A 144,179-nucleotide genomic window follows, 5' to 3' on the forward strand; every position below is an offset into this window, starting at 1 on the left:
TTTCTGTGATAGGGATAGGGGGGCTGTAAAGATACCACACACACAAAAAAAACCCCTCCAGAAACCAAGCTTTAACTAGTACTTGTATCCATCTTCTCACAACCAGTAAGAGACAATTTGTGTGGAATTAAAGTCTGGAAGTTTCCAAACCAGCATTATTTTCCATTTCAGGAGGTAGCTACCTAGAATGACAATTTCCTATTATATGCTTCCAGGCAAATAATCTAAAGTTGTGCTGGCTAATAAGGAAGCCAGTACTTGAAATGTGGCTAGTCTGAATTAAGATGTGTTGTAGTTGTAAAATATACACTAGTTGTCAAATTCTTAGTGCAAAAAAACACAATGTGAAATATCTCAATGGCAATTTTAAACTTTTGGTTACAAGTTTAAATTGCAATACTTTGGATATATTTTATTAAATAAAATATGTTTAAAGGGTGAGGTGTGGTGTCACACACCTGTAATCCCAGTACTTGGGAGGCTGAGACAAGAGGATTGTAGGTTTGAAACCAACCTTAGCAACTTAGTGACACTCTCTGCAATTTAACAAGACCCTGTTTCCAAATAAAAACTAAAATAGGGCTGGGGGCATGGTTTAGAGGTAGAACATCACTGGGTTAAATATTTGGCAACACACATACATTTTAAGAACTAATTTTACCTTTTAAAATTTTATATTAATGTGACTATTAGAAATTTTTAAAATTAAATATGTGGCTTGCACACTATTCCTATTAGGCGAATCTGATTTAACTGTAGGATCAATTTCTTCATCAGTTAAAAATGGAGCTGACCTTCCTATTTATCAAGGTTGTTTATGATCGCATGAAGTAATCTTTGTGAAAGTGCTCTGCAGAGTACTACACAAATATAAGATCACACTTCAAGACTTTTTATGGTTCATTTGTCACCAACTGTGGTAGTTGTTCCCTGCAAGGTGGTAAAAGTTTTGTGGAGTCTTTTGCTTCTGCCTTTTGCTTATTTGTTATTGTTTAAGAGGCACGAGGGAAGAATAATAGTGTAGGCTACAAATAAAATAGCAAGTACATTCACTGAGTTTCCTCACTTACATACTCTGAGCAAAAGAAATATTAGACTAGAGCTAGCTGCTGTTGGATAGCAATAGGAACATAACAAAGTTCTTGCCTGTCATCCCAGTACTTGGGAGGCTGAGCCAGGGAGATAGAAGGTTTGAGGTTAGCCTCAGCAATTTAGTGAGGCTCTCTGCAACTTAGTGGGAGCCTGTTTCAAAATAAGAAAATAGAGTAAAACAAAATAAAAATAGTAAAAATACACTGGAGGGTAACTCAAAGGCAGAATGTCTCTGGGTCCAGTCCAAAGCACTTCCAAAACAAGACAAAGAACAACTTCTTTCTCGCCAAGTTTCACCTCTTAATCTTCCCCTTAGGTTTTCCTCTTAGGAGCACCCAACAGTGAGTCAACTAGCAAAGGATTTGGGGAAAAGTAGCCTCAGCAGCATACAGCACAACATAGAAAGGGCAACTAGGATCTGAGAAACAGAAAGCATATAGCTGGCACGTTTCCAGCTCAGCCTTGGCACTGATACAAGTAGTGGCACCCAGGGGGACTCAGTGACAGTCACCGTTTGGAAGCCACTGGGTTCTAGAGAGAAGAGGGATAAACTGCTGTCTGATAGAGCACAAGAAGGCAAAAGATGACAAAACTGAGTTGAACTTATGTGTATTTAGAGACCGGGGAAGCTAACATTCTCTGTGTTTTTCTTAAAAATAAATCCACCAGAATGGTCTATAAACATATTTAAATAAAATGGTCATCATTAGTTTTGGAGACATATTGGTTTGGTTCAGTACTACTTCTAGTGATAGTATTTCAAGTTTGGGGAACCACCTCTCTTAACAACTCTAGGGGAACATAAAATTTTTGGTGCCTTATTTGCATCCTTTCCCTTTTCCCCCCTTCTTTACCCAAGCAACAAGCTGACCACAAAAACGAGTTCATGTTCAGTTGTGGATAATCAGAGTTAAACCAAGATTTTTCCAGGCCAATTGAAAGAATGTGTTGTTCTTTCTTTCTGCTGGGGTTGATAAGTGAATAGAATCTAAGTTTGTAACTTCAGTGGTCATACCTGCAAGCGAAAGACTGCCTGGAATCAAACCAACCCATGGGAAAATACATCCAAGAGATAAAGAGAAGATGAAATTTTAATGACATTGAGTACTTGCATCTAACCATATTGGAGTTAGATCTACTTCTAGGTTTTTCTACTATATAAGCCAACATGCTCTCTCTCTTTTTAAAGCCATTTTAAAAAAAAACTACAGTAAAGTTTACATATAGCAAACAGCACATATGTTGTATGTATTTGATGAGTTTGGGTGAAGGGAACTTTCTTTTAACCATAATTTCAGTCAAACTATGGCATATTTACATCACTCCAGATATCTTTTTAATTCTCTGCCAGTTAGTCAATGGAATTTCTGATTTTTACTGTACAGATTTTTTTTTAGTTTTTAACTACTTATTAATGTAGCTAAGTATATAATTTTTAAATTGAAACATAATAATAATGTTCATATGTGGGATGCAGTATGATATTTTATATAAAATATATTGTGTCTGACTTCTCTTATTCAACATGATGTCTTTGAAATTAATCCATGTTCATCAGTAGTTCATTCTAGTGAGGACCAATATTATATTGTAAGGAAGGATGTAAATATAACATATTTTGACTAAGATCATAGTTAAAAGAAAGTTTCCTTTATCCAAACTCATCAAAATACACACAACATATGTGCTTTTTACTGTATGTAAACTTTACTGTAGTTAAAAATGGCTTAAAATGAGAAAGAATATATTGGCTTATATGATAGAAAAATTTATAAATAGACCGAGGTCCAAGAATGGCTGGATTCAAGGGCTTGATGTCATTAAAATTTTGTCCTCTTGGCCAGGCTTGGTGGCACAAACTTGTAATCCCAGAATTTGGGAGGCTGAGACAGGAGGATGGTGGTTCGAGGACAGCCTCAGCTGGTTAGTAAGGCCCTTTGCAACTCAGTGAGACCCTGTTTCCAAACAAAGAATAAAATATAGGGCTAGGGGTGTAGCTCAAAGGTAGAATGCCCTTGGGTTCCATCCCCAGTACCTAAAAAAAAAAATCTGTATTTTTAAAATATATCCTCATTTTGATAATGTTATGGTTTGAATTTAAAATGTCCTCCAGTCCTCATGGGGTACACAAAGCAGCCATATTCATGGCTGGGCAGGGCTGGAGGGGATGAATTCCTGGGGCATGGTTGGGTACAGTGTGTGACCTCGTCCACCCAGGTACAGCACCTGTTTTCTGAACCTCTCTCTGCTCCCCACCATGATGCCTTGAGGACCTTTAGCCCTGGCTCCTGCTTGGAATCCAGTGTAAGATGGACTACATATATGACCTTTGAAGTCTCCAGGTCTGTAAGCAAATAAATCTTTTCTCTCTTTCTCTAAGTTCTGTGTGTTAGGTGTCTGGGTCTCAGCAGTGACAGTACTGACTGAAACAGATAGCTATTTATAGAGTTGTACTAAGGCTTAAAATGGACTGTAGTAAGGATTAAAATGAGTATATAAAACTATAGGACCAAGGCCAGGAATAGTAGGTGCTCAACTAAAATTAGTTGATCCAGACCCTCCTCGATTCTTGCTTATGTTTCAGCTCCCTTTCTAAAATTTTAAAAACCTTAGCTGATCTTTCTGCTTCTAGACTCACTCTGCATCATATCACTGAGATAATCTTTCTAAAACAGACCCAATCATATCAGTTCTCTGTTCAAAAATTCTTTAGTTGTTACCTATAACTTTCAGGATTAAATATAAGCTCCATAAAAAGGTATTCAAGCATCTAGCCTTTGGCTCCTCTTCAGCCACGTATCTGGCCACTTTCTCTTCCACAGTGTCCCCTACCACACTATGTCTTCCCCCATTATGCAGTACTAAATGATCTGCCCTATCTCTGCAGTGCCTCGGTATACATACTAATTTGTTTCTAACATATATTTTCTAACTTGCACATATGTAATATAAATTCCAATTGAATAATTACTTCTGTGAAGCTTATCTGGGCCCTCAGTCTGAGTTGAGTGCCTTTTCCAAGTTCCCTTAACCCCTTATCCATACCTTTAGCACCTTATTCATACCTTTATAATCATCCTTATTATATGATACCTGTAATGGGTTTGACCTCTTTTCCTCGTTCAGTAGATAGTGAACAAATAGAGAATAAGTCTCTACTTTTTATCTTTGTATTCCCCAAAGGTGCCTAATGAGCACTCAATAAGGATTTAACAAATAACCAAGGTTTTTTTCTAACTTAAGACGTGTCCCATTGCAAATCTGCTATACCATTTTCCTGCTTGCACCAGAGAAATAGCCGGTGATTTCAGTATGCCATAACATCAAAGTAATATTAACACACTTTTTGCATGTATTGTCAGTTAAAAATATAATCACTGAATGTAACATAACTTCTTGTGGGTTATTTTTAGTTGAGAATAGGTGATGGCTGACCAAGAAAATCATATCGATAATGTCCCTTTCAAATCTAATGATGTGAATACAAATAAAACTGCTATAGTTTCCCTTAATATTATTCTTGCTGCTTTGGAGATAGTATCTGATCTTTAGACAAATTTATTTAAAGATATAAGTGTGGAAGAATAAAATCTAAAAGCATATACTTAAAAATAGCTCATTTCAAGCTGGGTCTAGTGGGTCACACCTTTAATCTTAAAACATGGGAGGCTGTAACAGAAGAATAACAGGCCTGAGGACAATCCAACAACTTAGCTAGACCCTGTTTCAAAACAAAAAATAAAATAGAACAGAATGTCCCTGGGTTCAATCCCAGTAACCTCCCCCCCCCAAAAAAAAATCTTAAAGTTTACTTGTTTTTATTTAAGACAAAAGCAGAAGTTCCTCCAAATTAAACTCCATGAGATTCAGATATTGTTAATGATTTATCTTTTAGTTATATAATAATAAAATTACTAATAGGCATCTCAATATTTTAACTTCTCCACTAAGAAGACAACTAACTCATAAATTCACTCAAGTGTTCAAAAATTAACCTTTAAACAGAGTAATAATAATCAAAGGGTATTAGCTTTCTGAGCTGAAGAGGCAAATGATAACATAAGATTAGACAAAGCTCTTTTATAAGTGTAGTGCCCACCACCCTAAGGCTAGGGTCGCAGGGGTCCAGAGAAAGGTAAGCACGCTGTCCGCCCATTCCCCAGCCTCCATCCCCAGAGACACTCAGATGCGACAGGGAGTCAAGTCGAAGCAGAAACTCATTATTGCATTTTCACTGCAGCTTATAAAGCAAAGACCACAAGGGGAATTCCAAGGCAGCAAGCTATCTACCAATCAGCTTAAAGGTTACTTCTATCATGCAGGCTTTTTTTCTTAATTCTACATTGCAGGCAAGCACTGTTCACACGCTGATCACGCATGGGCTCATACCCTTAGCCAATCATATGATATTATGCTAATTCAAACCCTTCTTTGGCCCCTCCTTTGGCTCTCCTGTCCAGCACCATCTTCAGACATGTGCCCTACATATAAGAGCAGCTTACTTTTCAGATCTCCAATAACACTGAAACATATACTCAACACAATTTTTCCTAAGCCATTTAGTTTCTTTAAACATGTAGCATACTAGATACCACTTAAAATTTAATATATCTAACAACCTACTATTTACCTATAATCTATTAATAAATTTAAAGCAACATGGACACCAACAAGTTAGATTTTAAATTGTTAATTTTTAAAATTTATCACATATTTAGGGTAAAATATATAAAATTTTGACAATGCTTTTTTAAAAGAATAGAATTAGATGGACAACTTTATTTTTTAATAATTTTTTATTGGTGCATTTTTGTCATACATCTTAATGAGGTAAGAAACTTGTGGAGATATACATGCACACATTGCCCAATTAGCCCTTACCCAACCTATCCCCTTCCCTCCCCCTCCATCCTTCCCATGCTTAGTTTCATGATTGACTTTGATATGTTTGTTTAAGTACATCATGTACTTTAAAGAGTTTCCCTCTTCCCCCTCCCATCCCCTCAGATAGGTCACCTTAATTGCTCCTCTATAGGATCCCTTCTTCATCTAGAGTTCCTCCTGTTACCCATTTCTCCCTAGTTTTCACATATTAGGGAAAGCATTTGATTTCTTACTTTTTGTGACATTTCCCTGTAAATGCCATAATTGTGTTCTCCTTTATGGCTGGGCAAAATTCCATTGTGTACATATCCCATAGTTTTGTAATCCACTCATCTGTTGAAGGACATCTTGGCTGGTTCTATAGTTTGGCAATTTTAAATTGTGCAGCTCTGAACATAGTTGCTAATGCATTAGCCTAGTATTTTGATTTTCATTCTTTTGGGTAGATATCCAGAAGTGGTGTTGCTGGATCATATGGTAAGTTTGTTATCATTCTTCTGAGGAACTTTCATACTGTTTTCCAAAGTGGTTGCATTAATTTGCAATCCTGCCAATAATGTATTAGAGTTTCTATTTCTCCCACTTACGGAAACTCTGAAAGCCGGAAGTTGAGTAACTTTGATGAGATTATCTACTCACAACCAAATTTTTTTTTAATAGAGGTCACTTGGATCTGGGAATCTGCTAAGAGATGAGGTGAAGAAGCAGCAGCTTCAAGTGTTTTCTGACAGCAGTTGCAAGGACCCGCTGGCCCTTTGCTGTGGAGCAGGCTCCGGTCCCAGCCTCACTGGCTCCAATCCCAGTCTTCCTGCATGGCAGACTCTGGTCCCAGCCTCGCTGGCTCCGGTCCTGGCCTTGCTGTGTAGCAGGCTCTGATCCCTGTCATCGTGGGCAGGATGTCTTCAGAGGTTCCCATTTTTTCTTCCATATATTTTTTATTATTTTATTAGGAGAAAACAGTACATGTCCTTTGCAGAAGCTGGGAGCCCAAATACCTAGCAGCAATGGATTTTATCTCCCCACTGAAGGCAGAGGCCCACAGCTTCACCAAAGAGAGCAGGATCTGCACCAAGCCCATCACTGTCCCCAGTGCATCAGCCATGAGCGCCATTGTCTCCTGGGATGTGTGCAGTGAGGCAAGCCCAGCCCCACCATGTGGGGCTCCCTCTGACTTGCCCTGAACATTTTTCTTACATAGTATATTGTCCAGAATTCCTGAGCATGTGCGGCAGGAACAGTCTACTTTCAGGGAGATTTCTTCAAATATTCAAGGTGGATTGAATTGGATCTGTCTGCCTCTCCTGAATATTGGCCATCACCACTGCTGCCATCTTGGTCTCTCCTCTTCAATATTTTTTAATAAAAGAAAATAGTACGTGTCTTTTGCAGAAGCTGGGAGCCTGTACTTAGCAACAATGGATTTTATCTCCTCACCAAGGGTGGAGGCCCACGACTTCACCACGGAGAGCAGGATCTGCTGCTCCAAGTGCACCATGGCCCCCAGTGTGGCGTAAAGGAATGCGATGGCCAGGAGCACTGAGGCTCCCGGGCATATGGCTGGACATCCTGGCCCAGCCACGCTGGGTTCCCTCCAGTGCACCCAAACATTTTCATACAGAGCATGTTGTTAAGAATTCCTGAGCATGTGTGGCAGGAGAAGTCTGCTTTCTGATCTCTTCTGGGATGTTCTTCCAAAAATCACTTTTCTTGCAGTGGCGGGCTCCAAGCTGCCATCTTTCCTCTAATTCCACCATTTTTCACTCTCTCTCTTATATTTTAGATAGGAAGTCATGACTGGAAATGTCTCTGTATGTTGTCCCAATCAGATATTAAATCAAAATCTGTTGTCCAGGTTTCTCAGAGGAATGCATGTCCTGTTCAGCCACTGTTGCTGTTGTGGCTGTGGTCACCACCATCTTGGCTGGAAGTTGACAACTGAACTTGAGATAAGGATAATTATATTTGTGTGCTTTTCATGATATTATATATAGTGTGTTTTATCTTTTGAATTTGTGGTCATTGTGATTTTTGGATTGTCTACAGTGCAAAGATGCCTTGTAACTATTAACTTTACTAGTTTCTTCATAAGAAATATAGGTATGATCCTATTAGTAAACATTTGTAGAAAGACTTTAATATTATTTGTATCATTGCCACCACACTAAACAAAGCAAGTGAATATTTAGTTAGCAACATGACAAATCTGAAGTTATTGCAGTATCAATAGAAACAGAGTATTAAAATTCCAAAGTACTACTAATAATTGGTAGAATTTATTTCATAAATACAATCTTTTTTTTTTTTTTTGGTGGCACTGGGGTTCCTGGAAACCCTTCTACCTCTGGGCTACACTCCCAGACCCATTTTTATACTTTTTTTAAAATTTGGAAACAGGGTCACTAAAGCCAGCGCCAGCGCAGCTAGCTTTGAACCTGCGCGATCCTCCTGTCTCCCCCTCCCAAGGGGGGGGGGTGGGATTGCAAGCATGTGCCACCACGCCCGGCATAAATGCAATCTTTAAAAACAATAAGAAGTCTGATTCCTGTTAAATATAACTTCAAGTGGCAAAGTATAAAAATATGGGTGTGAAGCCGGGTGTGGTGGCACAAGCTTGTAATTCCAGCATTCGAGAGGCGGAGACCAGAGGATTGCGGTTCCCAGACAGCCTCAGCTATTTACAGAAGCCCTTCGCAACTCAGTGAGACCCTGTTTCAAAAATAAAAAGACTAAAAAATAGGGCTGGGGGTGTAGCTCAGAGGTAGAATGCCCCTGGGTTCCATCCAGATCCTGGGGGGGGGGGGTTGTTAGCTGTTTTTTTTTTTTTTTTTCATTCTCCTAAAAGTAGAATCCTATGTAGTATGTAGTAAAATGAAATGGCAAATGGTATAATCTGAGAAAACAATTTATAGCAAAACCATATATTATCATGCAAATACTTTTGTTATTATCAAGTTATTTGGGCTAACTTTTTAAAAAATCAACTCATTAAACTTATTTTTACTTCTGAAGGTTTATAAATTCTTTGTTTTTTCAAAGTCAAATAAACTGAGGATGAATAAAACCACATCTTGTAAGAATCTTGAAAAATATATTTCACACAATTAAATGAATTTTATAAAAGATTCCTGGCCTATTGAATATTTTCTATTGAATAGACCAGTAAGTCTATTAACCTGGAGGTGAAAGATCCTAAAAGCACTAACTTTGAAACTGTGAGTGATTTGAAATTTAGTTAATAATGGGCTTGTCCTGGTGTTACCACTTACTATTTAAGCATCTGCTGATACATGAGTACAGTCACAAATAAAGATGGAATGAGATTAAAAAAAAAAAACCCACAAACTGCTGTCTGGTACATTCTAAGTGTGGAATAAATGTTAGTTTCAGTCTTAGCCATTCTTAAGTGCCAGCAATCCTTACTTGACTCTGGTGATATTTATTTGTACACATAAATAGAGCATGTTTCTTGATTTTTTTTCCCTAGGAGTTTCCTTTAAAGACAATCCATTGAGAAGTTTATGAAACTGCATAGTACTAACTTTAGCAGAGCCAATAAGTCAGTGAACTATTTAACAGAGTATAAGTGGTTATATTGATAAAAAGTATTTCAGTGCAACTTTAGGGAGTACTCATTTCCACTAACAGATTATTGTGATCTTCAACAGATACATTTATTACAATGTTGTTTAGGTGTGTTAGTCTGTAAATTGAAGCAAAATATATTTACAGGATAAAATGAAAGCTTTGAGTGTCCAGGTGGAAAAACGGGGAGGCGAGAAAAAGAATTTACCATATATAATGGTCAGAAGATTGATTCGAATTCATTTGCATTCAAAAATTGTTTTTTCAGCAGAATGAAGGTGAAAATCCAGTGAGAAATTAATAATGGCGAAAACAGCAGGGTGCAATGTATTATTTTGATGAGATGCTCGGGGAGTTTTAACACCCTCACGGAAAAGAAGATTTGCTTTTTACCTTGCTTGCCTTCTGCAATTAATGTTCCTTAACGTACTGACGACTTTTAAGGGGGAAAATATGCCATAAAAGCAGCTCTTAGGCTACTAATATGCACCAAGAAATATTTCTTTACAAACAAACCAAAAAAAAGTGTGAATGTGTTTAAAATACCTTTTCACCTCAAACTATTTCACAACCTAAAAATCACTTCCAAGCCAAATTGTAGGCATGATTCACTTCATGATTCACGAAGGCTCAGACCTCCAGGCTGGACTATTGATACACCAAACCCACACCCTCCTTAAAATCATCAACTTCAGTAAAAAGACTGAGAAGTACCAGTCACTCGTTTATAATTTTTTAAGATTATTTTGAATGAAGTGATTTCCGATGTTTTAAATTACGCAGTGGTCAAATTGACATTCATTTCATGAACTGTCGTCCCGCGTCCTCCTCCCATCACTCAAGGCCCAGGTGGCTCAGCAGTAGAACTCCATCCCGCAAAGGCCTCGAAGCACTGGGCGAGCTCCGCGGAGCTTTGCAGAGAACAATTTCCCGATCGCTCTACCGCTACAGCGACCCACCAATGGCCGCCTTCTTTCCACTGGTCGTCCCGCCCTCCGGTTCCACAGAAGCCAATAGAAATGCCACCTGAAGACAGAGGCCAATGGCAGCTCGGCGAGAGGCATCATTGGCTACGGGCAACCCGCGGTGCAGTCTGGGCCTCCGCCTCCGTTACCCTGGAGCTGAAGTCGCCGTGCGGCTGCCTCCCGAGCCGCGGCCCCGCCCCTGCCCCAGCCCTGCCTTCAAACTTCCCGCACCCGGGCAGCCTCGGCCTCCACCCGCAGCCTCCGCAGGAGCCAAGAGCCCGCACTCCGCGGCCCCACGCCGCCCCGGCGGGGATTCGGTCCCGGGAGGGAAGGCAAGGAGGCGGGCGCGGCGGCGGCCGGGCGGGCCGGGGTGGGCGTGGGGGCCGCGGGGCCGTGGGGACCTGGGAGCTCCCGACCCTGCGGAAGCCTGGGAAGGGGGCCGCGGGCGGGCTCTGTGCACCGGGCATCCAGGCTGGGTTATCAAAACGGGGACGATGAAGGGATTAGGCCTGGGAGGATTTAGGGAGCGGAGAAGAAAGTCTTAGGAAAATAAGCAGCGGGCTGGGCCGCTGGGAGAGTCAGGACCGGCAAGGGGGGGGGGGGATTGGGAAATGAGGAAAGAGTTGGGAAAGGGTTATTTATTGGGACCAGGCAGAGAAGGAAGGAAGGAAGCACAGTGTCAAGTGGATCTGGAAAAGGGGCTGAAGTTACTAAAAACAAAACCCTGGAGGCCTGTAGGGACTATGGATGGGAAAGGAAGAGACAGTCACAAGAAGGCGTAGGAGGCTTTTGCTCAGGGTTAATACAATTTTTATTATTCGGTTTTGATTAAACAGGAAAGGCACTTTTGTCCAGCATGTGACATATCTTTTTTTTTTTTTTTAACACATCCTTCAGGGTAGGGATGAGCGGAGTAAAGGTAGTTGGCATGAGTCAGTCTGAGTGGCCCAGTTCACCTGAATTTAAACCCCCTCATTTGTTCACTTTCTGGCCTTGAACAGAGTATTGACATTAATTGGTAATGCTAGTAGCATTATTCCACCACCGCCACCCCCGATTTTGGAATAGGTATGGATTTGTTGTGAGGATTAATTTTCTCAAGATGTTTGTAAATGAAAAAAAAAATAAAATGGTTTCTTTAAAGTGGATTGGCTTTGGGATTTGGTTTCTGTGAACTATTCAGTGAGTTGCATTGGTGATTTTATTTATTTTGTTTTTCCTGTCATGGGACCCCGAACTCCACTTAAAAGAAGTCTGTAAATTTGTGCTTTTCTCACTAGAAAACTACACTACATACTACAATTTATGCCAAACCTTTGCCTTTAAAGGATTAAATATTTCTGGGATAAAAGTCATTATTTAAATGATTTTTGTGGGGAGGAGCTACATGCATAACGGAAAAAGGTAAATTGGTAAGGGTTCAGGTCACTCTCTTACTCTTCTTTTGCATAATTATTTTAATCAACATTTTTCCAGTTGTAGTTTCACATTTGCATATTATGTTGCTATTTAAAATATTTTACTTTGTGACTTGCTGCATGTTGAATAGTATAATTATCCAAACATAATAGGTAATATTTTGTTTTGTTTCTCTAAGTCGATAGTGTCATTTGATTTTATTTTGTAGCACTGGGGATGGAACCCAGGGACATTCTACCTCCAAGCTATACCCCCAGCCCTATTGGGTGGAACCCAGAGGCTTTCTACCTCCGGTCTATACTCCCAGACCTATTTATACTTTATTTGGAAACAGGGTCTCACTAGGTTGCTGAAAGCCTCACTAAGTAGCTGAGGCTGGCTTCGAACCTGTGTGATCCTCCTGTCTCAGCCTCCCAAGCGCAGGGATTACAAGCATGCGCCACCACGCCTGGCTCATTCTTTATTTTGAAACAGGTTCTCACTGAGTTGGAAAGGGCCTCACTAAGTAGTAGCTGAGGCTGTCCTCGAACTGTGGTCCTCCTGTCTCAGCCTCCCAAATGCTAGGATTACAATCATGTGCCATCATGCCTGGCTTATGATAGTGTCATTTTAAATATCAAAAAGCAATTGATGGTCAGGAAGAATGATTTTTCTTATTTGTCAAAGTTGTGACTCCTGTTAAACATATCACAGAACTGTTGTGTAAGACACAGTAGAAGTTTAACAATAAAGATGCTAGCCGCTCTCCAGGTTCATATCCTTCCTATCTTCAATTCTTTAGTGTAATCTTCATCTGTCCACCATTTAATTATTGTTTTTCCTCATAATTCAGTGTTCTCTTTTTTCACTCTATATATTTTTCTTGGATGAGGTCCGCCTCTTCCTTGGCTTCTATCATCTATATTTTATTAACACATTTCCATGAGTTCCACACTGTTCTGGAATTCTTGAGAATCAAACATATGTAGGTAATTTTTGGTGTTTCCACAGGCATCTCAGACTATGTCTTATACTGAACCTGTCCCTTTTCACGGCCAAACCTGTTCCAAGTGAATGGCATCATAGTCATCCAGTTTTGTACATTCAAAACATCGGAATTAATTTAATTTCTTTTTTTCTTTTAATGCTCTACATTTAATCCATCACCAAGGCTGGTTTATTTTACTTGGTAAACATTTCTGCAATCAGTTCTGTATTCTATAACTCTAGGTTTATTACTAAGGTTTAAACATTTATCACGTATCATTATTGTCTTACAGTTCTTGGGTTGGAAATGGATTTTTATAAATGTCAGATCTGATCATTTTAACCTACTCGAAGAGCCTTTGTTTCCAACCAACTTCTTCATGTAACATAAAGATTCTTGTGATTGTCACTCACCTGACCCAGCGTCATTTATTACTTTATTACTTACTACTCCCTAGCCAGTGAGCTCTTTTTTTGGTACTGGGGATTGAGCCCAGAGGCATTCTACCGCTGAGATATACTTTCAGTCCTATTTTAGAAACAGGGTGTAAGTTGTAGAGAGCCTCATTAAGTAGCTGAGGCTTTTCTGTGAACCTTGTTGTCCTCCTATCTTAGCTTCCCAAGTACTAGGATTACAAGTAAGTGTGCATGCCATCATGCCCAGCTTAATGTGCTCATTTTAAACTAGGATTATCCAATAAAGATATAATGTGAGCTATATACTTTTTTGATAGCTATGCAAGAAAATACAAACAGGTGAAATGAATTTTAATATTATATTTTATTTAGCCCAATATTTCCAAATACTATTTTAATATAGTCAATATTACTAAAGAGATATTTTAGTTCTTTATATGTACTACATTTTCAAAACGCCATGTATATTGTTTACTTACTGCATATTTCAGTTCTGATGGGCTACATTTCAAGTGCTTAGTAGCCATGATGTTGGGCAACACTTGTAAGCTATTTCAGTTTGATGATAAGCCTTGAGTTTCTTATGCCTTTTACTTTTTCATGTGCTGCTGCTTCTGACTGAAACAAGTTCTTCCGCTATCAACTGCTGCTTTTTAGTAACCTCATTTTCTACTCATCACTCCAAAACTTACACCCCATGCCCCTAAAGTTATCCTTGAGCTTAACTTGTACTAATGCCTTAAGAAATTTAGGCCTTATCTCTCCTGAGAACTAATTGGGCTTCAGACAAATAAATTTCACCTGCATTTACATCACTAATTTCTGTTTGACTAATATAATCTAGTTATAATATCATTAAATATACCTATACTTTTTCTAAAAAGAAAAAAGTTACTTAGATTAACATGCAGAATACTAAAAAGTTACATTCCACGTATCATTCTCCAGCTAATTTAAGGCATTGTGATCAAGAATGAATCAGTTCTCAGTTGTTCATTTTTTTTCCCGGTTGATGTGGGTGATGATGGGGAGGTGTGTGTTTTAGTAGCTCTTAAAGAATTAACTAGCTAAAAGCAAAATTGTCAATTACTAAGAACTGTTTATTTTCTAAAAATGGCCCAGAGGGCTACTATAGCAGTGCTAGAAAACTAATTCTTACCATTTTTTTAATTCAAAAATAAAATTTTAAAAAACAAAACAAAATACCACCACCACCACCACCACCAAGAACAAAAACCCCTCAAATGGTGTAGGTTACATGTAACAGGTCAGAAAAAAAGATAACCAAAAGTTCTTTTAGTAGGAGAATGTTTCCTTTATATCCAATTTCAAATGACTCATAAAGTAAATCTAAGCTATAGAGACCACTGTATATAATACCATCCTGATCATGAGGATCATGTGATTCCAACAAAGGCTTTTAGTTTTAAGGGGAAAAAAAAACGTTAATTGCTTGACATTTCCCTGTGTTCTGTTTCCTTGTATAAAACATTGCTGCTTAGCTACATTTTCTGCTGGCAAAAGAGCTTACCCAATGGGTAACTAGGTGAGCAAAACAGAAATAAACCAAGAGAAAGACACAAATAAGGAAATCTCTCTACCCAAGAGGGGAAATAAGTTTCTAAAGAAGGGATAAAGGTAAAAACTATATTGCTACATGAAAATCACAACTTTTCTTCTACAAAGAACAAAAAAATATTAAAAAAGCAAAAAAGGAGGGCATGGTGGCACATGTCTATAATCACACGACTTGAAAGGCTGAGATAGGAGGATCACACATTTGGGCTGTGATCAGAAACTGTAGTGAAAATGTCGGGCGTGGTGGCACACGCTTGTAATCCCCGCGCTTGGGAGGCAGAGACAGGAGGATCGCGCAGGTCGAAGCCAGCCTTACTGGTTTAAGAGACCCTGTTTCCAAATAAAAAATGTAAAAATAGGTCTGGGAGTGTAGCCTGGAGGTAGAAGGACTTACAGGAACCCCAGTACCACAAAAATAAATAAATAAATAAATAAATAAATAAATAAATAAAATAAATAAAAAGAAACAGTAGTGAGACTTTGAGCAACCCAGTGAGCCCCTGTTTCAAAACATAAAATAAAATGGGGCTGGTGGTGTAGCTCAGCTGTAGAGCACCCTAGTACCAAAAAAGAAAAAAGTAGCTCTTTCACTCTATCTACAGGTTATGTATTTCTAAACAATTTTCTTATCCTACTACATTTATTTGCACACTCATTCTTACTTAAAAGTTAAACTACATTTGCTTAAAATAAAATTTTTTAAAAGTCTGAAATTTAAAAAACTTTGGATTTTAAGTATTTTTTTTAAAGTGGTCAGATCGCAGTAAATGCTAGACTTGAAATTTAAGGCATACTCAGCTTCTTTTGAACATTTTGAAACAATGGGTCGAATGAAAGCATCTTAACTACAGTATGTATTCCCAAAGCTTAATCAGTCAAATGAAAACATTGCAGAATATTCCTTCTTCATACGACATTTGTAGAACACCTAAGTGTCGGGCTCTGAACTGTGGATGGAGCTGGGAACACAAAAACAAGATTCTACCGATCCTCTACCATTAAGAAATTCCCAGCCAAGAGGAGAGAGATTATGTAGTAAAGTACTAATGATAAAAGGAAGAAGAGACCAAGAAACTCAAACTGAGATTAAATGACAGAGAAGAGAGATAGGGAAGGTCTTAGGAGACCAAGCCTTCATTGAGCCTTAAGGTGTTAGTAGAGCACAAGTCCAAGATTAAAAGGGGCGGAGTATCTTTTGGGGAAATGGGTGGGAAATGAGGTTAGTAAAAGAAGGGAGTTGGTAAGGAAGGACTTGTTTCAGAGAAAGCAGCATGTGCGGAAGTAAAAGGTAGCAGAAGAGCTGCTTCAGTTTTACCTCACTAGGTTAGGATGGCGGAGTACGGGCTAGATAGGGCTGGTGGCTTCAGAGATCAGGGAGTTCTTATTTGTTGTTTTTGAAATATTGAAATATTGAGTACGTCTCATCTAAAAATCAGAAAACTCAAGTTTTACTAACTGAGTTTTGTGACCTTAGATTATCTGTTTGTGAGCTTGGGTGAATCATTTTGTGTGTGTGTGTGTGTGTGTGTGTGTGTGTGTGTGTGGACCTCAGTTTCCTTAATCTTTGCAAAGAAAGTAGCGATTCTCTAGGATCCCTTCTAGTGTTAAATTGTTATGTTATTTTATTAAGCTATAGTACTTTGCTTCTTTTATTATACAAGAAAAATAATTATCGGTTATTGTTCTAATACTTGCTTTACCCAATAATTATTTTATTGGTTATTTTCTAATACTTGCTTTACCCAATCTTTACCTTTTTTAGCTTGTTTGAGCAGTTTTTCTGATTCTGACAAAACTACTAGCTAGGCAGCAATGTTTCTAAAGGACTAAGGACTAATTTCTTAAAAGTGAATTTCCACATGTGTCTAAATTACAGTTATTGAGAAAAGGTTAGTTATTAGAGTTGCGATATTTCCTAAGGAATATTTGTCTATTAAATGCTATGAAGATTGTAACATATATGAGATGAGACAAGTATGTGTAGGTTAGAAATACCCACCTTATTTCAAATTAGAACTTTGGGCTGGGCACGGTGGCACACGCTTATAACTCCAAGATTTGGGAGGCTGAGACAGGAAGATCATGGGTTTATGGCCAGCCTCAGCTACTTGATGAGGCCCTCTGCAACTTAGACCCTATTTCAAATTAAAGAATAAAAAATAGGACTGGGTGCTCTCCCTAATATGTGGAAGCCAGGTAGAATATGGGTCATAGGAAGAACTCTAGATGAAGAAGAAGATACTATAAATGAGCAAATATGGCAACCAACTGAGGAGATGGGAGGGGAAAAGAGGAAAATTCTCTAATGTACATGATATATATTCACAAATATATAATGTGAATGATATATATTCACAAATATATAATGTACATGATATATATTCAATCACTAAGCTAAACATGAGAAGGAGGGAGGAGGGAGCAAATGTGGCAGGAATTTGGTAAGGGCTAATTGAGTGATTTGTGCCTGTATGCCTCCACCATCTTGTACGCCATTAAGATGTATGACTACAGTGCACCAATAAAAAATTTAAAAATATATTTACAGCAAAAAAAAAATAGGACTGAATGTATCTCAGAGGTAGAATGCCCCTGGGTTCAATCCCCAGTGCCACACACACACAAAAAAAAAGAACTTTGAAGTTTGACAAAAATAAGAAAATATTCTCCAGCAGTTCTGGGACTGTTCTTGAGAGTTATCACCAAAAAGTGTTTTCATGTAGTTAGTATGTAATCTTTTTAGGGAAGATGTAAAAGATACTTTCATATTGTGACTTTTTCTTAATTATCTCCTTTCCAGGGAAAAGCCAGACCCTGCCCTATAAGAATCTGTAATAAATTTCTCTTCTTGGTTTCCTCACGATCTGAAATGTCATCTGTATCTTCACTCATTTCTGTTGACTTGATGGATGCATGAATTGAATAGTAGCTTTGTGATCTTTGGAATATTGGTGGTTTATATAATATTGTCTGAAAGGGTAAGAATAATTGTTAGAAATAACTGGCCCCAAAGTGACATATTTGTTATTAAAGATGTAGCTCTGACTATATATGCTTGGAGATAGCACTAAGATAATAATAACAAAAAGCAAATAAATTTATTGACATTGAAGGGATATCAGAGTGCTTTCAATAGACAAGAGATTGCAGTGTCTTACAAAAGGCAGAAAAATGATGAATGAGACAGATTAGAACAGAGAAAACAATGTCCAAAAAATACTCAAGGGAGAGCTGTACCAAAAGAAGATTCTGATTTTTATTTTAATTTTTAGAGATTGAACCCAACAGTCTTCTACCTCCAAGCTATACCCCCAATCCTTTTTAAAAAAAAAAAAATCTTGAAACAGGGTCTCACTGGTGAGTGTCTTGCTAAATTGCTGAGGCTGGCCTCAAAACTGTGATCCTCCTGTCTTAGCCTCCCAAGTACTGGGATTACAGGTATGTGCCACTGTCCCTGGTTGCAAGATTTTGGACCTAGTTAAGCTTGGGTAACTGAAATCATGGAAAGCAAACCCGTGGATGAAGGGAACTAGCATAAGCATATAAGTAGAAGCCACTAAAATGCCTGTCTCAGGGGCAGGACTCAGATAATGGGCAGTATATATTTTCTTTTTTGTTGTTTAACTGTAGATATATATGTATGTGTGTGTGTATGTACAAATAGATATATTTGGCAGGAGGGAAGAGAACAGTTTTTTGTGAATTCTTCCCATGAAGAGTGGCTTGGCACCTCTGATGTGGATGAGGGAGCTACTTATGCTACAAAAGTGTAGACAGTGAATCTTTTTTTTTTTTTACCATATAATCAACATATAATTATTTTTATTCTATGATACTAAATTTTTATTTTTATTCACTTTTATTAGCAGATATTAATTGTACAAACCAATGAATTTCACTGCATTGATCGTGTCCACCCTCTCCTTTACCCTCTCTTGCACTCATGTTTTACCCCCCACCCCCAGCCTTCTTCACAAGCCCGCTTTTATTTTCAGGTCTTTTTCTTTGTTTTTGTTTCTACATAAGAGAGAAAACATACAGTACTTGTCTGTGTCTGTTTTTTTTCTTCTTAACATGGTGTTTTACAGTTCTAGCCATTTTCCTGAAAATGACAGGATTTCATTAGTTATGGCATATTCTATTAACGTGTGTATATAATATTTTCTTCATCCACTCATTAGTATTTCTTGTTTTGTTCAGGATTGCTTTGACTATCTTTTGTATTTCCATGTCAATTTTAGTTTTCTAGTTCTGTAAAGAATATTATTGGTATTTTGATAGGAATTACACTGAATTTATAGATTGCTTTAGGTAGTATAGATATTTTAACATTATTCTTTTTTTGTGTGTGGTACTAGGGATTGAACCCAGGGGCATTCTACCTCCAAGCTGCACCCCCGGCCCTATTTTTTGTTCTTTTTTTGAAACAGGGTCTCATTGAGTTGCAAAGGACCTCACTAAAGCATGTGCCACCACACCCGGCCTTAACAGTAGTTATTCTAATCCATAAACACGGTCTTTCCACCTCCTAGTGTGTACTTCAATTTCTTCTTTCAGTGTTTTGTAATTCTTTTTGGAGAGGTTTTTCATCTTCTTGGATAGATTTCCTACATATCATTATTGCTATTGAGAATAAGATTACTTTTCTGATTTTATTGCAGCAAATTCATTCTTGCTATATAGAAAGCTACTGATTTTTGCATGTTGATTTTTAATCTTGCCAGTTCTCTGAAATTATCAGTTGAAAAGTGATAATTTTTGTGAAGTCTTTAGCATTTTTTTATGTATAGAGTCATATCATCAGCAAAAGGGATAATCTGAGTCCTTCCTTGCCTCCATGCTACTTTGGTTACTGTGGCTCTGTAATATGTTATGAAATCAGGCATTGTGATGCCTCCAGTATTGCTCTTTTTCTTGTGGTTGCTTTGGCTATGTGGGATCGTTTGTGTTTTCATATGATGGTAGACACTAATACATAAGAAGTAAGATGATAGCTCTCCATTTGGGTCTGGGGGTATAGTTCAGTGGCAGAGCGTGTGCTTAACATGCACAGGGCCCTGTGTTGGATACCAGCACACACAGACGGAAATGCACACAAAGTTCTAAGTTTGTTTGTTTGTGTTTTATTTTGCTTTTTAAAGATTTAAGGAAAATTTTAAACAGATTTAGAGGTAGAGATAGCAGAATAATGAAGCCAAACATCTTTTCCACTCAGTTCCCATAATTATCATCTCATGATCAATCTTATTTAATTCCCCCAGGGTTATTTTGAAGTCAAACCTCAGATGTTATTTATCTGTATTTGAACAATTACCTCTAAAAGATTACTAACAAAATAAAAACCACAATATCATCTCACCTAAAGCAGTAGTAATTCTATAATATTAAATGTACAGTAAGTGTTTATTTTTTATCAGTTATCTTGTGCTTTTATATACTTGTTTGAGGCTGGGCGTGGTGGCGCGCACTTGTAATCCCAGCATTCGGGAGGCTGAGACCGGGGAATCATGGTTCACTGACTTAGGCCCTCCGCAACTTAGTGAGACCCTGTTTCAAAAGAAAGAATAAAAAATAGGGCAGGGGGTGTAGTTTGGAGGTCGAATGCCCCTGGGTTCCATCTCCAGAAACCTCTGCCACCAAATATATATTTGTTTGAATCAGGCTTGAAATAAGATTCATAGGTTGCATTTTTTGTTGTTTCTTAAGATTTTATTTATTTACTTATTTTGGGATTACAAGCGTGCACCATCACGCCCGACTTCTTAAGACTTTATTAACACATAACATTTTCTTTCTTCCTGTTCTGGTTGTAGTTTATTCATTAAAGAAACCGTTTTTATCAAAGACTTTAAGTCTGCATTTTCCTGTACCTCTATGCTTGTGTTAAATTGTCATTTACATTTAGCGGCTTGATTCAATTCAGGATTTTCTAGAGAGGGAATGTTGTGTCCTGTCGGCGGCATATCATTCCTGGCTGTTGTATTGTTGAGGTTTTCTGCATGCTATCAGACAGTGTCGTATCCTACTAGAGGCATTATTGCCTGCCATGAGGAGACATATAATGCCTGGTTATTTCTTTTCTGTGTTGTTACATCCATTTATGATCATAATCTAGCTTCATTATTTCATTAGTGGTTACAAAATGGCAATATTCTGATTCTTTCATTTTAATATTTCCTTTCTCATTATTAGCTAAAATAATTATAAGAAGAACTGCTTCTCATACATTGCTGTTATTTTTTAGATGTATAGGAAAGATACTTGTTTTATTTTTCCTTTTTATGTATCAATTTTCAAATTAAGGACTTAGTTTCTGCTCATCTTTCAGAGGTAACTTTAAAAATATGTTATGTGAATTTGTGGATTTAAATATATTTGATGTGTTTTAATCCCCTACTGATGTAATTCTGTTAATAATGAAATTTCCTCATCTTTGGCTAGTAGGAGTATCAGTGTCTAGTGCACTGGAGACCTAAGGGTAAAGCCCACTCACGGGACACAGGGGATGCAGGTTTTATGTACACTGCATGTTTTATTCAGAGAGTAATCAGACTTTTATAGAGAAAGCTTCTATGGGATCCGTAGACAAATTAGCTATTTCAGACATTACAAAGTTATTTTAAAGCAACGATGGATGTGTGTAAGTAAAGCCAAAAGACTAATCTCAAACTTAAAGCAACTCTTTGTTTTATAAATAGAAGCAAAGAACACCTGTGACCGCTCATGCTTATAACATCTCAAGCTGTTTATCATACCAATAAGTTTTTTGAGAGATGTCTATGCTGGGAAGGACATGTAAAGAGGCCTGGAGCCGCTTCCTGACCTTCAAGGGAACTTGGCTCACTGCTTAGAGGAAGTGTGCTTGCCTCCCGCCCTGGCATTCCAAGCTGCTGCTCAGGAGCCAGAGTTTTTTCATTAACCCTTTGAGCAGGAGCCTGCATTTCAGTACTCTCACATAGGAGCATTATTGAGTTGGCTCTTGAGCCCTTTGGACACTCCATCAGTAGTAGTATCTGAGAGCTTCCTTGCTTTCTGGTACGACCAAAACTCGAGATTTTTAAGTTCAACCTCTATGTTTCCTCCTTTACTTCTAACTCAAATTTTGGACTTTAGGATTTTAGAACTCATATTAGTTCTTCATATTGCTTCTTCCTGTTGAAAATCTAGTGTACGGTCTTACCAACAATAATTACTCGTTTGCTTTATCTTAGTATACTATTAGTCTGAGAATAATACTAACAACATGATTATGGAAAATGGCCTTTAAAATATCTCAGTGTCATTGGGACATATTTTACCAGGCATAGTTTGAAGTTATTTGAACTGGTTATTTTGTGTAGTTTTGCCACCAATTGAATGTGTCAATTTGTTTCATTTTCTTTTGATTTGTAGGACTTGCTTTTAAAAATTTTTATTTCTAAAAATAGTAATTTCTAAAGTGTAATCTATAGACAGTTTTTTTTTAAACAAAGGAATTTAGCTTCTATCCCTTTTCCAAAATCTGAAAAAGTTAAAACTGTTAAAAGTAATTTTTGTTATAAAAGTAATTTCATTGCATTAGGAAACAAAAGTATATCAAAGGAGAGATAAAGTTATCTAAAATCTATGTTACTTGGGCAAACACAATTTTGGTGTTCATCTATCCCTTGCTTTATAAATTGTTTTCATTTCTCTGATTCGGATAGGAAGAATATTCAGTATTTTCAGCATCTTTTCAATAAATATGTATATCTGAGAATACTGTATATACTAGTTAGAAATTTTTCTTTACCATAACAGTATAAGGATTTCTTAAACACAAACTTTCTCTAAACATTTCCAACATGCATGATATTATGCTGTATGAGTTTTACAATAATTTTCTTAATCCATGAGGGTTAGACATTTAGGTTGCTTCTGTTTTTGAAAAAATTACACTGTATTGGATTAGGCATTTGCACTTATTTTTAGAGTGATTTTCTTGGAATCTAGGAATAGAGTTATTGAATCAAAGGTACTTAAAGTCTTAATATGTCCTGCCACTCCCCCCCAAACTCAACGAGTCCTTTCTTGATGGCAGCTCTAGGAGCATTAAGTGATATTCTTTTGAAAAATCTTTGATAGTATAACTTTACAAATGGTATCTGAGGAAGAACATTTTTATGTGTCTGTCATTTGTATTGTGTACTTTGAGTCTAATATATTGTGCCCATTTAATTTTTCACCTAATTTTTTATTGGGTGGTATGAAGCATATATTTATGTGTTAAGGATGATAGCATTTTCTGTCATATTTTCAAATACTTTTCATCATCAAATGCTTTTTCTCTTAATTTATTTTTGGTGGTACTAGTTATTGAACTCATGGGTAATCTATCTCTGAACCATACCCACAGCCCTACTTTGTTATTTATTTTGAAACAGGACCTCACTAAGTTGCTAAATCTGGCCTTGAACCTGTGATCCTCCGGTCTTAACCTTCCAAGTACTGGGATTACAGGCATGTGCCACCATGCCTGACCTAGTTTAGTTTTTAAAATATGGTTTAGTTTTGTAGTCAGTATTGGGTTGTTTCTTTGTTCTTATTAACATGTTCCTTATTATTACAACTTCTCCCTCCAACCAAAAAAATGCAATAACCCCCCCCCCCCAAACCTGGCAATTTGATCATTGCTCTGTTAAAATTCAGGATGTATTTTAACATCCTGATATAACTTTTTTTTTTTTTTTTTTTTTTTTTTTTTGCGGGTCTGGGATGGAACCCAGGGGCATTCGACCTCTGAGCTACAGCCCCTGCCCTATTGTTTTGAAACTGGGTCTCACTGAGTTGCAGAGGGCCTAAGTAGCTGAGGCTGGCTGCGAACCGCGATCCTTAGGTCTCAGCCTCCCGAATGCCGGGATTACAAGCATGCGCCACCACGCCCGGCTCTAATATAACTTTTAAGATTCAAGGAAATCATATTTAGTTAACATTTATTCAGAAGCAATTTTGGTCAGGCACTATACATGTTATTGTCTTTTTAGACCATGATAGAAACTATCTATTCTCCAAATATGTAAATTACTTATGTGTAAAAATATAATAAATTATAACCTCTGTTTAAAATTATAATATGTTTGTTATTTTACTTTTAGTACTTTTTCATTGTAATTAACTGTAGAAATGCATATTATGATTATATGATGAGTCTCCCTTCCTTTTCCTTAATCATAGGAAATATAATTCTAGTTGCTAATGTGAATTGCGGCCTATATCTATACCATGGAGAAAACAAATTGTACAGAAATAAATACTATCACCAGGCGATGAAGACCATGAAAATGTTTTTCAGTTTTGTCATGAATCTGTGAGTTTATTTGAATAGAGACCACTTTTCAGAACAATGGGGGAAAGAGCAAAGAGTCCAGAGACAGATCAAGAAAGAAAAGCAAGCAAACACCGTTACTCGTATTATTCATCTGATTTTGGAACTACACCACACTCTTCTGGCCAGTCATCACCAGTTAGTCCTTCTTCACCTACAGATATTAGGGGAAAAAATCCTAAAACACAAGTATCAGATAACCAAGTACCTCACCAAGGTAAGCATTTTCTAAAAGAGTTCAGTGGACCTTTACTCATGTGGAGTGCTTAAGGAAAACTAATGTGAACGAGACTCTTCTATTAGTATGTATATTGCTGTTTACATGGGAGTGGGCTGACTTACATTTCAAGTCAGATATGTTTTTGTGAATTTTATACATGTTGCTTGCAGATCTGCATATTACCAATATTTTATTCAAAGTCATGCAGTATACAGAAGAGAGTAACACCAGGCTGCTTATTTTATTTTCTTCCTAAATAAATGTTCATCTTGGGATCTCTGAGATATTGTAAAGTAAAAACCTACAAAAATTGGTCCTTTTTTTGTCTCTTCATTTAAAACACACTGTGAATGTCATTATTGAAAGTGTTTAAGAGGTATTTTTATAGACTGAGTAAAATTACTTACCCTAGGTAACACAGCAGTTAATCTAAAAGTTCCATTGAATTTTAAGAAAGGAATATGAGACTTGAGACTACTAATTTGTTTTCCATTAAACTGTGTTACAGTGGAGACTGGATTAATCATTAAAGAAAAATTTTTTTTTTTAAGATTTAAAGAAGTTTATTAGAAAGATAGAAATACAGAAAATAGAAATACAGCCCCATGCCAAAATGGCGTGGAGGGGGGTGACTCGAAATAAATACACCCTCATTAATGAAAAATTTTGTAATTAAAATGTTACGATTCCGGAACATTCTTGGCTAGGTAATATTCTACAAATCTCTTCATTTTGAGAAATCTCTGGTCAAGACCATTGTGCTGAGTAACAAAATCGGTAAGGTCTATAAAAACAGCATAGAAAGCCAGGTATGGTGGCACATGCTTGTAATCCCCGCTCTTGGGAGGCGGAGACAGGAGGATCGTGCAGGTTCAAAGCCAGCCTTGCTGGCTTAGGAGACCCTGTTTCCAGATAAAAATATAAAAAATAGGTGTGAGAATGTAGCCTGGAGGTAGAAGGGCTTCCAGGAACCCCAGTACCATTAAAAAAAAAAAAAAAAAAAAAAACAGCATAGAAAAATAAGTAAGGCAACCGGGGTAATTATAGTGTGCATTAATAAAGCAGCGCAGTTATAATCGCAGTATCCTAGATTAGTGACACTATATTGCAAGGCAAGTGTAGTAAAATTGGAGGCCGGAAGAATAATAGGGGCTATATTATGAAATGCCATATGTCCTATGCTAATACAGTATATTGACTCTTTCCTTTGGGAAAGCTATTGAAAAGATTTAGGCAAGGATATAATTTAATTTTCTTTTATAAATTTACTTTAAAAAGTAACATTTGTACATTAAAAATTACAAAGAATATGCATCTCGTTTTAAAGCAGCCATTTTGTGGACCCACCTGATAAGTTCCTCAGGGATGTTTTACTTCCAGCAATGGAGTACGTTTTCTTTCCTCTTTTGGGGTGGGCTGGTTGGTTCCTTTCTCTAAATCTGCGTTAGTGAGTGGCTCATGTTACTTAAATTTCTGCTACGTAATTAAGGACAAATAGGTCTTAAGGCTGAACCTTAGAAAATGCCTATTATCTCTAAAAATAATTTGCACATTTAGGATATTATTGGTAAGGAATACTTCGATTTTTCTTCCTTTCTTGTAACAGCTTAGTAGGCCACCCAATTAGAGTTAGAACTTTGAAAGCTTTAACCTTATTTGAGAAGATAATTGAGAAAAAGCTGTGAAAAAATAGTTCTGGCATTAACCAGGAAATTTCAATTTTTGTCTTTCTGTGACTTGTACGGTTTTCTGTTTTGCACCATTTTTTGAATTAAAATCTGAGGTAATTTGTCAGACTAAGCAGCAGTACTAAACTGATATCTTCCCTTGAAGACTAAATTAATTTCTCTTGGTTTAAATTGCTGTCACCAATGTAGAGAAAGGAAAAAAAGAAATGTGATTAAAGCTTCTTAAACACTTGAATTTATGGATCTGCATGTTTGAAAACATAGTCTTCATTTTTCTTCCTTTTTAATTTTCAGCATACTTCATTGTTTTTAAGAATAAAATTGATGCTTTGTTTGAATTCTTATAAACAACACACTTTAATAATAATTTTGGTTATACATGTTTACATATTATACCCTTATCCCATTCCTTGTTTTATCAGTAGTAAAACACATAGTGATTTTATGAGGTCCATAGCTTATTTTTGCTGTATTTTTTTAATGAGCCATATTTCATTTTTGGTGGTGACTTATGGAGGAGATGAAGAGTGACCTACTTGATAGCCATTTATCTTTCTTCTCCTATTAACACTACATTTCATCTTGGTTTTATAACTATCAAGAGTTGTCATTCTAAGATCTGAGTACTCTGTATCTCAAAACTCTGCTAGCTAAGTTGTTGGGAAAGAAAGAAAATTAAATAATGGACAATCCAAATTTAAAATTACACTCTAAAGTAATGCTGTTTGATAGAAATAATCCAAGTCACAAATGCAAGCAGCATATATAATTTTGTATTTTCTAGTAATGACATTTAAAAAGAAAATTAGATAAAATTAGTTGTAATCCATTTTACTTAACCCAACATACCAAAAATGTTAATATTTCTACATATAGTCAATATAAAACATTGTGAAGCCGGGCTGGTGGTGCACACTTGTAATTCCTGCACTTGGGAAGCAGAGACAGGAGGATCGCGCAGGTTCGAAGCCAGCTGTGCTGGCTTAAGAGACCCTGTTTCCAAATAAAAAAGTATAAAATAGGTTTGGGAGTGTAGCCTGGAGGTAGAAGGGCTTCCAGGAACCCCAGTACCACCACACACACAAAAAAATTGTGAAATATTTTGCAGTTTTAAATAACTGTTCAAAATGTGGTATGTACTTCACAGTTATAGCATATCTGAATTTGGACTACCCACGTTTCAAGTATCTCCGTAGCCACATGTGACTAGCATCCACTACATAGCATAGCTTCAAAATTGCAGCTAGGCATTCCTTCATTTCTTTTTATGTAGTCAAGCATTTATAGAGCTGCAGGTTCAAATCAGTACACATTCAGAATAGCTTCTACAAAATCTATCATTTTAGTGAAACTTTATAATGTTAAATTGTAATGATTACTTGTTATTTTTTCTTGTTCACATAATGAGTTAGCTATCCCTGAATGATGAGACAGGAGGGAAAGAATTTTCTAATATTTTTTTCTTTTTACTCTAATATATTTTCTTCTTGGGGAAAAAACAGCAGTATCTTTGGAGATTCTTTCAGATGCATCTTTTAAAGGAAGGTGTTCTGTATAATGAGGCTTAATTTTAATGAACTTTAAAAAATAAAACATTCTAAATTTTTGAGAAACGTGTGATTTAATATGTACAGTTTAATTTTTTGTTTGTGTGTGGGGGGGTACTGGGGATGTAACCCAGGGTCATTGTACCTCTGACCTACACCCTCAGCCCTATTTTTTAGTCCTTTTATTGTTGAAACAGGGTCTCACTGAGTTGCAAAGGGCATTACTAAGTAGCTGAAGCTGTCTGCAAACCACAGTCCTCTGGTCTCTGCCTCCTGAATGCTGGGATTACAAGTGTGCACCACCATGCCTGGCTTTTTATACACTTTAAGAATTTTATATGCTTATACTTTTAGGATACAGTTATTTTTCTTCTTCTCAAATTATGTCAGATGTTTGTGATTTGTAGATCACACTCAAAAAATTCCACAGGAAGCCATTTATAAACATTCCTATGCTGCTGTTTTCTATTTTCAGTCATTGATAAATGGGATGTAAGTTATTATTAATAGAGAATTCTTTGAAATAATTTCAGAGTACATACATACTTCATTTAACTGTCACTAAACTTATTTATATAGGGGGTTTTAACCTTTTCGAGGGTGGAAAGATAGAAAAGTTTAATCAATTGCCTAAGGAGTTAAGTGGTGAATCTGAGTCTCAAATCCTCTCTTCTATAATAGGCTGTCATTTTTTTTTCCCCAAATGAAGACAAATAGTTGTAATTAACTTAGAAAAAACATTTTCACACGTCAAATAATGATCCAGGTTACATTGGCACAGATGACTGGAATATCGGAATGTTTTGTCCAGTGTTTATTTTGCACCATGCTAACGCTGATACAGTATGACACTGTTTAAATTCAGATTTGCCATCTTATCTAAAAAGTTAAAAGAAACTAAAGCTTGGTAGTGCTATTTTTTTAAAGCAGTGAAGAATAACTTCATAAAAACTATTGAGCTATCATCTTTAATGGATAGAATATTCCTGACCTTTCTTAGAAGACCCCAAACCTGTATGTATGTATGTATGTATGTATGTATGTATGTATTCATTCATTCATCCATACATTCATTTTGGTACTAGGGATTGTATCTAGGAACATTGAGCCTCTGAGATAAACTCCTAGACCTTTTTATTTTTTACTTAGAAAAAGAGTCTTGCTAGGTTCTCTGAAGGCCTAAGTTGCTGAGGCTAGCCTCGAACCTATCTATGATCCTTCTATCTATTAGCCTCCTGAGTACTGGGATTACAGGCATGCACCACTATCCCCAGCCCAAAACTTTAATAGAATCATATTAAGAGCTCTAAATAAAACTTAATATTTAAATATTATAAAATCTCTTTTTAAGAAACAAAAATAATGTAAGAATGTTACAGACCCACTTGTGTTTAGATAAATAATACCACATGTGGTACAGTTTTCACTTTACATTATTACTGTTTCTCTTTCAGCCTCTAGGAAACCAAGTCCTAAGTGTCTACCAAACAAAAAGGGAGTCCGAGTGGGGTTTCGCTCCCAAAGCCTCAATAGAGAGCCACTTAGGAAAGATCCTGATATTGTTACAAAACGGGTTCTTTCTGCAAGACTGCTAAAAATCAATGAGTTGCAGAATGAAGTATCTGAACTCCAGGTCAAGTTAACTGAGCTGCTAAAAGAAAATAAGGCTTTGAAAAGGCTTCAATACAGACAGGAGAAAGCCCTGAATAAGTTTGAAGATGCAGAAAATGAAATCTCACAACTGATAGTCCGTCATAACAATGAGATTACAGCACTCAAAGAACGCTTAAGAAAATCTCAAGAGAAAGAACGGGCAACTGAGAAAAGGGTGAAAGATACAGAAGGTGAACTATTTAGGACAAAATTTTCCTTACAGAAACTGAAAAAGATCTCTGAAGCTAGACACCTACCTGAACGAGATGATTTGGCAAAGAAACTAGTTTCAGCAGAGTTAAAGTTAGATGACACCGAGAGAAGAATTAAGGTAAAATTTCTACATCTTCTAATTGTGTTATCTTGAGTTGTTTTTCATTGGGCAGTTCATAAGCTCTGATCAAACAGCTTGTTACAGTTTGGCATTTGATTAGAAATGAAAACTATTTTTTTTTTTTTTTTGCTGTATTGGAGATTGAACCCAATGGCATTTGACCTCCAAGTATACCTCCAACTCTATTTTTTATTCTTTATTTTGAAACAGAGGGTCTCACTGAGTTACTGAGACTGGCTGCGAACCTGTCATCCTCCTATCTTAGCCTCCCAGTACTGGGATTACAAACGTGTTGTCACCACACCCGGTAAAAACTACTTTTAGTATTACCTTTCTGAGTAAGAAATTATGAAAAGTTTGACAGTATATTTAAGAGCAAGATACCAAAGATTGTGTATATTAATGAGTCACATGTTGATGGATGAATGTGTACTTAATCCCATGGATCTTAGTCACTTGGAATATTCTATATGGTTATGTGGGGAAATTATTTGATTATCTGATTGTTTCTCTAAAACTGAAAATGATACTATAGTAATCTTATTATATAAAGCTGACCTTTTGGGGCCATCCTGGAAAAAAAATCTCACAGAAACAAGCTGGGTGTGGTAGGATACACCTGTAATTCTGTATTTGGAAGACTGGGACAGGAGAATCCCAGGTTAGAAGCCAACCTCAGAAACTTAGTGAGGTTCTTAACATTGTAGTGAGCTCCTGTTTAAAAAAAAAAAAAAAAAAAGACGGGAGTGTAGCTCACAGATAGAATACTCCTAAGTTTAGTGCCTGGTACTATAACACACATACACACGCACGCATGCACTCACGCACACACACACAGAAATTCTAATACTTTGTGGTTTTTTTTTTTTGTTTGTTTTTGGTGGTACTGGGGATGGAATCTTTTTACCTCCAGGCTACACTTCCAGACCTATTTTATATTTTATTTGGGAACAGTCTCTTAAGCCAGCACGGCTGGCTTCAAACCTGCGCAATCCTTCTGTCTTCGCCTCCCAAGTGTGGGGATTACAAGCGTGCACCACCACGCCCGGCCTAATACTTTGTTTTTTATTTGTCCATGTATGACATTCTAATTGTAGTACACAATCTTTGGGCAAGGAGTGTTCCTACTCTTCAAGTTGATAGAAGAGTAGATGAAAGAACATTGATTAATTAGTCTGAGAACATTGATTTTTTTTTTTTTTTGTGGTACTGGGGGTAGAACCCAGGGGTTTTTCTACCTCCAGGCTACACTCCCAGACCTATTTTTATACTTTATTTGGAAACAAGGTCTCACTAAGTTGCTGAGAGCCTCACTCAGTAGCTGAGGCTGGCTTTGAACCTGCGCGATCCCTCCCGTCTCATCCTCCGAAGCTCGGGGATTACAAGTATGTGCCACCATGCCTGGTGACAAACATTGATTTAAAAAAAAATGCTTTTCCTATGGAGAAGAACAAGAGTCCTATTTCATGACTTTTACACAGATAACTTATATTAGATGCCACTTGCTCTCTAACAAAGAGAAGCTCTTAATCAGATTGTATTTCTTAGAATTAATGAGTTTGGAAAGTAGGCATTATCAAGATGTATGGGAATATTGCCTGCTGTGAGAGCTGGCTGAACAAAGGAAGCTCAGAACTATAAATAAATTAGGTTTTTGTACTACATTGTTTTTGACACAAGGCATGTTATACTACATAGGATATGTAATATGCCATGCTCAGGGGAAGTGGCTTATTAAGTATAGTGTACATCAGTGGCTAGAAAAAGCACCTAGTCTAGTCTTCAGATTTTTCAATCATCCTGTTTCAGTGTACAAAACATATTCCTACTGTAGAGATTCCATTAATGATCAACTCAAAATGCAAAGCAAACATAAGGAAACTTTTTCTTAGAGCTGTGTATCCATGAGGTAGGGATGGGAACTGGAAGCAGATATCATCACCATAAACTATAAACTTTTAGTTTTTTTTTTAAAGAAAGTAGAAAATGTGCCCATATAATGGAATTTAAAAATTAGGCTTGAAGAGCCCAGAGTGCTAGTTAGCAAATATGGTAAATAACGGAAAGCATATATAAGACTATGTACATAGAGAACATGAAGTTGCAGTGTGTACACTCACATATACACCTGTATACAGCGGTTCTCTCCTGCACTTCTCTCTTATAGCCAGTTATGAAGGGGGTTGACAGGTGGGAGGGCAGGGAGAAAACGAAGAAGAAAAATAGGAGTAGGTATGTGAATTCAGTGTTGTAGGTGGAGGTAAATTATATGGCCTTTCACTGGGGAGCATGAAAGTTAGTCATCTGTAATTATGTCTTTGAAATAATAAACCATATGTCTTTAATCTTCTTTCATACTGGATTTTAAAGAGTTTTTAAAAAATAACTTTTGTAGTTTATTATAGATGGACATGCAGTTATAAGAAAATTACAGAAAAAGATCCCATATACTTTATTTAATTTTCCCCAGTGGTAACATATTGCATAACTATAGCCTATTCAAGGAATTTGTTGTGATACATTGATATACCCCATCAAACTTATGCAGCTTCACTAGTTTTATATGTATTCCTGTGTGTATGGTGTGTGTGTGTGTGTGTGTGTGTGTGTGTGTGTAGGTGTGTGTAGTTGTAAGCAATTTTATCACATGTATATTTCTTGTTATTATGACCACATTTAAGATACAGAATAGTTTACCACAGTGATCCTTCCTGGTACTCTTTTATAGCCACAGCTACCTCCTACTTTCCTCTTTCTAACCTGTGGTGTCCACTCATCTGTTTACCATTACATAATGTTGTCATTTTTAAGGATCTTTTCTAAATGGAATTGTACAGTATAGAACCTTTTGGCATTGGCAGATTTTACTTATACTATCATCTGTCAGTAGTTTCTTTTTATTCCTGAGTAGTATTCCATGGTACCACAGAGTGTTATGGTATATATTGTTGAAAGGCACTTGGTTTCCTTCCAGATTTTTGGCTGTGGACTAATAAATCTGCTATAACTAGTTATGTACAGATTTTTATATGAACATAAATTTTAGTTTTCTGGAATATATGCCTAAAAGTATATGTGCTGGTTGTATGCTTGGTTTTGTAAGAAACTTCTGTTCAAAAATAGTGATACCATGCTATAGTCCCACTGGCAACATGTGAGTGGTACAGTTTCTCCACTCCTTGCCAGCATTTGGCATTAACACTGTTTTTTTTTTTTTTTTTTTTTGCGGGTCTGGGGATGGAACTCAGGCAGGGGCATTAGACATCCGAGCTACAGCCCCTGCCCTATTTTTTATTCTTTATTTTGAAACCGGGTCTCACTGAGTTGCAGAGGGCCTCACTAAGTAGCTGATGCTGTCCGCAAACAGCGATCCTCTGGTCTCAGCCTCCCAAATGCTGGGATTACAAGAGTGCGCCACCACACCCGGCTATTAACACTGTTTTTTATTTTATCCATCCTAATAGGTGTGTAATACCATCGGACTATGATTTTAATTTGTATTTTCCTAATGGCCAGTGATATTGAGCATTTTTATGTGTGTATTTAATATCTGTAGATCTATTTATTTTACATTTTGCTCATTTTCTATTTGGACTCTGTGCTTTTTCTGTTGATTTTAAAAATATGCACTGATTTGTGTATTATAGTCTGACATAATGTAAACCATGTTGAAAGTGACATACAAGCTGGGCGTGGTGGCGCATGCTTGTAATCCCAGCTCTTGGGAGGCTGAGACAGGAGGATCGCACAGGTTGGAAGCCAGCCTCAGCTACTGATTGAGGCTCTCAGCAACTTAGTGAGACCCTGATTCCAAATAAAGTATAAAATAGGTCTGGGAGTATAGCCTGGAGGTAGAAAGCCTCTGGGTTCTACCCCCAGTACCATACACACACACACACACACACACACACACACACACACACACACACACACATTGAAAGTGCTATCCTTCCTTCATTGAATTGCTTTGCCACCTTTATAAAAAATCAGTAAGACACATTTTGTCTCTTTACTTCTGTGTTCTCTATTGTTTTATTGTCCCAGTCTGTGTGCCTGTCCCCTTGCCATCACCACACTCTTGATTCTAGCTTCCAGATAAGTCGTAACAGTTGAGAGACTCTGCTTGTGTTTGGCTTTGTTTTAAAATTTTTAGCTACTTTAGGGCCTCTGTCTTTCCGTATAAACTTTAGAATAACCTCATTTATGTATGCCTTCCTTGGATATCAATAGGAACTGCATCAATCACAGATCAATTTGTGAAGACTTGACATCTTTAACTATATTCAGTCTTTTAATGATTAAACACACTATCTCTCCATTTCTTTTTTTTTTTCCTTTTTTTTTCTTTTTGTAGTACTTGGGATGGAACCCAGGGGGCATTTGACCTCTGAGCTATACCCCCTGCCCTATTTTTTATTCTTTATTTTTTGAAACAGGGTCTCACTAAGTTGCAGAGGGCCTCACCAAGTAATGATAAGAAGAGGGGAAGCTAAGAGCTCATTTGTGTTGTTTTGCTTTACAAATGAATTTTTAAAAGTTCTAGAAAAATCTTGAAATTGAGCTAATATCCAAGTAGTGTTTTTTGTTTGTTTGTTTGTTTGTTTGTTTGTTTGTTTGTTTTGGTGGTACTGGGGATGGAAGCCTACCTCCGGGCTACACTCCCAGACCTATTTTGTATTTTTTTATTTGGAAACAGAGTCTCTTAAGCCAGCGAGACTGGCTTTGAACCTGCGCGATCCTCCTGTCTCTGCCTCCCAAGTGTGCGCCACCACGCCCAGCAAGTAGTGTTCTTTTTAAATTCTGTGCTATTCTTTTTGAAGGATGGCTGGGCTGTCTATATGATGTTAGGCTTTGTTTTTCTTTTTCTTTTCCTTTTTCTTTTTCTTTTCTTTTGGTGTAGTTTTCAGTCCCTTAGCTGAAACCTTTGGCCGGCAGCTTTATTTGCTTATACCTTGTTCATTCTAGGAAGTGGTTTAGGCTGTAATGCTTACTCCTCTTATCAATTGCATTTTATTCTTAAGGGGAGTGCAAGGGCAGTATTCTTCAAGTGTACACTTAATTAGCCGAGGTACAAAAACCTTTCACTCTGAACATCAACTTAGAAGTTGTGTGCAGGCTTATTTTGTAAGTTGATGGAAATGAAAGAATGCATGGGATCTCAGTAACCAAGAAGTAGTTTAGAAGTGATACATGGTCAGAGGAAAACAGCCACATGTGTCATTGGAGACAACTACTATGATAGTTGCCTTGCCTCTTGCAGAAATCAGTCCACATGTATGATAGAGACCACTCCAATCCCAGGACATACATGAGGGATGGGGAATTACCTAAAGAGGTTAAATTTGCTGAGTTCTATATAAAGGACAAGTAGGTAAATCAAACTACATATTTAATTATTATTTGGAATTGACTTTATACCTGTTTTTGGTTTTTATTTTAATAAATATATTTGTTCATTTATTTTTCTCATTTTTTATTTTTAATTATTGGTGCATTGTAGTCATACATCTTTTTTATTGTGTGGTACTGAGGGTGGAACCCAGAGGCTTTTCTGCCTCCAGGATATACTCCCAGACCTATTTTATACTTTATTTGGAAACAGGGTCTCACTAAGTTGCTGAGAGCCTCACTAAGTAGCTGAGGCTGGCTTCTAACCTGTTTGATCCTCCTGTCTCAGCCTCGCAAGCACGGAGATTACAAGTGTGCACCACCATGCCCAGCTCATAGTCATACATCTTAATGGGGTTAACAAGATTGTAGAGGCATACATGCACACACCTTTTAGCCCTTCCCCAATTCCCACCCCATTTGCTTCCCCCTCTTTCCTCATGTTTGGCTTAGTGATTGACTTTTGAATCATATTTTTGAATGTACATCAAGTACATTAGGAAATTTCCCTCTCTCCCCTCCCATCACCTTCAGGTTGCCTTATTTGGTCATCTGTGGTTTTTCCTTCTTTGTCTAGATTTCTTCTATGACCCTTTTTCTCCCTAGCTTCCATATATTAGGGAGAGCATTTGATTTTTTACTTTTTGTGACTGACTAATCTCACTTAGCATAGTACTCTCCAGATCCATTAATTTCCCTGCAAGTGATGTAATTTTGTTCTTCTTTATTAACTGAGTAAAATTCCATTGTGTACATATTCCACAGTTTTGTAATTCATTCATCTGTTGATGGACATCTTGGCTGGCTCCATAGTTTGGCAGTTGAGAATTTTGCAGCTATGAAAAAAGATATGTATACATTAGTTTGGTAGTTTGGTTTCCATTCTTTTGGGTAGATACCCAGAAGTGGTATTGCTGGATCATATGGTAGGTTTGTTCCCATTCTTCTGAGGATCCTCCATACTGTTTTACAAAGTGGTTGCATTAAGTTGCATCCCACCAACAATGTTTAGAGTTCCTACTTCTCCACATCCTCGCCAGCATTTGTTGTTGTTTGTGTTTTGAATGATTGCCATTCTAGTTGGAGTTAGGTGAAATCTCAGGGTAGTTTTGACTTACATCTCTCTGATTGCTTCTGATGTTGAACATTTTTTTCATACATTTATTGGCCATTTGAATTTCTTCTTTTGTTAAATGTCTATTTAGTTCACTTGCCCTTTTTTTTTTTCTTTCTTTTCCTGCACCTGGGATTAAACCCAGGGGCATTCTATCTTTGAGCTATGCCCCCAGCCCTATTTTTTTAAAATTCTTTATTTTGAAACAGGGTTACACAAAGTTGCAGAGGGCCTCACTAAGTAGTTGAGACTGGCTGTGAACCTGCAATCCTACTATTTCAGCATCCCAAGCACTGGGATTACAATTGTATACTATCATGCCGGGCTACTTGCCCATTTTTTAATTGAATATTTGGTTTCTTGACGATGAGTTTCTTGAATTATTTGTATATTCTAGATATTAGTCCTCTAATATCAGAGGAGTAGTTGGCAAAAATTTTCTTTCATTCTGTCTGCTCTCTTTTGAGGTTCTTGATAGTTTCCCTTGCTGTACAGTTTAATGCAATCCCATGTATTGATCCTCATTTTAATTTCTTGTGCCTTTGGGCTTTTGTTGAGAAAGTTTTTACCTGTGCCTATGTGCTAAAGTGTTGGACCTAAGCCCTCTTCAAGGATCTGTAAGATCTCTGGTCTTATTTTCAAGCCTTTGATCCATCTTGAATTGACTCTTGTGCAGGACGAGAAAGTAGGGTTTATTTCCCTTTATCTGCACATGGTTAACCATTTTTGCCAACACCATTTTTTGAAAGGCTATCTTTTTTAAGTATATTATTGGCCCCTTTGTAAAAAAAAAAATCAGTTGGCTTTAAGTGTGTGGATTTGTTTCTGAGTCTTCTATTCTGTGCCACTAATCTGTGTGTCTGTTTTTGTGCCAAAACCATGCTGTTTTTATTAATTTGGCTTTGTAGAATAGTTTGAAGTGATGCCTCCTGCATGGTTCTTGTTGCTGAGAACTTCTTTGGCTATTCTAGGTTTTTTGTTCCAAATGAAAATTTTTTTGTGTGGTACTGGGGATGGAACCAGAGGCATTCAACCTTTGAGCTACACCCCAACCCTATTTTTTTATTCTTTATTTTGAAACAGGATCTCACTGAGTTGCAAAGAGCCTCACTAAGTAGCTGAGGCTGTCTGTGAACTATGATCCTCCTTTCTCAGCCTCCCAAATGCTGGGATTGCAAGCATGTGCCACCATGCCTGGCTCTCCAAATGAATTTAAGGACTGATTTATTTTCTTTCTTTTCTTTTCTTTCTTTTCTTTCTTTCTTTCTTTCTTTCTTTCTTTCTTTCTTTCTTTCTTTCTTTCTTTCTTTCTTTCTTTCTTTCTTTCTTTCTTTCTTTCTTTCTCCAGTCAGTGGCCCCTCTTCAGTAGTACTTGCGGTACTGCTCATGCTTGAGTTCCTTGTAAGACAGGCAATAGCTGAAAAGCACATAAGCCGCCAGCACCATGTTGAGCCCGGCGATGCTCCCTTTCTTCACATTGATGTACTTGTTGTAGTACCGGTGGTAACCTCTCTGAAATGCTCCAGTAATGACTGAAGGGTGAAATCTCGCATCAGTATCCAGCTTGGCAACTCTGCTAGTTTGACATCCATGAGTTTCTTCTCTTTCAGTGGTACGACTGACGCCATCTTGGAGTCCTGGTTGAATTTAAGGACTGATTTTCTATGTCTGTGACAATGACCTTGGCAACTTAATGGGTGTTTTGTGGAATCTGTAGATCACTTTTGGAAGAATGGCCATTTTCTTTTTATTGGTGCATTGTATTCATACATCATAGTGGGATAAAAAAAAACTTGTGTAGACCATTTTCATGATATTTATTCTGCCTAAAACAAACTCTTTGTGACATTTAGTCACACATATATCCCAATGCAATAATACTAAGAGACTTCAACACTCTTCTCACATTGCTAGACTGATCTTCTAGACAAAAGGTCCTAAAGAACACCATAAACCAAATGGACCTATTAGACACATACAGATTATTCCACCCAACTATAGCAGAGTTCACCTTTTTCTCAGCTGCCCATGGAACCTTTTTCAAAATAGACCACATCCTGGGCCACAAATTGAGCACTAGCAAATTAAACAAATGTGACATACTCCCCTGCATCTTTTCAGGTCACTATGGAATGAAACTAGAAATCAACTATAAGAAGACCTAGAGTAACTACATAAACATATGGAGACTGAACACCACACTATTGATTTGAGGAATGGGTCATAGAATAAGTAAGGGGAGAAATTAAGAAATTCCTAAGAATAAATGAAAATAGAGACACAACCTATCAGAACCTCTGGGACACATTGAAGGTAGTATTAGGAGGAAAATTCATAAGACTAAATGTTCACATAATAAGAACAGAAAAAAATCTTATGACACACTTACTTTTCTCATTAGATGATGTTTTAATTTTAAAATTTATTAACTGATACCTAAAACATAAAATTGTATATATTAATGGGGTACTATTTTAAATTTTTTTTTTTTTTTTGCGGTACTGGAGATGGAACCCATGGGCATTCTACCTTCAAGCTATACCCCCAGCCCTATTTTTATTCTTTATTTTGAAACAGGGTCTCACTGAATTGCAGAGGGCCTCACTAAGTAGTAGCTGAGGCTATCCACAAACTGGGATCCTCCTGTCACAGCCTCCCAAATGCTGGGATTATAAGTGTGTGCCACCAAGCCTGGCTCATGTTAAGTTTTGATACATGTAAATGTACTGCATAATGTGTAAATCAGGTTAAATATTTATCTTCTCAAATATTTCTTTATGGTGTGAACTATCAAAATTCCTTCTTCAGCTCTTTGAAATATGCAGTACATTGTTGTATTCTATAGTTACCCTATAGTATAGTAGCACACTTCAAAAATGTGTAGACTAGAGTCCTGTCAGAGTAGCAGCTCTACTTTAACATTTATTTATCTTGTAGTAATTCTCATACATATTTTTACTTAATTTTAATTTTTAAAACTTCAGTGTATAGACAGTCTAACATTTTTAAGCAGAAAAACACAGTTTTTAGTTATATAATATTGGAAAATTTAAATAATATAGGAAAATTTAAATTCTTTTTCTCCAAACCCATTTATATCCTTAAAAATCATCAAAAGCCCTCCCCCACAAAGCTTTGTTTATAGGTCTATCGATGTTTACTATATCAGTAATTAAATCAGAAATTAAAATTGATAATATTTAAAAATTTCTTAGCTGGATGTGGTAGCACATGCTTATAATCCTAATACTTGGGAGACTGAGACAGGAAGATTGCACATTCAAGACCAGCCTCAGCAATCTAGTGAGACCCTGTTTCAAAACAAAACAAAATATGGGCTCGGGGTATAGGGGTATAGATTAGAGGTAAAATGTTTCTGGGTTCAATCCCCAGTACAAAAAAAAAAACCTTAATTCACTTAGATAATAAATGATAATATGTCATAAAATCTTTTAATAAAAATATTTCAACCCCCAAGTAAATTAGGACAAGAATGGCTTCTTTCTTTCTTTCTTTCTTTCTTTCTTTCTTTCTTTCTTTCTTTCTTTCTTTCTTTCTTTCTTTCTTTCTCTTTCTTTTTGTAGTACTGGGGTTCCTGGAAGCCCTTCTACCTCCGGGTTACACTCCTAGACCTATTTTTATATTTTTATTTGGACAGGGTCTCTTAAGCCAGCGTGGCTGGTTTCAAACCAGCGCGATCCTCCTGTCTCTGCCTCCCAAGTGCGGGAATTACAAGCGTGTGCCACCACGCCCGGTGTTGTATGTTTCTTTAATGTCTGGATTGATAGAGGACATATGGATACTTACATCTGCTTCTGCATTCAGTCTATTGTAATATGTTATGGTCAATAAATGTGAAAAAATTCAGCTTCATAAAGCTATTTACAGTAGTTAGAAAATGGAGGAATATTTTAGTAGCCTTTTTAGAAAACTGGATATTCTCCTTTGATATGCTAAAACTTAATAAGTGATATTTCTTAACCGTGAGTGAAAATTGGAATATGAATCTCAAACTGTATCAGTGTCTTTGAATACGGTCTCCTTAAAATATAGTTGTCTGGCTGGGCGTGGTGGTGCACGCTTGTAATCCCCGTGCTTGGGAGGTGGAGATAGGAGGATTGTGCAGGTTCGAAGCCAGCCTCACTGGCTTAAGAGACCCTGTTTCCTGTTTCCAAATTTAAAAAGTATAAAAATAGGTCTGGGAGTGTAGCCCAGAGGTAGAAGGGTTTCCAGGAACCCCAGTACTACCTCCCCAAATATATATATATTAGTCTGTAATCTCCTTTCAAAGAATGTCTTACTCAGGCATGATTTTGTTACATCATGCATTGGTCATTTGGGAAATACTTGTTCATTGAGTTTTGAAGATTTCTGAATGTTGACATGTTTCATTGTATGAGATTACATCCATGGAGCCTTTGGAAAACTCCACTGTACCCTCATCACACAATGAAGATAGCAAATAGTATCTTATTATTCTAAAATAGTTTTGAGCTTGAAAACCTCCAGAAGTCTCAGCTGTCTATACGGGTTCCTACATCAGTCTTTGAGAATCACTGATTTAACATAAGCAGTTCTTTGTTAGCACTTCATTTGTGATTTCCCCAACTTGCAGTTTCTTTTAATGACTACCAGCCGGTACCACTTCCCACTGGGCCTGTGACTGGCATCAAGTAGGGGTTCAAGGTAAAGGTATGAATGCTGTTTTAACTTCGTATAAGAAAGATGTAGGGGCTGTCTTCCTGATTAAGGATGTAGCAGCAGAAAAATAGCTATGACCAGCAGCATGTCATTAAGCAAATATCATGAATTGTAATTATCATAAGAATGCAAAATAATCATATGAAAATTATCTTTTAAGCTTTATGAAAAGTTAAAAAGTGATTTAATGTATATAATTAAAAGAACTCCAGTAAACTGTAGAATAAACATTTATTACATTAAAAATATAACTTTAAATTTCAGATTGGCACAGAGTGAGTTACTTTGTCAGAAAAACACAGTGAAATGTTGAAGACTTTATATCTTGTCTTATATATTTGTAAAAATTTATGGGAATGATTTCCATGTCATAGAACTCAGTATCATAGAATTGTGAAAGGATGTATGGATAGACTTCTTTTTCTTTTGATAGATTTTTCTGTAAGAGAATGACATTCAAATTCCCTTCATCCTAGAGCTGCCCTTGAATGGGTATTTAAGTATCTCTTGTTGATAAAAGAATAATGCTCATCACTGCAAACCATTTTCAAAGGTAAGAATGAAGTTAGTATTTTCTTGCCTTTACTCACCAGCCAAGTAGGTCCATTTCCCTTCATTGTTCCCCGCCATGCTTTCCATGTCTAGGTTTCTGCTCTAAAGGTTTTTCTGCCCTTTTGTCCTTCAGAAAAGCAGATACTCCCTCCCCCCACCATTGCCTCACCTATCTGTTTTGCGTTATTTGAAATGAGGAGCTACTTGGGACAGAAGAATGGAGGACGAGTCAACAGGCAGCACTGTTGTCCTCCTCTGACTTTGTGCAGCTCTTAGCCCCCATGTTTCAGTTACTTTGAGGAATTAAATGGAATGATTTCTGAGGTGTCTTTCAGATCTGAAATTTGATGAGTAAAGTCATTCTGTAAGGCTTTTATGTGCCAAGTGTTTTTAGTGTGCTAAACTTCTTTATTCTTCCTACCACCACCAAAATTAGGCTTTATTATATCTATTACAGAATTTTGGAGAGATGAAAAAATCATGGTGTTGGAAAAATAAATTGCTTGTAAAATAAGTATTATTCATTGAAATCCGTCTAATTTTTACTATATAATAGAAAGAATTGGCCAGGTGTTGCTGTTCTTATAAAGATGTTCATATGCATGTATATTAATAATTTATAAAAGTAGCTTTTTAACCATTTCTGGAGGGCAAAGATTTAAAATGGGATTACAAGAACTATGGTTGAAAGGTAAAGTTTAAAATGATATCAGAAATTAATTTTGGCAGGGACCTTAGGAACTGCCCATTTAAATAGAACAATTGTTAAAGCAACTTTGTGTTGATATTTAAGATAACAATTGTATTGAAAAAGTAATGCAAGCACTAAAAGAGGGTTTAAAATTCAAATACAAAAAGGCATACAATGAAATGTTTCCATTCTATGCTATGTTTATAGGTCCTTTTCCAAGAAACAATTAAGAAATTGTCTCTACCTATACAAGGTAATGCTGTGTTTTTACCATGGTACTACAGATAGTGTTCTGTGCACGTTCTTCAGTCCATTTTTTTCATGGAATAGTGTATTTTGTAACATTTTATGTAGCATGGTGTGCATGTGTAAACACACATATGCACATATGCAAAAATCAGATTCATGCTATTAATTTTATTTATATTTTGGTGTTGAGGGTGGAACCCAGGAGCCTTCTATCTCCAGGCTATAACCCCAGCCCTATCTTATTTTTTATTTGTAAATAGGGTCTCCCTAAGTTGCTTAGGCTGACTTTGAACCTGAGACCACCCTGTCTCAGACTCCCAAGTACTGGTATTACATGAGTGAGCCAGCACACCTGGCTAGATTCACTCTTTTAAAAGGTGTGTATTCAGCTGGGCATGGTGGTGCACATTTGTAATCCCAATACTTGGGAGGCTGAGACAGGAGGATCACAGACTTAAGAACAGCCTCAGCATGTAGTAAGACTCATCAACCTAGCAAGACCCTGTTTAAAAAATATATATAGGGTGGTGTATTCATTTCGAGTCACCCCTCCATGCCAGTATGGTGTGGAGCTGTATTTCTATTTTCTGTATTTCTATCTTTCTAATAAACTTCTTTAAATCTTCAAAAAATATATAGGGCTAGTGGTGTAGCTTGGAGGTAGAATGACTCTGGGTTCAATCCCCAGTACTCCCCCCAAAAAAGGAAATCATTGGCTTAGCAAAGTATTTAAAAATCATTTTTGGGTATTTTTTAATATGAATTTTTTTTTCTTGATACTGGGGGTAGAGCCCAGGGAAATTCTACCTCTGAGCTACACCTCCAGCCCTATTTTATTTTTTTAATTTGAAACAGGGACTCACTAAGTTGCTGAATTTCTCACTATGTTGCTGAGGCTAACCTTGAATCTGTGATCTTCCCATCTCAGCCTCCCAAGTACTGGGATTACAGGCATGTGCCACCACACCCCACTAATATAGTTTCTAAAGACTGCTACTGGGTAATAATAGTTTTGCTTGCAAATTATTTGCTTGCAAATTATTGTTAATACTTTCCAATATATATTATGTAGTATACATCTGACTTTTATACTATATACTATACCCTGTGCATTTATATAGACATACATTTGTATTTTATAACTGTATACTGTAGTAGAAATATATTATTGATATAAATGTTATGTAGTAAATGCAGTAAGTCATACTTGTTTTTTAATAGAGTAATGTGGACTGGTTTAAAATAATACTAAAAAGCTTTTCAGTTGAATATTAAACTGCACCCAAAGGATGAAGATGGATAAACAGCTGTGAACTTGGAGAGGTTTCTCCGTGGGTGTGTTGGGGTGCCATGTAAGTCCCTGTCCACAGCTTTCAGTTTTCAGTGAATTTGACCAGGCTCCTAAAGGCCAAAAACAAGTCTTACTTGATTTCATGTTTGCAACATTTGACTGTCTGGTACCAAATTAGTGTTTCTTAAAAGAATAAATGGCTGGATAGATTGATGAAATAAACTAGCATTCATGACAGGGACATAACACATACACAGCACTTGGTGAGCTTCCCCCGGCTCTCTCCCCATTCCCTCCCCTGCCCCATACATGACATTGAAATTCACATTAGTAATCTTACATATGTGCATAACTTCAGTGGCAGTGTTTCCTTCATTGATTCTCCTCCTCACGCCCGCCAGCCCCCCTAGACCCTCCATTGTTCCACTGGGTTTTATCTTCCATTATCTAAAGTCTTTCTTGTATCCCAGTGATTCCTTACCTTCTGTATTTTCTTCTTTTGTCAAATTTAATTTCATAAATCAATTTAGCTTGTTTAATTATGAAATATTTTTAACATATGGAAAAGATAATATTTAAAACATCCATGTGGAGTCAGGGATGGTGGTGCAAGTTTGTTATTCCAGTATTTGGGAGACTGAGACAGTAGGATCATACAGGTTAGAAGCCAGCCTCAGCTACTTAGTGAGGCTCTTAGCAACTCAGTGAGATCCTGTTTCCAAATAAAATATAAAGTAGGTCTGGGAGTGTAGCCTGGAGGTAGAAAAACCCTGGGTTCCACCCCCAGTTTCACCAAACAAACAAACAAAAATAATGTTACATTAAAGTTCCCCTGTATCTCTTCTCCAAATATTCCTCTATTCTCCCTTCTGAAAAGTAACTACTTTCCTCAAGTAGTTAGATATGTTTTCTTTTCAATTGATATATTTTCTATTTAAATGTACTTTTAGAAATTAACCTTATTTTAATAGTACAGGTTCATTAATAAGTTGTACCTGTTAATAAAAATAAAAAGTAAAAATATCCTCACTATTCAGAAATCACCATTTTTAGGTGTATCTTTCTTATAAATGTTTTATAATATATAGTAATTTATAATAATATATAATTTATAATAATATATACACATATGGAAATATTCTATCATTAACTTTTTGGGGTTTTTTATTGGTACATTGTAGTCATACCTCTTATTAGGATATAAGATGGTAGAGGCATACATGCACACATCACTCATTTAGCCCTTCCCCAATTCCCATCCCATTCCCTCTCCTCTTCCTCCTTCTCATGTTTGGCTTAGCGATTGACTTTGATATGTTTGTGAATGTACATCATGTACATTAGGGAATTTCCCTCTTTCCCTCTCTCATCCCTTTCAGTTAGGTCACCTTACTTGGTCATCTATAGTTTCTTCTTGTTTGTCTAGAGTTCTTCCTATGACCCTTCTTCTCCCTAGCTTCTGCAAATTAGGCAGAGCATCCAAATTTTTACTTTTTGTGACTGACTAATCTCATTTAACATAATGTTCTCCAATTCCATTCATTTCCCTGCAAATAACATAATTTATTTCTTTATGGCTGGATAAAATTCCATTGTGTACGTATTTCATAATTTTGTAATCCATTCATCTGTTGGTGGACATCTTGGCTGGTTCCATAGTTTGGCGATTGTGAATTTTGCAGCTATGAACATAGATATCCATGCATTAGTTTGGTAGTTTGGTTTCCATTCTTTTGGGTAGATGCCCAGACATGATATTGCTGGATCATATGGTAGGTTTGTTCCCATTCTTCTGAGGATCCTCCATACTGTTTTCCAAAGTGGTTGCACTAAGTTGCATCCCAACAACAATGTATTAGAGTTCCCACTTCTCCATGTCCTGGCCACCATTTGTTATTGTTTGTGTTTTGAATGATTGCCATTCTAATTGTAGTTAGGTGAAATCTCAAGGTAGTTTTGATTTGTACCTCTGATTGCTACGGATGTTGAACATTTTTTCATACATTTATTGGCTACTTGAATTTCTTCTTGCATGAAGTCTCTATTTAGTTCACTTGCCCATTTATTGATTGGGTTTGTTTTCTTAGCGGTATTTAAATAATGAATTATGTTGAATTTCATCAAATGATTTTTTACTTTATTGAAATGTTTAAATGTTTTTTTCCATTTAATTAACACAGCAAATTATATTTCAGTTATTTTCTCCTGGCACTAGGGATTGAACCCAAAAATGCTTTACCACTGAACTACCATTTTTTTTTTTTTTTAGTGTAATTAGTCCAGCCTTTTGCTTTCTTGAGATTGATGCTACTTTGTAAGATAAAATATTTATACATTGCTTAATTCTTTTTGCTAACATGTATTTGGGATTATCACAACAATATCATGTATAAAAGTGGTCTATGGCTGTATTTTTTAAGCTATCCTTATCCAGTTTGGAGACACCAAGATTATAATTTTCATTAAGAATGATTTTAAAGCCAGGTGTGGTAGTGCATGCTTGTAATCCCAGTACTTGGGAAGTTAAGACAGGAGAATTTTAGGTTCGCAGACAACCTCAGCTACTTAGTGAGACCCTCTGCAACTTAGACCTTGTTTCAAAATAAAAAATGAAAAATAGGTCTGGGGGTAGACTTTGGAGGTAGAATGCCCCTGGGTTCCATCCCCAGTACTGCAGGAAAAAAGGGAATGATTTATAGGTTGTGTGTGTGTGTGTGTGTGTGTGTGTGTGTGTGTGTGTTACTGATTATAAATGACAGATATATATCAATTTCTTAAAATTTGTTGAATTTTACCTCTAAAACCTTGTGGATTTAATACTTATTTTGAAGTTTATTTTTGCCTTTTTGTTTTTTCATACTTAACTATTTTATTGAGTAGTTATAGACTTATCTTTCATTTTCAGGTACTTGAAATAATTTATATTTGTTCATTTCATTTATGATTTTGTTTCAGAGTTTGGAAAATGCTACTCCAAGCCCTTCTGGTTTTATTACTTGCTTTGGGAAGTCTAGGGTGATTCTAATTGGTCTTTTGTTTTTGTTGCCTTTAAGATTCTCTTCTTGGATTTTACATTGGTCAGTTTGACTGTTATGTGGCATGGTGGACCTTTTCTTTGTTTTTGTCTGAAGGGGGTTCTATAAGTTTCCTATACCTGTGTATTAACCTCTTGTTCTATATTTGGAAATTTTTTGATATTACTTCTTTGAAAAGATTGTTGATCCATTTGGTTTCACCATCTATTCCCTCTTCTATGTCAGTTATTCTTAGGTTAGTGCTTTTAAAATGGGCCCATATTTCTTCAATGTTCAATTCATGCTGTTGAATTGTTTTTTCAAGGTTATATAGTATGTGTTTGTTTCCGGAGTGATCGTCTTCTAGGAGTGAGATTCTATTTTCCATATGGTCTAATCAATTGTTTATAGTTTGAATTGATGCCTTCACTTTGATGATTGCATCCTTTATTTCTTTTAGACTCTCTCTCAATTCTTTTTCAGAAGTCCTGTATTATTTCTACAGTTACATTCCTGATTTGACCTTTTGGAGATCTCTGCAATTCTCTGTTGTCAGGTTCTGTTGCTGCAGTGTTGTTGGAGCTCATTGCTTCCTTGTTATTTCTCCTCATGATTTCAGAAGTTTGTATCTGTTGCTCTTGATAGATTTCTCTCAGTCTCTAGATGTCAGCTGGTATATCCAAGGGCAAGTTGTATTGTATTCAACAGTAAAGGTTGGGTGAAGAGAGAAGCAAAGTAGTAAATGCAAGAATAGGGTAAAGCCTCAGATAGGATCAAATAGAATGAGAGTATGAGTTTGGTAAGGTAGTATATATATTAGAGATTAGAGATAATGAATATGTAGTAGTATTCTAGTAACCTATGTAGAATTTCTGGTATGGTGATATGAAGTGGATTTAATACAAGACAAGGAAGAGAGAAAAGAAGAAAAAGAAAAGGGATAGAGAGAAGAGAGTAGGTATATACAAGGGAAGAAGCTTGAGAGAGGGTTTTGGAAGAGGGTAAACAAATAGGCATATGCGCTCATACATACACACAAAAGAACAACAAAACAAAACACCACAACAAATTAATGCAACTCTACAAATAAATGAACAGACTGGGCCTCTGCAGTCTCTCTCTGTGCAGACACTGAGTGCCACCAGCACCTTTCTTGCTGCAAACCGGTTGTCTGTGTCTTTCGAATAGTCTATGCAGATGGTCGGTTTGTATTTGTGATTAGTATTTTAATACAGTTTTTATTAACACATATTAATAGGGTTCACTGTGATATTTGCATATACATATAAAGCATGAATTGATCGTTCTATCTACCTTTCTTTTACCCTACCTCCTGTTCTTAGTAATATCTGTTTTTAATTCTCACCTGTGAGAGAGCACATGTAATATCTGTCTTCTGTGTCTGGCTTATTTTGCTTATGTGATGTCCTCCAGTTCCATCCGTTTTACTGAAAATGACAGTATTTCATTCTTTGTGGTTGAATGATATACTACATTTTGAATATATACCATATTTTCCTTATCCATTTATCTATTAATGGGCACGCACTTATAATAATTCTGTATCTTATCTATCATCAGTAGTGCCACAATAAACATGTGTATTTCTTTTGTATGCTGATTTAACATTTCTTTCTTTCTTCTTCTTTTTTTTTTTTGCTGTGAAGACGTTTATTTAGTGGGTGGGTGGGGGGCTCAGTCCTTCTTGGCCGCCGCTTTCCTCATGGCGGCCAGGAAGCTGCTCAGCTCCTCCAGCTTCCTCTTGGCTCGGATGTGCGTGCCCACCCTTTTCTTGATGAACTTGAGGGCCCGCTTGGAGACCTTGAGCAGCTCCATGGCGCGGCGCTGGTAGGGCGCAAAGCCGCACACCTCTCGGATGGATCATGTCCCGCACGAACTTGGTGTGCTTGGTGAGGCGCCCGTGGCGGCGGCTGTGCCTCGGCTTGCTCAAGTTCTTGGTCACTTTGTGGCCCTTGTTGAGGCCCACGGCCATGGGGTAGCACAGAGCCATGGCTGCCCCTCGTCAATGGCTGCTGGGGCGGAAGCTGATTTAGCATTTCTTCTGTGACTAAATATAGCACGTTCTGTATATTTATTAGTGTTTCTCTGAGAAGTGCCTATTCAGATAATTTTCCCATTTTAATTAGATTACTTTATTCTTTTAAGCAATTTTTTTGAGATGTTTATTGTCTAGGTTGGTATTGAAGTCATGTGGGTTCCAGTAACCCTCCTTCCTCAGCTTTCCGAGTAGCTGGAATTATAGGCATAAGCCATCATACCTGTCCCTCCTCTCCTTTTTGTATGTGTCTATTTCTTTCTCTTACATAAAGGCTCTAAGATTTCTAGTACTGTATTCTTGATAAGAGCCATGAGAGTGGACAACTTGTCTTGTCCCTGACCTCAGATGAAATGCTTTCTGCTCTTCCCCATTCAGTATGGGTTTGTCTGCTATGTGCTTATTATATTGAGATAGGATCATTCTATACCTAATTTGTTCAGGGTTTTATTCATGAAGGGATGTTGAACTTTATAAAATATGTTTTCTGCATTTCTTGAGATGATTATATGATTTTTATCCTTCATTCTATTTATGTGATGTAATATGTTTATTGATTTGTGTATTAAACCACCCTTGAATCCTTGGAAGGACACCAGTTTGATCATGGCATATGGTCTTTTGGATGTGTTATAGAACTAAATTTTCTAGCATTTTGTTTAAGAATCAACTGTTTCATTGTTCCTTTGTATTTTTTGCATCTAGTTTGTCTCCCTGTATCATTTTTTCTTCTAATATATATATGAGTATAGTTTTCTCTTGCTTTTCTAAGATCCTGAGTTGCATTGTTGGTTATTTTAAATCTTTTTTTCAATGTAGGCATTATTGCTATAAACTTCATTCCATTTTAGTATTGCTTTTGCTGTATCCCATAGGTTTGGGGTGCTGTGTTTTCATTCTGATTTGTTTGAATGATTTTTAAACTTCCCTTTCACTTTCTCAATGACCCCCTTGTCACTCAAAGTGTGTTGTTTAGTTGCCATGTATTTGTATAATTTGTAATGTTTCTCTTGTTAACTTGTAGTTTCATTCTATTGTGATCAGAAAATATACAGGATATCATTTCTATTTTTTGTTTGTTTGTTTAAGACTTGTGGTCTGCTGGGCATGGTGGCGCACACTTGTAATCCCCGCACTTGGAACACCGAGACAGGAGGATCACGCTAGTTGGAAACTTAGCTAGGCTGGCTTAAGAGACCCTGTTTCCAAATAAAAAGTATAAAATAGGTCTGGGAGTGTAGCCTGGAGGTAAAAGGGTTTCCTAGAACCCCAGTACCACAAAAAATAAAAAATAAAAAAGACTTGTGGTCTAATAGGGTTTATGCTAGAGATAGTTCCATTCGCTGATGAAAGGAATATGTATTCCACAACTGTTGGATAGAATGTTATAAAATGTGAAGTCCATTGATTTTTTTATGTAGTTTAACTTTTTTGTGTCTTTGGTTTTTTTGTCTGTATGGGATATTGATTAGTGAGAATGAGGTATTAAAATTTCCCTCTTTTACTGTATCGGAGCCTGTTTCTTCCTTTGTTGTAGTAATGTTTGATTAAAATTTAGGAGGCTGAGACAGGAGGATCCGGGTTTGTGGACTGCCTCAGCTACTTAGGGAGGCCCTTTGCAACTCAGTGAGATCCTGTTTCAAAATAAGGAATACAAAATAGGGCTGTGGGTGTAGCTTGAAGAGAGAATGCCCCTGGGTTCCATCCCCAGTACTGCAAAAAAAAAAAAAAAAAAAAAAATTGCGTGTTTCATTGTTGGGTATATATAGATTTATAATCATTATATCTTGATGAATTGATCCTCACATAGGCTTTATATTCCCTTAGTTTTTGCTTATCTTGGAAGATCTTAATTTCTTCTTTGATTCTGAAGGATAGCTTTCTTGGTATAGTAGTCTTAGTTGGCAGTTATTTTCATTCAACACTTGAAACAACAGTGTATGCCCTCTTGCCCTTAAATATACTGCTTATTTTGAACTTCTACATGGCATTCTTTAAGCCTCCTGTATATGGATGTCCATGTGTTTCCCAAGATGAAGAAAGTTTTGTTATTTTTGTACTGAATAGATTTTCTATTGCTATGTTTCTGTTTCTTTCCCTTTGGTTATTCTGATGATGCAGATGTTTAATCATTTAATAATATCCAAAAATCTTGTATGTTTTCTTTCAAGAAACCTGTTTTCAAGCTCTGTTGTTGTAGTCTTCGTTCTCTTCATCGTTGTCATCGTTGCTGTTGTCATTGTTGTTCTCTTCCTCCTCTTCTTCCTTCTTCCTCTTCAACTTCTGATTGAACCCAGGGGCATTCTACCACTAAGCTATACCCTCAGCCCTATTTTATTCTTTATTTTGAAATATAGTCTCATTAAGTTGTGGAGAGCCTTGCTAAGGTGCCGAGGCTGACTTTGAACCTGTGATCCTTCTGTCTCAGTCTTCCAAGTACTGATATTATAAGCCTGTGCCACCACACCCAGTTGTATTCTTTCTTCTGCTTGATCCAGTCTATTGTCACAGCTTTCATCTGAACTTTTTTTTTGGTGGTGGTACTGGGGTTCCTGGAAGCCCTTCTACCTCCGGACTACACTCCCAGACCTATTTTATACTTTTTATTTGGAAACAGGGTCTCTTAAGCCAGCGAGTCTGACTTCGAACCTGCGCGATCCTCCTATCTCTGCCACCCAAGCGCGGGATTACAAGCATGCGCCACCACTCCTGGCTTATCTGAACTTTTTATGTGACTATTTTAGTTCTTCATTTTTCAAGATTTCAATAAGAATTTCTTATTGAAATCTTGAAAAATGAAGAATCTTTTATCTCTTTGCAGAATTCTTCATTCCATTTTCTTCCTAATTTCATTTAATTGTCTACATTCTTTTGGATCCAGTTAAGCTTTTTAGAAATCTTAGGAATTCTCTATCAGGCATTTCATTCACTTCAGTATTTTTGGAATGTTATTAAACAGTTGTGATCTCTAGGGTGTCATATTCTGCTTTTTTTTTTTTAATCTCTCATGTACCTATGTTGAGATTTGTGTATCTGGTGAAATGGATTCCTCTACCACTTTTATGGAATGGCCTTTTTAGTATGTGGCTTTCTCCTAAAAATGTATCTTGGGGTATCAGTTTGTTATGCAATTTCAAGTTTATTTCCATCTGAATACTGTAGTATCTCCCTGTAGCTTCATTGGCTGGGATTATTGAGTTTGGGTACAGCATAAAGCATATCAGACTCAGACAGACTCACTGTATCTGTGGATCATACAAGATTGGGGGTACTTTAGCAGTTCAAGTGGGTGTGGTATAGAGCTAAGTGTGTGGGGTGCATGCACCCTGTGTAGTTACTCCTGTAGTAAGAGTGGTGGCCCTCTTAAGGGTAAGTAAGAGTGGTGGTGGGGGTTTCCTCAGGTACTGGTGATGCTGGCTCTGTGACATACTGGCTCTGTGACATCAGTGTGTCTCAATTTGGCTGCTTCTGTAGAGCTGAGAGCCAGAAGCACTTGTCCTCTGACTAGACAGTGATGGAGCCCACATCACATACTTCACAACGAGAGGCAGGCTCAGGAATCATAGTTGCCCTTCTGTGACACTCCCATCCAGTCTTGTCAGTAGCTTATGATTAGACAGTATGGGGATGACCTGAATAGATTTTCTATTGCCACTTCTCTATTTCTTTTTCTTTTTCTTTTTCTTTTTTCTTTTTTGTTATTCTGATGATGCTAAAGAAACTGTAGGGAAACTGTATAAGGTGCAACGGAAGCCAAAGTTGTGTTACTCCTCTTGATTTCTACTGTGGGCTTGTCACCCAGGAGCAGGACCTGAGTCACCCCCTTCTCCAGCTGTGCACATCTAGGGATAGGGCAACAGTGAGGGCTTTTCTCTTCCTCCTCATTCTTCCTGCTACAGTGCCAGCCAGGGATTGAGCAGGAATGGGTCACAGCTGGAGCTGGCCAAATTTCCTGTCAACTGAGGTGCTGGCAGGGGAATGAGAGGGGGATAGGGCCAGTAGCGGCAAAATTTCTCCTTGGCTTTTGTTAACTGTGCACCTAGAGAGCAGGGCTCTATTAGAGGGGGCCTTTTTTCCCCTTCCCCATTCTTTGTTGTAGTGCCTGGCAGGTGCTGAGGGGGAGTGTTCACAGGTGGAGCTGAGTAACCCTTCTTCCAGCTGAGATGCTTGCATGAGTGAGGGACAGCAGCAGCCTTGGCCTTCCTAGGCTGGAGTCCTTTCAGACTGTCGTTCATTGGGCACCTTAGGGCTGTGGCTGTGGCTGGAGTTGCTGGAAACTGCCCCAGCACACCTCTGCATGGGGGGGTAACAGTGGCAACTCAGAGTTATCTTTCACTCCTTAGCAACAGGCATTCATGTATGGCTCTGGGGTGGGGGCTGGTGGGGACTGCTCAGACGATACCCTCAGCCCTGGTACCCACACAGAAGTACACCTGACTGGTCTCAGAGGACAACTCCCCATGCCCCCAGCTTTTTCAGACTGTGCCCTTCCACGTCGTACTGCATGGTCTCTACTGTGTAGCATACTGAGCAGGGCTGTGGCACAGCCATTTTACCAAGCCAAGTCAGACTAGTGAGGCAGCCACCAGTTGTACAAGTGAGGCAGGATGTTTGTGGAGTCCCATGGATGGGAATATACAAAGGTTTCTCACGCCTAAAACACTCTAAATTCAAATAGGCCCCTTCTCTTATGGCTCTTGGCTATAGCACCCTGGGATTTCCCTGGGAGATGAATTGAATTTTTTCCCCAAAGCCGAATTGCTGTGCAGATTGCAGGCCTCTATTTAAGCTTTCAGCCTACCAGGGCCAAATACCTTTCCAGTAGCTAGGGTGGCTGGCACAGGTGCTGATCAGGTTTGCTGATGGACTTCCCTTCCCCTGCTGTGGGGCTGGGGCTACAGATGATGGGTTATTTTGTTTCTCTTGCTATGCTGCTGTCCCTGTTTCTGGATTTTACAAGGTTTCCTTTTTCTACTGTTGAATTCCAGTGTTCTCTGGTCACTCACCTCCATATGCAGCTATACACTGTTGCTCTGGTTCTTCTTCGTAGAAGAGCAGGTGAGTACTGGGTACCTCTGTTCAGGCATCTTGCCCACTCTTCCTATTTCCTTCTTAAGATATCACATCTTGAGGCACATGATGTTCACCTGTCCTTCATTAGTAATGTTAATTTTGATCACTTGGCCAAAGTATAGCATTCGTTTACTGTTTATGAACAATAACTATTCTCCTTCTGTTTAAATCAATAATTCTGTGGGGGGCTTTATAAGAATATGTAAATGTCTTATTCTACATCAAAATTGAGCATCCACTGTTGATTCTTCCCTGACTCAGTCTTTGTCATGATAATTTTTCAATTCTTTTTCCATTTTAATTTTGGAAAGTTCTTAGCCTTTTCATTTGTTTTTTCAATTACTTTTCACACACTTTATCATCATCTTAGATTCCTATTACAACATTATAAAAAAGCAGTTTGTCAAGAATATGGATGGGCAATAAACATGAAAATTAACTTAAGTAGTAATCAAAGAACTACAGTTAAAATAATTGAATCCTTTATTTTTTATAATCTGGTAAAGAATTATAATACCTAGTTATTGTAAGAATGTAATGAAATAAAATCTACTAGACTTTGAAAAGAATAAATTGTTAAAACCTTTCCTGAGGGTATTTTAGTGATGCTTTTCAAAATTCTTAAAATGATATGAATGTTTGTCAACCCAGAAACTACCTTTACATGAGGAAGTTTTTCCAGTAACCCTTCATGTGCTGTCTTGCCAATCCCTACCAGTCAATCTCCAGCTGACCTTTTTGTCCCTATAAATTTGTTTTCACTTTCAAGAATAAATGGAGTCATATTTTTAAATCCATGTCTTTCATTCAGCAAATTTTTAGATTCAAATTCAGGATATCATGTAGCAATTGTTCATCCTTTTATATTACTGAGTAATAAATACCCTATTGTATAGATATACACATTTTGTTTATCTTCTAATTTGTTAGTGGACACTTGAGTTGTTTCCAGTTTGGGCTGTTATTAATAAAGCTAGAATGAACATACATGCACAAGTCATTGAATGGACATAGGTCTTTCGCCTAGGAGAATCATGAGAGTCAAAGTGGAATGACTGTGTTACATTGTAGATATATGTTTTACTGCTTAACTGTGTTTTAAAATACTTATGACATTTTACATTCCCACCAAAAGTATATGGATTCTGGTTGCTCCTCATCCTTTTAAATATTTTGAAAGCTTTAGTTTTTCTGGCTTTAGATATTCTTATGGGCAATATCATTTCACTGTAGGTTTGTGTTTTTATTATGGCTAATGATATGGAAGTATTCTTTTTGCTTGTCTCTCTGTATCTTCTGAGGTTAATTATCTATTCAAATATTTCCTCCATTTTTTACTGAGCTATTTGGTTTCTTATAACTGAAATTTGTGACACACGTTTTACCTTGATACAAGTTCTTTAGCACATAGATGGTTTGTATATTTTCCTCAGAATGTGGCTTATCTTTTCATTCTCTTAACAGATTCTTAACAGCTATCCTGAGAAAATAATAAAATCTATGTTTACAATTATATATACTATTCACTATAGGAGAAATTGGAACACTTTAATGTCAAACAGCTGAATTTTGTTAAATAAGTTATGACAATCTACAAAATAAAATCCTATTTCATTTTAAAAGATTGTGGTATCAGAGTCTTTTGGCTTAAGCATTAATGATATTATTGAGAAATATATAAAAGTCTTAAGTTATATTCACTAAAGTGTTAGCAGTTGTGAACATAGGGTAATGAGATTATAAATGCTTTTTCTATTTCTCTTTTTGATTTTATAATACTTTATTACATATATTTAAAAGGATTTTTTTCCCCTGGCCACAATTTAGGAATAGTATCTTGACAGTATTTTAAAAGAAAATACTTTTAACTTAAATACTTTGATAACTTCATGTAACATGTTTAGAGATCATGGAAATAGCCATTTTCATCTACAGACGCTTTCCCATGTACTCGCTTTACCTTGAGTAGCACTGTGGAATTTTATGTCTTGGTGTTTATTTATTTTCCCAAGCAGTGATTTCTAAAACTCTTTCTCATCACAACCTTTAGCTGTCATTTGCTGCCTAGTTTGGATTCTATACATGTGTGCTTCAGTACACATGTTTAGTAATGGAATTAAAAAGTAATGTGAGCCAGGTGTGGTGGTGCACGCTTGTAATCCCAGCATTTAAGAGACTGAGACTGGAGGATCGCAGTTCGCCGACAGCCTCAGCTACTTAGTGAGGCCCTCTGCAACTCAGTGAGACCCTATTTCCAAGTAAAGAATAAAAAATAGGGCTGGAGGTGTGGCTCGGAGGTAGAATGCCCCTGGGTTCCATCCCCAGTACCACACACACAAAAAGAATTAATGTCCTTAATTTATTTACAAAGCACTATGAAAAACAAGAAAAGGAATAAGCTAGGTATTCTAATAAATTGTTGGTAAATCTGTTTCCCAGTTTATGTTCACAAACACTAAACCAACCTGATTTATATGTTTCATACCACTAGAAATATCATTTTGACACTATTAAGTGCTGTTTTACCTTTAAATTCTTCTTTTAATTTTAATACTGTTTCCTAATGTTTCTACACATAGGAACTATCAAAAAACCTTGAGCTAAGTACTAACAGTTTCCAGCGACAGTTGCTTGCTGAAAGGAAAAGGGCATTTGAGGCTCATGATGAAAATAAAGTTCTTCAAAAGGAGCTACAGCGTCTATATCACAAATTAAAAGTAAGCACTATATTTTAAATTGCATTATTTTCCCTGTAGTATAAATGAGATCTGATATATTAACACACTCTCACTATTCATGTTTTTAAATTGATATCATTTACAAAATTGTAATATAATTTTTGTAATATAAATTTTCTTTGGCACTTAGAAAAAAAGGTTTGTTGATATAATTACTATAATGAGACAAAATATTGTATAGACCAATAACAGCAAGATAAAATAAGTAATAAAGCCCTGGAAAAAAGTATGGGAACTAAAGTTGGTCTGTGTCACATGATTGAATTATTCATTATTCTTTCTCAGATAACTGCATGCTTGATTATTTTCATTAAAATTGTTTCAGATAATAACTCTTTGAAAAATAACTTCAAAAAATAACTATTTTTACAGTGTGTAGAAAAAACCTTCAAATTATTTAATTTTGTAAATATAGGTGCTCTTAATTTTATTTAAAGGTCAGTTGAAATTTTATACAGAATTGTGCAAAGTTATGCATTATCTTACATGGTTATCTTTCTTTAAATCAAATTCTCAGAAAATGTCATAACCCCAGAATAGCCCAAAACATCTGTGTTTTAATTTATCAACAACTCAGAATTTAAAAGATGCTAAGTTCTTTATGGCTAATTAAGACAACACAAGCTCTATCAGGTAGAAATAGGAAGAAAAATTAAGTTTGTCTCTATTTTTTGTATTACCATGACATATCAAACTTTCTAGAGAAAACATTGCTCTTTCCTAATCTGAATATACTAGAGACATTTCTTTCTATAGTTTGGAAGTTACAGAGGGAAGCTGAACTCAGGGTATTTCAATTTGGTAAGGAAATTTTCAGCTGACAAAGTGAGGGTTTGTTCTAAACTGAGACTACTTAATTGTATTGGGTTTATTTTCAGGAAAAGGAGAGAGAACTGGATATAAAAAATATATATTCTAATCGCCTGCCAAAGTCCTCTCCAAAGAAAGAAAAAGAACTTATATCAAGAAAAAATGGTATGATGGCTATCATGTGTTAAGTGAATTAATTCTAAAGTAGAAGGAAAGAACTACATTGAAATATATTTAAATTAAGTCGATTTTTTACAAGTTGTTTCTTTACAGTTAATTTTCAGAAATTCTTTCAACTTTAGTCAGTTTTTTTTCCCCTAAGGAAAGATCATTAAAATTATGTCTTACATAATTTTTTGAAAACTCCTTATAATTTAAAAAGCTTCTATGGAAATAAACATACCCATAGTATGAAGAATGGCATAATGACCCTTTGTATGTCATTCTATTAACAGTTATACTTTTTGCCAGTTTCATTTCACCTATTTTTATTACGTTTGCTAGACTATAGTAAAGCAAATCCAGGTATCCTTTTATTTCACTCAATACCTTGTATTGTTAATCAGTTTTACTTCTGTTTTTTAACAAAAGCATAATCCTATGAATTACAAAAAATTTAAAACATGACCTTTGTAAAAGTTTAATAGCACTACAGTCAGAATTGCCCCCAAGTCACATAATTGTAAATTTTAGAAACAAAAGAAGTTGTGAGTGTTCATTGAGCTGAGCAAAACATGCATTATCTCATTTAGATGATGAACACATACCAGTTAAATTCCATATATCTTAGCATTGTTCTATGGGATTAGAAAAATTCTTTTATAATTTTTGTGGTAGCTGCATGCCAGAGTGATTTTACAGACCTGTGTACAAAAGGAGTACAGACCATTGAAGATTTTGAACTGGAAGAATTACCTGTAACACCACAAATAATTACATATTATGAAAACAAATGGGAAGAACCAGAGCATCTTACGTTGGTGAGTTTCTCACTGTGATTATGCACCAAACTCTAGGTTTAAAATTGTCCCTAAAAACACGATATCAAATGTTTTAAAGTTTGAGTAGTGGAGCTAGTGCTATGTTGGTATGAGTATTCAACTAGCCTATTAAAGAGAGTTAACATCAGTGTGTTTTATTAAATTCCGTTGGGTTGATTCTTTTAGTTGGCATTGAATTTTTCAGATGTTCCAAAAAGATTGGATTACAACTTCTGGGCTAGAGGTAAAAGAGAAGAATTTGCATTCAAATTTCTTTTTAATCTACTTAGTCTTACCAAATCCTGGATGTTTTTATGTTTAATAGAAAATTATAATAGTTTTGAAATTATTTGTTAGAATTTGACTAGTAAAAAAAATTGGGGGCCTTCTGTACAGGAGAATTTTATAAGTCCACCGAATGTCGAACAAGGATGGTATCTGACTTCCCATTATTTACGGCGGGGTTCTGTGTTGGACCCTCATTTAAAAGGATTCAAACTAGTCAGCCATGGTGGCGCACGCTTGTAATCCCAGCATTTGGGAGGCTGAGATAGGAGGATTGCAGTTCTCAGCCAGCCTCAGCTACTTAGTGAGGCCCTTTGCAACTCAGTGAGACCCTGTTTCAAAATTAATAATAAAAAAATAGCGCTGGGGGTGCTCAGACGTAGAATGCCCCTGGGTTCCATCCCTAGTACCACACACACAAAAAATAAAAGGACTCATATTGAATCACTGTTGCATCCCTTTAAGAGAGTTTATCTTTAACGTTTACTATTTAAACTCCAAAGAAAACAATATTTCAGGGGTCTAGTATATTTCATATATTTTTGTACTTTATGAGTTTCCTCATGGTCATGAGATCTCTTCTTATGGTTTAATTGAGAAAGGATGGACTGATTTGGTTCCTGTGTACTCTAGTTTTTATTTCATTTTTGTCTTATAAAAATGTAGACATGTTAGTATTACCTATCTTTCTTTCTGTATTTACTCTCTCATGTTGATTTGTATCTTTGAAATGATAAAATATACCTAAACAGATTTAAAAGTTATTATAAAGAAAATTGGCTTTGTGAGATTCTTCAGGAGTCTGGTATAGTAAAGAGTTAGCTCTACTTTTCAGTAAAATTGTGGCTCTAACATTTTAGTGGTGTGAATTCTTGGAGCCTCAATTTCCTCATCTCTAAAATGAGAGTGGGTTAATTTTCAGGGTTGTGGTGATGACTAATCATGGACTTTCTAAAATTCTTGAGAGTGAGCCACTCTCAAGAATTTAACCACTGTGTTAAAGAACTTGACCAAATGGCACCTTAGAATAAAGGTTAAGTTGCTGTTGGAAAGAGACTCATTCTGTGGCTGCAGTAAGATACAGGTTCTCTTGTCTTGTCATAGACTGAAGTCACTGAGTAGTCCAGAATTAATTTACAACTTTGTTCTGTAGTAGTCATTCTCAGTCTTAACTGATCTTTCATTACAGACTGGAGTCCTCTTCTGTATGGGTCGAGATGGCTCATTGTCCCTGTAGGAAAGGGGAATGAGGACATAAAGGACAAGCTGTTTTATAAATTCAGTCAGAAGTTGCATGCATACTTTTCTACTCACCTTCCTTTGGTTATGTCTAGCTGCCAGGGAGGCTAGCAAATGTAGTCTCCAACTGAGCAGCCCAATGCCTTGCTGAAACCCAGGGGATTCTGTTACTAAAGGAAGTAAAAATGAATACCAGGGCCAGTCATCTACTAAACTAGTCTTTAATAATTATAGAAACTTTACTTTTATTTAAAAAAAATATGGACCCCAGTTGGTCACCATAGTTGGTTAATAGCCATTTCTGGCTATCTGAATTAATCAAATTTTGTTTTGCAAATGTAAAAAACAAAGATACTTCTGTAACTTAACTATTCATAGCTTTATTACATACAGCAATGGCTTTACTTCCCTTATATTGGTTCTGATATATCTCATAAATACATCTTTACATTTTTAACTAAAGTAAATAAACCTGTGTGTTCCTGAAGCATCTTCAAAGCATGATGACTTGTGATTTGTTAAGTGAAAATTTGCTTTAAATTCTAACTTGGTAATCATACTTAATGGAAGATAAATCTATTATGGTTGTTTTCCTATTTTCTATATGTGAATTTGCATTTTTAAAAATGTATAATAGGACCTGATAACCCAAGAGCATAATGAGCATGAAGAAGCAGTTCATGCTTTGCCAGTTGTGGAAAAAGAAGAAAAATGCATTCAAGACCAAGGACTGAAAATGATAAAGCAGAAGATTGAGAAGCTGAAGGATGGTAAGAAAGAGCGTTTAAGCAAATAATGAATCAGCATCCTTTGGGGAAGAGATGCTTAGGATACCTCAGTCTCTTCCAGCTGAACTGTGAATTGGTTATACTGAACAAGGAAAGGTTGCTGCAGTAGCAGGGAATGGATATCAGGAGTTACAAACAATAGAGTAAATATTAAGGAAAGAGAAAGTTTAAGTCACTATTGGGGATTAGAGGGTAGGGACACATTACCCTAAAAAATTTAGATGAAATAGAGTTCAAATGAAAGAAAAAACATCCTTTATATGTTAACTAAAACTTGATGAAGAAATAACTGAAAAATAGCTGCCTTTATTGGCTTGACCTTGGACTCTATACTCCATTGTTAAGCATAAGTATAAAAATCAATGAATTATGAGGTTCTGAATGTATTCCTATAATTTTTATTTGATTTTAATTTGTAAAGTAAATCTTTAGCCAGGCATGGTGGCGCACACTTGTAATCCCCATGCTTGGGAGGCTGAGAGAGGAGGATTGCGCAGGTTCAAAGCCAATCTCAGCTGGCTTAAGAGACCCTGTTTCCAAATAAAATATAAAATAGGTCTGGGAGTGTAGCCTGGAGGTAGAAGGCCCCTGGGTGCCATCCCCAGTACCACCAAGAAATAATAATAATAAAATCTTTAATGTGTTCAGCCATTAGAGTGGTAGTAAACCAACTCATATAGGTTTGATACAGGAAATAAAGCTTAGGAATAAGTTCATTTCCATTTGGATAAAATGTATCAAGGATATAAGCAAGAGGAAACCCAGACACTAATCTTTTTTTTTTTTTTTTTCAGTAGTGGAGATTAAAATGAGGGCCTCACACATGTTAGGCCAACACTCTACTACTGAGCTACAACTTTAGCCCAACTCTAATCTTTTCACTGTGTTCTGTTAGTTATAGAGTAGCTACTTACAAATGAACCACTTAAGAGCTGAAATTCATGATCCAATTATTGCTTAAACACAGTAGAACTATTGAAATAAAAGCTATATTTATATCACTGTTGGCAAATGAAAGAGCAAGATGCTTGCACGTGTTAAACTACAAAATAGAAAATTATGTCTTTAGGAATTATGGTCAGTTCCATCTAGGTAATAGGAAAAGGAATAAAATAGCAAAAGACTGTCCACCTTTCTTTTTCCTTTTGACTACTATTTAAATCTTGAGTCTATACAGATTGATCTGATATCAATGTGAATTATTCTATTTACTAAAATTATCAGGTTTGTTGTATTCTTACATATTTTAATTTTATTTTTAAACATGAAAATAACTTCAAAATTATAGAAAAATGCTAATTAAAATTTTTATTTTATTTTATTTTTTTTGGTGGTACTGAGGTTCCTGGAAGCCCTTCTGCCTCCAGGTTATACTCCCAGACACCTATATTTTTATATTTTTATTTGGAAACAGGGTTTCAAGCCAGCGAGGCTGGCTTTGAACCTGCTTGATCCTCCTGTCTCCACTTCCCAAGTGCAGGGATTACAAGTGTGCGCCACCACGCCTGGCTAATTAACATTTTAAAATATTGATATTCAAAAGTGAATTATGCACCTCTTTGTGTATTCTTCCCAAAGAAGGACATTTTTGTATATAATTCCAACATAATTTTCAACTTCAGAAAACTTAACATTAATCTATTGGCATATTGTGATTTTGACAGTAAACAAAGTTTTATTTTTTATAGCATTTTCTTCCCTCTAGAACATGATCATAAATTGTGCTTAATTTTCATATCTCTTCAGCTTTCTTTACTCTGGAGCAGTTTTTTAAAATTATTTTTGTGAGAGTTAACATTTCAGATGAATACAAGCACATTTTTAAAATAGAATATTTTAAAATTTATTTATTTTATTGGTGCATTGTAGTCATACATCTTATTGGGATACAAGATGGTAGAGGCATACATGCACACATCACTCATTTAGCCCTTCCCAATTCCCACCCCATTCCCTCTCCCCCTCCTTCCTTCTCATGTTTGGCTTAGTGATCGACTTTGATATGTTTGTGAATGTACATTATGGAATTTCTTCTCCCCCCACTCCCTTCAGTTAGGTCACCTTACTTGCTCATCTATGGTTTCTCCTTTTAGTGTCTAGAGTTTCTCCTATAACCCATTTTCTTAGTAGCTTCTGCATATTAGGGAGAACACCTAATTTTTATTTTTTGTGACTGACTAATCTCACTTAGCACAATGTTCTCCATTTGGGGTTTGTCTGAAGTTTAATTAAATTTAAGTCAGTGCATCTGCTGTCAGTATGCTACATAAGTGATATGTCCTTCTTAGAATAAGAAGCTTATGTTTAAGGTATTTTTACAAGGGTCTTTGCTACCATCATCCCACTATAAAGTATGTACCATTAATTATAAAAATAAACTAAAATACAAAACATTCCCTATCCATGCCTTGAAGAAATTTTTCTATAAATGTGAATCTTAAATACACATTAAATATATTATCCCCTAATCCTGAATAGCAAGTATAGAAATAAAATATTAAGATGTTCATTCTCACTCTATGTGCACTACCAAAGTCATATGAAAATGGTTATATTATACAAGATGGTAACTGAGTTTTCCTACTTAAAAATATTGACTGCTATGTCTCATTTTAAACATTTGATTTCATACAGAATGGGAAAGAGAAGAACTTGATGAAAAGCATAAAGAAAAGACATCTCTACTAGAAGGAGAAGAAAAGCCTGAGTTGGACACTAGAAAGTGCCAAATGGAAACCTATCAAATTCAGAACATTGATAAACTGGAAGAAGAGGAAGAAGAAAGACTGAAGAGAGAATTGCTACTTGCTAAACTGAATGAGATTAACAAAGAACTTCAAGATTCTCAGAATCTAAAATGTCTTTCTTTGCCATTAATACCTGGTTTGGAATCAAAGCTGCACTCCCCCGAGAAAAGCCCTAAAACGTACATGTTCTCTGAATCTTCAGAGAGATTATTTAATGGGCATCATTTGAAAGACATCAGTTTTTTAACTTCAAAAGGAGAGGGTCAGAATTCAGGAAATACTAGAAGTCCAGCCTCTCCAAATGAGTTTTCATTTGGCAGCTATGTGCCTTCATTTGCAAAAACATCAGGGAAGTCAAATCCTTTTAGCCCCAAAAGTGGCCTTTTGGACTTCCAGAAAAACAATATGGAAAACCTTAGTAAAGACAGTGTAGATTTAATTGCAAGAAAAGAGAAAAAAGCCAACCTGATGGAACAACTATTTGGTACCAGTGGCAGCAGCACCATTTCCTCTAAAAGCAGCGATCCAAATTCTCTTGCTGCCAGCAAAGGAGACTTTGATCCTCTGAGTTTTCTCCCTGGGGATAAAAGCAGCAGAGATAGAGAACATGATGAAGATGAAGACTTTTTCCTTGGTGAAAGAAAAAGTTTTAGTCCAAATAAACATCGGTTAAAACATGCAAACAATAAGCCAGCTGTAAAAGCACTTGATTCAGTGGAAGATGAAATTGAGGAAGTAGCCCTGAGATGACTATATATATTTTTTGATTGTGAATGTTATAATATTTTAATATAGTGTTTATTATAAACATTTAAATATTTTAATGTTAAAAGGTTACTATTAATGAATGATTTTTACTAGCTAAACACATTGCAATTTTAAAAAAAGTAGATCATATCCACACTATGTAGCTAGTTTGCCAAGAATGAAGGAGGCTTTTAAATTGAATCAAAAAAATATATTTTTTAGTTTTGATATTTTGCTTATGAATAGATTTACCTTTTAAACCAGCTGTATGGAAAGTTGTGTTTCCCTGGAAGTTATATTCATTTCCTGCTTTTATTCCTATTTATATTTGGTCTAATTCTCACTGAGCTGAAGATAGTCTTCCCACTGGTTTTTGACTGGAAATGAGGGTGAAAGGCTTTGTGGTAAGTGAAGGGAAGTGTTAGACGCCAGTTGGTATAGATTTGGTGCTGCTTAGGAGCCTGCCTTTTATGGATGAGAGGAGGGGGTCCCTGTCTTAGCTGCAAATGGTCTCTTCTGAGTGGTGGCGGTGACAACAGTGTGCTTCCCTTTCCTCTGAGGTACCTGAAACTAAGCACTACTCACTTCTCAGTTACAGTCTCCTGAAGTCACTTACCTACAACTCTGCTTGCATCTTAGGTGGAATTCAGATGACAGTTCTCTTTTCGTTCGCATGGACAATCCCCTTCTGTTATGGCTTCCAGAGGCTTGGGTACAGTGTAATTAATTCCTCACCTGTTCTCCAACACTCCTCGTATTTCAGTGACTGGGTGGAAGACTTCATACAGAGTGCAAGAAATTTCATCTTCGATAATAGGCAAATCAACTCAATTATGTTTCCAAAGTAGTGTAATTTGGAAATTTTAATATGTACTTTTAAGATTTGAACTTGCCCTCAAACTAACAAGACTTGGACATGTTGGGCTAATTTTAAAGTAACCTTGGATAAAATTTTTTAGAGTTGGGGCTTCTGCCCTGCTGATTAGGGTGGATAGTTTTTCTGTTGAAATGCATTGGTTTTCTTTTAGATATTTGTAGTTTACTTCAGCAGCAAAATGCTGGGTGTGATTATCTTTAAGAAGCAATAACATACCAATAGCCAAAGGGAAAACACTGTTAAAAAGAAGAGTGGAGGAAATAGTGTGTCTAGAAAATAAAGACTTAAGATTGGCACTTATTCCAAAGTGATCTTTTTTTTAAGAATTGACTGTGTTTTCTCAAAGTGTGGGTTTTTTTTTTTTTAATGCCAAGCATACATGCTTATGGGGGCAGGGAAAAGAAGGCACCATTTTATCTGAAGTTCTTATAAATGCTTATTAGTGAATATCATTTCATAACTATTTGATAAGACCTACCTGGCCAGGGCTCTAATTAAAATATATATTACCTGTCATAAATTGTGTTCCTGTTATTTATTGACAGTAGAATCTCTCTAAGTGCTAAGCTGTATTGAAAATTTTTCTTAAAAAGAGTTGTACATCAGATATAAATATTTACTAAGTTGAAAATTAATCTATGTAATTTACAATATTATTTTAATGCAATTTTTGATAAAATGTTATTATGTAATATTAATTTTGTTCCTAGCTGCTAATTTTTTGCCAAAAGTACTCTAATTTTTAGGTTGGTTTATTTTAAAGGCTTTATTAAAAGTTTTTAAGAGAGTTTTTTTAAATTCAGGTTATTTAATTAGTCTCTTGCTTTTTCTTACCTGATGGTCTCTTTAACTAGATGCAGTAAGACTTAATTATTAAAATTAAACTTAAAATTGAGTTATAGACTTAAAAGCATTATGGTGTTAAATATTAAAATTGGAGATTAAAATGTACAGAACAAGCATTTTATAGACAAATTTTTGAGTGAATCATTTTTTCTAAATGTCAAGTTAAATTTGTACTCAACTCTTGTTAATAAAAATTAAAAACATTTTATGACTCTTTATTTAAATGTATTAGGTTACTTAAAAATATGCAGTGGAAACATGATCTGGAGGGTTAATTTTTGTTTTATTATTCACCTTTCTTTTTTCTGTCCAGTATTTTTAGTTGAAGTAGATGAGTTTTCTCTAAATCAGGTTAGACAGTATGCTAATCTTATCAGATAATTATAGTTTTAATTAATCCTTTCACCCTTAGTAGCTATCATAGTAGCACATATTGCTCATAAAAAGGGTGAGGGCAAAGGAGATTAAATTGAATAATAAAATAAACACAAATTTATTTCATGGTTTCACTTCCTACTGTGCAGTCCTCAGCCTCTGGTGCCCCAGCTGGTGTTAGATGGCGAGAGCGTGCCAGTCTGCAAGAGGAAAGGGGAAGGGAAAGTCGTATCCTAGGGACAATATAAGTCTTAGGATTAAAGGAGGTACTATAAGCAGTCAATAAATAATGCTTTTAAAAGTTTTTTTCCTGTGCTATACATTGCATGTCCTTCCCACACCAAAGTCCCCTTTTATATAATTTGAAAGTTCTCCCCTCTTACTAAAGAGAACTTGTATTTTCCTTCAAGAATTAGTTGCACTGTTAGGTGGTAGGAAAATGTGGAGAGCCAACCAGATAGGACCCTACCTGGTGGGTTCAGGGACTGCAGCTTCCTAGGCTCACGTTGATCTGTTATAACTCTTCTCATGTGCTTATGAGTAAATGAAATACTTAGGTTAATGCTTGGCTGGGTGCCTGGTACACTGTAAACACTCAGTAAACATTACCAGCTATTATAATGACTAATTATGAGTTTCAAGGAGTGATTGAAAAAAATAGATCAAGGGTATGAATACATAACACATTGACAGTACTTTGTAGAAAGAGCTTCCAAACCTCCTTAATACTGTAAAATGTCTTTATGAATACATTGTGCATCTCAGATCTGCACTTACTTTTCTTACTCTATCCAGTATTAAATGTGCAGGGAGATTGATAAGGTCTTCCACAGAAGAGTAGAGACACTGAACTTCAGAAGGATTTTCTGATGACAGTGGCATTAGTGAGAGGTGAGAGCCTCACAGTGAAGAGAAAAGAAAACCTAGAAAACAGGATTTTACAGGTGCGTAATGTGATGATTTCTACCACAGTTCTCCTGTAGTGGGTATACCTTTAGATTAGCTGTCTGCACCTCCTTTTCATTTTCTATAAGTCAGAGCTAAAGAGAGTACCTACCTTATGTTAGTTGCATATATTCAGAGTTTGAAATGCCAAAAACACTTAGAACAAAAGGCACTCAAATATTAGCTGATTTGTTGTTGTTTTGAAAAACCAAGGGGAGACCAGTTATGTTTGTTAAATGCAAAAATGGCAGTTTGGTGTTCTGTGTTTTCATTTATTCCTCACAAAGCTTTTTCCAGTTACTCTTACAGTTAAGGCTAATAGATTGCAATGTATTAGTTGTAGATGACACATTGTTATTATACAGGTAGCAGGTTGCATTTGAAGTTTTCAATATAAGAAATCCAAAGAAAACATTTTAGGGTTCTGCATTAGTACTCTTTACAGAAACTCAAATCAAATTAGCTTAAGTAAAACAAGAGAATTACTTTTGGTTGGGCTCTGGAAAGCTTAGGAAAGTGGTTGAATCTAGAGATTCAATTAATAGTTCTTACCCTGTCTACTTCAGCCTAGGTAGGTGGGTCTCACTTCAATTAAACTTTACATTTGTTAATACTATTTGGCAACCTCTAACACACATAATTGCTTCAACTGATGCTCCTCCCCAAAAGTCTTTCCTATAATAGCTCTGGCAGAAATCTAGGTTGGCTTGCTGCCTTGTGAAGGGGAAGGATGAACTCCCTACTTTGACCTATAATGGAATGAATACTTTTTTTGTGAAATGGGGAGATGAAATGATATGCTTTATAATGGACATTCAAAAATTATATTTACTGCATTTTCAGATTTAAAAATTTAAATTGTGTTCTTATGGAATAAACATTAATGGAATACACGTTAGTCACTTAATACTTATTCCCAGAATCAAAGCGTTTCTGTAATAAATAGGATTACAACTACTGGTTTCAATGTGAATTCTGTTGGTCATTGGAGGGCAAGTTCTTTCACCAGTATCAGAAATACACAAGACATTTACATTTTGGAGTTCATAGAAAAGGCTTTTGAGAACCAGATATATATTTCCCCATGCTAAAATACTATATTTGTAAAATGTATATCTATACAGAAATGGAAATATTTGATCTCAATCTAAAAATAAAAATTAGAATTGAGCAGCCCAAGTAGAATAGTGGGGAATAAATACATTAGGGACAGGAGATAGATTGAAGTTTTTCACTTAATATGTACCATTTTGGTAAAATAAATGAACATTTCTTAAAGTTTCTCAGATATGAAATGGGAATGATCACATATGACAAGTTTATTGTGAGCTTTAATTGAGATGCTATGTTTTGAGAGGAGATAATGGCATGTCAGTAGAGGGAGAATATTATCCATGATTTAAAAATGCTGTATTCACACCCCAAACATTTTTTAACAGAAGCTTATCAATATGGAATCTTACAGGCGTTGTGGTGCACACTTGTAATGCCAGCATTTGTGAAGCTGAGACAGGAGGATCATAGTTTGTGGCCAGCCTCAGCTACTTAGGCCTTTTGCAATTCAGTAAGACCCTCTTTCAAAATAAAGAATAAAAAATAGTGCAGGGGGTGTAGCTTGGAGGTTGAATGCTCCTGGGTTCCATCCCCAGACCTGCAAAAAAAAAAAAAAAATCTTAAGAACTAAACATGTGTTTTCTAACCCCATAGTCTGCCATCTGTGATTGAATTTTTTGTCTTTATAGATACATGCAGAGATTACATAATACAGTTTTCATGGAAAGCGCTTTTGTAAACAAGCAGCCTGAGGGAGAAGCACTTTTACACACATAGTTTTGCTTCACTGGCTGTTTCCATAAAGAAGTAATAGATAAAAATTAGGACTGTAGTCTGATGGCAGAGCACTAGAATTCAGCTGAGGCCATCCTGCCAGCAGCCACGGGGGTGCCCCAAGTATCATAGCCTAAGGCGACCATCTTCTCTCTTTAACTGACCTGAATATAAAATTTTAGTCTAAGAATTACCAGATATAGGCAATGATGGATGCTGAAATCTTGTAGGTACACACAGAAGCACAGGTTTATTGAAAATTTTTCTTCTATGTTTCCCCTGAATCTTATATTTAGCTTCAATATTTGTTTAAAGTCTATGTGATATCTGAATATTTACTTCCTTAAGCACTTACCGAGGAGTTTCTTCAACTAATTTACACAAACCTGCATGCTCTTACCTAAAATAATCCTCAATAGAGAAATGGAATCAGTAGAACCAAAGAATGTAGACCAGGAAAATGTTAGTGTTACTGTTCACGTGTAATCATCAGAGTCTCAACTCCTGAGCCGTGGAGCCCTGACTTTGGAAGCCATTCTTATTAGAAATATCATACATTCTTTGTCCTAGGCAGAAAATAATAGTGTTTCTCTGAGTCATACCACCATTTTCCTCTTGAAGAACAGATTCAGCGGCATTTAAGTAGGCAAATTTATACTTTAGGCAACGGTCTCTAAGTATCTTCTCTAGAGCTGCAACAGCAGCCCTCTGGAACCTGATAAATATCAGTTCTTGAGCTCCATTCAGAAACTCTGGGGGTGCAGGACCTCAATCTGTATTTGAAGAAGCCTCCCAAGAAGGGGTCCTTGTGTAACTCAAGTTTGAGAACCACTTTCTAAGGTAACGCTAATGAGATAAGGGCACCCTTTTATATACAAAAATGGCTTTCTGTAGGGTTTTGCTTATTCACACTTGGCCCTTAGGACTTGAGGTCAGGGTGTGCAGGTGCAGTATATGGATTCACTTTTACCCTCTCACATGGCACAATTGCTAGACTAGAACTACAGTTGAAGTCTCTCACTGTCAATTCTGATTAAATATGTTAGAAAACTTGAAATTTGAAAGGGGAATTCTACTAAAACAACACCAAAAGCCTGAGTAGTTCGTGTCACTTCCTCCATTAAAGCCTATAATCCCGAAATTTTCAGAACCTTTAAAATGTCCTTATAGCAATCCCTCAAAAACAGTTTGTCTATGAGGCTTAAATTAGACATTTTATGTGAATATGCATTTCGTCTTAGCAAAAGGTTTCTTAAAGTTTCAGGGTTTTTTGAGTGTGTGTGTGTGTGTGTGTGTGTGTGTGTGTGTGTGCTTAATCATTCAAGAAGTTTCTGTGATTGAAGTACAGGAAGTATTAAAATTACCTAAAAGAAATCATCCTATATACAGGAAACATTTTAAAGTAAAATAGAGCAAAATATTCATATTTTTCATGTGCCGACTCCACCATCTGTGAAGGCAGATGTGTATAAATAAGAATTTTCATGTATATCCGGAAGAAATATTTATTTATGAACAAAGTCCACCACGTTTCCTGAGTTTGGATTTTGTTGCTAATACAAAGTCTCCATATGTTTTTCTTTGGCTTACTGGATTTTTTACTCTATTACAAAATAAAGAGAACAGAACGGAAAGCACCTCACCTTGAACAGACCTGTTTTTGTGGAATCTCTTTATATGGTGCCAAGTATCGGGCCATGTAAAATAGTGATATTGATACTGGGGTGGTGGTGATTATGAAAATAACATTTCCAATTGTATATTGAAGAGAAGCATATTTCTTCAGGGCTCAGGTCCTCCCCAAAATACATCACCAGTAGAAAATGTATCTTTGGCAGGTCAGTGAAATATATCTAAAACCGTGATTACCCTAGTGTAACTGTGGCCTGGGGACTCACAATCTCTTAGAATCATTAATGTATTAGTTTTGACACCTCCACTGGAATCATGACTTTATCAAGTTCCTTACCACTCAGCTTATTCATAAACATGCTCTAGAGGAAAGCATCCTCATTTAGTTGTGAAATTCCTTCCTTTCTCATTCTCGCCAGGAATGCTCATTTTCAGTTGTAGCTTAATTTCTGTTACTGTTTTTAAGTATCTTTTTGATTAACTACAAAGTTTGATGGAGTCCAGCAGCATAATTAAATCGTGTGCATTGTCAGTTGGGTTTTTTTCCTTAGCTGCTGAGAGGTTGCTAGGATACTCTTAAAGATATAATTCTCTTGATTAACTGCAAAAGCTAAATTGCTCAAGCAACATTTTTATTCATTCATAGAAATAGAGGTCAGGATTGCATTTAAATTTATAGCAAGATGAGTGCTGTATATCTCTGGATGCTTTTAGCATTACAGAAACGTTTTAGGTATGCTTGCAAAAAATGTGTTTTGAATGATAATTTAGTGGATGAGAATTAGTCATTTTTATTTTAGAGAGAACATTCCTTTGGGTTGCTCAATATATATGGATTTGAAGCTGAAAGAGTTCAGAATTTTAAATCACTACTGGGAAACTGCATCTCCACTGTGTCTGTAGCCTTGCAAAAATTCTTTTGTGGTTATTGTAATTATCAATTATTGATGTAATTATTAATTTTGATTCCAAAATTTCATATGAATTGCAAGCACTGCCCCTGTTTGATTTAATAAAATGAAGAGACTGACAAAAATAGATCATCATCTATAATCACTTGATTTTATAAGGACAGTTGTTTCTGAGGTTACAGCCTTGCAAATGGCTTTAACTGGGTGGTGTTTCTCCTAACAAATGTTTTATGGCTGATCAGTATGAAAACTAAGTTGGAACCTGCTCATTGCCCATTTGCTCATTCATTTAACATGTGCTAATGGAGTACCTATTACATGTAATGCAATTTCTAGAAGTCATAAGAGGATTTTCAGATGGCAATATGACATAAGATTTTCATTTGGGAACAGTCACTGCCATACTAATGTGGAAGATGGATTGAACCATTCAGGAATTGCAGATAAGAAATAATGAAAGAGCCGGTGGTGATATACTGTGTAAATGGATAGTAGAGTTTATTTGTGAGAGAATTGGCAGCCCTTGGTAATCAGATGTGATGGGGGAGGGGAGAGAGAGAGAGAGAGAGAGAGAGAGAGAGAGAGAGAGAGAGAGAGAGAGAGAGAGAGAAAAGGAGGCCCCGAGTAACTGAGGAGATGAAAGTGGCACTGACCAAAATGAGGACTCTAAGATGAGCAGAATTGGGAGGTAGGATGTGACGAGCAGCTCCATCTTAAACGGGCTGTGCTTGCTGTGGGCTGTGTGCACAGGCTGACCCAGCAAACAGGAAAAAGCTACACCAGAGATCGATGATCTGGGACTCAATCACGCCTATGTGGAATTGATGCACAAGGCCACTTAGTGTGTGAAGGATACAAACAAGGAAATAATAACTAAGAAATGATTGTGTCAAACAATTTCCACTGGGAAAATGGTTTCCTTAAAAATAATTTCTCACTTTTAATTCTGAATTTCATAAATATCTGAAATATACAATTAGTGAAGTTGCTGGGCCTCCTATCTTTTTTGCTTTCTTTTTATTTCTCTTTCCTTTGTTTCTTTTTCTTTCTTAATAGGAGAGAACATTCAATTTTAAACATTTTTAGGTAGAAGAGTAATCCTTTCTTTCTCAAAAGGCTTTGATCCTTAACTGTTTGCCTCTGTTAAACTTTGCAAAAAGGATTAAAGACATCTTAAATTGTTTTTGTTGCCACAAAAGAAACACATTCATTTAAGAAACAGTCAATATAGGTAAGTGAAAATGTAAAATTAATCTTCAATTCTACCAACCCATTTGCAGTGTACTTTTGGGGTGTGTCAGGGGGGGTGTTTGGACTTCATCTCATGTTCTCACGATCATTATTTTTCTTGTGCCAATACCATATATCTCACTATTGCATCTTACTTTTCAAAACTAAATATTTTGCCTAGGCAATACATTCCATGGCTCAGTAGTCATCATGATACAAAAAGGTATTCAGTAAATTCTTGTACACTCTCCACCCATCTTGAATCTAACTGGCTACAAATACACACCTAGGCAACTAAGCTTTTTCATCGATCTTGAGAATCTGTCCACAACTTGCACAAATACAAGCGATACAAAGTCTTACTCTCCCCTTTTTGTAAATAAAAGGTAGAGCTTATTTTACACATTTTTTATGTTAGCTTATTTTTCACTTAATGTATTTCTCATTGTGGTTAGTTAATGTGTCAGCTCAGCTCACTGTCCTGCCCAGTTACTTACTCCAGCACCAATTTAAAGTAGAAAGCTATGTGAATATGGAGAAAACAACTAGAGTGATGTCTACAAGCCAAAGAATGCTGAGGGTTTCCAGGAGCCACTGGGAGCTGAGAGAGAAGCATATCACAGCTCCTCCTTAGGGCCTTATGGGCACGTGGCCCTGCCAACACCTTGCCTTAAAACTTCAGTTTCTAGAGTCATGAGAAAATAGATTCACTGCTTTAAAGCCATCCAGTAAACAGTAATTTGTTAAGGCAGCCCTAGGAAACCAGTTCAATGATCTCTCCAGACCATTATAGTGAAAGTATTGTTACTTTTTAAAAATAGCTGCATGGTACTCCATTTGCGTGGATATGCAAGAGTTAATTTACCAGTCCTACTGATGGGCATTTTGATTGCTTCCAGTTTTCACTATTACACATGATGCTTCATTTCACGGCTTTGTACATGAGTTTCACATATGTGCAAGCAAACTTGTAGACAAATTCCCAGAAGTGGAATTGATGGGCAGGGTTGTAGCATTTATTTTTTAACAGATGCTACAATAATATCCCCCATAGTTTTGAACAGTTTATATGCTCTCCAGCCTTTCATCTCAATATTAGTAAGGAAATTTGCATTTTCCTTAGTAGGTGTGAGACTGGATTTAAAAGCTGTATATTTCTGAACTGCCTATTCATATCCTTTCCCCATTTTTTTCTATTGGGTTACTGATTTTTATTTCTATTAGAAATTATATATTACATATAGGATGATTAATTCTTTATCAGTGATAAAACTTGAAAATTATCCTCTCCCCCGATCTGTCTGCCATCTTTTTTATTTTGCTTGTTATATTTTTTCTTTTCATCATGCACATGTTTTAATTTTTACATAAAATTTATTAGTCATTTATTTTTAATCATGTTAGAGTTATAAAGGAATTCCTTATTTTCATCTAACACTTTTTAAAGTTTCATTTTCTATAGGTTTTATATTTACATATACTCATATAGACTGTAAGATATGGCCTTAATAATTTCTTTTATAAATGTCTATCCAATTGTCCTGACATTACTTGTTAAAAAGCCCACTTTTGGAATTGGATTTGAAATTCCACTTTTATCATGCACTGAATTATGATATGCATTTGAATCTATTTCTGAGATTTCTATTCACTCTATTGGTTGCCTGTCTATTCTTGTACCAAGGTTCACTCTGTTTTAACCCGAAACATAAAATATATTTTAATATCTAGTGGTACTAGATTCTCATCTTACTACTCATCAAGTTTTTCAGAGTTTTTATACTCTCTCTCTCCTCTCTCTCTCTCTCTCTCTCTCTCTCTCTCTCTCTCTCTCTCTCTCTTGCTTTAAAAACTTTAGAAAAACTTTGTTTCATTTTTTAAATCTTTTTATATTTTTAGCCTAGTATGGTGGCACACCCTTGTAATCCCAGTATTTGGGAGGCTGAGACAGGAGGATGGCAGGTTTGAAGATAGCCTCAGCTATTTAGTGAGGCCCTCTGCAACTTAGGAAGAACTTTTTTCAAAATAAAGAATAAAATATAGGACTGGGGGTGTAGCCCGGATGTATAATGCCTCTGGGTTCAATCCACAGTAACAAAAAAAACTTTTTTGATATTTTTATTAAAATTATGTTAAGTAGATGTTTTTATAATGTTTGGCTACCTAAGAATATATTTTTTCTGTTCAATTTATATACTACAATAATGTTTTAATGTTCTGTTGTAATTTATTATTATTATTATTATTATTATTATCACAGGTCTGGGGATGGAACCCAGGGGCATTCGACCTCCAAGGTACATCTCCTGCCCTATATTTTATTCTTTATTTTGAAACAGGTTTTCACTAAGTTGTGGAGGGCCTCACTAAATAGCTGAGGCTGTCCATGAACCGCTATCCTCCAGTCTCAGCCTCCCAAATGCTGGGTTTACAAGCATGCACCACCATGCCCGGCTTGTAGTTATTATTTTTGTAGACAACTTACACATTTTTTTATGGTACTGGGGATGGAACCCAAGGGCATTCTACCTCTGAGCTACACTCCCAGCCCTATTTTTTATTCTTTATTTTTGTAATGGGGTTTCACTGAGTTGCAAAGGGCCTCACTAAATAGGGGCTGAGGCTGTTTTTGAACCGTGATCCTCCTGTTTTAGCCTCCCAAATGTTGGAATTACAAGTGTGCACCACCACACCTGGCTAAATATATATATATATATATATATATATATATATAATATATTATATATAAATACTAATACTAATATATATAATATAAATACTAATACCGTGGCTAATCATTATATATAGTATATATACTATTCTATATAAATCATGTAATCATTTAAAATATAAAATAAAATCATATAAATTATTTTATAATCATTTATAAGATCATTATATATAATCATTTTGATAATTTTTTTTTTACTAGGGGTTGAACCTGGGAGCATTCTACCTCCAAGCCACACCCTGAGCTTGTTTTACTTTTTATTTTAAAACAGGGTCTCGCTAAGTTGCTGAGCCTGTTCTCAAAGCTGCACTTCTCTTGTCTAAGTACTGGGGTTGCAGGTGTATGCACCACCACACTCAGCTTGTTAATGACAGTTTTAACTCCTCATATTCCTGTAACATCTCTCTTACTGCTTTCTCTTGGCTAATGCACCGACACGTTCCTTCAGCACAATATAATGATACTGATGTTAGGTTAGGTAGATAGGCACACATAGGGGACGAAGCGGGGACTAGAACTCACTCTACTCTGAGTCAGGAAAGATCACTCCACCTCAGGTGATGGAGAACTCCACTCATAAACTGGCTCCTTCATGGCCAGATACAACCTTCGTAAACCTAAAAAGGTATAATCAGCTTAAGGGGGTTTCAAACTTTGGGACACGCACAGAGCATTGAGGTTAACCTCAGTTATCCTTTGGGTAACCTCAGGGTCACTGGAAAATCATTCACATTTACCTTTTGCTTAGGTACTGATGGAAAATTTCCCAGCATTGTGGAATGAGCACAGACGTACCAAGCCATGACAGGAAACAGTAGCGACTGCACCAAATACAGAATGCATGAGAAGGCAGGTTTCTGCCATGTGGAAGACCACAGGCCCTTCCTCTCTTGGGACGGTCCACTCTACACTCTCTGGGATATACTTTCGTATCACTAAATGGATTCTTCATGCTTGTACTATTTGTGTCTCTCTCCCATAATCGTTTTGTTTGGAAGACAAGACGGAAGAACTGCTTCCCAGTATAACAGTTTTAGTGGTTACAGTTATATGTAATTTTAGTAGGAATGCATCTATTGGCATCCCTTTAAGCATGATTCTAGCTTTTGGGCCAAGATAAATTTATCATACTAAGAAAATATATATGTTTCCTCTTTTTATTTGAATATTTTAATCAAGAATGGTTCCTCAATTTTTTTTTTTTTTTGGTGGCTATAGTTATAATTATATTCTTGTCTCTTTGGGTCTAACAATGTGGTAAGTTATATTAATAAAATATATTTCGATTTCTCCTTGTAGGTGCTGTAATTTTTGCTTTATTCAATATCCTCAGGTACTATTTTGGTTTTTACACTAATTAATTAATTAATTAATTTTTTGCAGTACTGGGGATGGAACCCAGGGGCATTCTACCTTCAAGCTACATCCCACCCCTATTTTTTTATTCTTTATTTTGAAATGGTCTCACTGAGTTGCAAAGGGCCTCACTAAGTAGTAGCTGAGGCTGGCTGCTAACCTCGATCCCTCTGTCTCAGCCTCCCAAATGCTGGGATTATAAGCATGTACCACCACGCCAGGCCTCAGGTACTATTCGATGCATAAAAGATTTACAATTTATCCTCACTTTGAATTGTGTCCTTAGATTTAACAAAGTCTTTATTTTAATGTATTATTTACTGCCTTTTGGTCTGAATTCCACCTTTTTTGGTATTAAGAGCTTGATCCTTTTTTTATTTTAAAGGATATTTGCCTACTATTTATTTTTAACCTTTCTGGATCATTATATTTTAGATATGTCTCTTGAATAAACCATAGAGTTGGATATTATTTTGTGATCCAGCCTGAAAAATCTTTCTTTAAATGTATAAATTAAGTAACTTGACATTTACTGATATTCAGATAAGTTTGGTCTTGGTTCCATATTGTTATATTATGAATTCTGTTTCAGCAGTTTTTTTAAGTGTCCCGTATTATGTGGCTTGTTTTCTGTGTGTGTGTGTGTGTGTGTGTGTGTGTGTGTGTGTGTGTGTGTATACTTTGTTGAGATTGAGAAAGGTCTGTGCATTTCTTTTCTAGTGCCTAGTGTCCTGTGCCCTCTATTATTGAAGATGGTATCTATTAGTTACCCTTATATAGCCTCATTAAAAATTAGCAGATTTCTTTTCCCTGACTTTTTCTCCAATAGCTTTTAGTTGGCAAGATTATCTTTTTTATTCTTTATAGTGTTGAATATTATTATATTTCTACTACTTGGTTCTTTCAACTCTAAACTATTACAGATGAGGCAGTTAATTTTTCTCCCTTCTTTATCCAACTTTTATTAGTTTTATAATTTCCATCATGTCAAGACATAAAACATGTGCACTCTGATACCCTATCCTGCATGTATTTTAGTCTTTTCTCTAGTTAAATATGTTCAGTGCTCAGAGACGAAGCCATCTCTCAGTCACCTGAAGTTCATCTCATCATGGTGGGCTTCTTGTTACCATCTAGCTCTGGCCCTGGATTCCACACCCAGGGTCTGACTTACAGTATTATTCTTGACTTACTTTGTATTCCTTAGAAATGGAAAAGTGAACCTGAGACAAGAGCTTGTGTGTAAGTCCTTAGCTGATTTGGAAAGTGATTCCAGAAAGTGGGAATGTGGGACTACAGAGAATGAAACCGGGAAAGGAAGGGACTCTAATACCTGTACGCCTTAGCGAGTTGATGATGGTTGTGAGAAATGATTCTTCCTTTCACAGGGACTTTGTGAGGACTGTACTGACTGCATCTTGGGACTTTTCTCCCCAAGTGATAAAGAGAAGTATTTTTTCACCGATTGGTCCTTGTTGGTTGAACGCATTAACATTCTCCTATTTCCTGTTTGAGAATCATGAGTGCTGAGCATGACTCCTCCTTAAGGTGAGCTCTTATTTGCAAAAAAAAAAAAAAAAAAAGGTTTGCCAGAGATAGCTGGAATCAGAGGTGAGACCAGTACCAGAATGTGAAATAGTACACATGATTCATCTGATACACTGTCATTATCTGAAGCTGTGATTTTAATTGTCTCTGATGGGAGATTAGAATTATTTTACTTTGCTTCATTTTAAATTTTATTTTGCTGTCATTTTGTATTGTTAGTTTCTGATTTTGTTTTTACAAACAAAGAATGTCGTTAGAACTGTCACTTTTTGAATTTATTGAGATTCTCTAGCATATGATCAAGTTTTGCCAATTTTTTCATGCATACATAAAATAATGTGCAGACTTTCTGCATTGAGACTTGAACCCGGGGTTATAGGATGTAGCTCTACCCCCGAGCTACACCCTCAGCTCTATTTTATTTCTTCTTTTGAGACAGGTCTCCCTCAGTTGCTGAGGATCTTGCTAAATTGTTGAGGCTGTCCTCAAACTGCTTTCCTCCTGTCTCAGCCTCCCAAATCCTGGGATTACAGGCATGTGCCTGTAATTACCATGCCTGGCTAAGAGTGCACAAGTTTTAATGTTATTTCTTCAGATTCTCACTTGTTCAAGTCCTCCACTTCTTATTCCGCTCTTTGTCCTTTTGCTCAGTCGAGGACTGAGAGCATCTCAGTCTCTTGTGATTTTGTCAGTTCCTTCTTACATATTGCTTTAATGTATTTTCATTAACAATAATGGCCCCCATTTTGGAGGTATAAAGGGTGTTAATTATTCACAGCTGTATCCTTTTCAGTTTATAAACTAATTGAGAAAGATACTTGGAAGATTCAGCTTGGACTTCCAACCAAAGCGGACTTTCTACTACTCACTTTAACTATGTAGTCACAAATGGAATAGTTAAAATGGGAAATGGTGGTAGCTTCAGAATTTCTAAGTAGCAGGGCTGGGAGGATGGTTTGGTTGGAATGAGTATGCTAGGAGCATATCTGGAAGCCATGTCTGAACAGCAATTGCACTGTTTATTACTCACTGTAGGGGCTTGGGTGGGAAGGAGTTGTATTTCTCCAAAGGCAGACATTAATCTTAGCATCCTGTGCCACCCAGGGAGGTTTCCACATGGGGCTTATGTTGTTTTTAGATAGATGGTTCTAGGAGAGTGTGCCAGATAGGATGCCAGGAATGTACAGTGATTTTTTTTTTTTTTCACTGATCAAATGAGTCATCCTAGTAGAAGTATCTAATGGGAGCTAAAGGGAAGCAATTCTGGAGGCTGGGACTTAACACTTAAGAGAGAGGTGGGGGAGTTGGGCACCCCTTTCCTTTAGCATTACTGAGTAATTTTTAGCAACATTAATAAACCTCCCTTTTGATCTAAAAATTTCTTGGAAAGCCAGTGTAAGTATTTTTTTTTTTTTTTTTTTTTGGTGGTACTGGGGTTCCTGGAAGCCCTTCTACCTCTGGGCTACACTCCCAGACCTATTTTCTGTATTTTTGAAACAGGGTCTCTTAAGCCAGCACGGCTGGCCTCGATCCTCCTGCCTCTGCCTCCCAAGCGCAGGGATTACAAGCGTGCGCCACCACGCCCGGCCAGTGTAAGTATTTTTACCTTTTACATTTATAGTTGTCACTACTGGGTTTTGTTTAATAGTGGCCATCTCATGTTACAGTTTTTTAATGTTTTTCTCTTTATTAAGGTCTCTTTTTTGTTTTGATTGAAAACTATTGATACTAATGTGTTCATATTACCATAGCATTAAACATTTATTTTTTAATTTTTTTCTACAGGGTTAAAGATGAACCAAAATTCTGTTGACCATTTCAGTGTGGAAGTATAACTATTTAATATTTTAAGCATTCTTCTCTAAGTTTAACATTTTGTAGTAGTTATTTTCACAGCAGTTTAAAAAATATACTTTTATTGGTACATTGTAGTATCACATTATAATGTAGCTCAGAGTGAGAGGAACGTACAAGCACACAGCATTGGTGAGCTTCCCCCAGCCTGGCTCCCTCCCAGTTTCCTCCCCTTCCCCATACATGATATGGAAATTGCTATTGGTAATCTCACATATGTACATACATTTCAAATATGTATGTAACACCATTTCCTTCATTAATTATATTCATCACCACGACCCTACCCTAGACTCCCCCATGGCTCCTTTATCTAAAGTCCCTCTGGTATTCTAGTTACTCTCTAGCTTCCACTAAGAGAGAAAACATATGACCTTTAACTTTCTGTAACTGGCTAATCTCACTTAACATAATGTTCTCCAGGTTCATACATTTTCCTGTAAATTATATAATTTTGTTCTTTTTAATGCTGAGTGCAATTCTACTATATATATATATATATATATATATATATATATATATCACATAATTTTGTAATCCATTCATCTGTTGATGGTCACCTAGGTTGGTTCCATAATTTGGGTATTTATTGTAAACTGTGCGTCTCTAAACATGGATACTCATGTATCACCATAATTTTCTGATTTCAATTTCTTTGAAAAGATACCCAGAAGCGGTATAGTTGGGGCATATGGTGGTTCCCTTCTCGGTTTTTTGAGAAATCTCCACACTGATCTCCATAACAGCTATGCTAATTTTCAATTCCACTGACAGTGTATAAGAATTCCTATTTCCCCTCATCCTTGCCAGCATTTATTGCTGTTTGACTTCTTAATTGTTGCCATTCTAATTGGCATTAGATGAACTCTGGGTATAGTTTTGATTTGTATCTTCCTGATTGCTAATGATATTGAATATTTTTATATATTTCTTGGCCATTTGTATTTCTTCTGTTGTGAAGTTTTTATTTATTTCAGTTGCTCATTTCTCGATGGGGTGTTTTTTTTTAGTGTTTAGTCTTTTACATTTTTGTAATATTCTGTAATACATTTTGTAATATTCTCTGATATTAGTCTATCAGAGGGGTAGTCGACAAAGATCTTCCATTCTGTAGGCTTTCTTTAGACTTTTGATGGGTTCCTTTGCTATACAGAAGCTTTTTAGTTTAATGTCATCCCATCTATTAATTCTCATTTTAATGTCTTTAGCTTTGGAAGGATTATTGAAGAAGTTTCTATTGGATATTTTCTTAGTAAATTATATTGACACTTTACTTTTGCCTCAAAATGAAGTATACTAGCATTTGCAAATGTATTTCTGAAGTGAATTTGGGAAACACTAAATTAACCAAAATTAAGAATACTTTTTATTGTAAACTCAGAGTCTGTATTAGGCAATTACAAATTGTGGATCTTAGGGACATGCATCACTTTCCAAATTTGGTACCATTCCAATTCTCTTGCTACTTAGTAACCTAACAGAGAACTATTATTATAATTCAAATTTCTTCTCCCTAGTAAATTCTCTACTTTCCTGGGCTTTCTTTATTAATGAAATGAAAATGTCAATAGCATATGTTTACTATACTTCTATTATTTTTCTTGGTGCTCTGTGTATCAGACAGAGTTTAGTACATGAAACAGAGTCTAGACTATATATTTTAAGCAGAAAGAATTTAACAGAGAGAGCAAGGTGCTTATGAAATTAGAACTGGAGGAGCAGGCTGTAGACTGGCCTTCTAGGAATGATTCCAGGGCATTAGCTGCCTGACCCACTGGGGGAAGCACTTCCTCTTCACAACCCAGAGGCTCCGTGACTTCAAGGAAACATCACCTCAGCTGCAACGCAGATTTGGAAAGCCACTGTCACCACAGTAGCAGGGCACTGGATCCCACTGGATCCCACTGGATCCCACAGTTGAACTCCTGCTGCCCCTGCAGCAGCTAGAAACTACATTCAGGAATCTGCACAGTCTTGATTGCTAGCAGAGAAATGTTCCAAGTGGGAGGAAGATGGACTCTGGAGCCCTAAGCCTAAACAAGCCTGGGAAATGGCCGCTTCAGCTTTCTGATTTTTTATTTTTGGTGCTAGGGATTGAATTTAGGGACATTCTACCTCCAAGCTATACCCCAGTCAAATTTTATTTTTTAGCCGGACGTGGTGGCGCACGCTTCTAATCCCCACGCTTGGGAGGCAGAGACAGGAGGAGCGTGCAGGTTCGAAGCCAGCCTCGCCGGCTTAGGAGACCCTGTTTCCAAATAAAAATATAAAATAGGTCTGGGAGTGTAGCCCAGAGGTTGAAGGGCTTCCAGGAACCCCAGTACCACCAATATATATATATATATATATATATATATATATATATATATATATATATATAATTTTATTTTATTTTATTTTATTTTGAAACAGGGTATCATTATGTTGCTGAGGCTGGCCTGCAATTTTCAGCCGCCCACGAATTTGATTACAGATGCTGTACCACCACGCCCAGCACTTTCTGATCTTTGATGCTTAGAGAAAGTATGATATCCTGACTGGCAGACACTTCGTCCACTTGGATAAACTCATCTAGCAGAGGCCAAACACCACTTCCCAGGTCTTCAGGGTTCTCACCAGAATCCATGCAGGATGTCTAGTCCTCTTCTCAGGAATCACCACTGTTTCCCTTCCAGGAACTTTCCACAAGGATATCACTAGTTCACCTCGAGCAAGTGGGCTGAAGTTTTCTTAGCTACAGGGCAGGTGCTTTCAGGGCAGTAGCCTATGTTTGGAGTGAGGTCGCTGCTGCCCCTTTAAATGACTGTTAATACTCCTTCAAAATTGTTTTGTTTGTTCCAAACAACACCTTGCAGAGACACTTCTAAGGAACCAGCCCAAATCACCAGGCCACGCTGACTCACTTTTTTTATGTGAGGGTAAACTTTTCTCATTACAACACTAAATTCTTCACCCAGAGGCATTTACATCTTCTAACTTTCTGAATATAATCACGGCTGTCTTGGAACTGACATGCTCAGGAATGTGCCCGTCTCTACACTGCTCTAAGAATGACCTCCAGTGTGCTTCTAACTTGCTGCAAGTGGTAAACCTCTTGCATCTCCCAGTGTGCTATGGGGTTTTCCTTCACCAAGGAGTGAACTCATTGCATTTGGATACAGTTTCTCTGCTTGGACCATGTAAAGGTAAGACTCCAGAAGTAGTCTTCAGGATTTAGTTTTCTCTTTATCAGAAAACCTAGAAAGGTAGTCTTCTTAGCCACGAATTTTCTGGCTCAAGGCTGTTTTAGGCGAGCCCCATTGACTCCTGGTAACTTTTTGCCTTGTCCTATCTCACAGTACTTTGAAACTTTCCTAGGATTCCTGCTATTCTGGTCACCAAAAAGCCACTCAAATCCAGTAGAAGTAAAATATATGAGAATAATTATTGTATTATTCACAAAAAATATCCTGAGCTGGGTATGGTGGTGCATGCCTGTAATCTCAGTACTTTGGAAATTGAGAAAGGAGGATCGCAGGTTCGCGATCAGCCTCAGGAACTTAAACTCTCAGCAATCTAGGGAGATCTTGTTTAAAAAAAAAAAAAAAAAAGATTGCTGGGCATGGTGGCGCACGCTTGTAATCCCATGCTTGGGAGGTAGAGACAGGAGGATCACGCAGATTTGAAGCCAGCCGCGCTGGTTCAAGAGACCCTGTTTCAAAAATATAAAAATAGGTCTGGGAGTGTAGCCCAGAGGTAGAAAGGTTTCCAGGAATCCCAGTACCACCAAAAAAAAAAAAAAAAAAAAAAAAAAAAAAAGATTGAGGATGTAGTTTGGAGGTAGAATGCCCTTAGTACCCACTCTCACCATAACTGAATAACTGCAAAATCTGGCAGAGTTTTGTGTATACACCTATACACATTACTTTATCTGATCGATGTGGTACCCAAACCTGTTTTCCCCAACCCATATCTTGACATGTGACAAAATGCTATTGTCTTGGCCAGTTTTCTAAGCATCCAAAAGGTTCTCTGGGTATGTTTCTGAATATCCTCTAGAAGGCACTTTAAAACATTTCACATTTACTCACTGCTTTTCATCTGCCCTACAAGCCACACGAAAACTCTTTTCTGTGTACAGCCTAAAATTTTACCCAGAGACCATTTTAAAGTGTTATAACCAGGAAGACCTTAGAGAAGAGAATCTAAAGGGAGGCACTTTGGATTTCTGCCTTAGGGTGTTTGCTATTTTATTTGATTGCCTCCTTGACACATGATACAAGACCATAAGAAGAATTGACAAGTGATATAAAGAAAAGATCATTGGCTTTAAGGGTGAAAGCCAGAGTTGTTAGCTGAGTGCCATCAGATCCAATCATTTAATTTTTTCTCTAAGTTTCCCTACCAGCCACGTGGGGATAAGAAGACTTGCCCTGACTATCTTGTGGAGTTGCTGACAATGCCATATGTCTGTGTGCCCAAGTACTTATGACCAAATAGTGTAATATAATAATAGGTAACAGGACAAGTAGAGCTGGGTCATGGCAGTGGTAGGACTCAATGTGCCCCTTCTGGATATCAACAGGGACACAAAAGGCCCCTGAGAGCTGGGCATGGTGGCACATGCTTGTAATCCCAGCATTCAGGAAGCTGAGAGGAGGATCCTGGTTCGCAGACAGCCTCAGCTACTTAGGTCCTTTGCAACTGAGTGAGACCCTGTTTCAAAATAAAGAGTAAAAAATAGGGCTGGGGGTGTAGCTCAGACGTAGAATGCCCCTGGGTTCCATCTTCAGTACCACAGAAAAAAGAGCTTCTGCCCAGAGTAGGCTCATATGATGTAGCTAATGACCAAACCATCAAAAACAGACAGCTTCGTTGACACTGTGTTGTAATGAGGCTGTTTGTGCTGCCCCGGCTGGCTAGATACTTTCTTATGCATCCAGAAGCCCTCTGGAGTAGGGCCTGGGTTAGAGACTCCTGATCATGTCAAGAGCAGGCTGCTCTCCCACTACAAACTGGAGGAACACAGACGTCAGGAACTCGACAATCTCCTCCCAGCAGCCACTGTGCCCGGAGATGCCAGTGATAAGCTCCCTAGAAATACATCTTCAGCACTTACTTCAGAGTAGCTTCTTGCCTAAGAAGAAGGAATGATAGGAGGAGGGATTTTGTGTAACATCTTGCTCTAGAGAGTTAAAGGAAGGTATGCTGTCTGGGATCTGTCTTTTCTAGAGGCCATTTGGAAGGAAAACCTAAAGGAACATTTAAAGACCCCTTTAACTCTTGGTTGTGAAGTTCAGTGCTTCGTAGGAGACCCAAGAGTGAGTGCGAGGCGGTGGTGTGACTGAGTGGGAGGTGTTGCACTGCCTGCAACAGCTCCCACACTCTTGCCACTCTGACTCTGAGAAGGCTGATAAAAATGTCTATTTGCCTCCATTCTTAGATTTCTCTAGACTCATGTGTCACATCTAATGAAGAAAAGGCATATCATCACCGTCCTCTACTAACCACAACTGTTTCTGCTGAAATGTGCCACTTAGCTTGGATTGTCCCCAAAGCTGGGAGATAGATTTTTTAAATTTCCATTAATATTAAACCTATCTTCAAGTGTTTTAGTTTTCTAATCTATTGTAGAAAACTGGTAATTGGAAAATTAACACTCTCTCATAATCCCACTCATTCCATGAGATTTTATTTTCTTAAGACTTTTCCTGCAGTTTTGGTAACAGAAGAAAGGAACTATTTTTCATTTCTCACTATTTTTTTTTTTTTTTTTTTTTGGTGGTACTGGGGTTCCTGGAAGCCCTTCTACCTCTGGGCTACACTCCCAGACCTATTTTTTATATTTTTATTTGGAAACAGGGTCTCTTAAGCCAGCGCGGCTGACTTCAAACCTGCGCGATCCTCCTGTCTCCGCCTCCCAAGCGCGGGGATTACAGGCGTGCGCCACCACGCCCGGCTTCTCACTATTTTTTATGACGATAACTTTACCACAGCTGTTGATAGCTAGAATTAACAATCATCTGTGCCTACTGTTTTTTTAATGTCTGTAAGGCAGATATTAATCTCCAAGATTTACCCTGTTCCTAATCAATGACAGCAATATAAAGTTTTACCCAACATTTCTTGCAGCATTACTGAGCAATTTGTAGCTAGTACTCTGTATCATGCAAAATGGATAGAGGAAAGAATATAAGAATAAACCACAAAATGAAGTTGACATGTAAAAATCCATAAATGTTCCATAGCACCTCTTTTTTAGTTCTCTTATGTGTCAGCCACACACACTTCCTGTCCTCCTCTAATTCCGCTGATTTGGCCCTCTTCCCAATACACAGGTTTTCAGCATTTGCCTGGAGCAAAAGCTGGTCAGGCTTTTTCAGTACATTTTTTTTTCCTTCAATGTAGCACATTTTTCTAAGACACCTACTTGGACCTGCTTCTGGGTTCTCCATCTTTCTGAAACTAAGATATCTAATCCTCCACTCAGAAATTGGCACTTTTTCCTTGTCCAGGAACTTTCCACAATGATGGAGACAGTTCTCAGTGAGCAGAAGCAACTGGGGGTAAAATGGCTATACCATCCAGTGCAGGATTGGTGTAGACAGCTCCTTGTGATACTTATGACTAGTGCTAGCCTGAATTCTTTTTTATAGTTTTGAATCCATATTGTGCATTACAACTAGAATCAATGTTGAATTAAACCTGGATATTGAATGTACCTCACAAGGATTTCCTTTAGAGGGCACTATTGATTCTCTGAAACCATGGAAACCTTTCTTCATGTTTCATTGGTAAAGTTGCCCACTTTTACAGTCTTAACTGGGATTCAAATCTACTCAGTACCGTACTCATGACCAACCCTATACTTTGAAGACATTTTCCATGTGCAGAATAATTCTGAAGTTAAATCAGATTGTTAGTTGTTATAGCAAGTCAATACAAAACATACAATTCTATATTTGGAAACTTCAAATGGTTTGTTTGCTTTTGAAAATTCTCCCATGGGAATTTCATTTTGTAACTTGATACACATTTTAAGCTCAACAATTCGGTATTTTTATTTAGAGATACAAATAATCATGTTCTTGGAAACTAATGTCTTGTACTAGAAATAGATAATAACATATTTGGGAGAAACCATATGTATGGTATCCTCTTTCAGATATTAAGGGCTAGAGATACTCTATGAATAATTTGTCTTCAAATTTGTTGTGTTTCATAGAATCTGCTAATTCATTGAATTTTGATAGATGCCAAAGGAAAGATTTTTCTTCATCATCTAAAGTTAGCAGAAATAGATATTTATAAGTTGGCTCACTATAGTCTTTATCTAATTTCAAAAGAGTCCAGATATTTAGGAAGATCAAAATATTCCAAAGCTCAGAAACATAATATTGTAGATTTAATATATCCACACTTGTTACAGCTTGAATCTGGAATGCCTCCAAAGGCTCATGTATTGAAGCTTGATCCCCAACCAGCAATGTTGAGAGGTGGAGCTTTTGGAGAATGATTGGATTGTGAAGGCTGTAACCTTATCACTGAATTAATCCATTAATGCATTTATAATTTTAATGGACTATTGGAAGATGGTTGAAATTGTAAGAGGTAAGACCTAGTTGCAGGGAGTATGTCCTTGGGGGCGTGCCCTGGAGGACTCCATCTTGTCCTCAACCCCTTCTTGGCTCTCTTTCTCTTTGCTTCCTAGCTGCTGAGAGCTGAGCAACTTGGCCTTGTCACACCCTTCTACTGTGATGCTCTGCCTCGCCTATGGCCCAAAGCATTGGAGACAGCTGACCTTGGACTGAACTGTGAGCTGAAATAAATAGTATGAGAGAGAGAGAGAGAGAGAGAGAGAGAGAGAGAGAGAGAGAGAGAGAGAAGGAAACTGGGAATCAAACACAGAGGCATTCTACCTTTGAGCTATACCCCCCAATTCCATTTCGTTTTTATTTTGAAACAAGTTTCAGAGTCTCACTAAGTTGCTGAGGCTGGCTTCAAACCTCCAATCCTCCTGTCTCAGCCTCCCAAGTACTGGGATTACAAGCATGTGCCACTACACCTGGCCAAAATAAATCTTTCCTATTTTAAAGCTTCATTTTTTAACTTATACATTAGATAACTTTTGTATGGCTGGGGACTGAACCATGCTAGGCAAGAGTGCCACCACTGAGCCACATCCCCAGCTCTTAATCTTTCTTTCTTGGAGTTGTTTATTCTAAGGTATTTGTCAGAGGTGAAAACTGACTAACAGAGTATTGCCATCCACCAAGGTTTGCTTAGCTTTTATATGACCAGATTCTGTGCCAATACATGTGCTTTGTGTAGTAATTTTATAATAAATTGTCAATTGTCTGAGTTAGGAGAAGGCAGTAATCTCACAAAAATTTTATGGATAAATAAATAAATAAATAAAAAGATAATTCATGTGCCACAGATAAAAATGATAGATTTCTACTATATAATGAATTAAATATAAATTTCTCAGGGAGAATTGCAAATTAGTTCAGCTGCTATGGAGATCAGTGTGGAGATTCCTCAGAAAACTGGGAATGGACACACCATATGATCAAGCTATACCACCCTTGGGTATCTTCCCGAAGGGACTGAAATCAAAGAACTATAGTAACATATGCATATTCATGTTCATAGCAGCACAATTCAAAATAGCCAAATTATGGAACCAACCTAGGTATCTATTAATAGATGAAAGAATTACAAAATTAAGAGATATCCACACAATGGAATTCTACTCAGCAATAATGAAGAACAAAATAACGTCATTTGCAGGAAAATGGAGGGACATTGTTAAGTGAGATTAACCAGTCACAGAAAGTGAAGGGTCATATGTTTTCTCTAATATGCAGAAACTAAGGAGTAATTGGGATACCAGAGAGACTCTAAATAATGGAGGAGAAATCTCAGTGGATCCAGGGAGGCGGAGCAGGAATGAGAAGAGTGAGGATCAATGAAGGAATTACTATCATTGGCTTTATAAACATATGTTAAAATAATAATGTCAATCTCAGTGTTCTGTATGGGGAAGAAAGATGGGGAGAGAGAGGGGAGTGAGACCCACAAAGTGCTGTGTGCGTGTATGCCACTGTCAACATGATTTACATTATGAGGTGAGACCATAACACACTAATAAAAGTATATTAAAATATATAAATTTCTCAGACCAGCCATTTGAACACTTCATAGACTGGCCACAGTCTCCCTTCCTAGCTTCAGTTTAACTAAAAGCTCTCAGCAAAGAGCACCACTCATTATTATCTGGTCACCCATGCCACATTTTTCCCCTTTATCATCTAGTATCTTCTACCTGGAATGTATTTACCTCCCCAAACCCAAAACTCCAATCTATCCTTCAAGTAGCTGTTTGAATACTACTAACACCAGAACCTATTGAAGTCTCCTTCCACCTTACAACCTTGGGACAGTGGCCACTTTTGCAAAGTTCTGGCTTTGCACATAGCTGTGCATCAAGAACTGGGAAGGCTCCCAGCTGCAACTCCAGTAATGTGGCTATGATAGTCCCAACTCCCATCAACACCTGTGCTTGCCCAGCAGGATCTAAGGAAGCTCTCTCTCAAGACCACAACCTTGGGACTGTACTCACTGCTGAAAAGTTCAAGCTTTACCCATACTGGTCCATTGCGCTAAGCCCCACAGATCCAGGAATGTGGCAAACAGTATCTTCATACCCTCCCAACACCTGCATTTCACCAGTGGAGCTTAGAGAAGGTCTACTTCCCAGACCATGATGCAACAAGCCTTGACATCAACCAAGCTTGTCCCTGGGGAACAGTGGAAGGGGCCATCTATATTCTTTAGCTCTAGGACTAGACTTACAAATGCCACAGCTTCATCCCCATGAGAGCTTTTCCTGTATGATCTAGAGATATCACCACCTATGCCCTGCAGCTCTAAGACTACAGATAGCAAAGCACAACCCCCATTACCACCAGTGCTCAGTCCCTGGGACCTATGAAGGTCTTACCTATGTCTTATACCTTAAGAGGTATGAAGAACCATGCCACAAACCTAAATGCTACCTGTAGATCCTCTAAATGACCCATGGAACATCTCCAGAGACCATGAGCTTCATACCATGGCTGCTGGGGCAAAAAGCTCTGGTCCCATTTGTACATGTCCTGGAAAAGGTATTAGGTACCACCTGTCTATAAAAGGAGATAATACTGGCACAAGCACCAGCACAAATTGCAACCATCCCTCTGACAGAAAAAGTTCCCTTTGTGTTCCCCAATCTCTTATCTATGGTGACCAGTGCCACAGAAACCAGTGCCACCCATGCTTATCTAAGGGAATGCTCCCATTCTATCCTGTGGCTCCAGAACTAGGGTTTCTGTGGCACAGGCCCAGACATCCTGAGATTCCTACTGAAGGTCTCCTTGTGCCTTCAGGTGTCACGGGCTTTGATGTCACATGTGCTTGCTCTGAGGTACCTGGAGACCATGCATTTCACATGCTGGACAACCAGGACTGTGACAGCTGTCACCACAAGCCTCAATGCCATCAAAGCTGGCCTCTGGGGATCCAGGAAACAGGCAGCTTTGGGAGCCTGTGTACACTAAAAAATTCATACAACTACCTTCATGAACTCCTGCAATGTAGAATATTGAAGCACCTACAGACATTGCTGACATCAAAAGTGAAGAAATCACAGAGATTGTGTTTTGAATTCCCTTACAACCAAACCCAAAGAATCTATCCAACTGACATTCTATATTCTATCTACATGAGAAAAATCTTTTCCTACAAAAGCTACTTCATAAAATTGGAAGGAACAAACATAATACCAGATGCACAGACATCAATGCAAAGATGTAAGAAATATGAAAGGAAGCATGACACCAGTGGAGCACAATAATTCTCCAGAAATAGATCTCAATTTGAAGGAAAACTATCAAATGTTTTAAAAAGAATTTAAAACGATGCATAAGAAAACTCAGTAAGATGTAAGAGATTACAGATAATACAAAGAAATAATAAAAACAACACAGGAAATAAATGAATGAGATATTCACCAAAGAGATACAAATTATAAAAAAGAACTAATCAGAATTCTTGAAACTAACAACTTCAGTTATTGAAATGAAAATACAACAGAAATTTCACAAAAAAACTAGAAAAAGCAAAAAAAGAATTTATAAACTTGAGGATAAGTCTTTTTAGTTAACTGAATGAGACAAAAAAGAAATGAAAAAGGCCTTCATGACTTATGGTACACCATTAAGTGAACAAATATTATGGGAATTATAGAAGACAAAGAAAAGAGGAAAAGAGTTGAAAACATATTTCATGAAATAATAGCCAAAACTTTTTCAAATCTTTAAAGAAATAAGGACATCCAGATTCAAAAGTTCAAAGAGCCCTAACCAAATTCAACCCAAACAGACTTCCACTAAGCCATATTATAGTCAAGATGTCAAAAATACAAGACAAAGAGATAATTCTATAAATAACAAGGGAAATGCATCAGATCACATATTAAGGAAAGCACATTATATTTACAACATGTTTCTCAGCAGAATATAGGCCCAAAGAGAATAGGATGATATATTCAAAATACTGGGAAAAAAAAGCCAACCAAGGATATGATACCTAGCAAAAGCATCAAAAATGAAGAAGAAATAAAGTCCTTTCCAAATAAGCAGAAAGCAGGAGACTCATCACCACTATAGCAGTTCTTTGGGATATATGTAAGGAAGTCCCACATTAGAAACAAAAACACATGGGCAACTTAGCAGGAAAGAAAACCAACAAATCATAAAAATACATAACAATAGAGGTGGAAAGAAAAAACATACACAAAACAAGAAAATATAATTAATGAAATGACAAAATAAAGTTAAGAAACTTGAAAAAACAATAAATAACCTTGAATGTAAATGAATAAAGTTCACCAACCAAAGATGGAGGCTAGCCAGGCATGGTGGTGCACACTTGTAATTCCAGTACTTGGAAGGCTGAAACAGGAGGGTCACAAGTTCATGACCCTCCTCAGCTACTTAGTGAGGCCCACTGCAACTTAGTGAGGCCTTGTTTCAAAATAAAGAATAAAAAAATAGGACTGGGGGTATAATTCAGTGGTTGAATGCCTCTGGGTTCAATCCTCAGTACTGAAAAAATAAATAAAATAGAGAGTATAGGGTTAATGTTAAGAAAAAAAGATGTAGACTTAGGTAAATAAACTTATAAAACTGTTTGCTGCCTATAAGAAATTCATTTCACTGGTAAAAATGCACATAAATAGCATAGGTTTGGAAAAAGATATATCACACAAATGGAAATAAAAAATGAACTGGAGTAACTCTACTCATATCAGATAAGTCTGATTTTAAATTTAAAAATTTAAAAGAGATGAAGTCGATCATTGTATATTTATAAGAGGTTAAAATCAGCAAGAAGGTTCAACAATTATATATGTACCCATCATGGGACCCCCCAAATAAACCAAGCAAATATTATTAGATCTGGATATGAAGCCGATCTGTCTGCGACATCTGTCCCCCCATTTATGGCCAGGGTTGATTCGGCTGATCTGGCTGGCTAGGCGGGTGTCCCCTTCCTCCCTCACCGCTCCGTGTGCGTCCCTCCCGAAGCTGCGCGCTTGGTTGAAGAGGACAACTTTGTCCGAATAGAGGAGGACTGGTCTGCGATCAAGGGTATACGAGTAGCTGCGCTCCTCTGCTAGAACTTCCAAACAAGCTCTCAAGGTCCATTTGTAGGAGAACGTAGGGTAGTCAGGCTTCCAAGACTCCAGACACATCCAAATGAGTCGCTGCACGTGGCAGTCTGTCTTTCTTAAAAACAAACAAACAAAAAAACAATCAATCAAAAAATATTATTAGACCTGAAGGGAAAGATGGACTCTAATACAAAAATATGAGGGATTTCAATAATCCACTTTTTTTTTAAAAACCAGATGCTTCCCCTAATCAGCAATAACTAGGAGGAAAGGGGCAACAGGAAGTGGTCGAGCTATAGAAAGGGCCCTATAGTGAAGCAATTAAGGTGACCAATCAGAGGGTATGGAATAAGGGAGGATGAAGCCTCTTTAAAAAGCAGGAGGTACATAAACATATGTATCAAAGTTAATCACCAAACAAGCATGGGATCGAGGGAGGGGGAGGGACTGGGATGGGGACTGGATGAGGGCTAATTGGATGATGTGTGCTTGTATATCCTCTCAAGTCTTGTATTCCAATGTGATGTATGATTACAATGCACCAATAAAAATAAATTTTAAAAAATTACATTAGCAAAATGAGGGATAAAACAACATGATCATTTTAGTGCATACAAGAAACAGATTCAGTAAGATTCAACATCATGATAAAAATTCTCAATGAATTATAGAAGTAGCACACCTCAGTATACAGAAGGCAAAGCCAGGCATGATGGTCAAGCCTATAATCCTAGTACTTGGGAGGCTGAGATAGGATAATTGCAGGTTCAAAGCCAGCCTTAGCAATTTAGCAAGACCCTGCTTTAAAATAAAAAGTGAAATAGGCCTGGAGATGTAGCTCAGAAGTAGAATGTTCATGGGTTCAGTCTACACACACACACACACACACACACACACACACACACACACACAGAGCCAGATATAAGAAAACCCTAAGATGGGTAACAAGACAAGGATGTCCACTTCACCACTCTTATTTGATATAATACTAGAAGTCTTAGCAAAAGCAATTAGGCAATTATAAGAAATAAAGGATATCCAAATTTTAAAGGAAGAAGTTAAATGATCTATATGGCAGAAGTTAAATGATCTATATTGGCAGACAACATGATTTTATACATAGAAAAATCTAAATAGTCCATCAAAAGTTGTTAGAATATATAAATAAATTCAGTAAAGTTACAGGATACAAAAGCAATATGCATTGAAAAGAAGTGGTAATAATGGACATTCTTGTCTTGTTCCTGTTTTTAGGAGAAACTCACAAATTTTTCCCCATTTAATATGATGTTGGCTGTTGGCCTATTATAGATTGCCTTTATTATGTTGAGATATACTCCTTCTATTCTGATTCTTTGCAGTACTTTTAGCATAAATGGATGTTGGATTTTGTCAAATGCTTTTTTAGTGTCTATTGAAATGATCATGTGATTTTTGTCTTTGGATTTGTTTTATGATGAATAAAATGGATTGATTTTTGGATGTTGAACCATCTTTGCATCCCTGGGATGAAGCCTACCTGGTCGTGGTGTATGATTTTCTTGATGTGGTTTTGAACGTGTTTTGCTAGTATTTTGTTTAGTAGTTTTGCATCTAAGTTCATCAAAGATATAGGTCTGTAGTTTTCCTTCCTTATGCCTTTTGTATTTGGTTTTGGTATTAATGTGATTTTGGCTTCATATAATGTATTTGGGAGAGTCCCATTTTTTTCTCTTTCATGAAATAGATTGAGAAGTATCGGGATTAACTCTTCTTTAAAGGTTTTATAAAATTCACTTGGGAAACCATTTGATCATAGGCTTTTCTTTGATGGTAAGGTCTTTATTGCTGTTTCAATCTATTTAATTGCTATTGATTGGTTTAAATTTTCTATATCTTCTTGACTCAGTTTAGGCAGGTTGTATTTATCTAGAAATTTTTCAATTTCTTTCATATTTTCCATTTTGTTGGAATATAGTATTTCAAAGTAGTTTCTAATAATCCTCTGGATTTCTACACTATAAGTAGTAATATCTCCTTTTTCATATTTTATCCTTGTAATTTTGGTTGATATTATCCCTCTCCACCCCTCCCACCCCCACCCATCTGTCTCTCTGTCTGTCTCGGTTAGGTTGGCTAGTTAGTGGTTTATCTATCATGTTAATTTTTTCAAGAAACCAGCTTTTGGTTTTGTTGATTTTTTATATTTTTATATTCTTAACTTTGTTGATTTCTGCTCTGATTTTAATAAGTTCCTGTCTTCTACTGGCTCTGGGGTTAGATTGTTCCTGTTTTCCAAGGGCTTTGAGGTTATTTATTTTGTGATTTTCTCTTCTTATACGAACACTCAGTGCTATGAATTTTCCTCTTAATACTGCCTTCCAAGTGTCCCAGAGGTTTTGATATATTATATCTCCATTTTCATTTGTTTCTAGAAATTTCTTTATTTCAACCTTTACTTCTTCTATGACCCATTCTTCATTTAGCATTGTGGTGTTCAGTCTCCACATGTTTATGTGGTTTCTCTGGGTCTTCTTATAGTTGATCTCTAATTTCATTCTATTATGGTCTGAAAAGACACAGGGAAGTAAGTCACATTTTTTGAATTTGCTAGTGTTCACTTTGTGGCCCAGGATGTGATCTGTTTTGGAGAAGGTTTCATAAATAGCTAAGAAAAATATGAACTCTGGTGTAGTTGGGTGTAATATTCTATATGTGTCTAATAGGTCCATTTGGTTGATGGTGTTTTTTAGGTTTGAGGCCTCTTTACTGACCTTTTGTCTAGAAGATAGGTCTAATGATGTGAGAGGAGTGTTGAAGTCTGCCAGTACTATTGTACTGGGATATGTGTGACTTAATGTCACAAAGAGTTTGTTTTATGAAGGTAGCTGCACCTATGTTTGATGCATAAATGTTGACTACTGTCAACATTTATGCATCTAATAAACTTGGGCTTAAAGACTAACTTGCCACTTCTTTTCAATATAGTACTTGAAATTCTAGCCAGAGCAATTTGGCAAGAAAAGGAAATCAAAGGAGTACAGAAAGGAAAACATTAATTCAAACTTTCACTATTTGCAGATGACTTGATACTATACTTAGAAGACCCAACAAACTCAACCAAAAAGCTTATAGAACTTATCAACAAATTAAGCAAAATGTCTGGATACAAAATCAATCCTAAAAAATAAGAGCTTTTCTGTATACCAACCACAAATCCACTGAAAAAAGAATCCAGAAAACACTTCCACTCAGGATTTCTCACAAAAAACAAAATACTTAGGAATAAACTTATTCAAAGAGGTAAAAGACCTCTACAAAGAAAATATAAAACATTTAAAAAAGAAATCAAAGAAGACCTTAGAAGATGAAAAGATCCTTTGTGTTCATGGATAGGCAGAATAAATATCATCAAAATGGCCATAATTCCAAGAGTGATCTAAAGATTCGAAAAAATAATACCCATTAAATTACCAAGATAATTCCTCACAGATATAGAAAAATCAATTCTTAAATTCATTTAGAACAACAAAAAAGTCCAGAATAGCCAAAGTAGTTCTCAGCAACAAAAACCATGCAGGAGGAATTACAACACCTGACTTTAAACTATACTACAAGCCATAGTAATTAAAAAAAAAAAAAAACAGCATGGTACTGGCACAAAAATAGATACATAGACCAATGGAGCAGAATAGAAGATTCAGAAACAAAGCAACACACTTACAACCAATTAATTTTTGACAAAGGGGCCAAAAACATACACCAGAAAAAGATAGCCTCTTCAACAAATGGTGTTGGCAGAACTGGTTAACTATACACAGAAAAATGGGAATAAATCCCACTTTCTTACCCTGCACAAGAGTCAATTCAAGATGGATCAAAGACTTAGAAATTAGACCAGAGACCTTGAGGTTCCTAGAAGAGGGCATAGGTCCAACACAGCAACACATAGGCACAGATAAAAACTTTCTCAACAAGACTCCAGAGGCACAAGAAACTAAAAGGCGAATCAATATGTGGGATTACATTAAAACGAAGAGCTTCTGTACAGCAAAGGAAACTATCAAAAACCTCAAATGAGAGCCAGCAGAATGGGAGATTTTTGCCTATTACTCCTCCAATAGAGGACTAATGTCTAGAATATGCAGAGAACTCAAGAAACTCAGCACTAAGCAAACAAATAACCCAATTCAAAAATAGGCAAGTGAAATAAAGAGATACTTCATGAAAAAAGAAATTGAAATGGCCAATAATTGCATAAAAAATGTTCGACATCATTAGCAATCAGAGAGATGCAAATCAAAACTACCCTGAGGCTGGGCGTGGTGGCGCATGCTTGTAATCCCTGCGCTTGGGAGGCAGAGACAGGAGGATCGCGCAGGTTCAAAGCCAGCCGCGCGCGCTGGCTTAGGAGACCCTGTTTCCAAATAAAAATGTAAAAATATGTCTGGGAGTGTAGCCCGGAGGTGGTAGGGCTTCCAGAAACCCCAGTACCACAAAACAAACAAACAAACAAACAAACAAACAAAAAAACCCAACTACCCTGAGATTTCACCTAACTCCAACTAGAATGGCAATTATTCAAAACACAAACAACAACAAACACTGGTGAGGATGAGAAGTAGGAACTCTAAAACACTGTTGGTGAGATTGCAAATTAGTGCAACCACTTTGGAAAACAGTATGGAGGATCTTCAGAAGAATGGGAATGAACTTACCATATGATCCAGCAGTATCACTCCTGAGTATCTACCCAAAAGAGAGGAAACCAAACTACCAAACTCTGTATCTATGTTCATAGCTGTACAATTCACCATTGCCAAACTACGGAACCAGCCAAGATATCCTACAACAGATGAATGGATTACAAAACTATGGGATATGTACACAATGGAATTTTACCCAGCTATAAAAAAAAAACCCACAATTACATCATTTACAGGGAAATGGATGGATCTAGAGGACATTGTGCTAAGTGAGATTAGTCAGTCACAAAAACTAAGCAATTGAATTCTCTCCCTAATATGCAAAAGCTAGGGAGAAAATGGGTCATAGGAGGAACTCTAGATGAAGAAGGAAATTCTACTGATGAGCAAATAAGGTGGCCTAACTGAGGGAATGGGAGGAGGGAAGGGGAAAATTCTCTAATTCACATGATGTAGTTTGACAAACATATCAAAGTCAATCACTAAGCCAAACATGAGAAGGAGGGAGGGGGAGGGAATGGGGTGGGAACTGGGTAAGGGCTAATTGGGTGATGTGTGCATGTATGTCTTCACCATCTTTTATCCCATTAAGAAGTATAAATACACACCGGGCATGGTGGTACACGCTTGTAATCCCCGCACTTGGGAGGTGGAGACAGGAGGATCGCGCAGGTTCGAAGCTAGCTGCTCTGGCTTAAGAGACCCTATTTCCAAATTTTAAAAAAAAGTATAAATATAAAAATATGTAAAAAGTATAAATGTAAAAATAGGTCTTGGAGTGTAGCCCAGAGGTAGAAGGGCTTCCAGGAACCCCAGTACCACCAAAAAAAAAAAAAAAAAAAAAAAAATGTATGAATACAATACAACAATGAAAAATTTTAAAAAGCCATTATACAAAAAAGGTATCATCTTTATATACCAGTAATTGACTTGTTGGAAAAGAAATCAAGAAAGCAATCTCATTCATGTTAGTAACAAAAATAAAATATTGAAGAATAAATTTTACCAAGGAAGTGAAAGTCATCTACAATGCATATTATGAAACACAACTGAAAGAAATTATAGAGGACACAAAAATGTATAGATACTTTGTGTTCATGGATTAAAAGAATCAATATTGTTAAATGATGATGGTATTTAAAGTAATCTATAGATTCAGTGCAATTCTCCAAATGCCAACTTTGTTCATATAAATAGAAGAAAAAAAAATGAGCTAGAACAATGGCACACAGCTGTAATCCAAGTACTTGGGAGGTTGAGACAGTAAAACCCTGTTTCAAAATTAAAAAAAAAATAGGACTGGTGGTATAGCTCAGAGGTAGACTGCCCCTGGATCCAATTATAGGAAGCACCACAAGACAAAAGGAAGGAAGGAAGGAAGGAAGTCATATAGTACCACAAAAGATTGTGAATAGCCAAAGTGATCCTGGGGTAGAGAACAGTACTAGAGGCATTACAATACCTGACTTCAAAACATACTACAAAGCTATAACAACTCAAACAGCATGGTATTTACATAAAAGCTAACACATAGACCAAAGAAATGGACTAGAGAATCAAATGAATTCAAATTCATCCAGTTGATTTTTTTTTTTTTTTTTTTTTTGGTGGTTGTACTGGGGATGGAACCCTTCTCAGACTACCTCCCTGACCTATTTTATATATTTTTATTTGGAAGCAGGGTCTCTTAAGCCAGCAAGGCTGGCTTTGAACCTGCATGATCCTCTTGTCTCTGCCTCCCAAGTGCGGGGATTACAAGTGTGCACCACCACGCCTGGCCAGTTGATTGATTTTGACAAAGGAACCAAGAATATACATTAGAGAGAAAAGAGTCCCTTCAATAAATGTTGCTGACAAAATTAGATACACCTATGTGGAAAAATGAAACCAGACCCCTTCCTCTCTTGATTTACAAAAATCAAGTCCAAATGCATCAAACATCTAAATTTTAAATCCACCATCATAAAATTATTCTATAAAAACATAGAAAAACACTTCAAGGCATTGGTATAGGCAATATTTTTTAAATAGACCCTAAAGGCATAGGCAGAAAAGCAAAAATAAACAAATGGGATTTTATTAAACTTCTACACAACAAAGAAAAATTTCAATAGAACTAAGAGAATCTACAGAATGGGAGAAAATATTCACAAGCTATTCAACTGATAAAGGATTGAGATCCAAAATATATAAGGGACTTTTGAAGACAAACATAAAAAATCAAATTTAAAAAATGGGCTAAAGAGGTAGGGAAAAATTTAAAGGAAAAACTCCAATTGACATTATATACATGTGTGAGAATACTAATGCCAGTCTCAATATCATGTGTATGGAGAGGGGAGGAGTGAGGGAGCCAGAAAGAAGCTCACCAAGTGCTGTGCACATGTATGTCCGTATCATTCTGAACCACATTATGATGTGAGACTAAAATGCATCAATAAAAGTGTAAAGTATTAGAAACTTAAAAACAAAAGAAAGTATATGCCTTAACGTGAAAAGCTGTATTTCACATCCAGAAGTTATATAATTGGCATTATACATCTTAATAAAATGTACAAAGTTTTTTTTTAATTTATTTTTTATTGGTGCACTGTATTCATACATCATAGTGGGATACAAACTTTTGTAGACATACATGCACACATCGCCCAGTCAGCCCCCACCCGATCCCCACCCCATTCCCTCCCCATCCCTCCTTCCCATGCTTGACTTAGTGGTTGACATCTAGTATTACAGCAATTTATCCAAAATTAAAAATGATAATCTCACATAACAGTTTCATTTGTCTGATACCAAGCTTTTGATGACTTAAAGATAACATTTCAATATTTCTTTTTACTTTCTTACTTACCAGAAAATATTTTTTTCTATTTTTTTAGGTGAAACTATCATATATTTATATATTTATTTTTCAGAAAAAAAATCTATCCTAATATGGAAAATGGACTCTAGATACCCCAAACGATCTTGAAAAAGAACAAGGCTAGAAGATATATATTTTCTTATTTCAAACCATATAAAGCTACAATAATTGAAACAGTGTAGTACTATTCTAAAGGCAGATATATAAACCATTGGAGTTAAATAAAAGCCTAGAGCTAAATTCTTCCCTATATTGTCAAGTTATTTTTGACAAGGTTTCCACGAACATTTGGTGGTGGAAATAATAATCTTTTAACTAAATATTGTTGAAAAATAATAATTACATGGAAAAGAATAAAACTGGACCCTTACCTAATCCCATATACAAATATTAACTCAAAATAGATAAAAGACCTAAATATAAATCTTAAGACTATAAACTTTTAGGAGAAAATCTGGGTCATAAAACCTCACAACATTGAAATTGGCAGTGATTTCTTGGATATGATTTCAATGGCGCAGGCAACAGAAGAGTATACAAACTCCATAAAAAAAAAATTGTATATCCAAAGACAATGTAAACAGAGTTAAAAGTTACTAATAGAATGGGATAAAATATTTCCAAATGCTATATCTGAAGGTATATTAATATTCCAACTAGAAATCCTAAAAATTAACAACAATAAAGGCAAACAATACCATTTAGAGATAGGTAAAAGACTAACATAAATACTGAATCTCCACAGATAACCATTCTTAGTTGTCTGTTGGATGGAAAATCTTGTTTCTCTAGTTCTGGAGTGTGTTACCTATTTCTTCTTTGTAGTTAATTTCTTTGAGTATTTTCTCTAGTGCTGGTTTTGAAGAAATAAATTCCTTCAGTTTCTGTTTGTCGTGGAAGCTTCTTATTTCTCCATCTAATTTGATAGAAAGTTTTGCTGGGTAGGAAACTTTTGGCTGGAAGTTGTTTTCTTTCAGAGTTTGGAATATGTTACTCCAAGCCCTTCTGGCTCTCATGACTTGGTTTGGGAAGTCTGGAGTGATTCTAATTGGTTTGCCTCTGAATGTCACTTGGCCCTTTGCTTTTGTTGCCTTTAAGATTCTCTGCTTGGCTTCCACATTGGTCATTTTGACAATTATGTGGTGTGGGGATCCTCTTCTCCGATCCTGTCTAAAGGGAGTTCTATAAGTTTCCTGGACGTGTATCAACCTCTTGCTCTGTTTGGAAAATTTTCTGCTATTACTTCCTTGAAGAGATTGTTGATCCCTTTGGTTTCACTTTCTTTTCCCTCCTCTATTCCAATTATTCTTAGGTTAGCTCTCTTAAAATGGGCCCATATTTCTTCAATGTCAGATTCCTGCTGTTGGATATTTTTTTCTAGATTAGAAACTATGCGTTCATTTTTGGAATGATCATCTTCTAAGAGCGAGATTCTGTTCTCCATGTGGTCTAATCGGTTGTTTGTGCTTTGAATTGAGGCCTTTACTTCATTAATTGCATCCTTTATCTCTTTTTGGCTCTCTCTGAGTTCTTTTCAAAGCACCTCTATTATTTCTACAGTTATTTTCCTGATTTGATCTTCTAGAAATCTCTGATTTTCTGTTTTATCGGTTCTGATGTTGTGGGGTTGTGGGCATTCATTGCTCCAGTGTTATTCCTCTTTCCCATGATTTAGGAAGTTTGTGCCTTCTCTGGGTTCTTCCCTTGGGTCACTATGACTTCACTTAAGGTGCTCTGGATCTCGAGTCTGTAGTATCTCAGACCCCACTACTCCTTTACTGGGTTTTATCACAGAGTCTCCGACCCAGAGAGTCGATAAAGGCTGCTTTAGACTGTGGGGGGTGCCAGGTTGCACGTTCTCCTCTGGTGTGATATCTCTGCCACCGCCCCTCCCCCACTGGGTCAAGTCCCAGGGAGTACAGTACTGGGATTTCTCCTCTGTGGCCCACAATTTGACTCACTGTTCTTGAGTATGCAGATGTAGCTGTACTGGATTCGGTGAATTCTCTGCTGCTGCTGCCGGTGGCAATATGGCGCCGCTGTTATGTCCTCGGCCGTGAGGCTGGCGTATTTTTTCTTGATTTTGATTTCCACTCTGAATCCCTGTGGCGTGTGCTGAGCTCAGTCACTGGGAGCTTTAGATTTTACCTGCGGCAAGGAATCCCGCCTGGCTGTTCCGCAGCGGCTCACCTCGGCTTGCTGTAGCCGTCCAGTGAAGTCGCCGCTGCCGCCGGCAGTATGGCGCTGCTGCCGCGGCCTCGGGTGTGAGGCCGGTGTATCACCTCTGTGGCTGTGAGCTCTGTTCTCATACAGCTTTCTCTCTGGAGCCTGGTGATTTTTTTGTTTCTCTGGTGATGGTGTTTTCTGGCTATGAAAGGCGCTGATTTTGTGGTAATGGAGATTAGTTGTTAGCGGGGCTCTTAATCCCCGCTTTTCTCGGTCGCCATCTTCCCGGAAGTCCAAGTAACCATTTGGTTACCTGCTAGGGAACAGTTCTCTCAACCACTTTTGATGAGAGCACAGCTAGAAAAAGTCAGTCTATAGTTAGCGTATTAGGCATAAGAATTAATCAAATTTTAAGTGCCAAGTTCCCAGTAAAATGTAGCATACTGTTAATTTTAACACACTCTATCTTAGCTCATTGACCTTACTGACAGCTCTATCTTAGCATTAACACGGCAGCTGACCTTATTTTTTTGTTAACTGCCATTCTCCTTCACCCCTTAAAATTGTTACATTATCATTTTAAGAAAGAAAAGTCCTGTACAAAGTTTTTAAAAAGGGTTAAAAAACACTTTCTCCCAAACAAATATAAATATACCATAAGTTCATGAACAAATGACCAGTTTCACTTATCATGATAGGAATGCAAATCAAATCCACAATGAAACTGGGCATGGTGGCTCACGTTTGTAATACCAGTACTTGGAAGGCTAAGACAGGAGGATTGCAGGCTCACAGCCAGCCTCAGTAACTTAGTGAGGACCTCCAAAGCTCAGTGAGATCCTGTTTCAAAATAAAAAGTAAAATAGGGCTGAGGGTATAGCTCAGAGAAAGAATGCCCCTGAGTTCAACTCCCAGTACTAAAAAAGAAAGAAAGAAAGAAAGAAAGAAAGGAAGAAAGAAAGAAAGAAAGAGAAAAAAACACACAATGAGGCAAGATATAATCTTACTGCAGTATCAAAAAAGACATAATAATAATTAATTAATTAATTAATTAATGCAGGTGGGGATTCCAAGAAATGGGACATGTTATACACTGTTGGTGGTGATTAAATTAGTACACTCATAATGAAAAACAATACCATATAATCCAGTAATTCCACTACTGGTTATATATCCAAATGAGATTAAATCATTATACCAAAAAGATACTTATATTCCCATGTATATTAATGCATGCTCCACAATAACTATAACATGACACCAACCCAGACGCCCTTCAGTGGGTGAACAGGCCAAAAAAAAAAAAAAAAAAGTGTGGTATATCGACACAATGGAATAACTATTCAGCCCATAAAAAACAACGAAATTCTGTCATTTGCAGCAACATGGATGAAAATGGAGGTCATGTTAAGGGAGAGAAGCAAGACATACATGCTTTGCTCATTTCTGAAAACTAATGAGTGAGTCTTGCATTGAAAGGAATAGTGGTCATTAGAGACTGGGAAGAGCAGAGGGAGGGGAGATGGATAGAATTTCAATACTGGGCACCAACACAGTGGAGGAATTACTTCTTGTTCTTCTTTAGCACATTAGGGAAACTATAAGTTTAAACAATCTATGATAGATTTCAAAATGACTAAAGAGTACCAATTACTAGTACATAAGAATGATTAATGTTTGAAAATGTTTATTATGCTGGCTTGATCATTATACATTTGTATACATTTATTAAATTACCATAATGTATTTATAAAGATTTATATTTTATCTAAATACAAAAGAAATTCTACAGCTTGTGAATTTCCATAGATAGTTTACTATAATTTTGGGGGGGGTTTGGTGTTTATTTTTTGCTTTGTGCTTAAGTGGTTTAAGTGCTTATTTCCTCAGTTATGTTCTAAAACCTTTTTATTTTGGCCAGGCGTGGTGGCGCACGCTTGTAATCCCCGCGCTTGGGAGGCAGAGACAGGAGGATCGCGCAGGTTTGAATCCAGCCGCGCTGGTGTAAGAGACCCTGTTTCAAAAATATAAAATAGGCCTGGGAGTGGAGCCTGGAGGTAGAAAGGGCTTCCAGGAATCCCAGTACCACCACCACAAAAAAAAATTATTTTATTTTTTATTTTTTAAATTTATTTTTATTGGTGCACTGTAATCATACATCACATTGGAATACAAGACTTGAGAGGATATACAAGCACACATCATCCAATTAGCCCTCATCCAGTCCCCATCCCATTCCCTCCCCCTCCCTTGATCCCATGCTTGTTTGGTGATAAACTTTGATACATGTGTTTATGTACCTCCTGCTTTTTAAAGAGGCTCCATCCTCACCTATTCCATACCCTCTGATTGGTCACCTTAATTGCTTCACTATAGGGCCCTTTCTATAGCTCGACCACTTCCTGTTGCCCCTTTCCTCCTAGTTATTGCTGATTAGGGGAAGCATCTGGTTTTAATTTTCTGCGATATTTCTCTGTACATGCTGCGTTGCAAATACCGATCCCACTCTGGACGGCCCCAGTTGTGGCCTGGCTACCCAGTGGACTGATCCAGACCTCGCTGGCTCAAGCAGCGGCCTTGGCTCATGGGGGGCCCTGATTCTGGTCTCGCTGACCCCGACACTGGCCTAACCCCTCAGCTGGCTCCAATCCTGGCCTCATAGGCCCCAGAACCAGCCTTCCTCACGGCAGGCTCCGATGCTAGCCGATGGCCCCGGCATCAGCCTAACCCCTCGGCAGGCTCCGATCCAGGCCTCAGTGGCCTCAGTAGTGGCCTTGCTTCACGGAAGGCTCCAATGCTGGCCGCTGGCCCCGGCACTGGCCTAACCCCTTGGCAGGCTCCGATACCAGCCTCCGAGACCCCGGCACCGGCCTTGCCTCGCGGCAGGCTTCGATCCCGGCCTCAGAGGCCTCAATAGCGGCCTTGCCTCATGGAAGGCTCCAATGCCGGCCAGTGGCCCCAGCACTGGCCTAACCCCTCGGCAGGCTCTGATCCCGGCCTCAGAAGCCTCAATAACTGCCTTGCCTCACAGAAGGCTCTGATGCTGGCCACTGGTCCCGGCACTGGCCTAACCCCTCGCAGACTCCAATCCCAGCCTCGGAGGCCCCAGCACCAGCCTTGTCTCACGGTAGGCTCCGATGCCGGCCTCGCTAGCTCCAGCACCGGCCTAACCCCTCGGCAGGCTCCGATCCCGGCCTTGGAGGCCTCAATAGCGGCCTTGCCTCATGGAAGGCTCCGATGCTGGCCACTGGCCCCAGTACCGGCCTAACCCCTCAGCAGGCTGTGATCCCAGCCTTGGAGGCCCCAGCACCGGCCTTGCCTCACGGCAGGCTTCGATTCCAGCCACACTGGAACCTTTTTATTTTAAATCATTGCACTTATCTGATATAGCACAACTTATAGTTCCTCACTAGAATGATGCGCTAATGGGAAAGAATTTTGTGTATGCCACCACTATATCCCTAGTTCATAAGGGTTCAAGATAGATTTTTAGGTATCCAATAATATTTTATAAATAAATTAATGAGGATGCCAAGGTGACAGCAAAGTGTCCCGGTAGAAGGATAATGTTCCTCATCAAAAAATTAGAAACAAGCCAGGCATGGTGGCGCATGTCTGTAATCCCACTACTTGGGAGGGTGAGACAGGAGGAACACAGATTTGAAGTCAGCAGCCCCAGCAACTTAGGGAGGCTTGTTACTAACTTAGTGAGACCCTGTTTCAAAATAAAAAATAAAATAGGGCCGGGGCATAGCTTAGAGGTAGAACACCCCTGGGTTCTATCTTCAGTACCATAAAAATAATATTAGAGACAAAAGAGAAAGAGTAAGTTTGGAGCCAGGTGTGGTGGCATATGCCTGTGCATGCCTGTAAACCCAGAGATTTGGAAGCAGAGACAGGAGGATTGTAGGTTGGAAGTCAGCCTGGGCAATTTAGCAAGACCCTATCTTGAAATAAAACATAAAGTGGGCTGGGAATGTAGGTCAGAGGTAGAGCAACCTTAGGTTTAATTACTAGTATCTGTCTCTCTGTCTCTCTCTGTCTCAGTCTGTCTGTCTGTCTCTTTCTCTTTCTCTCTCTCACACATACATATTAGAGAGGGGTGATTATTTCAATTTAGTTAGAGGTGCATAGGTGGGCATCCAAGTAGAGATGCTGAGCCAGTCACTGAAAAATGGTATTGGAATTTGAGACAAAAGTCAAAGATGTAGCTTTGGGGCTTGTCGCATAGCTGTGATTGCTGAAGGCTTGAGAGTAGGTGGCATTATGAAGGGGAAGATGTAAGGAGGTGTAACCAGCTACACCACTGTGGAGGGGGAAATGAGTGAGAACTGGTCATCAAGTAAGGAGAAAAGCCAAGATATATTCCATGTTCTTTTCTTGACTGGTTCCCCTGCTATCTTGGCATTGTTGAGTTTCCCCTCCCCCTTGTTTTCATCAGATCTTCCTAGTCCTTTCTTCCTATCTTATACTGCATGCTGTATATTTTTATTTTTTTATTTATTTATTTTTTTTGCAGGTCCGGGGATGGAACCCAGGGACATTCAACCTCCGAGCTATACCCCCAGCACTATTTTTTTAAATATTCTTTATTTTGAAACTGGGTCTCACTGAGTTGCAGAGGGCCTCACTAAGTAGCTGAGGCTGTTCGCGAACCGCAATCCTCCAGTCTCAGCCTCCCAAATGCTGGGATTACAAGCGTGGGCCACCACTCCCGGCTTATATTTTTATTTCTTAAACATCTTTGAATTTATTCTTACTTGGAACACTTTCTGCCATATTTGTAATTCAAAAACATCTTTGTCTTTTTTTGAAATACTGAGCCTGTCCTTTTTGGTCCTCCATCTTCTGGGCACCTGTTCCATCTTCCATCATTCCACCAGAATGATCTTTCAAAACTACAAATAAAATCATGCAACTAAATGGCTCAGAACTCTTCACTGGCTGCCTATGACCCACGTCACATGGTCCAGACCCTGACTGACCCATCTCCTACCTTCTTGAATAACTTCCTGTCCTGCACCTCCCATGCTTTCTTCCAACCCCCTCCAACCAGACCAGACCATCTGTAGTTCCCTGACTGCACCATGCTGTGCCTTAGACAGTTTTCAATCAACAAATTCCTTACATTGTTGAAAAAGAAAGAAAGAAACAACCCAACAGTCCAAGAATGGCCTTTTTGTGAAACTCCCCTGATTCCCAGTAGACTTAGCTGCCTCCTCGCTGGCTCTAGCCCATTGCTTCACTAGTTGCATCTTCACTGTCCCATGTGCCTTCAAAGCTGGAGGGCACAGGTTGAGTTCTTTTAATGTTTGCATCCTCAGCACCGCCTCAGTGTGTGGCACATGGAAGGTGGGTGATGAGTACTGGTCATATAAATGGATGAAAAGGAGGAGAGGGTGTGGTGATCAGGAAAACTGGAACTGACCAATGACCCATTTACAAAGAAATGACTCTTGGCTATAGCAGATTCTGTGGTATGGCTGAGAAAGAAGCAAGGTTGCTAAGTTGAAAATCAGTGAGACCCTATTTCAAAATAAAGAATAAAAAAATAGGGCTGGGTGTGCAAAACAAAACAAAATGAAAAAAGATTGCCAAGTTGAGACAATGAATAGAAACTGTATTTTTAATAACTGTTAGGAAAACTAGCTTGATGGAGTAGCAAATCTGGCAAAGCTTTCACTTTTAAGCTTAGCTTCTAATTTTTATAGCCTTTTATTTGGATGCAGAATAGTGAACAGAAGTAAGCAATATAATAAAAAGGGAGCATGAAGCTATCAGTTGACCCTCACTGGGGAGCATCTCCCTTTACACCATTGAGATCTGAAAGGGGCTTTACGTTGTTGAAAAAGGGATCTTCTTTGCTCTTCTGAGAGACGTTCTGAGAGCAGCTTTAGTTCTCTATGTAAACGTGAAAAAGAAAAATGTGGCCTTAAACTGACACAGCCATCTTGTGACCTTAAGGGGCTCTAACCTTAAGGTGAAGTTGATATTAATCAGGGCAAAGAAAAGAGGCAGAATTCAACTTCTCAAATGGAGTTGAGCTAATCTTCCTTCCCTCTGAACTTTCAGAGACAGAAACCTGTATTTCCTCTTTATTATTTAAATCCAGGACCAATACAGACAGAGCTGTTCTAACCTCAGAAAAAGGGAATAGGTCTCTCTTTCTCTGAGAAGACCAGAGGGCAAAGATATAGAGAACTGTTAGAGAAATACAATGATTTGTTTATTTGCTGTTTACTCATTGAGAAATTCTATTTGAGTGTTTTCTATGTGCTGAGAAATATATTTAACATTTTTTACATGTCCTAACAAGAGTTCTCTGAGGATTATAATTTCCATTTCATATGAATAGATGCAGCTTTAAGAACTCAAGAGACAGGCTGGGTCACTTGGCAGTAAGTGGTAGGAGGCATAGTTGAGTGGCAGGCTGGCTCCTAGCCATTAGGCTAGACTGCAGTGATTTTCCCAGGGCAGAAAGGAGCACGCAGAGGCACAGAGCATGTGGAGTTGGGCAAAGCAGTGCCCCAAGAGTGTGGGAACAGCAGAGATTCAGTCTGAGATAAATGAAAGAATCGCCGAGCAAGAGAAAAGCTCTGGATATATCAAATATGTATGTCATGGATTATTTTGAAGAGCATAACAAAGAATAATTGTAAACTATGTCTTGATAATGCATAGACTTGTCCTCATATATAAAATTTCAAAGTGAGGAAAAATCGAATCCACTGATTCAAGTTAAACTGCCTCATGGTGGAGGTGTGGTACCTGAGATCCAGGGAGATTAGTGATTATATATAGCTAATACCAAGGACTTTATCCTTTTACTACATCTTCTTTCCTTTAGGAAAACATCCTTTATATTTTATCTTTTACCTTATGCTTTATATACACCAAGCATCATTTATTTTTTTACTGTGTCTGGTGGTGGAAAAAATACTAGAATTCAACTAAAGGAAACATAGCTGCATCTTCTCTTTTCTCATGAAACTTGTCCTGTTTACCTTATAGCTGTGGGAAATGGTAGCTGTCCCGTAAAGTATTGTATGATAAAATCCTCAGTGAAAAAGCAGACGTGGGACATCAGGAACTACAGGCCAACTTCTAGTTCTTCAGTGTGTGTGTGTACTGGGAATGGAACCCAGGGGGCATTCTACCTCTCAGATATACCCCCAGCTCTATATTTTATTCTTTTTTTGAAACAAGGTCTTACTAAGTTGCAGAGGGCCTCCCTAAGTAGCTGAGGCTAGCTGTCCTGTCTCAGCCTCCTGCCGGAGCCAGCCGGCAAAAGTACAGGTTCCGAAGAGAGGCATGAGGATGAAGAATTCAACTCTTAAGAATTTGATTCCAAGAATTTTTTAATTCTAACGTGGGGGGACCACCAGCCTACCGTCTCCACTGGCCTACCCCTGCTCTTGGGCCAATATCTCTACTGGTTGACAACGGGTTCATTTCTCTTGAGGTATTTATAGAGTTTCAGGTCAATTAACATCCCTGTGCTATCACCACCAGAATACAATAGAGACTAATCCAAAGCACATACATTGCAGGTAGGTCAATCAATACCCTTGTGCCGTCACCACCTGATCTTCTCCCAGACGTTTTACTTTGAACTTTCCATGACCCCAAACCTTGTTGACTCTGGGTGAAGGACAGTCAGCTAAATCAGAAATATTCTTTTAGGAGAAAACCTTAATGGCTTCCCACAGCCTCCTGAGTACTGGGATTACAAGCATGCGCCATCATGCCCTGCTTAGTTCTTGACCTTTTAAAAGGTTTTGTAGACAGAGAATACCTGTTGATAAATATGGGAAGAAAGAAAGCCAAAAGAGATAATATATTGCTGGACAGAAATGAAATTCAAAATGAATTTGATTGACTTGATAAGGGGTGAAGCAAATAGCATTTGGCTTAGGAAGGAATCATATAGAGGCTGGAAGCTGAGTCATAGATTGTTATAGTTGTTTATAGACTTGGGCAGATGATCCGTAATTGTTGTTAATGAGGGAAGTTTTTGTTGACTTAAAGTTGATATAAAGAGCAGCCTTTGATACACAGAGATCAAAAGAACAAATAGGTCCAAGGGATTCACAGGCCTGAACCGAGTCCAGCACAAGACTCTAGCAGACTTGGTGGAAAGAATGATGATCATTCCACGACTTCCAGGAAAGTGTGGTAGGGCCATGAGATTAGTTGGAAAACCACAAAGAAAGATCGCATAAACTAGAGATGTTGCACTGAGGAAAGAATATTGAGGAAGAACTGGGAAATGTCTTCAAGCTGTGGAAGAACATCTGTAGATGTTCAAGTCCCTTATACAAAACAACAGCATTTGCATATAACCTATGCACATCTTCCTATATACTTTAAATAATCACTAGATTATTTATAATATTTCACACAATGCAAATGCTATGAAATGGTTGTTATACATATTGTTTTGGGAATGACAAGAAAATAGTCTGTACATTTTTAGTATGGATGTCATTCTCAAAGATTTTTGATCTGAGGTTAGTTGAGTCTTTGGAAGCCACAGGCAGGAAGGGCCAACTGAACTCTGCCACTTCTCCCAAGGGCAGAAATCAGACCATCAGACCAGCTAGTAGCAACTGTAGGGAGTCAGACACAAGTTTCACTTAAAAAAGAACTTCCAAATATTTGGATCAAAATGCAAATAGAATGAGTTAGATCTGGTGAATTAACGAGCAACAGAATTAAATGATTTCAAAGTCCCTTCAACTCTAAGTTTCAATAATTTATGATCTTGTAAGCCACATCTAATTGATGTAAAGAGAAGCACTATTAACTTGGTGTAAATAGTCTTTCAGTGTTCTCCACACATATTTACAAATATTATTATTCATATTCAACATAACTTTTCTTAAGTAGTACTCTGTGTATGTCATATTACAACCTAATTTTTAATGTACTGTAATAAACATTTTTCTATCACTAATATTTTACAAACTGGTTTATTTGGTCATATTGTTTAAATGTTCCAACTCTAATTTTGGATACTTATATTATTTACAATAGTGTAATGATTTTAAGTAACCATGTAATAAACTTCCATATTTCCCCTTTATCAAAAATGGACCCATCTTTAAGAACAGGTTCATGAAAACATCAAATAAACCAAAATCAAACTGAATAAGAGACCTAACCTATTCTTGACATTTTAAAAGCATCTAATTTTCTTTAGCCTGGAAACATTTTGAAGCAGGAATTCTGGCCTTTAAATGGCTATGCAGCAAGGAACACACCATTCATTTTACGTGTTGTTATTTCTTTTTTCCATTTGTGAAATTGTCCCCTTCATGTTAAAAATGCCGCAGGGTACAAGTACAAAATATGAAACATTTAATAAATATATAAAGCAGAACACTAATATGGTAGCATAATCAATGTTAATGACAATATGAAAATAGTGATTTTTTTAAATGTAGGAGAAAATCCTAGGTTAGTTTTTAAAATGTGGGATATGAAGTATTTCAAATTATATTGTCATGTAAGAGTACCACACATGACCACACTAGATACAAATTGCATTATTTAAAATAATGCTGTTTTATTTCTCTGTTTACTTTATTTCCTAATTCTGAGATAAGTGCACTAAAAGCAAAACACTTAAATCAAGAGGGTTTTCAGACCAAAGATCAAAACACCAGTTAGGTATGAACATATTTGAAATGGGTTCCCTGTGCAAATAATGATCATTTTTTTTTATCAATTCAAGCCCTTTCATTTTTGTGTTTTATGATTTAGTTAGACAAGTGTGTGTGGTTATTTTACTTACAGGTAAAAACCCTTAACATTTATAGTGCAGGCACAAACCAATTTTCAAACAATTAAAAAACTAAAGACAGGAAACCCTTACAAAATTTCTAAAGATGATTGGTTTAAGGAGAGCTGAAGGTGAGCTAGGACTGGAGGTGGCAAATCTCTTAGGCTAAACACCCTAGAGAGTCCTTCTTCCTTCTGGAAGCCTTCTCTGCCTGAGCACCACTAGAGGACACAGGCTGACAAAGAAAGGTGTCCACGTAAAAACAAGTCACATGAGAGGGCTTTAAAAGAATTGTCCTAGGCCTTTACAACAGTCTTACTTAAATCACATCATCAATTTATTTGGGACAACATATTTTAGAGACCTCAATATTTGAGAAAACACAGTTCAGAGTAAGCTATCAACAGGCTCTGTTCCTAGAGGAAAGGGGCAGTCCTTGAGTTACATTGGAAATCAGACTTTTAGCCCATCGACTTCATAGGTGACTTGCATTTGGTATATTTTTCCAAGTTGAGGAGGAAGTCATTCTTGCAAATAGCATTCTCCTGGGCATAAGATTTTCCAGTATGCTGTATGGATTTGTCCAGCTGGGAGGAAGAGATGCCTACAGCCGTGTTCTCATTTCCTAAAGCCCTGTCTCTGTGTCCATAGCCTGTCCTGAAAAGTGGCTAAGAAGAGGGCATTTGGATATAGATTGTTTTGTACCTTAAAATATCTGGGGGAAGGCTGGTGGAAGGGACAGAAATGAGAGGGAGAGGGAAAAGGGGTAAAAATGAAGAAGAAAACATGTGATGTCAGTGTAGTAGTGAGATCGCCCCACCAAAAGATTCCTCGTCAGCCTTCCACTGCCCATCTGTGGGAGAATCATGTGCTCTAGCATGGCTCCCACTATGGTTACCTGAATAAACACTGAAAGAGGGAGGGAAAACTACAGTGTCATGGAAGTTTTATTTGCAATAAATTCAAGGTTAATTATAAACTGGTCCATTCAAGGAGAAGCAATAGCAAGCAGTGGTCAGTAATCCAGCAGAAACACCAGCAGGTGTGACCATCCACCCAAGCCTTTCGTCTATACTTTAGAACAGGCTCAGTGCGGGTGTGATTATATTCAACTAGGGAGTCTCATTATCGATGATGAGTTTGTGATCAGTCCTCTAGGTGCACAATCAGCATTGTCCTCACACCTAGACTGCTGGACAGCAGTAGAAGACTGTTTAGCATTCATCACCTGTTCCAGGTAGTACTATTTCAGGACCTGAAGCCTCTTAATTGCAAAAGCAAAAAGTTTCACTCCCAATGTTATAAATGTATGTTTTTGCTTTTTTCCTTTTATAGTATTCACTTAAGAAATAAAACAAAAAACCATAAATTTACACAGTTGTAAATCAATAATGCCAAAACTTTTTTAATTTTTAATTTTATTTTTATTTATTTTTTTATTGGTGCATTGTAATCATATATCACATTGGCATACAAGACTTGAGAGAATATACAAGCACACATCATCCAATTAGCCCTCATCCAGTCCCCATCCCATTCCCTCCCCCTCCCTCGATCCCATGCTTGTTTGGTGATTAACTTTGATACATTGTTTATGTACCTCCTGCGTTTTAAAGAGGCTCCATCCTCCCCTATTCCATACCCTCTGATTGGTCACCTTAATTGCTTCACTATAGGGCCCTTTCTATAGCTCGACCTCTTCCTGTTGCCCTTTTCCTCCTAGTTTTTGCTGATTAGGGGAAGCATCTGATTTTTATTTTCTGCGATATTTCTCTGTGCATGCCGGGTTGCAAGTACCGATCGCACTCTTGATGGCCCCAGTAGTGCCCTGGCTACCCAGTGGACTGATCCAGACCTCGCTGATTCAAGCAGTAGCCTTGCCTCATGAGGGGCCCTGATTCTGGTCTCACTGGCCCTGACACCAGCCTAATCCCTCAGCTGGCTCCGATCCCGGCCTTGGAGGCCCCAGTAGCAGCCTTGCCTCACAGCAGGCTCCGATGCCGGCCATTGGCTCCGGCACCTGCCTAACCCCTCGGCAGGCTCCGATCCCGGCCTCGAAGGCCTCAGCACCGGCCTTGCCTCACAGCAGGCTCCAGTGCTGTCCATTGGCCTCAGCACTGGCCTAACCCCTTGGCAGGCTCCGATCCCAGGCTCGGAGGTGTCAGTAGTGGCCTTGCCTCACAGAAGGCTCCGATGCTGGCTGCTGGCTCCGGCATCGGCCTAACTCCTCGGCAGGCTCCGATCCCGGCCTAAGAGGCCCCAGGACTGGCCTTGCCTCACGGTGAGCTCCGATCCCGGCCACGCTGGCCTGGCACCGGCCTAACCCCTCAGCAGGCTCCGACCTGGCCTCAGAGGCTCCAGCACCAGCCTTGCCTCATGGCAGGCTCCAATGCCAGCCTCGCTGGCCACAGCACTGGCCTAACCCCTCGGCAGGCTCTTATCCTGGCCTCAGAGGCCCCAGCACCGGCCTTGCCTCACGGCAGGCTCTGATGCTGGCCTTGCTGGGCCCGGCACCAGCCTAACCCCTTGGCAGGCTCCTATCCCAGCCTCGGAGGCCCCAGCACTGGCGTTGCCTCACGGCAGGCTCTGATGCCGGCCATTGGCCCCAGCACCAGCCTAACCCCTCGGCAGGCTCTTATCCCGGCCTCGGAGGCCCCAGCACCGTCCTTGCCTCATGGCAGGCTCTGATGCTGGACACTGGCCCCAGCATCAGCCTAACCCCTTGGCAGGCTCCGATCCTGGCCTCGGAGGCCTCAGTAGCTGCCTTGCCTCACAGAAGGCTCTGATGCCGGCCACTTGCCCTGGCACCGGCCTAAACCCTCAGCACGCTCTGATCCTGGCCTTGGAGGCCCCAGCACTGGCCTTGCCTCACAGTGAGCTCCGATCCCAGCCTTGCTGGCCCCGGCACTGGCCTAACCCCTGGCAGGCTCCGATCCTGGCCTTGAAGGCCCCAGCACCGGTCTTGCCTCACGGCAGGCTCCAATCCTGGCCTCGGAGGCTCCAGCACCGGCCTTGCCTCACGACAGGCTCCAATCCCAGCTTTGCTGTGTCCGTCGCCATCCTCACCCCTCAGCAGGCTCCAATCCGAGCACCCTCTTCGCCCAACCAATTGTCCCACGTTCTCAAGGGTGCGTGGTGGTAGCATTCTGCCTCTGGGGTTATTATTTCAAAGGTTCCAGGTGTAATGCATCAGATCTCTGCCTCCCCTGAGTACTGGCCACTGCCATTGCCACTGCCTCCACCATTTCAAATCTTTCCCAAGCTCTTTTTCCACTCTGAATGTTGTCCAGTGTTCTTAAGCATGTGTGACGGTAGCATTTGACATTTGGTATAGTTTCTCCAAAAAAATAAGGTTGGTAGAATCCGATTTCTGCTTCTCTTGAATACAAGTCTCCACTGCCATCGTGGAGACCGCTTTCAACACCGCCTTTCTCCTTGGTCTCTGCTAAAGTCTCTCTCCTTACAGGTGATGTCCAAGATTCTTAACAATATAGAGAAACATCAGTCCTCCTTCATGGGGAATTTTTCCTTAAGTCCAGTTCATTTGGATTAGTTTTGTCTGCATCTCCAGTATCCTGGCATCCGCCACGGCCTTCTTAACCCCTCTCTGATATTTTTCTTTTTTCTTTTTTTTTTTCCTTTTTTTTTTTTTTCAATAAGAGAAGACAGTATGTGTGGTTTGAGGAGGTAGTGGGATCAGGCACTCAGTAGCATTGTGACCCGGTCGGTTTCCCCATGGGTCCAGCGTGCTCCGCACTCCTCTGCCTAGGGCCCAGAGCCCTGCGACCCCGGCCCCAGCTGTTCCGGGGTCCGGCATGCCCCACCCGACCCCTGCCCAGAACCCAGGGTCTTACTGGGCCCAGTTTCTCCAGGAGTCAGGCGTGCTATGCACGGTCCAGCCTAGGGCCCAGAGTCCCACAACACGGGCCTCGGGTGTTCCAGGATTCCGGCGTGCCCCACATGACCCCTGCCCGGGACCCAGGGTCTTACTGGGCCCGGTTTCTCCAGGGGTCTGGCGTGCTACGCGCGGTCCGGCCCTGGGCCCAGAGTCCTGCGACCCGGGCCCTGGCTGTTCCGGGGTTCCGCGCCAAAACTTAAAAATATCTAAAATAATGAGAGTTTGGTTGCTGATTGAAACACCATGATACTTCCATGAGCACCTACTCAAATGTGCATGGCTTTTAGGGCTCAGAGGGAGCCCATGACATCAGAGACTGGTCATTTGTAGTCCAAAGGATGCACCCTGAGGCAAACCATCCTATAATGATTTGTATTACAACTTACATATATAATTAATATGATGTTATAATTATATGGTAGCGTTGCATCATGAGTAATCACTGTAAGGTCTTTTGAAATAATTCCATCTCTGGCTTGCTTCTAGTTTCTCAATTCCTAAATAAATGGTCTTATATCTGTGCTCATGTGTGTGTTGGGGGGTACTAGGGATTGAACTAGGGGCATTTTACCTCCAAGCTAAACCCTCAACCTTTTTTATTTTGAAACAAGGTTTTGCTAAATTGCTGAGGCCAGCCTTGAACCTGCAATCTTCCTGTCTCAGTCTCCCAAGTACTGGGACTACAAGTGTTTGCCATTGTACACAGCCTTATATCTTAACAACCTATCTTTCTAATATTTTTAAAGTCCATTTTCACCTTTGTGATTAAAATAAAGTTCTTCAAATATCATGTTCTGGCTTTGGGAGAATGTTTACAGATTTTTCTCTGCTATGCTCTCATCTCAGTATAGACACAGCGGGTTACTTCACCTTGGATCTACCAGGGACTCTACTTTGCACCACCTTCTTTCTTTAGGAAAGCCCCAGCTACTCTGCAGTGGGGAGATACTCTAATCAGCACATATCTCTCACTCTCTGTCCTTCAGAGCTGTTCCCAAATCACATGTCCTTAGGCAACTGTCAGCCTTATCAGATAAAGAGCTGCCAGGCTTTTGCTAAGCTCACCATTGCCTCACAGGCTGTTCACATACTCTCTTAAGAGGCTCCTTCTAATGTATTTTCTTTTTCTTCAATCAGCATCACTGCCCCTTTACCCTCTGCACCTGCCCAGCCTCTTCCACACCTTTGACACAGTTATTCTTCCCACCCAAAATAGTGCATATTCTTTATCCCATCTCCAAAACCTCATGGCCCTTGAAGGCAAGCTCTATGACTTCCTCCATTAGGAAAGCCCTCTGCTAAAAATACTTCTAATTTTAGTTTCAGGCCTCCCTGACCTCCAAACAAATTTATATTCATATTCTAGGAGTGTTTAGTTGGAAAGAACTTTGGAGGACTTTACTTCAGCTTCCTTCTGAATGCAGTAACTGGTCCCAGCCCATGTCTAAATGGGGAAGGGAAACTTACTGTCTTCCTGACCGCTAGTCTAACTCTACACAGTGCTCTCATTAGGACTCCTTTCTTATCAACATAAGGCTGCTACCTGCAACCTTTCACTTTGTCATCTACAGAAAAATCAAAATATATTGAAATCATAATTTATGCAGGAGTTTTTTTTTTCTTTTTTACTAGGGATCAAACCCAAGAGTTTCTCCAAGTTACATACCCAGCCCAGGCCCCTTTTATTTTTAAACAGGGTCTTACTAAATTGCTGAAGGTCTTGCCAAGTAAGTTGCTGAGACTGGCCTCAAATTTTATGATCTCCCTATCTCAGGCTCCCAAGTACTGGGATTACAGGCATGTGCCACCATACTTAACAGGAATTTGTTTTTAAAGTAAGTGAGTTCAAAATTACTCTTGAAAACCCTAATCACCCAGAAATTATATTAAATACAGTTTGTGACATATTACTTGCTTTTAGTTCATCCATTATGGACAGTTTTGGAACAGATTTCTACTTATTTGGATGAGTGGTAAATGTAGTTGTTGATTTACAATTAAAGAGCATTTTAGGGACTTCCGGGAAGATGGCGACCGAGAAAAGCGGGGCTTAAGAGTCCCGCTAACAACCAATCTCCATTACCACAAAAAGAGCGCCTTTCATAGCCAGAAAACACCATCACCAGAAAAACAAAAAAACCACCAGGCTCCAGAGAGAAAGCGGACTGAGAACAGAGCTCAGGGCCACAGAGGAGACACACGCGCCCGAGGACGCGGCAGCAGCGCCATACTGCCGGCGGCAGCGGCGAACTCAGCGGACGGCTACAGCAAGCCGAGGTGAGCCGATGCGGAACAGCCAGGCGGGATCTTTCGGCGCAGACAGCATTTAAAGCTCCCAGTGGCTGAGCTCAGCACACGCTGCAGGGATTCAGAGTGGAAATCAAAACCAGAGAAGAAAAAATACGCCAGCCTCATGGCCGAGGGCGTGGCAGAGGCGCCATATTGCCACCGGCGGCGGCAGCAGCAGTGAATTCACCGAGTCCAGTACAGCTACATCTACGTACTCAAGAACAGTGAGTCAAATTGCGGGCCACAGAGGAGAAATCCCAGTATTGTGCCTCCTGGGACTTGACCCAGTGAGGGAGTGGTGGTGGCAGAGATATCACACCATAGGAGAGCGTGCAACCTGGCACCCCCCATAGTTTAAAGCAGCCTCTATCGACTCCCTGGGTCGGAGACTCTGTGATACAACCCAGTAAAGGAGTAGTAGGGTCTGAGATAATACAGACTCGAGATCCAGAGCACCTTAAGTGAAGCCATAGTGACCCAAGGGAAGAACCCAGAGAAGGCACAAACCTCCAAAATCATGGGAAAGAGGAATAACACTGAAGTAATGAATGTGCACAACCCCACAACATCAGAACCTGATAAAACAGAAAATCAGAGATTTCTAGAAGATCAAATCAGGAAAATAACTGTAGAAATAATAGAGGTGCTTCGAAAAGAACTCAGAGAGAGCCAAAAAGAGATAAAGGATGCAATTAATGAAGTAAAGGCCTCAATTCAAAGCACAAACAACCGATTAGACCACATGGAGAACAGAATCTCGCTCTTAGAAGATGAGCAATCCAAAAATGAATGCATAGTTTCTAATCTAGAAAAAGATATCCAACAGCAGGAATCTGACATTGAAGAAATATGGGCCCATCTTAAGAGAGCTAACCTAAGAATAATTGGAATAGAGGAGGGGAAAGAAAGTGATACCAAAGGGATCAACAATCTCTTCAAGGAAGTAATAGCAGAAAATTTTCCAAATATAGAGCAAGAGGTTAATACACAGATCCAGGAAACTTATAGAACTCCCTTTAGACAGGATCCGAGAAGAGGATCCCCACGCCATATAATTGTCAAAATGACCAATGTGGAAGCCAAGCAGAGAATCTTAAAGGCAACAAAAACAAAGGGCCAAGTGACATTCAGAGGCAAACCAATTAGAATCACTCCAGACTTCCCAAACCAAGTCATGAGAGCCAGAAGGGCTTGGAGTAACATATTCCAAACTCTGAAAGAAAACAACTTCCAGCCAAAAATTTCCTATCCAGCAAAACTTTCTATCAAATTAGATGGAGAAATAAGAAGCTTCCATGACAAACAGAAACTGAAGGAATTTATGTCTTCAAAACCAGCGCTAGAGAAAATACTCAAAGAGATTAACTACAAAGAAGAAATAGGTAACACTCACCAGAACCAGAGAAACAAGAGTTTCCATCCAACAGACAACTAAGATTGGTTATCTGTGGAGATTCATTATTTATGTTAGTCTTTTACCTATCTCTAAATTGTATTGTTTGCCTTTATTGTTGTTAATTTTTAGGATTTCTAGTTGGAATATTAATATACCTTCAGATATAGCATTTGGAAATATTTTATCCAATTCTATTAGTAACTTTTAACTCAGTTTACATTGTCTTTGGATATACAATATTTTCTTTTATTTTTTAGGGAGTTTGTATATTCTTCTGTTGCCTGTGCCATTGAAATCATATCCAAGAAATCACTGCCAATTTCAATGTTGTGAGGTTTTATGACCCAGATTTTCTCCTAAAAGTTTATAGTCTTAAGATTTATATTTAGGTCTTTTATCTAGTTTGAGTTAATACTTGTATGTGGGATTAGGTAAGGGTCCAATTTTATTCTTTTCCATGTAATTATTATTTTTCAACAATATTTAGTTAAAAGATTATTATTTCCACCACCAAATCTTCGTGGAAACCTTGTCAAAAATAACTTGACAATATAGGGAAGAAGTTAGCTCTAGGCTTGTATTTAACTCCAATGGTTTATATATCTGCCTTTAGAATAGTACTACACTGTTTCAATTATTGTAGCTTTATATGGTTTGAAATCAGAAAATATACATCTTCTAGCTTTGTTTTTGCTTCGAGATTGTTTTGGGTATCTAGAGTCCATATTCCATATCAGGATAGATTTTTTTCTGAAAAATAAATATATGATAGTTTCACCTAAAAAAAAGAAAAAAATATTCTCTGGTAAGAAAGAAAGCAAAAAGAAATATTGAAATGTTATCTTTAAGTCATCAAAAGCTTGGTATCAGACAAATGAAACTTTTATGTGAGATTATCATTTTTAATTTTGGATAAATTGCTATAATACTAGATATCAACCACTAAGCCAAGCATGGGAGGGAGGGATGGGGAGAGAATGGGGTGGGGATCGGGTGGGGGCTGACTGGGCGATGTGTGCATGTATGTCTACAAAAGTTTGTATCCCACTATGATGTATGAATACAGTGCACCAATAAAATAAAATTAAAAAAAAAATAAAGAGCATTTTATATAAAATGCCTGTTTTTAAATACTACAGTCACATTTACAAAGAGATGCTGAAGAAGAGAGGCATCAGAGAACTGAGATGATAGAGGAAATAGTAGGTACATGATCATGCTAGGATATATCAGCTCCCTCTAACAAATAACAGTGCCTCTTAGCTCTTTATTATTATTATTATTATTATTATTATTATTGTTACTTTTGTCACTTTGATGACCCTCACTGCCTGTCACTTTTTCCTCCAGTGGTTTTGCTCCTTTACCAAACAACTCTGATGTTGACATTACACACATTCTGGTTTTCTGATTAAGAGCATAGTTTGAGTGACACGTGGAGTTGAGGTGACAGCCAAAAATAGACCATCCAGGAGGCACACGGGCAGCAAAAGGATTTGCACCCACGTTCAAGCAAGAGACCAGAGCTGATGATCCAGAAGTCTGGAGTCAGGAAGATGAAGGTCTCAGCCTCACAATTCCACTTATAATTCCTTGGGGCAGGGACCGCACCATATATTTCTCTACATTCTCACAGCATGAAAGCAGCTCAGCAAGCACTAAACGAGCATTTGTTGGTTTACAATTCAATCCAAGTTCCAGGGAGTCCAGAATATAAAAGCAAATCGAGGGGGGAAAAAAGGAGAGGGTGGAGCTTTGACCATTTACATTTTTATAAACAATGGAATTATCTTTGTCTCCATCCCACCTGCCTGTCTGCACAAGCACACTGCCCACACAGCCCTGGAAAACTGGTCTGTGCAGAATTCCTCAGGTGTGGGGAGGGGAAGTGGGGGAAACAAGGCTGCAGCCTCCCTACCCTATCTCTAGCAGAACAGCTCTGTTTTTAATGTATTGTTCACATTGAGCCTCCTGGAAAAACTTTCTTTGATGAAAAGATTTGAGGACAAGAAAGAGGAGGAAGAGGTAGAGGAGCAGAAGGAGGGAATTAAAGCCACTGCTCATCTCACAGCAGAGAAACAATCTGCAAAGACCATTTGGGAACAAGAGGTCCCTCGGCAGGGACCGTCCAAGCCATCATTCTTGAGTTAGTAGCTAAAGGACATCCGACCTGCCTCTTGCCTCCACTCTACTTAGAACAGTCTTCCTTTTATTTTATTACTTTATATATATTGTTGAACTGGAAATGTTCTCCATGGGGCATCATTGAAAGGAGAGATAGTAACAAGACATCTTTGTCAAGCCTAATTTTTGCCCTTCAGAAAAATGGAATGATATTCTTTTTCCAGGGTCAGTCTGATGGCAGAGAATTCTTTTTACCCCATGTATGGCTCCTTGCCAATGAAAATTCCAAATGCACCTTTGCAAGAGAGAGTATATGGCTGATGTTTGGGAAGCGTGGTGAGGGATGAAAATAGTTGGAGCTCACAGGAGTCCAGGTAGAGCCCATGGGCACAGCAGCAGTATATCCCAGAGACCGGAGCGGCTGGAGGCAAGAGGGGGGGGTGGAGCGGGAAGGGGCAGGCACAAGAGAGGAGCCCCTGAATGCCCAGCTGAGCAATTTGGACTTTATTCCTTGGGTAATAAGCTTTCTCTCCTCCTCCTCCTCCTCCTCCTCCTCCTCCTCCTCCTCCTCCTCTTCCTCCTCCTCCTCCTCCTTCTCCTGCCTTTTCTTCTTCAAAATTCAATTGTATTCATTTTTCATATACAGAATCAGAGAAGTAAAAACTAGTCTCAAACTCAAAATAAAATGGTTTGATTTGATTGATTTGGCTGCATACATGTATTATATGCATTCTAAATTAAAAAATAAACACACATATGTCATATTACAAAATGTAGAAGTACATTTAAAAAAAAACTTAAAGTACACGCAGGGTGTGGTAGCACACATTTGTAATCCCAGCACTTGTAAGGCTGAGACAGGAGGATCTCACAGGTTCAAAGCCAGCCTCAGCTAATTAGTGAGGCTCTCAGCAACTTAGTGAGACCCTGTTTCCAAATAAAGTATAAAATAGGTCTGGGAGTATAGCCTGGAGGTATAAAGCCCCTGGGTTCCACCCCCAGTACCCCCCCCAAAATAACTTACTAGTGCATACATGATTAAAGAAATAATCAAACTGTTGCAATTAGCCAGGCGTGGTGGCTTACCGTTTGTAATCCCAATATTTGGGAGGCTGTGACAGGAAGATCGCAGGTTTGCAGCCAGCTTCAGCTACCTAGTGAGACCTTCTGCAACTTAGTGAGAACTTGTTTCAAAATAAAGAATAAAAATAGGGCTGAGGGTGTAGCTCAGAGGTCAAATGGCGCTGGGTTCCACCCCCAGTTCTGAAAAAAAAAAAAAAAGTGCAATTAGATTAATCTGATGGAGGTAGATGGGGGAAAAGGTTGATTTAAATCATTAGATATTTCTGTTCTGAACTTCTTTGAGCCTTAGTTTCTTTTCTTTCTTTCCTTCTTTCTTTTCTTTCTTTCTTTCTTTCTTTCTTTCTTCTTTTTTTTTTTTTTTTTTTTTTTTTGCGGGGTCTGGGGATGGAACCCAGAGGCATTTGACCTCTGAGCTATACCCCTGCCCTATTTTTTATTCTTTATTTTGAAACAGGGTCTCACTGAGTTGCGGAGGGCCTCACTAAGTAGCTGAGGCTGTCTGCGAACCACGAATCTCTGGTCTCAGCCTCCCAAATGCTGGGATTACAAGCGTGCGCCACCACGCCCAGCTGAGCCTTAGTTTCTATATCTCTAAAATAAGGAGAATCCTGCCTCTTTCTTGGAATTGTAGCAATAATTAAAGAGAAGCTATTGTTGCCTTACTGGTCTAGCAGCAATGTGGCAGGAAGTTAATGCAGACCATCTCTGGCATTACACTGCCTGGGTTACAACCTCAACTCTGCTTCTAAACTCCAAGAGCAAGTAGCTGTAAAACAGAGATGATAATAAAAATACTTCCCTCATAGGGCTGTTGTATGCTTAGACAGTACAAAGCCATAGTCCAAGAGAGAGGTATAATTAAGATATTATTGCCTGTAGAAGTGGAAAGGAGCAATTACATGTAGACATTATTAAGATAAAATATGATGACAACTGTTCATGAAAGATAAGGCAGGTGTAAAGATAAGTGAGATTTCTCCTCTTACTGACCAAGAGAAAGTGTGTCATCAACAGGAACAGGGATAGCAAGAGGTAAGCCAGCCTAGCAGGACAATTTGTGACTTGGTTTGGGGCATATGAGTGTACTTGCAAACTATTGCAAGCTATTCATATGTAGCTACTTGGCATTGCTCAGTATGGTCAGGCTAGAATTGAGGATTAAAGCAAAGGAATTAAACACAGGAACAAGGTGTTTATGGGGCTAAAATCAGAGTTCGAGACTCATATCGACTGAGATTTTTATTTTTATTTTTTATTTATTTTTATTTTTTTATTTTTATTTTTATTTTTTTTGGTACTGGGGTTCCTGGAAGCCCTTCTACCTCGGGGCTACACTCCCACACCTATTTTTACATTTTCATTTTGGAAACAGGGTCTCCTAAGCCAGCGCGCGCTGCTTGCTTCGAACCTGCGCGATCCTCCTGTCTCTGCCTCCCAAGCGCGGGGACAAGCGTGCGCCACCACGCCCGGCTGAGATTTTTATTTTTTATTTTTATTTTTGGTGGTACTGGGGTTCCTGAAAATCCTTCTACCTCCAGGTTACACTCCCAGACATATTTTTAGATTTTTTATTTGAAAACAGGGTCTCTCAAACCAGCGCTGCTGGCTTCGAACCTGCGTGATCCTCCTGTCTCCGCCTCCCAAGGGCGGGGATTACAAGCCTGTGCCACCACGCCCGGCAATCTATCGAGATTTAGAAGCGAGCAAATAGAAAAGGTGACAGGAGATAGATGTTTTAGGAAACTAAGAAGAGCCTTAGCTTGTTTTTCATACGTGAAATTTAATTTTCCTCAGCATATTTCAGGAATGAGGAGGGGAGAGATATTTCTTCTAGGGTTTTTAGAATCTTTTCAACTTATAGAAGTAACATAGTTTTCTCTCAGTATCTATAGAGAATTGGTTTCAGGACCTTTAGATCTGCAGATGTTCAAGTCTCTTATTTGGATCTAATTGCATCATCTCTCCTAACTTTGAATCATCTTTAGATTTCTTTTAATACCTAATAGAATGTAAATTCTCTGTGGACAGTAGTTACATGGCATCATTGAGGAAATAATGGCAAGGAAGCTGGCTGTACATGTTCAGTGCAGATGCAATTAATTCTTCTTAATTTTTCTTACAATAGGTTGTATTGTACTGTAAGAACCTATTGTTCTTACAGTAGGTTTTCTTACAACAGAGACGTGGAACCCAGGACACAGAACCTAAAGATACAAACCTGTAGTTACTCACCCAAGAACTTGCAGTTACTCACTATAAATACAGGAAAGTATGAAAGATCATAATAACCACCCCAAACTCTACAATTAAAATTTAGACATATTGCCTTCCAAATTATTTCTGTCTAAACAGCTTTGTTTGTATTCTATTTTCTCACTTGAAAATGTCTGATCCCCCATAAGAATTGTCTCATGTCATTAAAGATTCTAAGCATCATTAAGAATGGCTGCATAGTTCTGACATGTACATTCCTTAAACCTGGTAAGTTAAACCTGTGGTCACAGGGACACAATCACTTCATGTTAATTTCAGAGGAAGTAGCAGTAGCTAGCCCACTTCCTAGGTTACACCTTCTGCCTTTGGGCTCGGCTAGAGCTCGCTCATTATAAGAAAGTATAACCACCATATAAAACACTTAAACCTCAATTAACAAGAACAGCTGTCAACAAACCAACGGTATTATTCAGACTCAGTTACTGCCAATTAAGAGTCTTTCTATAAACAAGAATAATTCTGCTAGTGTTTGAAAGCCACATTAAGTACTTCTGAGAAGGGCATGTCTTGCTGTTTGACCATGACTCTACCATTCTTATATATTAGCAATACAGACTTGATCTCAAAGTGTTACAGCTTAGCCAGGTATATAGGATACCTTTGAACAAAATTTATTGCAGTATTAGATTAAAAGGTAGCTTTGTTTATTATCAGATTCTCACAAGATAAAGAACCTATTCAGGATGGAGGAATTTGTAGGTTATTCCCTTAGGTTTATGAATTTGAGTTACCTGCAAAGGTTTATCATACCAACTTATCCCATTAAGTTGTTTTATGAAGCAATCTTCTCTACTCTATCATCAAAAAATAAAAAAAAACAGAAGAAAGGGAAATTAAAAGTGCTGGCTTCTGATATGAAAACACATAATACAACCCTATGGGAGGAGATGTAAATTTCTCTTGAATCCTGCCTCGGCTGACCAGCAGTGAGACAAATCTCACCTAGCACAAGTGATATGTCTGACAAATTATCTTTAGTAGATACTACAAAAATAGACCAGCTAGTCAAAAGAAATGGAGAGAAAATTATATCAGAATGGTATAGGAATGACATGATATAGGAATTACATCAGAAATTATATCATTCTGATATAATTATATATATCTGAATGATTCCAAGGAAATGATTTCCCCATTCCTCAGCATCCATGTTGTCTGTCACACTCTTGATGTTTGATGACACAGAAGGGAAACAGCTTCAAAGAATGGAATGCCAATGTTTTTGATGAAAGCATAAATTTTATTTATAAGGAAGGTATTTTAAAATAAAAAACAGCATATCCTTTATTGAAATTTTATTTATTTATTTCTTTAGTGAAATTTTAACAAAAATATAAAAGTTTAGAAAGACATAAAACAAAACAAAATTAAAGCAACAAAAGTCTTTACTTTGAAGATCAGCATCTTGTGTTTCTACTTTTTGCCATGAGAAGAGATGTGTCAGTAGCTACTCCAAAGAGGCCGAAAGATTTGCGGTAAACCTGGATTCACCCTGCAGCCTGAGGCAAGTCTAGCCAATGCCACAAGTGCAGAGTGAGAAGTGAAAGCTTCCTATTTTATGCCACTGAGATTTTGTGCTTGTTTGTCATGCAGTGTTAGTGGAAATGGCTAACTGGTTCAACACATATTTACCTAATACTATTTTTTGTGTGTGTGATACTGGGGTTCCCAGAAACCCTTCTACCTCCGGGCTACACTCCCAGACCTATTTTTATACTTTTTTATTTGGAAACAGGATCTCTTAAGCCAGCGTGGCTGGCTTTGAACCTGCTAAATCCTCTTGTCTCCGCCTCCCAAGCATGGGGATTACAAGCGTGCGCCACCACGCCCGGCTTACCTAATACTATTTTAAACTATTTCCACACCTTGTCATTGAATCCTCCAAACAATCCTCTGAGGCAAGTACTGATATCATCTCCATTTTATGGAGATGAAGGCATTTCAGGAGGATGAGGCACAAAAGTTAATGAACTTGTCTTAGTCCACAGTAGATAAACTTAACCCTCTCCAACTTAGTTTCTAAATTTGCCTTCTTTTTCAGCTACTTTGTGTCAGTGTTCTCAATCTTGTTTGCTTCTGTACCATCTAGAAAATCTGAAAAACTATTAGATTGGATAAAATGAAATTATTACGCTATTAGATTGAATCGTGACATCGCCATTTTTGTAAGTGAAACATGATCGAATATCAGCAGGCTTATCTGATCCAACCTACCCCTACCACACATTTTTAAAAGTAACCTCTAAATTTTTCATCCTAGTTTAAATTATTACAAACATGGTTACTTTAAGAATAGTACTTATAGTCATACAGTTCACAATTGCCAAACTATGGAACCAGCCAAGATGTCTATCAACAGATGAATGGATTACAAAACTATGAGATATGTACACAATGGAATTTTACTCAGCCATAAAGAAGAAAAAAATTAAGTCATTTGCAGGGAAATGGATGGAACTGGAGAACATTATGCTAAGTGAAAGTAGTCATAAAAAGTAAAAAAAAAGGATGCTCTCCCTAATATACAGAAGTTAGGGAGAAAAAGGTCAGAGAAGAAACTCTAGACGAAGAAGGAAAAACCATAGATGAGTAAATAAGGCAACCTGAGGGTGATGGGAAGGGGGAGAGGGAAATTCCCTAATGTACTTGATGTACATTCAAAAACATGATTCAAAAGTCAATCACTAAGCCAAACATGAGGAGAGAGGGGGAAGGGAATGGGGTGGGAACTGGAAAAGGGCTAAACAAGTGATGCATGCCTGTATGCCTCTACCATCTTGTACCCCATCAAAATGTATGATTACAATGCACTAATTTTTAAAAGAGTAGTGAAAATACTGAATTTTTAAGTAAAAATTCATCACACTGTAAAACATATCCAATGGAATCTCAATGCAATAGTAACATTTGTGGTAAAAATCACACATTCATTATTTAAACTATTTTAAAATGAACAGTTCTGTAGTTTTTAGAACATTCACAATATTTTACAACTGTCTCCTCTGTCCAACTTCAAAGCATATTTTATCAAGAGGAAACCCCACTCCTATTAAGGAGTCACTCTTCACCCTTATCCTCCATCCCCTATCAGCCACTAATTTGATTTCTATTTCTACTGATTTACCTATTCTATAATTTATTTATATTTTATATAAATAAAATTATACAATATATAGCCCTTTGTCACCAGATTTTCATTTAGCCTGATATTTTCAAGATTCATCCATGTTGCAGATGTATTAGTACCTCATTCCTCTTCTTCCCCCTCCGTCCCTCCCTCCCTCCCTTCCTTCCTTCCTTCTTCCTTTTTTCCAGGTACTGGGGATGGAACTCAGGTGCCCTCTTACACTGAGCTGTATCCCTAGTTCTTTTTATCTCATTTTATTATTTTGAGACAAGGTGTCTCTAAGTTGCCCAGGCTGGTCTCGATCTTGCAAACCTCCGGCTTCAGCCTCTCTAGTAGTGTGATTTAAGGGCATGCACCAACTGTGCCCAGCTCTCATTCTTTTTGTTTTATTTTATTTTATTTTATTTTATTTTATTTTATTTTATTAGGTACTGGGGATGGAACCCAGGGGAATTCTCCATCTGAAATACATCCCCTATCCTATTTTTATTCTTTATTTTGAAACAGGATCTTAACTAAGTTGCAGAGGCCTCACTAAGTAGCTGAACCTGTCTGAAAACCTGCAATCCTCCAGTCTCAGCCTCCCAAGTACTGGGATTACAAGTGTGTGCCACCACGGCTGGATGCTCTCATTCACTTTTTATGGCTGAAAAAAAGTTCTATTGTATAGATACATCATATATTTTTAATTCAAAAGGTAATATATATCTGAATTATTTTCACTTCTGTTTGTTAATAATGCTGCTATGAATGTTCATGTACAAATGTGACATGTTTTCAATCCCTTAAGTATACATTCAGAGGTAGAATTTTTGGGCCATACAGTGAGATAGATAGATTTATTTATTTATTTATTTATTTATTTATTTAGGCATTCTCTTGGCCAGGCGTGGTGATGCACACTTGTAATCCCAGCATTTGGGAGGCGGGGACCACTGGAGAAACAGAGTTCGCAGACAGGCTCAGCTATTTAGCAAGGCCCTTAGCAACTCAGTGAGACCATTTCAAAAAGAAAAAGAAAAAAAAAATAGGTCTGGAGGTGTAGCTTGGAGGTACAATGCCCCTGGGTTCCATCCTCAGTACCACACACACACACACACACACACAAAAAAAATCAAAAACAAAACCAAAAAAAAAACAAGAATTCTCCTGGTTCTTGTAAAAGTTTACTAAAGTTTAAGCCCTCTTAACGTTTATTCTGACATTTGCCAGTTTATCCATTGCTTTTATAGTAAAATAGACTTGGAATTCATAATTTTCAGATATCTTACCTATCATAGAAACTTGATGTTCATCTTTATTCATTCACAGAAATATACTTTAGAAAAATCTTGAAGAATTAATAAATCTTACATTATTTTTCTTTAAACTTGTGTATCTATTCCTCTTCTGCTATAAAATTTCATCCTAAAACTCAGTAAAAAATATATATGCATAAATATAAATTAAATTAAAAATTTACCATATTCTATTGCCATTGAATTTCCTCTGGACTAACCTATAATTACAATTACTGTAACTCATCATTGAATTAAATACCTATGAACACTGAATAATTCTAATAAGTTTTTGAAACATCTGAAATGAATGGGGTATTCTCTTCTAATCAGTTCATGTACTGTTGAATAAATCATTTATTGATCAAATGAAACAGAGCTCAGATGGAGAAAATCCTATTTTAATAATCAAGTAAACAGAATAGAGTTTAATTATAGCAATGTCCCTCACTAGTTTGAATTCTAGTGTAGCTGGATGCCAAAAATACATGTATATTAAAAAAGTATTTATTGTAATTTTCTGTTTTAAATATCTTCTATTGTTTCAAATCTATGCCATACTCTTCTATGCTTTCCTATCTGGAGGTGGGACTAAATGGACTACATGAGTGAGCTTGGCTTTCTACTTTCAACTAGATTGGACCAGTGAGAATTCCCTGGAAGAAGATCGGGGGGTGGGGGGCAGAAGGAAATTTATTCTCTGAACTTCTTCCCTCCAAAAATTACCGTTTATTTGAAGGTGACCTTTTCTACATTGACTGTCTCCTTTTGAGTTCTAATACCGCACCCCCTTCATAACTCTTCAGGGCCAAAAATGATCATGACCTTCCTGTTACTGTCCCAGGATATTCACTGTCTTTGTGTCTCTTTATATCCTGCTCATATCTGAGCTCATATTTAAGTTTCTTAAATAGCCCATTTAAGAAACTTCCCTTGACCTAGTAACCTAATGTGAGATTTCAGGTGTCTTTTGTCATATGGTAATAGATTGAATTAGTTATGGTAACTGCCTATTACCACTAGTCACATTTGGCTAAATTTAAATGAATTGAAATAAAATACAATTTAAAATTCAATCCCTCAGTCACACAAACCATAATTCAAATGCTCAATATTCATATGATTACAAAATCGGACAAGGCAGCTATGAAATATTCCTATGTCAACAGAGAGCAATACATTAGATGAGTATTTATATTGTGACTATTAAATTAAAAATCTGCAGTAGGACAAGTTTATAGTTTAAAACATATTTATAGTACTAAATTATTTTTCTTATATTTATTGGAAAAACTGGATATCCATATATAGGAGAATAAAATTAGACCCCAATCTCACACTGCACATGAGTCAACTGACTAAAAGACCTAGAAATTAGACCAAAAGCTTTGCAATTACTAGAAGAAAACATAGGACCAACTCTTTAACATATAGACACTAGTAAAGACTTTCTCAGTAAGAACTGAAAGCTCAGGAAGTAAAACCAAGAATCAACAAATGGGATGACATCAAATTAAATAGCTGCACACCAAAGGAAACAAACAATGGTCTGAAGAGAGAACCTACAAAATGGGAGAGAATTTTAGCCAGCTATTCCTATGGTAGAGGAATAATATGTAGAATGTACAAAGAACTTTTAAAAACTTACACTAAGAAATAACTCAATAAAACTGGGCAACTGATTGACATAGAAAAAAACATTTCTCAAAAGAAGAAATACAAATGGCCAATAAATACATGAAAAATGTTCAATAGAATTAACAATCAGGGAAATGCAAATCAAAATTACATTGAGATTTCATCTAATTTCAATTATAATGGCAATAATGAAGAATACAAACAATAATGGATGCTGGTGAGGATGTGGAGAAATAGTCTTCTATATTGTTGGTAGGAGTGTAAATTATTGCAGCCACTATGAAGATCAGTATGGCGGTTCCTCAAAAGACTAGAAATGGAACCGGCATATGACCCAGGTATACTACTCTTCAGCATCTTTCCAAAAGAATTAAAATCAGAATACTATAGTGATACGTACATATTTATGTTTATAGCAGCACAATTCATTATAGCCAAATTATGGAATCAATCTCGATGTCCATTAATGGATGAACTGATAAAGACAATGTGGTGTATATACACACACAATGGAATTTTACTCAGTCATAAAGAACAAAATTGTGTCATTTATAGTAAAATGAATGGAACTAGAGAATATTATGCTGAGATCAGTCAGTCTTAGAAAGTCAAAGGCCATATGTTTCCTTGCATACATGGTAGCAGAGAGAGAAAATAGAGAACAAAAGGGACTTTAGATAAATGAGGAGAAGGACCAATGGAATAGTGGAAGAAGGTTGGAGGGAGAGATAGGGATGGGGGAAAAGGACTGATGAAGGAAACAGTTTAATAATATATAATTTGTAGTATAAGTATAATCAGGGATTGTGATGTTTCATGCATGGTTCTCATTGCTGAGAAATACTTTGGCTATTCTGGGTCTTTTCTTTCTCCATATAAAATTGATGACTGATTTTTCTAGTCTATGAAGAATGTCATTGGCATTTTTATAGGAATTGCATTGAATCTGTAGATCACTTTGGCAGAATGGCCATTTTGAGGATATTTATTCTGTCTATCCATGAGCAAGGGAGATCTTTCCATCTTCTAAGCTCTTCCTCAATTTCTTTCTTTAATGTTTTATAGTTTTCATTGTAGAAGTCTTTTACATCTTTGGCTAGGTTTATTTCTAGGTATTTTTTTCACTTTAAGGATTTTATTTTTTATTTATTTATTTTTTATTGTTGCATTGTAATCATATATCACATTGGAATACAAGACTTGAGAGGATATACAAGCACACATCATCCAATTAGCCCTCATCCAGCCCCCATCCCATTCCCTCCCCCTCCCTCGATCCCATGCTTGTTTGGTGATTAACTTTGACACATTTGTTTATGTACCTCCTGCGTTTTAGAGGCTCCATCCTCCCCTATTCCATACCCTCTGATTGGTCACCTTAGTTGCTTCACTATAGGGCCCTTTCTACAGCTCGACCTCTTCCTGTTACCCCTTTCCTCCTAGTTTTTGCTGATTAGGGGAAGTTGTTTTTGAGGTTAAAGTGAAAGGAATTTTTTTTAATTTCTTTCCTTGTGGATTCATTGTTGGCATAAAGAAAATTACCTGATTTCTTTAGATTGATTTTGTATCCTGCAACTTTGCTGAATTGGTTAATCAGCTCTTGTAGTCTTTTGGTTGAGTTCTTTGGGTCTTCTAGATAAAGGATCATGTCATCTTCAAACAAGGATAGTTTTAATTTGTCTCTTCCTATTTGAATTCTTTTGATATCCTTCTCTTTTCTTATTGCTGTGGCAAGAGTCTCAAGGACTATATTGAAAAGGAGTGGTGATAGTCGGCAACCTTGTCTTGTTCCTGATTTTAAAGGAAATTCTTGCAGTTTTCCCCATTTAATATGATGTTGGATTTGGGTTTATTGTATATTGCCATAATGATGTTGAAATACATTTCTTCTATTCCAATTTTATGCATTTTTTAAACATGAATGGGTGTTGGATTTTGTCAAATGCTTTTTCAGCATCTATTGATATGATCGGGTGTTTTTTGTTCTCAGTTCTATTTATGTGGTGAATAACGTGTATTGATTTGTGTATGTTGAACCAGCCTTGCTTTTCTGGGATGAAACCAACTTGATTGTGGTGTATAATTCCCTTGATATGGTTTTGAATGCATATAGCTGGTATTTTGTTTAGAATTTTTGCATCTATGTTCATCAAGGATATTGGCCTGTAGTTTTCTTTCCTTGAAGTATCTTTATTTGGTTTTGGGATTAATGTGATACTGACCTCATACAAGGAGTTTGGGAGAGTTCCATCTCTTTCAATTTCCCAGAACAAATTGTGAAATATTGGGATTAGTTCTTCACTGAAGTTTTTGTAGAATTCAGCTGAAAACTCACCAGGCCTGGGCTTTTCTTTTATGGCAGAATATTGCTGTTTCTATTTCTTTGCTTGCTATTGGCTGGTTTAGGTTTGCTATGGCCTCTTGGTTCAATTTATGTAGGTTATATGCGCTTAGAAATGTATTGATTTCTTCCATGCTTTTCAGTCTAATGGGGTATAAATCTTCAAAATACTTTCTAATAATCCTTTGAATTTCTCCACTGTCTTTGGTTATGTCTCTTTTTTCATTTCTGATTTTAATGATTTGAGTTGGTTCTTTCTTTGGGTTAGGTTGGCCAGGGTTTTTTCAATCTTAATAATCTTTTCAAAGAGCCAGGTTTTGTTTCATTGATTCTTTGAATTGTTTTTTGTTTTCTATTTCATTTATTTCTGCTCTGATTTTAATAACTTCCTAGCTTCGGCTGGCTTTGGGATTAGACTCTTTCAGTCTTTCTAGGTTCTTGAGATATGTCATTAGGTTGTTTACTTGATGACTCAATGCTATAACTTTCCTCTTAACACTGTCTTCAAAGTGTCCCATAGATATTGGTAAGTTGTGTCTCTCTTTTCATTTAATTCCAGAAATTCTTTATTTCTCCCCTTATTTCTGCTCTTACCCACTCATCATTCAATAGTGTATCATTCAATCTCCATGTATTTAAATAGTTTCTTTTGGTCTTCATGTTGTTGATTTCTACTTCATTTCATTGTGGTTTGAAAAGATGCAGTGAATTATATTACATCTTTTGATTTTGCTGGTGCTTGCATTGTGGCCCAGGATGTGATCTATTTTGGAGAAGGTTCCATGGGCTGCTGAGAAGAATGTGTATTCTGCTATTCCTGGTTGAAATGTTCTGTATATGGCTATTAGGTCCATTTGGTTTATAGTATTCATTAGTTCTGAAGAATTTTTACTCATCTTTTGCCTTAAATATTGATCTAGTGGCATGAGAGGTGTGTTGAAGTCTCCAAGTATTATTGTATTTGGGTCTATTTGAGAGATGATATCCTGAAGAATATGTACAAGTGTGGGTGCACCCACATTTGGGGCATAAACATTTACTAGCATTTTATCTTATTGGTGAATTATTCCTTTTAATAAAAGAAAGTGTCCTGCTTTGTCTCTTCTTATGTGTTTTAGCTTAAAGTCTGTTTTGTTGAATATCAGCATTGCTACCCCTGCCCATTTTTTGTCTCCATTAGCATGATATATCTTTTTCCATTCTTTCACTTTTACTCTATGAATATTTGACCATAAGGTCAGTTTCTTGTAAGCAGCCTATATTTGGGTTGTATTTTTTTAATCCACATTACCAGTCTATATCTTTTAAATGGTGAGTGAAGTCCTTTGATCTTCAGGGTTATTATTGGAATATGATTTTTGTTTCCTGTCATTTTGAGTTCTATCTTCTGTTTGGTATAATGTTGTTTCTTCTTTGTTTAATTACCCCAATGATCAACTTCATCTCTTCTCTAGCTCTGAAATTTGCTTCTTTTTTCTTCTTTATGGTTTATTTCTTTTAGTATTTTCTCTAGTGTTGGCTTTGTGTTTGTGAATTTTTTTGAGATTCTGCTTACCTTGAAATACTTTTGTCTCTCCATCAATTTTGAATAATAACCTTGCTGGGTATAGCAATTTTGGTTGGAAAATGTTTTCTTCCAGGCTCTGGATTACATCATACCAGTCTCTCCTGGCATTCATGACTTGGGTTGTAAATCCTGGGGTGACTTTTATTTTTTTGCCCATGTATGTCACCCTTTCTCTTATTCTCACTGCTCTTAAGATTCTTTCCTTAGCTTCTATGTTGGTCATTTTGATTATTACATGGCGTGGGGAGGTCCTTCTTTGTTCTTGCCTTAACAATGTTCTGTATGTTTCTTGTATATGTATGTCTAAGTGTCTTTATATGTTTGGAAAATTCTCTGAAATGATTTCTCTGAAGAGAATATGAATACTCTGATCTGTACCCTTCTTCAATGCCTTTTATCCATAAGTTAGGATGCTTCATGTTGTCCCATAGTTGTTGGATGTTTAGGTTTTGTTGCTGTAGTGACTTCTGTATGCTGGTTTCAGTTTTGAATGAACTGTCTTCTAACTGTGATATTCTATTTTCCATTTCATCTAATCTTAGAATTTCTTTCTATTGCTGTCTTCATTTCATTTACTGACTCTTTCATTTCATTCCAGACCTCTTTCTGATTCTTTCTTAATATCTCCATTTCCTCCTTCATCTCTAGTATACTTGCTGTGAGGCCTTTCATTATATTGAAGATCAGGATTCAGAATTCTCCTTCTTGCATTTCTTATAGGTCAGTATTTATGATTTCCCTTATTTCCTCATTGTTCCTAGTTCTCATATTTTCAGAGTTCTCAGGCTTATTTTTCTGATGTCTTGGCATCATCTCTTTTGTGTGTGATTCTGTGGGTGTTCTGCCTGATCCAGTCTTGGTGGTAGGAATTTAGAGGTATCAGCAGGTAAACAGTGTTTTTTTCAATGGTGAGGGGGGAGGAGCTAAGTGACGGGTACAGGAGTCAGGTAAAGTATAGAATATGATTAGGTTGAGTAAGAATTTAAGTATAATAAAGTAGTATCTGGTTGAGAATGAGAGATTAGATAGTAGGACTCTTGTAGTTAGTAGAGCATTTAAGTATGGAGCTATGAAATAGCTTGAATATAAAACAAGGTGATACAGCAAAGGAAAAGGAAAAGTTTTGAGAGAAGACAGTAGATAGGCTAGAGTGAGGAAGTTTGTAAAAGGAATGGGAGAAGAAGCAAATAAACACAAATAAAGAAACTCTGAAGTTTTCATAAAGAGACTATGAAAGGAGATAGGTCCAGCCAGTCCCTGGTCCGGAGGTAAAAACTAGAAGAACAAAAAGGGATTACATGCAAAGGTTAGAGGGAAGTGGCTACTGGAGGCTGGAAAGAATGCCCAATAGTAAGTAGGGGAAACATGTGGAAGAACTGTCACACCATGCACAGGAATATGAAGATTAAAAAATGTACTTAGTAAGCATGTTTGCAGATAGAATTATGAACTGACTTCTTATATGGGTATATCATAGGGTATTATAAAATGATATCAAACATAAAAGAAAATATTCACTTATCAAGAAGAATTTAAAGAAAACAGTCTCTCACCTAGGACTTCCTGAGTTGGAGAATAAAATCTTTTTCTCATTGACGAAGGAGATCAGTGTGGAAGTTCCTTAAAGGACTGGAGATAGGCCCACCATATAAACCAGCCATACCATTCTTGGGGATCTTTCCAAAATAATTGAAATAAGAATACTATAGGTATACATGACTATCCATGTTTATAGTGGCACACTTCTCAACAGCCAAACTAGAGAACTAAACTAGGTGTCCACCAACAGATGAGTGGATTATAAAATTATGGTATATGCACACAACAGAATTTTACTCAGCCATAAAAAAACACAATTATGTCATTTGCAGGAAAATGAAAAGATGGAATGCAAGAATCCCAAAAGTGAAGGGTCATATTTTTCATTCATATGTGGAATTTAGAGAGAAACCAGAAACAAAGAAAGCCGACTTCAGATAAATGACAGAAGATACTAGTAGAATAGTGGAGGAGGATTTAGGAAGGGAGGTGGGGAGGTAAAAGGGAGAGATCTGATTAATAGAAATATTCTAAATAATCCTTTGTTCATAAATAAGGTTATCAATATCAATGCCAATGTTATCTATGGGGAGGGGAGGGAGCCGGGAGGGACCTAGAGGGAAACATAGGAGTGCTGTGAGCATTTATGTGTTTATCACCTGAACCTTACTATGATGTATAATTACAATGTACTAATAAAGTAAAAACAATACAGTATAAGTGAGATCTGCCAGCTTCAGAAAGTCAAGGGTCAACCATTTTCTATCATATGTGGAAGCTAGAGAGAGAATAAGAAACAAAAGGAACTTTAGATTATTGAGGAAGCACCACAGCCGAAGAAGATAGAGGGAGGAAGGGTTGGATGGGAAAGAGAGGAACTGATGAAACAGTTCAAATGACGCTCTGTTCATATATGAAAGTATCACTATCAACCTCATTAATATGTATGGGGAGGGTAGGATCTGAGGGGAAACACATCAAGACCTATGTACATGTATGTTTGTGTCACTCTGAACATCACTATGATATATAGTTAAAGCACCAATAAAATTTTTTTAAAATAATAAAATGATATCAAGTAAAAAAGGAAATACTTTTCAAGAAGAATTTGGAGGAAATATTTCTCACCTAGCACTTGCTGAGATGGATAGCAAAGACCTTTTGCTTATTCCCTTATTGTTCTGCTTAAAAAATGTTCTCAAATTAAGGGCCCTAGGAAAAAGACCAAATCTAGAACCTTGTCATAAAATGTGGCCTTAGGGTGAAGATCAAATAAGTTGTGTAGCTCTAAAGTTCCTGAAACATTTCAGTTAGTGCCATGCCAACTTTCTCAGCTAGACAAAATAGTGTCTAAGAATTTTTGATATATAGTTTGATACAGAGAATGCACACTAGATTTTTAAAGGAATTATATCAGCTTGGACTAAAAGGGACATAGATGGTACTAAATGAAAAGAAGACCCTAGGATCTCCAACTGTTTTTGGACACAAAGTAGTCTGAGAAAGCTATTTAATAACAAACTTGGAACATTACTTATAAAAATAATGTAATTCAAAGGATGAAGCCCAGAGCTCAGCAGTGGGAGCCAGGAGGTATGAGGAATAACAATTGGGGGAATCACTTCCAGGAAACTAGATCCTAATTAAAAAACAATCTTTTCCTTAAAATTAGGAATATTCAGCTAGGTGTGGTGGTGCACGCTTGTAATCCCAGCATTCACGAGGCTGAGACAGGAGGATCGCGGTTCAAGGACAGCTTCAGCTACTTAGTGAGGCCCTCTGCAACTCAGTGAGACCCAGTTTCAAAATAAAGAATAAAAAAATAGGGTAGGGGGGTAGCCTGGAGGTTGAATGCCTCTGGGTTCCACCCCCAGACCCGCTAAATAAATAAATAAATAAATAAATAAATAAATAATAAGGAATATCGATAAGATCAGCTTGGCTGTTTTTCATAATTTCTATTGATGAGGCTGTATGTGCCCTTTGTCCACTTTGAAAATGGAAGCATCTACTGTGGCTATCTACTCTCATCTTAACATTGAATCACTGGGCAGGCAGGTACAGAGAACTTACATTTTCTTTGCAATTCTCCACATCAAAAGGAACTGCACTTATAAAGCCACACACACTTCTGTGTAATCCCAGTGCAGATAAACGCTGGGCCTGGGTATGATATTATAATTTGTTGAGATTTGGGGAGTCTCTGGAGGCGTGAACTGTAGATTGTATATGGAAATAATATGAACTATTGTGGCCTGAGGGAAGATCATGGTAAAATGTCTGCAACTATGGCCAATTACAGTCATTCTCATTCCTTTGTGTACATGCCACTTCTCTGACCAAGAGGCAGGTCAATGAACCTACACCTTGAATCTGCACTAAACCTGTGATTTATTTTGTCAATTTGAATGAAGCAGAGGTGATACTCTGTTTTTGTTTTTGTTTTTAGCTCAGATATTCAAAGATTATGCAGCTTCTATTTTCACTTAGAGGGGAATGAAGCATTTGAAACCAATCTCAGCAACTTAGTGGGATCCCCAGTAGCTTAGAAAGACTTTGATTTAAAAAAATAAATAAAATAGGGATGGGGGTGTAGCTTAAAGGTAGAAAACCCCTGGGTTCATTTATCTGTACCACAAAGAAAAAGAAAAAGAAAAAGAAGAATCAATATATCCAGATATGATGGTGCACATCTGTAATTCCAGTGCTTGGGAAGCTGAGACAGGAGGATCACAGGTTCAAGCCAGTCTCCACAAATTAGTGAGGCTCTCAGTAACTTAAGCAAAATGCTACTTTGGAATAAAAAAAAAAATAAGGCTAGGGGAATATCTTAGAGGTAGAATGGTCCTGGGTTCAATCTCAGAACTACACATACAGAAAATAATACACATACAGAGAAGCTATGTAGCCGGGTGTGGTGGTACACACTTGCAATACCAGTACTTGGGAGGCTGAGACAGGAGAATCGCAGGTTCATGCCCAGCCTTAGCTACTTAGCTTCTTCACAACTTAGTGAGATCCTGTTTTAAAATAAGGAATAAAAATTAGGGCTGGGGGTATAGCTTGGAGGGTATAGCTTTAGCTCCTGGGTTCCATCTCCAGTACTTCAAACAAACAAACAAACAAACAAACAAACAAACAAACAAATAAAAATAGAAAGGAAAGCCATGTGGAGGAAAGGTCCCCAGTGTATAAGAGTCTATGAAGGGAGAACGAGAGGCCCAGCCAGCTATCTGCCATTTCAGTCCAGGGGCGGAGAAGACAGATGGGAGTGGACTCTCCAGCTAATACTGCATGTTGCAGAAATGAGCTCCCCTTCTAAGTACCGCTTGAATTTCTGAACAGCAGAAGCATGAGAGAGATGTAGTTGCCTTCAGCCAACAGTATGAAGCAGGCTCCCCGCCCACTAGTTACCAACTTGTCTGAGTCCAGTGCAATAGAACCTCATATACAAGTCACACAAAGTGGGTTTATCTTACTGATAGGCAGCAGGAAACAGGAGCCCAGAACTCACTGTGAGCCAGTGCCCCACTCCACATTCACCCGCATGTGTCCCGCTTCCTGCAGAGGCCCACCCTGGGTTTTATACTCTGGGGTCACAGAGTCCTAAGTGAAAGCACTGAAGGACGTCCTGTTTGAGGGTGGGGACTGGCATGGAGCCTGGCTGTTCTGCCACCCTCTCCTTTATCTGGATGTTGTATGCCCAGAATGTTCCATGGCTATTCTTAAGAGCTACAAGTGAGAAAGAAGAGTGAACTGGGTCAGTGCAAAACTACAGACCTGTCCTGACAGTCACAGTGGGGTGATTTGTCATGTAGGACTCCTCAGCCTATTTTTTTGTATACACTTGACATATACCTAATGATCGCTTCCCATGTGTTATGGACTGGTTGTTTTGCACTCCTCTTAGAATTCATGTGAAGTCATAACCTCTCAGTGTGACTATTAAGAGATGGGATCTCTAAGGAACTAATTAAGTTTAAAGGAGGTCATAAGGGCGAAGCCTCAGCCAATAGGATTAGTGTCCTTATAAAAAGAGACATGTCTCCTTTCTTACTTCCTCTCTCCCTCCTCACAAGGACAGAGAAAGGCTGTGTGAGGACACAGAAGGAAGGCAGCTGTCTGCAGGAGAGAGCTCCCACCCAAACCAAGTCACCAGCACCTTCATCTGACTCCTGGGCCTGCAGGGACTATAGTTTAAGCCACCATCCATGAATTTTATTTCAGTAGCCCTCACTAGTGAGGACACCATGTTTCCACTGACCTTGCTGACAGATGAGGCTTCCTGCATCCCAAAGGCCATGGTGCAGGTCATGGGAGAATTTGATGGAGAATCAAGTGGCCAGCTGGGGGCAGCAAGGGCAGCCTCAGAAACTTAATTATGAATTGAAACCACAAAGAGGTAGCTGTTTTTAAACCATCTGCATTTTAGGATACTTGGTTTTATCAGGAATTACTTTGAGTCTGAAAAGGGACAAAAAGGAGAAAATGGCCTCATATAAACCATCTTTCATATTTAACCAGGTAGTAAAGTGAAGACTCTCTTGCCAGGCATGGTAGCATATACCTGTAATTCCAGTACTTGGGAGGTAGAGACAGGAGGATTGTAGGTTCAAAACCAGCCTCAGGCTGGGCATGGCGGCGCACGCTTGTAATCCCAGCATTTAGGAGGCTGAGACAGGATTGTGCAGGTTCGAAGCCAGCCTCAGCTACTTAGTGAGGCCCTTTGCAATTCAGTGAGGCCCTGTTTCAAAATAAAGAATAAAAAATAGAGCTGGGGGTGTCGCTCAGAGGTAGAATGACCCTGGGTTCCATCCCCAGTACTGAAAAACAAACAAACAAACAAACAAACAAACAAACAAACACAAAGCCAGCCTCAGCAACTTAGCTAGATCCCTCGGAAACGTAACAAGACTCTGTTTCAAATAAAAATTTTTTAAAAAGGATGGAAGTGTAGCTCAGAGGTAGAATGCCTCTGAGTTGAATCCTCAGTATCACAAAAGTAAATAAAATAAAGTGAAGAGTCCTCACTGCACAGGAATCTCAGAAGGTGGAAGTATAAAGTAGAGCTCAACCACTCTAGTTGACTTCCATGCAACTACTGATAATACTTAGCTTTAATGTGAAAATATTTGTGGCAGATGCTAAACTGGATGAGATGCTAAAACTGAAAAACAGTGAGCAGACTTAGGTCTATATAAAAATGTTAAGATGGATTTTTGTTGTATACTAATCTTCTTGACAAAACTGGATACAAGTAGCCAGACATGGTGATGCACAGGTGTAATCTCCGTACTTGGAAGGCTGAGCAAGAGGATTGCAGGTTCAAGGCAGCCTTGGCAAGTTACTAAGGCCTTCAACAACTCATTGAGATTCCGTGTCAAAATCAAAAATAAAAAAGGGGGTGTCTGGGTGTGTAACACAGAGGTAGAATGCCCTTGGAGTCAATCACCAGTACCTCAAACAAACAAACAAACAAACAAAAGATCCAAACTTGATACAAGTAAACACAAATATTTTCATCTCTTCTTCCTTGAAACTATACAAAATGCACCCTGAGACACAGGCCACAGTGCATGTTAATAATGTACATTGCAAAGCTCATTCTCACTACTGAGAATCCTAACCATGAAGGAAGAACATACCTCCAAGCCAAATGAAGCTCCAATCCTGCTTTTCACAGTTAATTATTCTAATTATATGATAAATGAAAACCTATGGTAAGAAATTCATTTCATAAGTTTCTTTCTTGGATGAAATAAGGCACCCAGGCCTGCGGTATTTCTTACTGTCAATCTTTCTTTTTCTCTACTAACATTTTGTATTTTAGATCATCCCTTTGGCTTGATGAGAGGTTGCTCCACTCTGGGAAAGTACATGATGGTTGGATCAAGAGGGGCAAGACTTGTTCTTGGGTAAAGTTGAACAGTGACAGTGGTGATAAGTGTGTGTTGGGGGGCGGCGCCTCCCACAGGGACAGCCACTGATGCCAGGCATGTTAGGAAGGAGGACACGCAGCCTGAAGACCTTCGCCAGAACCCTTGAACACGCCAACTCCCAGCCTCTCGGGGCAGGCCTCGGCGCACACTGACTGAGGTATGCAGAACCCAGTTTGAAGAGTGCTACTTTATATTTGGTAACAAGCTTTTTAACTGATTATTCAAAATGGGTTAATGTTACTACACTTTAATTGCCTGCAGTGTTGATGTCCTCATTTCTGAAGGAAATGAACACAGGAAGCTGAGAGGAATTTTATATGATTCTTATTTTTGGAACCTTAAATTAGGTAAGAATTCAAATTCACACATTTTTCCTTCACTGCTGAGCTTTATTACATGCTTAAATGCTTTAAGATTTATTGAATCCAGGTGTTTTATTTTCTGGTAATCACCAGAACTCACCTGATTTGATTATATCAATCTGTTATTTTCAAAAATTTCTTTAAAAATTCCTTTTCCTAGGCAATACTCTGTTTCTGGGGCTTTTTTGACCTAAAACTATTTTAAGAAATTTTATGATCCTATGAAAAATTCTTTTCTGATGCCATAACAAAGAAAACAATATTTATAGAGTATTATTTGGGACAAATTCTGAAATGCATTTCTAGCGATGATCTTTACATTTTCCTCATGAAGACAAAGCAATCTGCTTCTGTTTTTCTGGAACTAGAAGTGTTCAGCACAGTGACGTAACTCCTTATTCAAAACATTGCAGCTTCATATTAAAATCACTTCTGCTTAAACAGTTAGCATGTTTGCTTGTCCATAAAGAACCCACGTGATAGAGAAAAAAAACTGATTTCCCCAGATGGTCTATTCTGCATTAATATCACTAACCCAGACATCAAAAGCAAACAATAAGGTGTTGAAATGTATAATTTGAGCCAAAATATCAGCGCCTTGAACTTGCAAGTGCTTTGCAATTTTAAGAGAGCAGTTGAGTGTGTAAAGGCAGCCTGGCTCGCACTCTGCCCAGTTGTTTTCTTTTTCTATACAGTCATGCTGTGTATGCTTTCCTTCTTTGGGACATGGAAGAATAATTATAACCCTTCTTGGTTATACATTTGTTTGCGAGTTATAAGGAGGGGAATATCCATTTTTAATATCCATAGTAGAATCCATTGTGTTTTGTTTGCTTGGTATCCATTT

General features: G+C 37.7%; 1 protein-coding gene and 2 pseudogenes across 3 annotated transcripts; 1 reads left to right on the forward strand and 2 right to left on the reverse strand.

Moving 5' to 3' along the window:
* Window positions 1-24,264: 24,264 nt before the first annotated feature.
* On the forward strand, window positions 24,265-64,154 carry LCA5 (lebercilin LCA5; the record flags this gene model as incomplete). Its single annotated transcript, XM_080700413.1, has 7 exons — window positions 24,265-24,463; window positions 29,156-29,685; window positions 56,397-56,534; window positions 57,434-57,530; window positions 58,203-58,345; window positions 60,507-60,639; window positions 63,292-64,154. 7 exons carry the CDS (start codon window positions 24,265-24,267, stop codon window positions 64,152-64,154), a joined length of 2,103 nt encoding a protein of 700 aa, XP_080556539.1.
* On the reverse strand, window positions 37,553-37,818 carry LOC308266362 (ATP synthase subunit f, mitochondrial-like; annotated as a pseudogene). The gene has a single exon. The product of its transcript is annotated as an ATP synthase subunit f, mitochondrial-like (transcript).
* Window positions 48,384-48,699, reverse strand: LOC308266164 (large ribosomal subunit protein eL36-like; annotated as a pseudogene). The gene has a single exon. The product of its transcript is annotated as a large ribosomal subunit protein eL36-like (transcript).
* Window positions 64,155-144,179: the final 80,025 nt, after the last annotated feature.

This window comes from Muscardinus avellanarius (genome assembly GCF_963383645.1).
Source record: "Muscardinus avellanarius genome assembly, chromosome: 8".
In the NCBI taxonomy this organism is placed as follows: Eukaryota; Metazoa; Chordata; class Mammalia; order Rodentia; family Gliridae; genus Muscardinus; species Muscardinus avellanarius.